We start from the raw sequence: 144179 nt of genomic DNA, 5'->3' as shown, positions 1-144179 counted from the left end.
TTTGGTATGAAGCTGCATGAGCTGCTTGTATATTTTGGAGGTTAATCCTTTGTCCGTTGTTTCATAGGCAACTATTTTTTCCCATTCTGAGGGTTGCCTTTTAGTCTTGTTTATGGTTTCTTTCGCTGTGCAAAAGCTTTTAAGTTTTATGAGGTCCCATTTGTTTACTCTTGATTTTATTTCCGTGATTCTAGGAGGTGGGTCCGAAAGGATCATGCTTTGATGGATGTCATAGAGTGTTCTGCCTATGTTTTCCTCTAGGAGTTTGATAGTGTCTGGCCTTCCATGTAGGTCTTTAATCCATTTGGAGTTTATTTTTGTGTATGGTGTTAGGAAGTGTTCTAAGTTCATTCTTTTACATGTTGCTGTCCAATTTTCCCAGCACCACTTATTGAAGAGGCTGTCTTTTTTCCATTGTATATTCGTGCCTCCTTTGTCAAAGATAAGGTGCCCATATATGCTTGGGTTTACCTCTGAGTTCTTTATTCTGTTCTATTGATCTCACTTTCTATTTTTGTGCCAGTACCATACTGTCTTGATCATGGTGGCCTTGTAGTATAGTTTGAAGTCAGGAAGCCTAATTCCACCAACTCCGTCTTTCCTTCTCAAGTTTGCTTTGGCTCTTCGGGGTCTTTTGTGTTTCCATACAAATCGTAAGATTTCTTGTTCTAGTTCTGTGAAAAATGCCGTTGGTAATTTGATCGGGATTGCGTTGAATCTGTACATTGTTTTGGGTAAGATAGTCATTTTCACAATATTGATTCTTCCAATCCAAGAACATGGTATGTCCCTCCATCTGTTTGTGTCGTCTTTGATTTCTTTCATCAGTGTCTTATAGTTTTCTGCATACAGATCTTTTGCCTCCTTAGGCAGATTTATTCCTAGGTGTTTTCTTCTTTTTGTTGCAATGGTAAATGGGAGAGTTTCCTTAATTTCTCTTTCTGCTCTTTTGTTGTTAGTGTATAGGAATGCAAGAGATTTCTGTGCATCATTTTTGTATCCTGCTACTTTACTAAATTCATCGATTAGTGCTAGCAGTTTTCTGGTAGCATCTTTAGGGTTTTCTATATATAATATCATGTCATCTGCAAAGAGTGACAATTTGACTTCTTCTTTCCAATTTGGATTCCTTTTATTTCTTTTTCTTCTCTGATTGCTGCGGATCAAACTTCTAAAACTATGTTGAATCTTCTCCCTTTTTTTCCTGATGAGTCTGGCTAATGGTTTATCAAGTTTGTTATCTTCTCAAAGAACCAGCTTTTAGTTTTATTGATCTTTGATGTTGTTTCCTTCATTTCTTTTGCATTTATTTCTGATATGATCTTTCTGATTTCTTTCCTTCTGCTCACTTTGGGGTTTTTTTGTTCTTTCTGTAATTGTTTTAGGTGTTAAGGTTAGGTTGTTTATTTGATATTTTTCTTGTTTCTTGAGCTAGGACTGTATTGCTATCAACTTCCCTCTTAGAACTGCTTTTGCTGCATCCCATAGATTTTGGGTTGTTGTGTTTTCATTGTCATTTGTTTCTAGGTATTTTTTGATTTCCTCTTTGATTTCTTGAGTGATTTCTTGGTTGTTTAATAGCATATTGTTTAGTCGCCATGTGTTTGTATTTTTTCCAGTTTTTTTCCTGTAATTGATATGTAGTCTCATGTCATTGTGGTCAGAGAAAATGCTTGATACGATGTCAATTTTTTTGAATTTACTGAGGCTTGATTTGTGACCCAAGATGTGATCTCTCCTAGAAAATTTTCCATGTGCACTTGAGAAGAAAGTGTATTCTGTCGTTTTGGGATGGAATGTCCTATAAATATTCATTAAGTCGAGATGGCCTAATGTGTCATGTAAAGGTTGCATGTCCTTATTTATTTTCTGTTTGGATGATCTGTCCATTGATGTAAGTGGGGTGTTCAAGTCTCGTCCTATTATTCTGTTACTGTCGATTTCCCGTTTTATGGCTGTTAGCATTTGCCTTATGTATTGAGGTGCTCCTCTGTTGGGTGCATAGATATTTACAGTTGTTCTATGTTCTTCTTGGATGGATCCCTTGATCATTCTGTAGTGTCCTTCCTTGTCTCTTGTAATAGTCTTTACTTTAAAGTCTAATGTGTCTGATATGAGTATTGCTACTCCAGCTTTCTTTTGACTTCCATTTGCATGGAATATCTTTTTCCATCCCTTTACTTTCAGTCTGTATATGTCCCTTGGTCTGAAGTGGGTTTCTTGTAGGCAGCATATGTAAGGGTCTTGTTTTTGTATCCATTCAGCCAGTTTATGTCTTTTGGTTGGAGCATTTAATCCATGTACAATTAATGTGATGATTGACATGTATGTTCCTATTACCATTTTGTTCATTGTTTTGGGTTTGTTTTTGTAGATCTGTTCCTTCTCTTGTATTTCCTGCTTCGAAAAGTTCCTTTAGCAATTGTTGTAAGGCTGGTTTGGTGGTGCTGAATTCTCTTAGCTGTTGCTTGTCTGTAAAGCTTTTGATTTCTCCATGGAAACTGAATGAGACTCTTGCTGGGTAGAGTATTCTTGCCTGTAGGATTTTCTCTCTCAGGACTTTCAATATATCCTGCCACTCCCTTCTGGCCTGCAGAGTTTCTGCAGAAACATAAGCTGTTATCCTTTTGCGTTTTCCCTTCTATGTTATTTGTTGCTTTTCTCTTGCTGCTTTTAATATGTTTTCTTTGTGTTTAATTTTCATTAGTTTGATTAATATGTGCCTGAGTGTATTTCTCCTTGGGTTTATTCTAGATGGGACTCTCTGCACTTCTTGGACTTGATGAATTATTTCCTTTCCCATGTTGGGGAAGTTTTCCACTATAACCTCTTCAAATATTTTCTCAGACCCTTTCTTTGTTTTTCTTCTGGGATGCCTATGATTCGAATGTTGGTGGGCTTAATATTGTCACCAAGGTCTCTGAGACTGTCTTCCATTCTTTTTATTCTTTTTTCTTTTTCCTGCTCTGTGGCAGTTATTTCCCCCTTTCTGTCTTCCAACTCACTTGTTCATTCTTCTGCCTCAGTTATTCTGCTGTTTGTAGCATCTAGAGTATTTGTAATTTCGGTTATTTTGTTATCTATTACTGTTTGTTTGTTCTTTAGTTCTTCTGAGTCCTTATTAACTGTTTCTTGGATTTTCTCTCTTTTGTTATCGAGATTTTGGATCATCTTTACTATCATTACTCTGAATGCTTTTCCAGGCAATTTTCCTATTTCCTCTTCATTTATTTGGTCTTGTGTATTTTTACCTTGTTCCTTCATCTGTGACATACTTTTTTGTCGTCTCATTTTTCCCCCACTTTGGATGGGTGGGATTGTGTTCCTCTCCCACTGGGTGTTTGGTCTGAGGTTTCAAGCACTGGAGTTTGTAGGCTGTTGAGTATAGCTGGGTCTTCGTGTTGAGCTGAGAACCTCTGGGAGACCTCATTCAGATGAATATTCCCTGAAACTGGGTTTCCCAGCTAGTCCAATGTTTTGGATTCAGAGCTCCTACCTCAGGAGCTCAGACCTGACCCTGGGCTTGTGAATCAAGATCCCACAAGCCATGTGGAGCAGGAAAATAAAAAAATTTAAAAAAAAATGTGGGAGAACAGCAGAACAATAGCAAGATAAAAAATACGATAATAGGAAACTAACAGATGTGTTAGAAAAAAATTAAAAAGCAATGGAGCAACAGCTGGAAGGTAAAACAACGGCAATCACCTAAGTGAGGAGGTGGAAAGAAAAAAAAAAGAAAACAAAAAGCCAGAAAAGGCCTTGGCTGTGGGTGTGGGGCTTAGACAATGGATGGCCGGGCGTGGGGGGGCGGAGTTAGGCAGTCGGCAGGGCCTACGCTTCGAAAAGGCCTTGGGGGTGGTGGGGAATGGGGCTTAGGCCCAATGAGGCAGAAGGGCCCAGGAATGCCTCTGGTCCTGCGGGCAAAGGACCAGGTCAAGGTACCCAGTGGGCTCCCTGGGCCCGAGTTGGTGGGAGAAATGCTAGGCACCTCCCCTAGTTCTCCAATCTTGGAGGGTCGCTCCCCCTTGGGTTCTCTTCTTCCTCACCCCCTCTCTTCTATTCCCCTAGGACCATCACAGGTGCAGGTGGCCCTGAAAGGCAGGAGACCAGACTCTGATGCCCAACAGGCTTCTCAGGGCCAACTGGGCTAGGGTAACGCCTGCGGCACTTCCCCAGATCTCCCAGTCTCCTAAGGTTCCTGTCTGCCTCTCTTCCTCTCCCCCACCCCCCACTCTCCTAGGTCCCAAGCAGCTGGAGGGGGCCTGGAGTGTGAAAGACCAGGTCTGTGAGCCTAGCAGGCTTCCCAGAGCTAGTAGGCAGGGGAAATACCTTCTCCGCCTCCCTTGATCCTCCAATCCCGGAAGGCCCCCTCCCCTGCCTGCCTCTCCTCTTCTTCCCTGCTTTCCTTCTACACCCCTAGGACCAGTGAGACCAAGAGGGGCCCCTGGAGGACTGAAGACCAGGCCTGGGGGTGCACCAGGCCTCCCGGTGCCAAGTGGGTAGGGAGATTTCCCGCAGTGTCTACCCCTGATCCTCTGGTCCTGCAAGGTCCCCCCCACTGCTGTCCGCCTCTCTTCCTCTTCTCCTCTCCTCCCTCCCTCCCAGGCTTGTACAACCCACTCAGCCAGAGAGACCGAGGGACCAGACTCAGGAGCCCAGCAGGCTTCTTGGGCCAGTGGGCAGCGGAAATGCCTTCCACTCCTCCCCTGATCCTCTGATCCCAGAGCATCTCGCCCCTCTTCTGTCGCTCTTCTTTTCCCCCCACCGCTTCCCTCCTGTACTTCTAGGATCAACGGCCTGGAGGAGCCTTGGAAGGTGGAGGACCCGCCCAGAAGAAATACCCAGCAGTGCCTCCCGTATTCTTCTGACCTGAAGAGATCCCTTCCCACCCCCTCTGTCTGCCTCCCCACCCCCCCACACCCCCAGGATCCTCGTGCTGGAGGGGGGCCTGGAGAGTAAAGGACCAAGCCTGGGAGCCCAGTCGGCCTCCCTGGCCAAGAGGGCAGGCAAAGTGCCCTCTCGCCTCCCCATCCCCCAATCTCAAGGCCCCCACCCCACCTGTCCGCCTCTCCACCTCCTCACCCCTCCTCCCTCCTTCGCACACCCCCAGGACCCAGGCAGCCCAGCAGGGGCCATGGAGGGTGGAGGACCCTGCTGGAGGGCCCAGCAGGCCCTCCAGCTGGGGAGCTCAGCAGGCCTCCTGGCCTCCTGGGTGGGAGAAACCCAGTTGCAGTTTCCTGATCTCCCCAGCCCTCAACGGTCCCTCCAGACCTCCCCCAGCCACCCCCCAGGGGCGCTGGTCCAGTGTGGCTTCCCCTTCCCCGCCCCCCTGACTTGCCCCAGGTCCTACCTGGTCGCTGCGGGGTTCCCGCAGTCTGCTTGGGTCTCAGGTCCCCCGTTGGCCTCTGGCAACTGATCTATTTGTGGGGAGATGTGATCTCTGCGTCTTCCCAGGCTGTCATCTTGACTCTGCCCCCTTCATTAATATTTAAATAAAATATTAATTAACATTATATCATTATGAACTCAGCACCAATGAACAAGTGTAGGATTGTGACTTCCTTTATACTTTTACAACATTCCTTGAGGCCTTTAGATTTCCTCCTTTGATTTCCCTACCCCTTGTCTTCCCACTCTATTACAGGAGATTGAATATGGTTCCCTGTGTTATACAGTAAGACCTTGTTGTTTATCTATTTCATATATAGTAGTTTGTATCTGCTAATCCCAAACTCCTAATTTATCTCTTCCCCACCCACTTTCCCCTTTGGTAACCACAAATTTGTTTTCTATGTCTATGAGTCTGTCTCTGTTTTGTAAATAGGTGCATTTGTATCATACTTTAGATGCCACACGTAAGTAACATCATATGGTGTTTGTCTTCCTCTTCCTGACTTATTTCACTTAGTATGATAATCTCCAGGTCCACCCATGTTGCTTCCAATGGCATTATTTCATTCTTTATCATGGCCCAGTAAGTATTCTATTGTATACATGTAGCAGATCTTTATCTGCTCCTTTGTAGATGGACATTAGGTTGCTCTCATGTCTTGGCTACTGTAGATAGTGCTGCTGTGAACATTGGGGTGCGTGTATCTTTTCAAATTGCAGTTTTTTCTGGATAGAGGCCCCAGACTGCGATTGCTGGGTCACATGGCAACTCTATTTTGAGTTTTTTTAAGAAACCTCCATACTGTTTTCTAAAATAGCTGCACCAATTTACATTCCTACCACCAGTGTAGGAGGGTTCCCTTTTCTCCAGGCCCTCTCCAGCATTTCTTATTTGTAGCCTTTTTTTTTCTTTTTTTTAAACCATGAAGAACACTGTTTTTAAAATTTATTTATTTGTTTGTTTATTTATTTATTTATTTATTTATTTCTTTATTTATTGGCTGCCTTGGGCCTTTGTTGCTGGGTCCGGGCTTTCTCTAGTTGTGATGAGCAGGGGCTGCTCTTCGTTGTGGTGCGTTGGCTTCTCAGTGCAGTGGCTTCTCTTGCTGCGGAGCTCAGGCTCTAGGCTGGCAGGCTTCCGTAGTTGCAGGGTGTGGACTCAGTAGTTGGGGCGCACGGGCTCAGTTGCTCTGCGGCATGTAGGATCTTCCCGGACCAGGGATTGAACCCGTGTCCCCTGCATTGGCAGGTGGGTTCTTAACCACTGCGCCACCAGGGAAGCCCTGTCGACTTTTTAATGATGGCCATTCTGACTGTTGTGAGGTGCTACCTCATTGTATTTTTGATTGGCATTTCTCTAATAATTAGTGATATTGAGCATCTTTTCATGTGCCTGTTGGCCATCCGAATATCTCCTTTGGAGAAATGTCTATTTAGGTACATGGACACATCTTTATCATCCAGAGTTCATAGTTCACATGAGGGGTTATTCCTGGTATTACACATTCTGTGTGTTTAGATGAATATATAATGATATGTATCCACCATTGTAGTATCATACAGGGTGTTTTCACTACCCTAAAAACCCTCTGTGTTCTGCCTCCCTGCAATACTGTCAACGACTGATTTTTTTATGTCTCCATGGTTTTGCCTTTTCCAGAATTCAGATAGTTGGGAGGGATCATCCAGTGTGTAAGCAGCCCTTTCAGACTGGCTTCTTTCACTTAGTAGTATGTGTTTAAGTTTCTTCCATGTCTTTTCATGAATTGGTAACTCATTTTTAGCACTGAATAATGTTCCATTGTCTGTTTCTACCACAGTGTATTTATCCATTCACTTTCTAAAGGACATCTTGAATGCGTCCAAGTTTTGGCAGTTATAAATAAAGTTCCCGTAAGTTTCCGTGTTCAGGTTTTCATGTGGACATAGATGTCAGCATTTGAGTACATGCCAAGAACAGTGATTCCTGGATTGTGTGAGATGAGTATGTTTAGTTTTGTAGGAAACTGCCAGACTGTCTTCCAAAGTGGCTGCATCATTTTGCATTCCCACTAGTAGCGTATGAATTTGTGTTGCTTTGCATCCTCTCCAGTATTTGCTGTTGTCAGTGTTTTGGATTTTGGCCATCCTAAAAGATGTGTGGTGGTATCTCATTGTTGTAATTCTCAATTCCTGGGACTTCCCTGGTGGCACAGTGGTTAAGAGTCTGCCTGCCAATGCAAGGGCCATGGGTTTGATCCCTGGTCCAGGAAGATCCCACATGCCACGGGGCAACTAAGCCCATGTGCCACAACCACTGAGCCTGCACTCTAGAGCCCGCCAGCCACAACTACTGAGCCCATGTGCCGCAAGTACTGAAGCACCTAGGGCCAGTGCTCTGCAACAAGAGAAGCCACTGAAATAAGAAGCCTGTGCACCACAACAAAGAGTAGCCCACCCTTACTACAGCTAGAGAAAGCCCTCGCAGCAACGAAGACCCAATGCAGCCAAGAATAAATAAATAAATAAATTTATAAAAAAATCTCAATTCCCTAATGACATGTGATATTGAACACCTTTTCATATGCTTCCTTGCCATGTGTATATCTTCTTTAGTGAGGTGTTTGCTAATACCTTTGGCCCATTTTTAACAATTAGATTCTCCATTTTCTTATTGCTGTTTTAAGAATTCTTTGTAAATGTTGAATGATAGTCCTTTATCAGATCTGCCTTGTGCAGATATTTTCTCGTAACCTGTGGCTTGTCTTTCCCTTCTCTTGACATTGTCTTTTGCAGAGCAGAAGTTTTGAATTGTCATGAAGTCCAGTTTACCAATTATTTCTTTCATGGATTGTACTTTGGTGTTGTATTTAAAATATCATCATCATACTTGTCACCTAGATTTTCTTCTGTGTTATCTTCTGGGAGTACTGTGGTTTTGCATTTTAGTGTGATCCATTTGAGGTAATGTTTGTGGAAGGTATAAAGTCTGTGTCTAGATTCATTTTTTTTTCGCGTGTGGATGTCCAATTATTCCAGCATCATTTGTTGAAAAGACTATCCTTGTTCTACTGTCCTTTGCTGCCTTTGTCAAAGATTAATTGTCTATGTTTGTGTAAGTATTTCTAGGCTCTGTATTCTGTTTCATAGATTTATTTTTTAATTCTTTTATGAATATCATACTGTCTTGATCACTGCAGCTTTATAGTAAGTTTTGAAGTCAGGTGGAGTCAGTCCTCAGACTTGCTTTTCTTTACTTAAAAGTCTGTTCCTAGTTGCTCCAAACCTGTACAACCACTTTATTTCAGTGGGTTCATGCATGTCTATGTTTTAATCCTTCCTGCTCTTACGAAGCCTATCCTGACCACCTTATCAGTCACTTCACTTTCTTTGTTTATTTAATAATTTATATTGAAATTTGTAGCTAGTCATCTTTTCTTTTTTGTTTTTAAATTTTATTTATCTATTTCTTATTTTTGGGGGGTACACCAAGTTCAATCATCTCTTTTTATACACATATCCCCGTATTCCCTCCCTCCCTTGACTCCCCGCCCCCACCCTCCCTCGAGTCCCCCCCACCCTCCCTGTCCCAGTCCTCTAAGGCATCTTTCATCCTCGAGTTGAACTCCCTTTGTTATACAACAGCTTCCCACTGGCTATCTACTTTACAGTTGGTAGTATATATATGTCTGTGCTACTCTCTTGCTTCGTCTCAGCTTCCCCTTCACCCCCCGGCCCCTCCCAAACCTCGAGTTCTCCAGTCCATTCTCTGCACCTGCATCCTTGTTCTTGCCCCTGAGATCATCAGTACCATTTTTAGATTCCGTATATGTGAGTTAGCATACAATATTTGTCTTTCTCTTTCTGACTTACTTCACTCTGTATGACAGACTCTAGATCTATCCACCTCAATACATAGAGCTCCATCTCATCCCTTTTTATAGCTGAGTAATATTCCATTGTATATATATGCCACATCTTCTTTATCCATTCATTTGTTGAAGGGCATTTAGTTTGCTTCCATGTCCTGGCTATTGTAAATAGTGCTGCAATAAACATTATGGTACATGTTTCTTTTGGGATTATGGTTTTCTTTGGGTATATGCTCAGTAGTGGGATTACTGGATCATATGGTAGTTCTAGTTGTAGTTTTTTAAGGAACCTCCGAATTGTTTTCCATAGTGGTTGTACCAACTTACAATCCCACCAATAGTGTAGGAGAGTTCCCTTTTCTCCACACCCTCTCCAACATTTGTTGTTTCCAGATTTTGTGATGATGGCCATTCTGATCGGCGTGAGGTGACACCTCATTGTGGCTTTGACTTGCATTTCTCTAATGATTAGTGATGTTGAGCATCATTTCATGTGTTTGTTGGCCATCTGTTTGTCTTCTTTGGAGAAATGTCTATTTAGGTCTTCCGCCCATTTGTGGATTGGGTTATTTGCTTTTTTGGTATGAAGCTGCATGAGCTGCTTGTATATTTTGGAGGTTAATCCTTTGTCCGTTGTTTCATAGGCAACTATTTTTTCCCATTCTGAGGGTTGCCTTTTAGTCTTGTTTATGGTTTCTTTCGCTGTGCAAAAGCTTTTAAGTTTTATGAGGTCCCATTTGTTTACTCTTGATTTTATTTCCGTGATTCTAGGAGGTGGGTCCGAAAGGATCATGCTTTGATGGATGTCATAGAGTGTTCTGCCTATGTTTTCCTCTAGGAGTTTGATAGTGTCTGGCCTTCCATGTAGGTCTTTAATCCATTTGGAGTTTATTTTTGTGTATGGTGTTAGGAAGTGTTCTAAGTTCATTCTTTTACATGTTGCTGTCCAATTTTCCCAGCACCACTTATTGAAGAGGCTGTCTTTTTTCCATTGTATATTCGTGCCTCCTTTGTCAAAGATAAGGTGCCCATATATGCTTGGGTTTACCTCTGAGTTCTTTATTCTGTTCTATTGATCTCACTTTCTATTTTTGTGCCAGTACCATACTGTCTTGATCATGGTGGCCTTGTAGTATAGTTTGAAGTCAGGAAGCCTAATTCCACCAACTCCGTCTTTCCTTCTCAAGTTTGCTTTGGCTCTTCGGGGTCTTTTGTGTTTCCATACAAATCGTAAGATTTCTTGTTCTAGTTCTGTGAAAAATGCCGTTGGTAATTTGATCGGGATTGCGTTGAATCTGTACATTGTTTTGGGTAAGATAGTCATTTTCACAATATTGATTCTTCCAATCCAAGAACATGGTATGTCCCTCCATCTGTTTGTGTCGTCTTTGATTTCTTTCATCAGTGTCTTATAGTTTTCTGCATACAGATCTTTTGCCTCCTTAGGCAGATTTATTCCTAGGTGTTTTCTTCTTTTTGTTGCAATGGTAAATGGGAGAGTTTCCTTAATTTCTCTTTCTGCTCTTTTGTTGTTAGTGTATAGGAATGCAAGAGATTTCTGTGCATCATTTTTGTATCCTGCTACTTTACTAAATTCATCGATTAGTGCTAGCAGTTTTCTGGTAGCATCTTTAGGGTTTTCTATATATAATATCATGTCATCTGCAAAGAGTGACAATTTGACTTCTTCTTTCCAATTTGGATTCCTTTTATTTCTTTTTCTTCTCTGATTGCTGCGGATCAAACTTCTAAAACTATGTTGAATCTTCTCCCTTTTTTTCCTGATGAGTCTGGCTAATGGTTTATCAAGTTTGTTATCTTCTCAAAGAACCAGCTTTTAGTTTTATTGATCTTTGATGTTGTTTCCTTCATTTCTTTTGCATTTATTTCTGATATGATCTTTCTGATTTCTTTCCTTCTGCTCACTTTGGGGTTTTTTTGTTCTTTCTGTAATTGTTTTAGGTGTTAAGGTTAGGTTGTTTATTTGATATTTTTCTTGTTTCTTGAGCTAGGACTGTATTGCTATCAACTTCCCTCTTAGAACTGCTTTTGCTGCATCCCATAGATTTTGGGTTGTTGTGTTTTCATTGTCATTTGTTTCTAGGTATTTTTTGATTTCCTCTTTGATTTCTTGAGTGATTTCTTGGTTGTTTAATAGCATATTGTTTAGTCGCCATGTGTTTGTATTTTTTCCAGTTTTTTTCCTGTAATTGATATGTAGTCTCATGTCATTGTGGTCAGAGAAAATGCTTGATACGATGTCAATTTTTTTGAATTTACTGAGGCTTGATTTGTGACCCAAGATGTGATCTCTCCTAGAAAATTTTCCATGTGCACTTGAGAAGAAAGTGTATTCTGTCGTTTTGGGATGGAATGTCCTATAAATATTCATTAAGTCGAGATGGCCTAATGTGTCATGTAAAGGTTGCATGTCCTTATTTATTTTCTGTTTGGATGATCTGTCCATTGATGTAAGTGGGGTGTTCAAGTCTCGTCCTATTATTCTGTTACTGTCGATTTCCCGTTTTATGGCTGTTAGCATTTGCCTTATGTATTGAGGTGCTCCTCTGTTGGGTGCATAGATATTTACAGTTGTTCTATGTTCTTCTTGGATGGATCCCTTGATCATTCTGTAGTGTCCTTCCTTGTCTCTTGTAATAGTCTTTACTTTAAAGTCTAATGTGTCTGATATGAGTATTGCTACTCCAGCTTTCTTTTGACTTCCATTTGCATGGAATATCTTTTTCCATCCCTTTACTTTCAGTCTGTATATGTCCCTTGGTCTGAAGTGGGTTTCTTGTAGGCAGCATATGTAAGGGTCTTGTTTTTGTATCCATTCAGCCAGTTTATGTCTTTTGGTTGGAGCATTTAATCCATGTACAATTAATGTGATGATTGACATGTATGTTCCTATTACCATTTTGTTCATTGTTTTGGGTTTGTTTTTGTAGATCTGTTCCTTCTCTTGTATTTCCTGCTTCGAAAAGTTCCTTTAGCAATTGTTGTAAGGCTGGTTTGGTGGTGCTGAATTCTCTTAGCTGTTGCTTGTCTGTAAAGCTTTTGATTTCTCCATGGAAACTGAATGAGACTCTTGCTGGGTAGAGTATTCTTGCCTGTAGGATTTTCTCTCTCAGGACTTTCAATATATCCTGCCACTCCCTTCTGGCCTGCAGAGTTTCTGCAGAAACATAAGCTGTTATCCTTTTGCGTTTTCCCTTCTATGTTATTTGTTGCTTTTCTCTTGCTGCTTTTAATATGTTTTCTTTGTGTTTAATTTTCATTAGTTTGATTAATATGTGCCTGAGTGTATTTCTCCTTGGGTTTATTCTAGATGGGACTCTCTGCACTTCTTGGACTTGATGAATTATTTCCTTTCCCATGTTGGGGAAGTTTTCCACTATAACCTCTTCAAATATTTTCTCAGACCCTTTCTTTGTTTTTCTTCTGGGATGCCTATGATTCGAATGTTGGTGGGCTTAATATTGTCACCAAGGTCTCTGAGACTGTCTTCCATTCTTTTTATTCTTTTTTCTTTTTCCTGCTCTGTGGCAGTTATTTCCCCCTTTCTGTCTTCCAACTCACTTGTTCATTCTTCTGCCTCAGTTATTCTGCTGTTTGTAGCATCTAGAGTATTTGTAATTTCGGTTATTTTGTTATCTATTACTGTTTGTTTGTTCTTTAGTTCTTCTGAGTCCTTATTAACTGTTTCTTGGATTTTCTCTCTTTTGTTATCGAGATTTTGGATCATCTTTACTATCATTACTCTGAATGCTTTTCCAGGCAATTTTCCTATTTCCTCTTCATTTATTTGGTCTTGTGTATTTTTACCTTGTTCCTTCATCTGTGACATACTTTTTTGTCGTCTCATTTTTCCCCCACTTTGGATGGGTGGGATTGTGTTCCTCTCCCACTGGGTGTTTGGTCTGAGGTTTCAAGCACTGGAGTTTGTAGGCTGTTGAGTATAGCTGGGTCTTCGTGTTGAGCTGAGAACCTCTGGGAGACCTCATTCAGATGAATATTCCCTGAAACTGGGTTTCCCAGCTAGTCCAATGTTTTGGATTCAGAGCTCCTACCTCAGGAGCTCAGACCTGACCCTGGGCTTGTGAATCAAGATCCCACAAGCCATGTGGAGCAGGAAAATAAAAAAATTTAAAAAAAAATGTGGGAGAACAGCAGAACAATAGCAAGATAAAAAATACGATAATAGGAAACTAACAGATGTGTTAGAAAAAAATTAAAAAGCAATGGAGCAACAGCTGGAAGGTAAAACAACGGCAATCACCTAAGTGAGGAGGTGGAAAGAAAAAAAAAAGAAAACAAAAAGCCAGAAAAGGCCTTGGCTGTGGGTGTGGGGCTTAGACAATGGATGGCCGGGCGTGGGGGGGCGGAGTTAGGCAGTCGGCAGGGCCTACGCTTCGAAAAGGCCTTGGGGGTGGTGGGGAATGGGGCTTAGGCCCAATGAGGCAGAAGGGCCCAGGAATGCCTCTGGTCCTGCGGGCAAAGGACCAGGTCAAGGTACCCAGTGGGCTCCCTGGGCCCGAGTTGGTGGGAGAAATGCTAGGCACCTCCCCTAGTTCTCCAATCTTGGAGGGTCGCTCCCCCTTGGGTTCTCTTCTTCCTCACCCCCTCTCTTCTATTCCCCTAGGACCATCACAGGTGCAGGTGGCCCTGAAAGGCAGGAGACCAGACTCTGATGCCCAACAGGCTTCTCAGGGCCAACTGGGCTAGGGTAACGCCTGCGGCACTTCCCCAGATCTCCCAGTCTCCTAAGGTTCCTGTCTGCCTCTCTTCCTCTCCCCCACCCCCCACTCTCCTAGGTCCCAAGCAGCTGGAGGGGGCCTGGAGTGTGAAAGACCAGGTCTGTGAGCCTAGCAGGCTTCCCAGAGCTAGTAGGCAGGGGAAATACCTTCTCCGCCTCCCTTGATCCTCCAATCCCGGAAGGCCCCCTCCCCTGCCTGCCTCTCCTCTTCTTCCCTGCTTTCCTTCTACACCCCTAGGACCAGTGAGACCAAGAGGGGCCCCTGGAGGACTGAAGACCAGGCCTGGGGGTGCACCAGGCCTCCCGGTGCCAAGTGGGTAGGGAGATTTCCCGCAGTGTCTACCCCTGATCCTCTGGTCCTGCAAGGTCCCCCCCACTGCTGTCCGCCTCTCTTCCTCTTCTCCTCTCCTCCCTCCCTCCCAGGCTTGTACAACCCACTCAGCCAGAGAGACCGAGGGACCAGACTCAGGAGCCCAGCAGGCTTCTTGGGCCAGTGGGCAGCGGAAATGCCTTCCACTCCTCCCCTGATCCTCTGATCCCAGAGCATCTCGCCCCTCTTCTGTCGCTCTTCTTTTCCCCCCACCGCTTCCCTCCTGTACTTCTAGGATCAACGGCCTGGAGGAGCCTTGGAAGGTGGAGGACCCGCCCAGAAGAAATACCCAGCAGTGCCTCCCGTATTCTTCTGACCTGAAGAGATCCCTTCCCACCCCCTCTGTCTGCCTCCCCACCCCCCCACACCCCCAGGATCCTCGTGCTGGAGGGGGGCCTGGAGAGTAAAGGACCAAGCCTGGGAGCCCAGTCGGCCTCCCTGGCCAAGAGGGCAGGCAAAGTGCCCTCTCGCCTCCCCATCCCCCAATCTCAAGGCCCCCACCCCACCTGTCCGCCTCTCCACCTCCTCACCCCTCCTCCCTCCTTCGCACACCCCCAGGACCCAGGCAGCCCAGCAGGGGCCATGGAGGGTGGAGGACCCTGCTGGAGGGCCCAGCAGGCCCTCCAGCTGGGGAGCTCAGCAGGCCTCCTGGCCTCCTGGGTGGGAGAAACCCAGTTGCAGTTTCCTGATCTCCCCAGCCCTCAACGGTCCCTCCAGACCTCCCCCAGCCACCCCCCAGGGGCGCTGGTCCAGTGTGGCTTCCCCTTCCCCGCCCCCCTGACTTGCCCCAGGTCCTACCTGGTCGCTGCGGGGTTCCCGCAGTCTGCTTGGGTCTCAGGTCCCCCGTTGGCCTCTGGCAACTGATCTATTTGTGGGGAGATGTGATCTCTGCGTCTTCCCAGGCTGTCATCTTGACTCTGCCCCCTTCATTAATATTTAAATAAAATATTAATTAACATTATATCATTATGAACTCAGCACCAATGAACAAGTGTAGGATTGTGACTTCCTTTATACTTTTACAACATTCCTTGAGGCCTTTAGATTTCCTCCTTTGATTTCCCTACCCCTTGTCTTCCCACTCTATTACAGGAGATTGAATATGGTTCCCTGTGTTATACAGTAAGACCTTGTTGTTTATCTATTTCATATATAGTAGTTTGTATCTGCTAATCCCAAACTCCTAATTTATCTCTTCCCCACCCACTTTCCCCTTTGGTAACCACAAATTTGTTTTCTATGTCTATGAGTCTGTCTCTGTTTTGTAAATAGGTGCATTTGTATCATACTTTAGATGCCACACGTAAGTAACATCATATGGTGTTTGTCTTCCTCTTCCTGACTTATTTCACTTAGTATGATAATCTCCAGGTCCACCCATGTTGCTTCCAATGGCATTATTTCATTCTTTATCATGGCCCAGTAAGTATTCTATTGTATACATGTAGCAGATCTTTATCTGCTCCTTTGTAGATGGACATTAGGTTGCTCTCATGTCTTGGCTACTGTAGATAGTGCTGCTGTGAACATTGGGGTGCGTGTATCTTTTCAAATTGCAGTTTTTTCTGGATAGAGGCCCCAGACTGCGATTGCTGGGTCACATGGCAACTCTATTTTGAGTTTTTTTAAGAAACCTCCATACTGTTTTCTAAAATAGCTGCACCAATTTACATTCCTACCACCAGTGTAGGAGGGTTCCCTTTTCTCCAGGCCCTCTCCAGCATTTCTTATTTGTAGCCTTTTTTTTTCTTTTTTTTAAACCATGAAGAACACTGTTTTTAAAATTTATTTATTTGTTTATTTATTTATTTATTTATTTATTTATTTATTTATTTATTTATTGGCTGCCTTGGGCCTTTGTTGCTGGGTCCGGGCTTTCTCTAGTTGTGATGAGCAGGGGCTGCTCTTCGTTGTGGTGCGTTGGCTTCTCAGTGCAGTGGCTTCTCTTGCTGCGGAGCTCAGGCTCTAGGCTGGCAGGCTTCCGTAGTTGCAGGGTGTGGACTCAGTAGTTGGGGCGCACGGGCTCAGTTGCTCTGCGGCATGTAGGATCTTCCCGGACCAGGGATTGAACCCGTGTCCCCTGCATTGGCAGGTGGGTTCTTAACCACTGCGCCACCAGGGAAGCCCTGTCGACTTTTTAATGATGGCCATTCTGACTGTTGTGAGGTGCTACCTCATTGTATTTTTGATTGGCATTTCTCTAATAATTAGTGATATTGAGCATCTTTTCATGTGCCTGTTGGCCATCCGAATATCTCCTTTGGAGAAATGTCTATTTAGGTACATGGACACATCTTTATCATCCAGAGTTCATAGTTCACATGAGGGGTTATTCCTGGTATTACACATTCTGTGTGTTTAGATGAATATATAATGATATGTATCCACCATTGTAGTATCATACAGGGTGTTTTCACTACCCTAAAAACCCTCTGTGTTCTGCCTCCCTGCAATACTGTCAACGACTGATTTTTTTATGTCTCCATGGTTTTGCCTTTTCCAGAATTCAGATAGTTGGGAGGGATCATCCAGTGTGTAAGCAGCCCTTTCAGACTGGCTTCTTTCACTTAGTAGTATGTGTTTAAGTTTCTTCCATGTCTTTTCATGAATTGGTAACTCATTTTTAGCACTGAATAATGTTCCATTGTCTGTTTCTACCACAGTGTATTTATCCATTCACTTTCTAAAGGACATCTTGAATGCGTCCAAGTTTTGGCAGTTATAAATAAAGTTCCCGTAAGTTTCCGTGTTCAGGTTTTCATGTGGACATAGATGTCAGCATTTGAGTACATGCCAAGAACAGTGATTCCTGGATTGTGTGAGATGAGTATGTTTAGTTTTGTAGGAAACTGCCAGACTGTCTTCCAAAGTGGCTGCATCATTTTGCATTCCCACTAGTAGCGTATGAATTTGTGTTGCTTTGCATCCTCTCCAGTATTTGCTGTTGTCAGTGTTTTGGATTTTGGCCATCCTAAAAGATGTGTGGTGGTATCTCATTGTTGTAATTCTCAATTCCTGGGACTTCCCTGGTGGCACAGTGGTTAAGAGTCTGCCTGCCAATGCAAGGGCCATGGGTTTGATCCCTGGTCCAGGAAGATCCCACATGCCACGGGGCAACTAAGCCCATGTGCCACAACCACTGAGCCTGCACTCTAGAGCCCGCCAGCCACAACTACTGAGCCCATGTGCCGCAAGTACTGAAGCACCTAGGGCCAGTGCTCTGCAACAAGAGAAGCCACTGAAATAAGAAGCCTGTGCACCACAACAAAGAGTAGCCCACCCTTACTACAGCTAGAGAAAGCCCTCGCAGCAACGAAGACCCAATGCAGCCAAGAATAAATAAATAAATAAATTTATAAAAAAATCTCAATTCCCTAATGACATGTGATATTGAACACCTTTTCATATGCTTCCTTGCCATGTGTATATCTTCTTTAGTGAGGTGTTTGCTAATACCTTTGGCCCATTTTTAACAATTAGATTCTCCATTTTCTTATTGCTGTTTTAAGAATTCTTTGTAAATGTTGAATGATAGTCCTTTATCAGATCTGCCTTGTGCAGATATTTTCTCGTAACCTGTGGCTTGTCTTTCCCTTCTCTTGACATTGTCTTTTGCAGAGCAGAAGTTTTGAATTGTCATGAAGTCCAGTTTACCAATTATTTCTTTCATGGATTGTACTTTGGTGTTGTATTTAAAATATCATCATCATACTTGTCACCTAGATTTTCTTCTGTGTTATCTTCTGGGAGTACTGTGGTTTTGCATTTTAGTGTGATCCATTTGAGGTAATGTTTGTGGAAGGTATAAAGTCTGTGTCTAGATTCATTTTTTTTTCGCGTGTGGATGTCCAATTATTCCAGCATCATTTGTTGAAAAGACTATCCTTGTTCTACTGTCCTTTGCTGCCTTTGTCAAAGATTAATTGTCTATGTTTGTGTAAGTATTTCTAGGCTCTGTATTCTGTTTCATAGATTTATTTTTTAATTCTTTTATGAATATCATACTGTCTTGATCACTGCAGCTTTATAGTAAGTTTTGAAGTCAGGTGGAGTCAGTCCTCAGACTTGCTTTTCTTTACTTAAAAGTCTGTTCCTAGTTGCTCCAAACCTGTACAACCACTTTATTTCAGTGGGTTCATGCATGTCTATGTTTTAATCCTTCCTGCTCTTACGAAGCCTATCCTGACCACCTTATCAGTCACTTCACTTTCTTTGTTTATTTAATAATTTATATTGAAATTTGTAGCTAGTCATCTTTTCTTTTTTGTTTTTAAATTTTATTTATCTATTTCTTATTTTTGGGGGGTACACCAAGTTCAATCATCTCTTTTTATACACATATCCCCGTATTCCCTCCCTCCCTTGACTCCCCGCCCCCACCCTCCCTCGAGTCCCCCCCACCCTCCCTGTCCCAGTCCTCTAAGGCATCTTTCATCCTCGAGTTGAACTCCCTTTGTTATACAACAGCTTCCCACTGGCTATCTACTTTACAGTTGGTAGTATATATATGTCTGTGCTACTCTCTTGCTTCGTCTCAGCTTCCCCTTCACCCCCCGGCCCCTCCCAAACCTCGAGTTCTCCAGTCCATTCTCTGCACCTGCATCCTTGTTCTTGTCCCTGAGATCATCAGTACCATTTTTAGATTCCGTATATGTGAGTTAGCATACAATATTTGTCTTTCTCTTTCTGACTTACTTCACTCTGTATGACAGACTCTAGATCTATCCACCTCAATACATAGAGCTCCATCTCATCCCTTTTTATAGCTGAGTAATATTCCATTGTATATATATGCCACATCTTCTTTATCCATTCATTTGTTGAAGGGCATTTAGTTTGCTTCCATGTCCTGGCTATTGTAAATAGTGCTGCAATAAACATTATGGTACATGTTTCTTTTGGGATTATGGTTTTCTTTGGGTATATGCTCAGTAGTGGGATTACTGGATCATATGGTAGTTCTAGTTGTAGTTTTTTAAGGAACCTCCGAATTGTTTTCCATAGTGGTTGTACCAACTTACAATCCCACCAATAGTGTAGGAGAGTTCCCTTTTCTCCACACCCTCTCCAACATTTGTTGTTTCCAGATTTTGTGATGATGGCCATTCTGATCGGCGTGAGGTGACACCTCATTGTGGCTTTGACTTGCATTTCTCTAATGATTAGTGATGTTGAGCATCATTTCATGTGTTTGTTGGCCATCTGTTTGTCTTCTTTGGAGAAATGTCTATTTAGGTCTTCCGCCCATTTGTGGATTGGGTTATTTGCTTTTTTGGTATGAAGCTGCATGAGCTGCTTGTATATTTTGGAGGTTAATCCTTTGTCCGTTGTTTCATAGGCAACTATTTTTTCCCATTCTGAGGGTTGCCTTTTAGTCTTGTTTATGGTTTCTTTCGCTGTGCAAAAGCTTTTAAGTTTTATGAGGTCCCATTTGTTTACTCTTGATTTTATTTCCGTGATTCTAGGAGGTGGGTCCGAAAGGATCATGCTTTGATGGATGTCATAGAGTGTTCTGCCTATGTTTTCCTCTAGGAGTTTGATAGTGTCTGGCCTTCCATGTAGGTCTTTAATCCATTTGGAGTTTATTTTTGTGTATGGTGTTAGGAAGTGTTCTAAGTTCATTCTTTTACATGTTGCTGTCCAATTTTCCCAGCACCACTTATTGAAGAGGCTGTCTTTTTTCCATTGTATATTCGTGCCTCCTTTGTCAAAGATAAGGTGCCCATATATGCTTGGGTTTACCTCTGAGTTCTTTATTCTGTTCTATTGATCTCACTTTCTATTTTTGTGCCAGTACCATACTGTCTTGATCATGGTGGCCTTGTAGTATAGTTTGAAGTCAGGAAGCCTAATTCCACCAACTCCGTCTTTCCTTCTCAAGTTTGCTTTGGCTCTTCGGGGTCTTTTGTGTTTCCATACAAATCGTAAGATTTCTTGTTCTAGTTCTGTGAAAAATGCCGTTGGTAATTTGATCGGGATTGCGTTGAATCTGTACATTGTTTTGGGTAAGATAGTCATTTTCACAATATTGATTCTTCCAATCCAAGAACATGGTATGTCCCTCCATCTGTTTGTGTCATCTTTGATTTCTTTCATCAGTGTCTTATAGTTTTCTGCATACAGATCTTTTGCCTCCTTAGGCAGATTTATTCCTAGGTGTTTTCTTCTTTTTGTTGCAATGGTAAATGGGAGAGTTTCCTTAATTTCTCTTTCTGCTCTTTTGTTGTTAGTGTATAGGAATGCAAGAGATTTCTGTGCATCATTTTTGTATCCTGCTACTTTACTAAATTCATCGATTAGTGCTAGCAGTTTTCTGGTAGCATCTTTAGGGTTTTCTATATATAATATCATGTCATCTGCAAAGAGTGACAATTTGACTTCTTCTTTCCAATTTGGATTCCTTTTATTTCTTTTTCTTCTCTGATTGCTGCGGATCAAACTTCTAAAACTATGTTGAATCTTCTCCCTTTTTTTCCTGATGAGTCTGGCTAATGGTTTATCAAGTTTGTTATCTTCTCAAAGAACCAGCTTTTAGTTTTATTGATCTTTGATGTTGTTTCCTTCATTTCTTTTGCATTTATTTCTGATATGATCTTTCTGATTTCTTTCCTTCTGCTCACTTTGGGGTTTTTTTGTTCTTTCTGTAATTGTTTTAGGTGTTAAGGTTAGGTTGTTTATTTGATATTTTTCTTGTTTCTTGAGCTAGGACTGTATTGCTATCAACTTCCCTCTTAGAACTGCTTTTGCTGCATCCCATAGATTTTGGGTTGTTGTGTTTTCATTGTCATTTGTTTCTAGGTATTTTTTGATTTCCTCTTTGATTTCTTGAGTGATTTCTTGGTTGTTTAATAGCATATTGTTTAGTCGCCATGTGTTTGTATTTTTTCCAGTTTTTTTCCTGTAATTGATATGTAGTCTCATGTCATTGTGGTCAGAGAAAATGCTTGATACGATGTCAATTTTTTTGAATTTACTGAGGCTTGATTTGTGACCCAAGATGTGATCTCTCCTAGAAAATTTTCCATGTGCACTTGAGAAGAAAGTGTATTCTGTCGTTTTGGGATGGAATGTCCTATAAATATTCATTAAGTCGAGATGGCCTAATGTGTCATGTAAAGGTTGCATGTCCTTATTTATTTTCTGTTTGGATGATCTGTCCATTGATGTAAGTGGGGTGTTCAAGTCTCGTCCTATTATTCTGTTACTGTCGATTTCCCGTTTTATGGCTGTTAGCATTTGCCTTATGTATTGAGGTGCTCCTCTGTTGGGTGCATAGATATTTACAGTTGTTCTATGTTCTTCTTGGATGGATCCCTTGATCATTCTGTAGTGTCCTTCCTTGTCTCTTGTAATAGTCTTTACTTTAAAGTCTAATGTGTCTGATATGAGTATTGCTACTCCAGCTTTCTTTTGACTTCCATTTGCATGGAATATCTTTTTCCATCCCTTTACTTTCAGTCTGTATATGTCCCTTGGTCTGAAGTGGGTTTCTTGTAGGCAGCATATGTAAGGGTCTTGTTTTTGTATCCATTCAGCCAGTTTATGTCTTTTGGTTGGAGCATTTAATCCATGTACAATTAATGTGATGATTGACATGTATGTTCCTATTACCATTTTGTTCATTGTTTTGGGTTTGTTTTTGTAGATCTGTTCCTTCTCTTGTATTTCCTGCTTCGAAAAGTTCCTTTAGCAATTGTTGTAAGGCTGGTTTGGTGGTGCTGAATTCTCTTAGCTGTTGCTTGTCTGTAAAGCTTTTGATTTCTCCATGGAAACTGAATGAGACTCTTGCTGGGTAGAGTATTCTTGCCTGTAGGATTTTCTCTCTCAGGACTTTCAATATATCCTGCCACTCCCTTCTGGCCTGCAGAGTTTCTGCAGAAACATAAGCTGTTATCCTTTTGCGTTTTCCCTTCTATGTTATTTGTTGCTTTTCTCTTGCTGCTTTTAATATGTTTTCTTTGTGTTTAATTTTCATTAGTTTGATTAATATGTGCCTGAGTGTATTTCTCCTTGGGTTTATTCTAGATGGGACTCTCTGCACTTCTTGGACTTGATGAATTATTTCCTTTCCCATGTTGGGGAAGTTTTCCACTATAACCTCTTCAAATATTTTCTCAGACCCTTTCTTTGTTTTTCTTCTGGGATGCCTATGATTCGAATGTTGGTGGGCTTAATATTGTCACCAAGGTCTCTGAGACTGTCTTCCATTCTTTTTATTCTTTTTTCTTTTTCCTGCTCTGTGGCAGTTATTTCCCCCTTTCTGTCTTCCAACTCACTTGTTCATTCTTCTGCCTCAGTTATTCTGCTGTTTGTAGCATCTAGAGTATTTGTAATTTCGGTTATTTTGTTATCTATTACTGTTTGTTTGTTCTTTAGTTCTTCTGAGTCCTTATTAACTGTTTCTTGGATTTTCTCTCTTTTGTTATCGAGATTTTGGATCATCTTTACTATCATTACTCTGAATGCTTTTCCAGGCAATTTTCCTATTTCCTCTTCATTTATTTGGTCTTGTGTATTTTTACCTTGTTCCTTCATCTGTGACATACTTTTTTGTCGTCTCATTTTTCCCCCACTTTGGATGGGTGGGATTGTGTTCCTCTCCCACTGGGTGTTTGGTCTGAGGTTTCAAGCACTGGAGTTTGTAGGCTGTTGAGTATAGCTGGGTCTTCGTGTTGAGCTGAGAACCTCTGGGAGACCTCATTCAGATGAATATTCCCTGAAACTGGGTTTCCCAGCTAGTCCAATGTTTTGGATTCAGAGCTCCTACCTCAGGAGCTCAGACCTGACCCTGGGCTTGTGAATCAAGATCCCACAAGCCATGTGGAGCAGGAAAATAAAAAAATTTAAAAAAAAATGTGGGAGAACAGCAGAACAATAGCAAGATAAAAAATACGATAATAGGAAACTAACAGATGTGTTAGAAAAAAATTAAAAAGCAATGGAGCAACAGCTGGAAGGTAAAACAACGGCAATCACCTAAGTGAGGAGGTGGAAAGAAAAAAAAAGAAAACAAAAAGCCAGAAAAGGCCTTGGCTGTGGGTGTGGGGCTTAGACAATGGATGGCCGGGCGTGGGGGGGCGGAGTTAGGCAGTCGGCAGGGCCTACGCTTCGAAAAGGCCTTGGGGGTGGTGGGGAATGGGGCTTAGGCCCAATGAGGCAGAAGGGCCCAGGAATGCCTCTGGTCCTGCGGGCAAAGGACCAGGTCAAGGTACCCAGTGGGCTCCCTGGGCCCGAGTTGGTGGGAGAAATGCTAGGCACCTCCCCTAGTTCTCCAATCTTGGAGGGTCGCTCCCCCTTGGGTTCTCTTCTTCCTCACCCCCTCTCTTCTATTCCCCTAGGACCATCACAGGTGCAGGTGGCCCTGAAAGGCAGGAGACCAGACTCTGATGCCCAACAGGCTTCTCAGGGCCAACTGGGCTAGGGTAACGCCTGCGGCACTTCCCCAGATCTCCCAGTCTCCTAAGGTTCCTGTCTGCCTCTCTTCCTCTCCCCCACCCCCCACTCTCCTAGGTCCCAAGCAGCTGGAGGGGGCCTGGAGTGTGAAAGACCAGGTCTGTGAGCCTAGCAGGCTTCCCAGAGCTAGTAGGCAGGGGAAATACCTTCTCCGCCTCCCTTGATCCTCCAATCCCGGAAGGCCCCCTCCCCTGCCTGCCTCTCCTCTTCTTCCCTGCTTTCCTTCTACACCCCTAGGACCAGTGAGACCAAGAGGGGCCCCTGGAGGACTGAAGACCAGGCCTGGGGGTGCACCAGGCCTCCCGGTGCCAAGTGGGTAGGGAGATTTCCCACAGTGTCTACCCCTGATCCTCTGGTCCTGCAAGGTCCCCCCCACTGCTGTCCGCCTCTCTTCCTCTTCTCCTCTCCTCCCTCCCTCCCAGGCTTGTACAACCCACTCAGCCAGAGAGACCGAGGGACCAGACTCAGGAGCCCAGCAGGCTTCTTGGGCCAGTGGGCAGCGGAAATGCCTTCCACTCCTCCCCTGATCCTCTGATCCCAGAGCATCTCGCCCCTCTTCTGTCGCTCTTCTTTTCCCCCCACCGCTTCCCTCCTGTACTTCTAGGATCAACGGCCTGGAGGAGCCTTGGAAGGTGGAGGACCCGCCCAGAAGAAATACCCAGCAGTGCCTCCCGTATTCTTCTGACCTGAAGAGATCCCTTCCCACCCCCTCTGTCTGCCGCCCCACCCCCCCACACCCCCAGGATCCTCGTGCTGGAGGGGGGCCTGGAGAGTAAAGGACCAAGCCTGGGAGCCCAGTCGGCCTCCCTGGCCAAGAGGGCAGGCAAAGTGCCCTCTCGCCTCCCCATCCCCCAATCTCAAGGCCCCCACCCCACCTGTCCGCCTCTCCACCTCCTCACCCCTCCTCCCTCCTTCGCACACCCCCAGGACCCAGGCAGCCCAGCAGGGGCCATGGAGGGTGGAGGACCCTGCTGGAGGGCCCAGCAGGCCCTCCAGCTAGGGAGCTCAGCAGGCCTCCTGGCCTCCTGGGTGGGAGAAACCCAGTTGCAGTTTCCTGATCTCCCCAGCCCTCAACGGTCCCTCCAGACCTCCCCCAGCCACCCCCCAGGGGCGCTGGTCCAGTGTGGCTTCCCCTTCCCCGCCCCCCTGACTTGCCCCAGGTCCTACCTGGTCGCTGCGGGGTTCCCACAGTCTGCTTGGGTCTCAGGTCCCCCGTTGGCCTCTGGCAACTGATCTATTTGTGGGGAGATGTGATCTCTGCGTCTTCCCAGGCTGTCATCTTGACTCTGCCCCCTTCATTAATATTTAAATAAAATATTAATTAACATTATATCATTATGAACTCAGCACCAATGAACAAGTGTAGGATTATGACTTCCTTTATACTTTTACAACATTCCTTGAGGCCTTTAGATTTCCTCCTTTGATTTCCCTACCCCTTGTCTTCCCACTCTATTACAGGAGATTGAATATGGTTCCCTGTGTTATACAGTAAGACCTTGTTGTTTATCTATTTCATATATAGTAGTTTGTATCTGCTAATCCCAAACTCCTAATTTATCTCTTCCCCACCCACTTTCCCCTTTGGTAACCACAAATTTGTTTTCTATGTCTATGAGTCTGTCTCTGTTTTGTAAATAGGTGCATTTGTATCATACTTTAGATGCCACACGTAAGTAACATCATATGGTGTTTGTCTTCCTCTTCCTGACTTATTTCACTTAGTATGATAATCTCCAGGTCCATCCATGTTGCTTCCAATGGCATTATTTCATTCTTTATCATGGCCCAGTAAGTATTCTATTGTATACATGTAGCAGATCTTTATCTGCTCCTTTGTAGATGGACATTAGGTTGCTCTCATGTCTTGGCTACTGTAGATAGTGCTGCTGTGAACATTGGGGTGCGTGTATCTTTTCAAATTGCAGTTTTTTCTGGATAGAGGCCCCAGACTGCGATTGCTGGGTCACATGGCAACTCTATTTTGAGTTTTTTTAAGAAACCTCCATACTGTTTTCTAAAATAGCTGCACCAATTTACATTCCTACCACCAGTGTAGGAGGGTTCCCTTTTCTCCAGGCCCTCTCCAGCATTTCTTATTTGTAGCCTTTTTTTTTCTTTTTTTTAAACCATGAAGAACACTGTTTTTAAAATTTATTTATTTGTTTATTTATTTATTTATTTATTTATTTATTTATTTATTTATTTATTGGCTGCCTTGGGCCTTTGTTGCTGGGTCCGGGCTTTCTCTAGTTGTGATGAGCAGGGGCTGCTCTTCGTTGTGGTGCGTTGGCTTCTCAGTGCAGTGGCTTCTCTTGCTGCGGAGCTCAGGCTCTAGGCTGGCAGGCTTCCGTAGTTGCAGGGTGTGGACTCAGTAGTTGGGGCGCACGGGCTCAGTTGCTCTGCGGCATGTAGGATCTTCCCGGACCAGGGATTGAACCCGTGTCCCCTGCATTGGCAGGTGGGTTCTTAACCACTGCGCCACCAGGGAAGCCCTGTCGACTTTTTAATGATGGCCATTCTGACTGTTGTGAGGTGCTACCTCATTGTATTTTTGATTGGCATTTCTCTAATAATTAGTGATATTGAGCATCTTTTCATGTGCCTGTTGGCCATCCGAATATCTCCTTTGGAGAAATGTCTATTTAGGTACATGGACACATCTTTATCATCCAGAGTTCATAGTTCACATGAGGGGTTATTCCTGGTATTACACATTCTGTGTGTTTAGATGAATATATAATGATATGTATCCACCATTGTAGTATCATACAGGGTGTTTTCACTACCCTAAAAACCCTCTGTGTTCTGCCTCCCTGCAATACTGTCAACGACTGATTTTTTTATGTCTCCATGGTTTTGCCTTTTCCAGAATTCAGATAGTTGGGAGGGATCATCCAGTGTGTAAGCAGCCCTTTCAGACTGGCTTCTTTCACTTAGTAGTATGTGTTTAAGTTTCTTCCATGTCTTTTCATGAATTGGTAACTCATTTTTAGCACTGAATAATGTTCCATTGTCTGTTTCTACCACAGTGTATTTATCCATTCACTTTCTAAAGGACATCTTGAATGCGTCCAAGTTTTGGCAGTTATAAATAAAGTTCCCGTAAGTTTCCGTGTTCAGGTTTTCATGTGGACATAGATGTCAGCATTTGAGTACATGCCAAGAACAGTGATTCCTGGATTGTGTGAGATGAGTATGTTTAGTTTTGTAGGAAACTGCCAGACTGTCTTCCAAAGTGGCTGCATCATTTTGCATTCCCACTAGTAGCGTATGAATTTGTGTTGCTTTGCATCCTCTCCAGTATTTGCTGTTGTCAGTGTTTTGGATTTTGGCCATCCTAAAAGATGTGTGGTGGTATCTCATTGTTGTAATTCTCAATTCCTGGGACTTCCCTGGTGGCACAGTGGTTAAGAGTCTGCCTGCCAATGCAAGGGCCATGGGTTTGATCCCTGGTCCAGGAAGATCCCACATGCCACGGGGCAACTAAGCCCATGTGCCACAACCACTGAGCCTGCACTCTAGAGCCCGCCAGCCACAACTACTGAGCCCATGTGCTGCAAGTACTGAAGCACCTAGGGCCAGTGCTCTGCAACAAGAGAAGCCACTGAAATAAGAAGCCTGTGCACCACAACAAAGAGTAGCCCACCCTTGCTACAGCTAGAGAAAGCCCTCGCAGCAACGAAGACCCAATGCAGCCAAGAATAAATAAATAAATAAATTTATAAAAAAATCTCAATTCCCTAATGACATGTGATATTGAACACCTTTTCATATGCTTCCTTGCCATGTGTATATCTTCTTTAGTGAGGTGTTTGCTAATACCTTTGGCCCATTTTTAACAATTAGATTCTCCATTTTCTTATTGCTGTTTTAAGAATTCTTTGTAAATGTTGAATGATAGTCCTTTATCAGATCTGACTTTTGCAGATATTTTCTCGTAACCTGTGGCTTGTCTTTCCCTTCTCTTGACATTGTCTTTTGCAGAGCAGAAGTTTTGAATTGTCATGAAGTCCAGTTTACCAATTATTTCTTTCATGGATTGTACTTTGGTGTTGTATTTAAAATATCATCATCATACTTGTCACCTAGATTTTCTTCTGTGTTATCTTCTGGGAGTTCTGTGGGTTTGCATTTTATTGTGATCCATTTGAGTTAATGTTTGTGGAAGGTGTAAAGTCTGTGTCTAGATTCATTTTTTTTTTGCGTGTGGGTGTCCAATTATTCCAGCATCATTTGTTGAAAAGACTATCCTTGTTCTACTGTCCTTTGCTGCCTTTGTCAAAGATTAATTGTCTATGTTTGTGTAAGTATTTCTAGGCTCTGTATTCTGTTTCATAGATTTATTTTTTTATTCTTTTATGAATATCATACTGTCCTGATCACGGCAGCTTTATAGTAAGTTTTGAAGTCAGGTGGAGTCAGTCCTCAGACTTGCTTTTCTTTACTTAAAAGTCTGTTGCTAGTTGCTCCAAACCTGTACAACTACTTTATTTCAGTGGGTTCATGCATGTCTATGTTTTAATCCTTCCTGCTCTTACGAAGCCTATCCTGACCACCTTATCAGTCACTTCACTTTCTTTGTTTATTTAATAATTTATATTGAAATTTGTAGCTAGTCATCTTTTCCTTTTTTTTTTAATTTTATTTATTTATTTATTATTTTTTGGGTGGTACACCAAGTTCAATCATCTGTTTTTATACACATATCCCCGTATTCCCTCCCTCCCTTGACTCCCCCCCCACCCTCCCTCGAGTCCCCCCCACCCTCCCTGTCCCAGTCCTCTAAGGCATCTTCCATCCTCGAGTTGAACTCCCTTTGTTATACAACAGCTTCCAACTGGCTATCTACTTTACAGTTGGTAGTATATATATGTCTGTGCTACTCTCTTGCCTCGTCTCAGCTTCCCCTTCACCCCCCGGCCCCTCCCAAACCTCGAGTTCTCCAGTCCATTCTCTGCACCTGCGTCCTTGTTCTTGTCCCTGAGATCATCAGTACCATTTTTAGATTCCGTATATGTGAGTTAGCATACAATATTTGTCTTTCTCTTTCTGACTGACTTCACTCTGTATGACAGACTCTAGGTCTATCCACCTCATTACATAGAGCTCCATCTCATCCCTTTTTATAGCTGAGTAATATTCCATTGTATATATATGCCACATCTTCTTTATCCATTCATTTGTTGATGGGCATTTAGGTTGCTTCCATGTCCTGGCTATTGTAAATAGTGCTGCAATAAACATTATGGTACATGTTTCTTTTGGGATTATGGTTTTCTTTGGGTATATGCTCAGTAGTGGGATTACTGGATCATATGGTAGTTCTAGTTGTAGTTTTTTAAGGCACCTCCAAATTGATTTCCATAGTGGTTGTACCAACTTACAATCCCACCAATAGTGCAGGAGAGTTCCCTTTTCTCCACACCCTCTCCAACATTTGTTGTTTCCAGATTTTGTGATGATGGCCATTCTGATCGGCGTGAGGTGACACCTCATTGTGGCTTTGACTTGCATTTCTCTAATGATTAGTGATGTTGAGCATCTTTTCATGTGTTTGTTGGCCATCTGTTTGTCTTCTTTGGAGAAATGTCTATTTAGGTCTTCCGCCCATTTGTGGATTGGGTTATTTGCTTTTTTGGTATGAAGCTGCATGAGCTGCTTGTATATTTTGGAGGTTAATCCTTTGTCCGTTGTTTCATAGGCAACTATTTTTTCCCATTCTGAGGGTTGCCTTTTAGTCTTGTTTATGGTTTCTTTCGCTGTGCAAAAGCTTTTAAGTTTTATGAGGTCCCATTTGTTTATTCTTGATTTTATTTCCGTGATTCTAGGAGGTGGGTCAGAAAGGACCTTGCTTTGATGGATGTCATAGAGTGTTCTGCCTATGTTTTCCTCTAGGAGTTTGATAGTGTCTGGCCTTCCATGTAGGTCTTTAATCCATTTGGAGTTTATTTTTGTGTATGGTGTTAGGAAGTGTTCTAAGTTCATTCTTTCACATGTTGCTGTCCAATTTTCCCAGCACCACTTATTGAAGAGGCTGTCTTTTTTCCATTGTATATTCGTGCCTCCTTTGTCAAAGATAAGCTGCCCATATATGCTTGGGTTTACCTCTGAGTTCCTTATTCTGTTCTGTTGATCTCACTTTCTATTTTTGTGCCAGTACCATACTGTCTTGATCATGGTGGCCTTGTAGTATAGTTTGAAGTCAGGAAGCCTAATTCCACCAACTCCGTCTTTCCTTCTCAAGATTGCTTTGGCTATTCGGGGTCTTTTGTGTTTCCATACAAATCGTAAGATTTCTTGTTCTAGTTCTGTGAAAAATGCCGTTGGTAATTTGATCGGGATTGCGTTGAATCTGTACATTGTTTTGGGTAAGATAGTCATTTTCACAATATTGATTCTTCCAATCCAAGAACATGATATGTCCCTCCGTCTGTTTGTGTCGTCTTTGATTTCTTTCATCAGTGTCTTATAGTTTTCTGCATACAGATCTTTTGCCTCCTTAGGCAGATTTATTCCTAGGTATTTTCTTCTTTTGGTTGCAATGGTAAATGGGAGAGTTTCCTTAATTTCTCTTTCTGCTCTTTCGTTGTTAGTGTATAGGAATGCAAGAGATTTCTGTGCATTTATTTTGTATCCTGCTACTTTACTAAATTCATCTATCAGTGCTAGCACTTTTCTGGTAGCATCTTTAGGGTTTTCTACATATAATATCATGTCATCTGCAAAGAGTGACAATTTGACTTCTTCTTTTCCAATTTGGATTCCTTTTATTTCTTTTTCTTCTCTGATTGCTGTGGCTCAAACTTGTAAAACTATGTTGACTCTTCGCCCTTTTTTTCCTGATGAGTCTGGCTAATGGTTTATCAATTTTGTTATCTTCTCAAAGAACCAGCTTTTAGTTTTATTGATCTTTGATGTTGTTTCCTTCATTTCTTTTGCATTTATTTCTGATATGATCTTTCTGATTTCTTTCCTTCTGCTCACTTTGGGGTTTTTTTGTTCTTTCTGTAATTGTTTTAGGTGTTAAGGTTAGGTTGTTTATTTGATATTTTTCTTGTTTCTTGAGCTAGGACTGTATTGCTATCAACTTCCCTCTTAGAACTGCTTTTGCTGCATCCCATAGATTTTGGGTTGTTGTGTTTTCATTGTCATTTGTTTCTAGGTATTTTTTGATTTCCTCTTTGATTTCTTGAGTGATTTCTTGGTTGTTTAATAGCATATTGTTTAGTCGCCATGTGTTTGTATTTTTTCCAGTTTTTTTTGCTGTAATTGATATGTAGTCTCATGTCATTGTGGTCAGAGACAATGCTGGATACGATGTTAATTTTTTTGAATTTACTGAGGCTTGATTTGTGACCCAAGATGTGATGTATCCTAGAAAATTTTCCATGTGCACTTGAGAAGAAAGTGTATTCTGTCGTTTTGGGATGGAATGTCCTATAAATATTCATTAAGTCGAGATGGCCTAATGTGTCATGTAAAGGTTGCATGTCCTTATTTATTTTCTGTTTGGATGATCTGTCCATTGATGTAAGTGGGGTGTTCAAGTCTCGTCCTATTATTCTGTTACTGTCGATTTCCCGTTTTATGGCTGTTAGCATTTGCCTTATGTATTGAGGTGCTCCTCTGTTGGGTGCATAGATATTTACAGTTGTTCTATGTTCTTCTTGGATGGATATACATATTAATGAGGATGTAGGGAAATTGGAACCCTCATGCATAGATCATGGGAATTTAAAATTGTGCAATCACTTTGGAAGACATTTTGTCAGTGCCTTAAAAAGTTAAACAGAAGAGAATTGAAAACATACGTCCACACAAAACATAGGTCCACACAAAACATACAATAATATTCACAGAAGCATTATTCACAATAGCTAAAGTAGAAAAATCCAAAAGTCCATCTATCAAAGAAGGGGTAAACAAGACATGGTATATCCATACAGTGGAATATTATTCACAAAAAAAATGAATGATTCATGCTACAACCTGGATGAACCTTGAAAACATTATTCTAATTGAAAGAACCCATACAGAAAAGGCCATATTTTATATAATTTCACTTATATTGAATGGTCAGAGTAGGCACCTGTAGAGGTGGAAAATAGATTAGTTGGTCTGGAGAGGGGATGGGGTTGGGGAGTGACAGGGAATGGGGTCAGAGTTTCTTTGGTAATGAATGTGTTCTAGGATTAGAAATGTTTTGGAATCACGTAGTGGTGATGGTTGTACAACTTTGAGAATATAGTTAAACCCAGTGAATTGTATACTTTAGAAGGGTGAGTTTTATGATAGGTGAATTATATGTCAATTTAAAAACTATATAAGTGAGTAGCTAATATTAGGGAAATAGTTATTGTATTTTAGAAAAAAAAATGTTTTATCTAAAGTAAACTTCTGCAATTTAAAAATATTCATTAAAAGGACAATGCACATCAGCTGTTCCTTCTTCTTTAGAACAGATGAAATAAAAATAATGGACAGCAATGATAGGATTAATTATACAAGGTCTCTGCCTACAGAGACTTCCCTGTACAGTGGAATAGACGACATGCAGATAAATAATTACACTACATGAAATACATGGGAAAAAATGAGAGATCTATACAAGGTAATATAACACAGAAGAGAGATGGTCTATCTCTGGGCGGCATCAGTGCTTAAGGAGCTTCAAAGTTAGTATACATTGATCTGAGTCTTTATGGAAGAGTGCATCTCCCACAGATACACAGGGTGTGGAAACACATGCAGATACAAAGAGCACGTTGGTTTCATGGGTCTGCAAGTCATTCTGTTGGGCCAGAACTTGCAGAGTTTTTGCAGAAGAAGAGCTGATGAGGCTCACAAGGTTTTGTTTTTAACAAGGAATGAGACGATGAGCTTTATTCCATAGGAGATGGAGAGCCATCAAAGATAATACTCAAGAAAGTGAATTATTCAGATTTCATTTTAAGCAGGTCATGCTGGTAGCAATGGGGGTCAAGCATCAGAAGACGACACGACTAGTCGCCGAGAGATTCTTAGAGAGTAAATGGTTAAGGCAACTAAATGACAAAGCAGTATTAGCAGAAATAGAAATAAATTAACCAGGTAGGGACATACTTAGGGAAGAGTAGGAATTGAGAATGACTCATCTCTGGCTTAGGCAGGGAGACATTTGTTTATGTTGTTTCTATTTCTAACAAAATTATATTTAGATTGTAATGTTGAATTTGAAGCGTTTGTTCCAAATTAGAAATCTAGTTGGTAGAATTTTGCATTTTCAGCAAGGGGGAGAATGTCTGGGTTGGAGATATATATTTGAGGGGTCATTAGAACATTCCTGGACTGATGGGAATGGATAAGATTGAGCAAGAGGAACTGATAGAAAAAAAGAAAAGAGGGCAAAGGCCAGAAACCATTAGAAGCCTAGATTTTGAATAAGGGAGCTTAGAGCCCAGCACATATTGCTCAATAACTATTTGTCAAATGAGTGGACAAGTGAACTTCATATTTGCTCCCAAGGAGAGCAAGTAAGATGAAGGGTTGAATATGGAATCAAGAAAGAAGGATGCTTCTTACCTAATTGTTAGTAGATCACAATGAAAAATAAAAATCAGTCCTCTACATTGGCTGAGCATATAATTTTGGTAATTTTAAGCACAGAGATGAGATTGCTGAGTAGAGAAGAAGGCTGAAGACTAAGTTCTAATCAGGAAGAGGAGGTAGATCCAGCAACTAAGAGAGACAAGCAGCCAGTGAGATGGGGGTAAAGAGAGGTGGGAGTGATGTCTTGGAGACCAAGTGAAGAAAAGGGAGAAAGGGTAGTCATTGCTCCAAATGCTGCCTATAAGTCAAGTTAGATGAGGACTGAGGATTTTATATTGGATATGGCAAGGTAAAGGTCATGAGTGACTTTAACAAGTGCTCTTCTATGAAGCCAAAATGGGAGAAAACCTAACTGCAGTGGGTGTAAGAGACAGTGCTGTGGAGGAGTCAGATATGTCGGTTCAAATAAAAGATCCAGGCAGAGAATGAGGAGGTGAAGAAAATAGAAACAAGTATGGAGTTCTAGCATAAAAGGGAGTAGAGAAATGGGCAGAGCTAGTGTGGGATGAGGAGTCGAGAGAGGGATTCTTTGTAATGAGATGGGAGATATTCCACATGCTTTTAACTGATGGGGATAATTCAGTGCAGAAAGAAAGGATGATGCAGAAGAGAAATGGGATCAGCCCAGCCTCAGAGAAGTTAAGGAGGAACAGGACCCAGAACACAAATTGGGGGTAGGCAGAGGGAGTTGGTAGGAGAATGCTACTGCAGGAACAGCAGAGGATGTGGGTCCAGATGTAGGAAACTCATTAGATTTGGTAGAATTTAATTTTGCAGATAAGATAAAAATGGTAGTACATAACTTCCCAAGAACCAGGAAGCCAGGATAGTTAATTTAATTTCTGTCTAAAAATTGTGACATGTTAAATGTTGGCCCAAATGGGACATAGTATTTTTCCTTAAAAATGATACTATTATTTTCATAAAGTAAGTTGTCTCTTAGTAAGTGTAAGAATAAAATGCTATAGAAGTTTGAATATAGAAGGCAGCTGGGTTTTACATATCAAATATGAGAGTGAGTCAAAAATTATCTGCACTCTGGCCTTAGAATTTATTTTCATTAACTTTTAGAAAAGACAAATACATCATTTTTCAACATAATCTCCCTTCTTTTCAATACACTTTGTCCATCTGTCAATGAGCTTTCGTATTCCCTCATTAAAAAATGTTTTAGGCTGAGCTGTGAGCCACAAATGCGCTGCCTCCTTCACTTCTTCATCAGAAGTGAATCTTTGTCCTCGTAGGGCTGCTTTCAGGGGACCAAACAGGTGAAAGTCCGATGGAGCAAGATCAGGACTACAGGGAGGATGCTTTAACACCTCAAAACGAAGTTTTTGCAGAGTGTCAACAGTGTGGGCAGAAGTGTGCAGATGTGCATTGTCACACCAGATCACAAAGCCCTTGGATAGTAGTCCTCTGCGTTTAATCCAAAGTTTAGGCTTCAGCACAAACTTTTCGAAACCTAAGTCTGTCATGGATTATTTCATAGGCAGAGCCGTGGCTGATTTGCAAACGATTTGCCACACAATCCACTGTCACTCATCTATTCGACAGAGTCATTTCACATGTACACTCAATGTTGTCATCAGCCGTGGTCATGGACAGGCGTCCGGCTCCCTCTTGACGGCTAACACTTGTGCAACCTTCCTTGAACTTCTCTATCCATTCATATACACTTCTTTGCGACAAAACACCTTCTCCATACAGTGCACAAAGTCTTTGATAAATGACGGCACCGGGTGCACCCTCAGAGCACAAAAAATGAATCACTGCATGCTGCTCTTCTTTCGTGCAGATCACAAGTGGGGCATCCATTTTTGCTCGCACCTCAGTTACCAATGAACGGATGTAACACATTCACACCTGCACAGCAGTGACTGGGGAGACAGTAGCCTTGAATGGAAAGCGTTGATAAGACAGTGCGGGCAACAGAAGTTTTAATATAACCGGAGTGCAGATAATTTTTGACTCACTTGTAATATGACAGCAAGTACATTGGAATCCATGTAAAGAAAACTTTAACACAACTGGAAGATTTCTAGGGTCACTTAACTAGCCTGACATTAAACAGGAAGCCATCAATAGCAATATTTACTTTAGGAATACATGTCCAAATCAAACTCTGAGGGGTACATTTCCTTGTAAAATAAACAGAAAATAAATGCCCTAATAGCTGTCTTCCCAGTAACAGTGTATTTTCACAAAACACTTGTAAATAATTAGAATTTATTTTACATAGGAGGCATTCAGAAAAACCCTTTTTAATGAATACACAGATGGATGAATAAACTTTGAAGAAACATTGAGGAGCTTTCTGGATCCTGTGAATAGTCGAATTATTCTTCAAAACATGAGTTACCTTCCCTTGTAGGCAATAGAACATTGCCTGTTGGATCCTAGAGCAAAAGAAAAAAGTATTACAAGCTCTAAGTCAATTAGCTTTCGTAGAACAGATAATATAAGGGATACATTTATCTGAATAGAGTCATATTTTTATTAGACAGTGGGGAAAGTCTTGAGCAGACAAGGTGATAGAGATTTCAGAAGGCACTAAGAAACATTTATTTTCTAAATTCAACACAATGAATGTTGGCTATGATTATAATGATCACTATTCATGTTTTCACTAACTTGTTTTGCAACTAGCGTTTCTTTACAGCTAGTGATTATTTTCTGTAAATAAAGCAGTTGGGATACTGTCTGCACCTTATCGGGTGATAATGTGACTTAAACAACATGAATTTTTATGTCCAACAGGGGAAATGATAATATTTAAATATAACATTTTGCATATAGTTATATTCAATAAATATTTGTTAATTTGATTTAAAGATTATACCTATTTTACGTGAAGTAATAAATGTTTAACATAATAAACCATCAGTCCAAGAAAAGGTTGGAAAATAGTTACTATAAGATCAGTTGGGGACAAGAGTGTGATTACACGTGAACAAATTCTGACCAACAGAACACATATCTCGCTACCTAAAAAAAAAAAAGAATAGAATTATTGCTTTTCCCAAAATACGTAAATACAAAGTATATGTCGAATACAAAGAAGAAATCTCTTTGGGATTCCAAAAGTCAGTTCTCTAGCTCACATAAAAGCTGGATTGTTTTTATCCCTTTACACCAAATAAATGTACCATAAATGCTAGTTGGGAAGGAAAGCAAGAAAACTTAATAAATAATCTTTTTTACATAAAAAGTAAATGCTTTTTTAAAAAAGTTAATAATTTGATTGTAGGCCATAAATAGTCACTTAACAAATAAAATCATTTAAATTTTAAAAGTAAATCTGAGTCCTATTTTATACTCAAGAGCATTATTCAAGTCACGAGTGTAGTTTTAAATTTGAGTGTAAGTGAAATGGTATTTCATAAGTGCCAACTAGACTTCTCTGCTATACCTTTAAACGAAATGGACACATTATTTTAGGTTAATTGCTTGAGATAGTCTCACTTTGAAATCCCATATCAATAGTTCTGTGATCATTTCAATTCAGAATGTTTGCTAAAAATTATATATATCGTTGTCACCTACTCAAAGGTCAAATATTCTTTTTAAGGTACCAGTACAACTTGAAACAAATTCTGATGGCTCTGATTGTAGCAATTCTCTTTAACTGTACCTGAAAAGTAACTCATGGCCTTTTCTTAATTTGTTGGATTTTAAAATCAGTTAATTTTTAAAATTTTAATCATGTCATGTGGTGTTAAAAATATGCAAAGGTTCTACAGCAATTCATACACAAGTTATATACCCATCTTCACTCTTCACTTTTCTTTGCCAGGTAAATTATTACTTGAGCTTCTTGCTATCATAGGAAACTTGTAATTTCACAAAACACGCAATGTACAATGTTAGGGAACTGAAACTTGGTGACTTCAGATGAGTGGGTATATTTGAATTGGCAAGTTTTAAACTAACGTAGTCTCTAGAAAGTGTTTATTTGATTTTGCAGGCCTCTAAGTACAGACTTCTGAGTTAGCATGAGTCTTGACATTTTGATACCATGAGTAAGGACTATCTTTTTTACTTGTTTTATTGACTCAGCACCAGAATAAAATGTTGATAGTGCATAGATTCGAATACTTTCAGCAGCAAGTGACAGGAAACCCAACTCAAGCTAGCTTAAATAATCACATATTTATTGGCTTACTTAGCTAGAAAAAGAGAAGGCAGAGAGGTGTTAGAGATGACAATCCTGTCACCTGCCAGAGTTCTTTTTCCTACTCTAAATAGAAGCTTCATTTTCAGGGTAATAGCAAAAGAGTTGCAGAAGAATCATGACAATGTCTAGAGAGAAGGTTGCTCTGAGAATCTCTCTCATTGTGATGATGTCTTTCTCAGATGCCCCTTGAAAACCCCTTTCACATTAGCTGGGTCACATGGCATCTCCTGCATCCATGACTTGCTCTAGAGATGGGGTTAGCTTTAGATGCACCAGAACCACCCAACAGAGCTGACCTGGAGTGATTGAGGTCAGGTTCTCCTGAGACCCATGAAAGGTATGGCGAAGGGGCAGATACTTGAGTACAGTTTAGGTATTATCGGAAGGAAGAGAGAAATGAATGCTTGTAGGCAGCAGAAATGTCTGTTTCAAGTAGTGGTTGGTGATCATGTATGAAATATAGCCCTCCAAAAATCAAAAGCAAATAAAAAAATTGAGGGAGCAATACTCTTCCATATATACAGAATTTTTATTCTGCAGCTTTAGAATTTTTCGGTCAGGAGATTTTTGCAGTCCTGTCTTTCAAATTCATGGTGTGTTTTCAGCCTCTTTGCAAAAAAGAATTATATACCAGCTTGGTCACTCTGTGGCTGCTGTTTTTTAAGTCAGGCTATAACTTTGGAAATAGTATCAGATATTTTATTTGCCTCCCGCATTTGTTACTGTTCATTTCAGATTATGTTTTTTTCTAATGTGTTATTCAGCCAGACTTTAACAAGCACTATCCTTACTCAAGGTACTTTTTACACATCTTTCATATATTATTGGCACATATGTAGTTCATGAATTTGGTGGAGGAGATAGAGTTTAAGGCGAATATGCTGGGCTATCTGATAAAACGATTTGTTTGGAGTGAGGGATTAATTAGAACAAAATAGGAGCTATGCAAACCCTTGTTATATTACATTTTCCATTTATATTAAATCTTGACTGTGTTCCTAGACTAGCTATATTCAAGCATCTGACTAATATTCTTGCTTCACTTGCCATTTGATTCAAATGTGATCATAATTGATGCTTATAAACCCAATAATGTGGTTAGAGACTCATCTCCTATAACCAGCTAGGAAAAATTCCTGAGCCTTATAAAGCTATCTCCTCATTTATAAAAAAGAAAGAAAAACTACCTCACTGAATTGTGGGAAGATTTAAATGAGATGAACTGTGTAAAATCATGGAGCAATGTTTGACATAAAGTAGGCCCTCCATAAAGGTTAAGCAACTTCTGGAAAAGGCCTGTTGCTGGAGTGTCCCAATTAAAGAAGTTAACCTTCAAAGGAAATGAAGCGTATGAATACAAATCCTTTAATCTTATAGTATTGCAAGATTATTTGTTTGTTTTAGTGATGGGCAAGAGTAAAGAATATATAAATTGGTATAGTTTCAAATTCCCAAAAATACATAAAGAGAAAGGTAGACATCTTTAAAATTTTTTTCTAACTGAACACAAACATGTGTATCTACTATGGCCTACTCCACAAACCCAGAGGGAAAAAAAATTATGCATATCTCTTATTTGGTTCCTGTTAATCCACTAGGTCATCTTTGGTTACCTGCATCCCTCCCTAAATGCCACAGCTCTTGTCAGACACCCTCTACAAATAGCCACCCTCAGAGTTCTGGTCACTTCTCCCTTTCCTTCAGACCGGGAACAGGTAATGGTTCTCCGCTGTTGCTAGTTCTGAAGTTCTACATAATCATTATTTTTGGTTTCTTTAAACACTCCCACAGTTTTAAAAATAATCCTTTGAATCAGTTGGAGTTTACCCTCTATTTTCTTCAGAGATCCTGACTGAAACAAGTAAATAAGGACGCAAGCCAGGTTCTCCAAAACAGGAACTCCTACAGGTGAAACCACATTTCATTTTGTGGGTAGCATTTCCTCTAAGCACCCCTGGAATCAGAAGGAGGATAGGGAGCTGTGAAGGGTATTCCAGGCTACAGACCCACTAGGCCCGCATAGGAGTGAACGAGCCTTCACGTGGTTCCCACCCCGGCCTCCACGTCTTCCACCTGGGACTCCAGGTGTAGTGGATTAGAGACCCTGCTGTACCCCATCTGAATTCCTGACCCACAGAAATCATGAGACAGAAACACTTATTATTGTTGCTTTAAGCCACTGCACTTCGAAGCACCCTGTTACACAGCAACAGATAACTACTACGCTTGTCCTCTCCAGCGTCTGTCCTCTGAGGAGTTCCCAACCTCTTCCTCTTTTTCACTGTCCATCATCTCTGACACCTGTGAGAATAGGCAGCACCAGCGCTCACTGACCCTAATGACACAGCAGACCAGGGTGACTCATTGTTCAAGCAAGTTACTTAGGCCAGCTCTGATTAAAGGGGAGGGGGGATTAGACTCCACTCGTCAAATCTTCAATTGGAGAAATAGCAAAAAAACCCTTGACAGCATGTTTAGTTTAGCATATCCGGTTATTAAAGATTCTGAGCTCATTTCCTCCTGGCGTGCCAACTCTTGCTGATGCTCTCTATAAACCAAGACAACCAATACCCAGAGGGCAAAGGAGCTTGTTTTTTTTAATCCTACTAAAATTTAAAAATTTGAGAAAATTTACAAATTTATAAATATACAAATTTATATTATTCTACTTTTATAATCACATGTCATATATTTATTGTTTGTTAATATTGGGTTGGTCAAAACATTCATTCGGTTAGTGAATATGTTGTTCAATAAAGTGCTTTGTGAAAATGAAAAATGTCTTTTAGTTTTACTTAAAACCAAATGAACTTTTTGGCCAACACAATACATTCTTATATTCATATTATTTTCTTAATTGAAATATAGTTAATTGACAATGTTGTGTTAGTTTCGGGTGTACAGCAAAGTGATTCAGTTTTATATATATATATATATATATATGTGTATACAAACACACACACATATATATTCTTTTTTCAGATTCTTTTCCCTTATAGGTTATTACAAAATACTGAGTATAGTTCCCTGTGCTACACAGTAGGTCCTTGTTGGTTATCTATTTTATATATAGCAGTGTGTATATGTTAATCCCAGATTCCTAATTTATCCCACCCTCCCCCCTTTCCACTTTGGTAACCATCAGTTTGCTTTCTATGTCTGTGGGTCTATTTCTGTTTTGTCAATAAATTCCTTTGTACCATTTTTTTAGATTCCACATATAAGTAATAGCATATATTCATCTTTGTCTGACTTAGTTCACTTAGTATGATCATCTCTAGGTCCATCCATGTTGCTTCAAATGGTATTATTTCATTCTATTTTATGGCTAATATTCCATTGTATATGTACCACATCTTCTTTATCCATTCATCTGTTGATGGACATTTAGGTAGTTTCCATGTCTTGGCTATTGTAAATAGTGCTGCAATGAACATTGGGGTGCATGTATCTTTTTGGATTATAGTTTTCTCCAGATATATGCCCAGGAGTGGGATTGCTGGATCATATGGTAGCTCTGTTTTTAGTTTTTTAAGGAACCTCCATATTGGTTGTACCAATTTACATTCTCACCTACAGTGTAAGAGTGTAAGAGGGTTCCCTTTTCTCTACACCCTCTCCAGCAATGGTTTGTAGAGTTTTTGATGATGGTCATTCTGACTAGTGTGTGAGGTGATACCTCATTGTCATTTTGATTTGCATTTCTCTAATAATTAGTGATGTTGAGCATCTTTTTGTGTGCCTGTTGGCCATCTGTATGTCTTCTTTGGAGAAATGTCTATTTAGATCTTTTTCCCATTTTTTGATTGGGTTGTTTGTTTGCTCTTGAGCTGATGAGCTGTTTATATATTTTGGAGATCAATCTCTTGTCAGTCACTTTGTTTGCAAATATTTTCTCCCAATCTGTGGGCTGTCTTTTTGTTTTGTTTGTGGTTTCCTTTGCTGTGCACAAGCTTTTAAGTTTCATGAGGTCCCATTTGTTTATTTTTGTTTTTATTTTCATTGCTCTAGGAGGTGGATGAAAAAAGATCTTCCTGCAAGTTTTGTCAGAGAGTGTTCTGCCTATGTTTTTCTCTAAGCGTTTTATAGTATCTGGCCTTACATTTAGATCTTTAATCCATTTTGAGTTTATTTTTGTGTATGGTATTACAGTGTCCTACTTTCATTCTTTTATATGTAGTTGTCCAGTTTTCCTAGCACCACTTTTTTTTTTAATTTTTAATTTTTTTATTTTTTACAATAAACTGCATATAGAGTGTACAATTTGTTATCCCAATCTCCCAATTCATCCCCCCCAACCCTCCCCACTTTCCCCACTTGGTGTCCATATGTTTGTTCTCTACATCTGTGTCTCTGTTTCTGCCTTGCAAACTGGTTGATTTGTACCATTTTTCTGTAGTCCACATATATGTGTTAATATACTATATTTGTTTTTCTCTTTCTAACTCACTTCACTCTGTATGACAGTCTCTAGGTTCATCCATGTCTCTAAAAATGTCGCAGTTTCATTGCTTTTTACAGCTGAGTAATATTCCATTGTATGTATGTACCACATCTTCTTTATCCATTCATCTGTTGATGGACATTTAGGTTGCTTCCGTGTCCTGGCTATTGTAAATAGTCCTAGCACCACTTTTTGAAGTGACTGTCTTTTCTCAATTGTATATTCTTGCCTCCTTTGTCATAGATTAGGTGACCATAGGTGTGGGGGTTTATCACTGGACTTTCTATCCTGTTCCATTGATCTATATTTCTGTTTTTATGCCTGTATCATACTGTTTTGATTACTGTAGCTTTGTTGTATAGTCTGAAGTCAGGGTGTCTGATTCCTCCAGTTCCATTTTTCTTTCTCAAGATTGCTTTGGCTATTTGGGGCCTTTTGTGTTTTGATATAAAGTGTAAAATTTTTTGTTCTGATTCTGTGAAAAATGCTATTGGTAATTTGATAGGGATTGCATTGAATCTGTAGATTGCTTTGGGTAGTCATTTTGTAGTCATTTTGGGTAGTCATTTTGTAGTCATTTTGACAATATTGATTCTTATGTGAGGAGATGCTGTAAGCTATGAAAATATCCCATCCATCATCAGTCTCATTAATTAGTTTTAGCAACCATTAATATTTTTCTAATTACGTGATTCTTTTTATATTTATTTGTTGGTGTTCTACTGTAAGAAACATCCCTTTCTCTTCTGTTTATTTGGTTATCTAGTTATTTATTTATATCAGTATGGAATCACAGTTTCTTATGTTAGTCAATGGTTTAAAATTTGTTGCAATCAATATATATTTTGATATTCCAATTGCTTTAGATATGTACATTGGAAGCCCCTTTCAGATATGTTCTCTGTTCTGATATGTTGGCATCATTTTTATTTTCTTATTTTCTGTCAAAACAAGATTTTCCAGGCACATTTTGTACTTTTCCTGACACAAACCTGGAATCTTTTCTCCAAAGACTCCTGGTTTCTTTTAAAGTGAATAATGGTATTTAGAAACCAAATCTGGGACGAAGTGTACTCATCGCCACATGAATGTCATTGCTTCTAGTATCTCTCAGTGACAGTGAAGTATATACTGAGATAAGTTTAACAAAATACATGCAAGACATGCACTAAAAACTACAAGACATTGCTGGGAGAAATTTAAAAGACTGGAATAAATGAATAAATATACTATGTTACTAGATTCTAGGACCCAGTGTTATTAAGATGCCAATTATGAAGCTGTCTTCTGCTTAGCATCTCAGAAGGCTGCAACCAGTTTATTGGCTGGCATTGTGGTCTTATCTAGGCTTGACTGGGGAAATATCTGCTTCTGCACTCACTCCAGTTGTTGGTGGAATTCAGTTCCTTGCAGTTATAAGATTGAGGAATTCATTTTGTTGCTGGATGTAGCTCCGTGTAGGCTGTCAGCTGGAGGCTGTCCACAGCTCTTAGAAACTGCCTGCATTTCCTTGTCATGTGGGATTTCCCCACATGACACATGCACACACACACACACACACACACATTTAATTTTTAACCTCCAATTCCATTTCAACACCACAATGTACCTTCTAGGCTTCCCCTTCAACAATGAGAAACCTAGATCGCATTATATGTGCAAATGTGTTTACTCAGTTTTCTCAAGCCTAGAGTATATAGGTTCGCTGCAAGGACACAGAAGCTGCTATGTGGTATTTGAACAAAACAAAACAAAAGGCAGGAAAGATGTCATGACTTTTATAATTTGTGTTCTCTTTTTTGGAAAAGGAATTTGATTATCCATGGTTTTGTTCGTTTTTTCTAGTTGTATGAATAAAACCTTTAGCAGCAGAGGTCGGTAAAAATCATGCAGAACCTTTTAAGCCATGGTAGAGAGTTTGGGTTTTATTCAATGGGAATGCATTGGAGGGCTTTCTGTTAAGTTGTTGCATGTTTGTTTGTTGTAAGTAGTATTAATATCGTTTTCCAAGTTATTTCCTAGTAATGTTTATCACTTACTCATTCTTCAGCTTACTCTACAACAAGATAGACATGCTTAGAGCAATCCATACCAAAAAGTTAGAAAATACATAAAATAATGGAGCAAATAAATGGGATAAAGAATTAATGGAGCTGGAGAACAAAAGGCCAGGGTGAGGCCAGTTCAAAATATGCTTAACTTTAAGTACTTTAAAGTTACAAGACGTACTGTTTTCTCTGAGTTTTCTAGAGACTAGAACAGTTTGAAATGCCTCATCCCCCATCCCTTGAGATATACTCACTCAGGTAACAGGCCTTCACAGTAACCCTCAACCCAGCATCTATGCCACGCAGAATTGAGACTCACTGATGGGAGAGTCCATGGATTGTTTTGCTTGCACAAATTTTTCGGAAGCCTTCCTGGTTGCTGATAATTTAACCCTTTGAGGTTAGGAAAGAAAATGGACATTTGGATAACGCCTGTTTAGTTAATCATGGGAGCCAACCAAGGCAAGAAATTCAAGCCAAAAATTCACTCCATCTTTAGTAGGACATAGAATTTTAAATTATAATTGACCTCTTGAGAGGAGAAATGCATGGCTTTCCACAGGGAATACCTGAGCACTGAGGAGAAAGTCTTTATTCCATGAGCACCATAATCACTATCATAGTAACAAATTAGAAGAGAACTTTCATTTTAAAATCGGATATAATTTATCATGCATTACTTCATGCTATACTCCTTTGCTTGTTATTGGTTTGTGGCTACTTGCATACAATAATGAAGTTTCAAAGAAACTGAAGTTACAAAAGGACAATTATTTAATGCAGGAAGTATAAACCATTGCATTGGGGGACTGGAAGACATTTTTTAAAGTTCTCATATTATCTGTTGAATTATGTGTTTCTACACAGTGAGTAATGTCTTACATTCTTGCCAACAGTGTTTTGAAAGAAGTTTGTTAAAAGTATGTCAGCTAAATCACTTTAGGATATCACTGCTAATGGTGTCGTTCACACGTTGTGAAACACACAGCTCCAATTTAATTCTGCCAAAAAAATTAGGTCATTGCAAAATACCATATGAAAACTGCAGGGAGACAGGGATGAGGATAAAGCAAAGGAAGACACCAATTCTTTTTTGTAAAGCGTAATAGGGATAGGACAAAACCGGGTAGGAAGGCTGAGCCCTTTTAAACAGATACTTTTTTCCGTGGTGTGTGTGTGTGTGTGTGTGTGTGTGTGTGTGTGTGTGTGTGTTAATTCCACTTGAGCACAGATGATGAATTAATTTAAAATTGGGCTAACTGGCTGTTCTGCACTGTACCTGGGTAGTTCCCGTACCTTCAAGTTCACCTAATGGTATGGAGATGCCCTTGTTTTCTGACTTCATACAGAAACCATCGTGATTATTGTATCTCAATTTACTTTTTTCTTTTTCCAGTCAAGAAAGGGGGCTTAATGCAAATTAAGCCTTTGATGCGAAGGCACATAATTTATAATCATGATTGTTATTATTAACATTAAATCGCGGGAATGGCTTTGTTGGAAGTTACCCACCAGGACCCGCAAATCTATTTCGGTGACACACGCCCCAACTCTCCTCACCGAGGCGTGGTGCTTGGCTGGGGCGCTCTGAGCCACTGCGCTGGCTGAGCTCCGAAGGAGGTGGTCCCCGCTCCTCCCGAACCCACGCGCTGGGCTGGGAGAAAGCGAGGCGGGACAGTCATTGTTCTCCCTGGCCCGGGCTACCAGCACCTCTCACTTTCGGGAGAAACTTCCCCCGGCTGCCGCTCTCTGGGCTTGGGATGGGTCTCCACGGCGCGCCCTTCCCTGTCCTGGAGTGGGACGCTCAGCGAACACACACACCCACAGTCACCTTTGCGCGCTCGTCCGGAGCCGGCCGGCACACAGCGCACCCCAGCGGCCGCGTGGCTGCCTTCTCGTCCTGGCCACTAGGCTTCCGCAGAGCTCGCCAGTCGCCGCCGCGCGCGCCTCGGAATCTGGGGACTCGAGAGCCTGCGAGAGCCAGTCTCAGCCAGACCCCAGGGAGAGCGCGGGGCTGCGGCACCCCGCCCCGCCCGCCACACCTGGGAGCGGTGAGGACCGGGAGAGGCGGGGCGCGGCAGGAGGCTGGCCCGGTGCCTGAGCAGCGCCGCCGAAAGCCGGCCGGACTGGAGCGGGGCGAAGGGGGAGGGTCTCGAGGCCGAGTCCAGCTCCTCCGAGGGAGGGACCGCAGCTGGGGTGGAAAACCTGCACGGGGGAGCCGCAGAGACGCGCCGCGCTGATCATGGAGTGGGCCGGCCCCGGCTCCGCGCGGCCGCAGCAGCAGTGGGACCAGGAATCGGTCGAAGCGTGGCTGGACGATCACTGGGACTTTACCTTCTCTTACTTTGTTAGGAAAGGCACCAGGTAAGAAGAGGACCCGTGGAAGACCCGGCCGGGGCATGGAGCGTAACCTGGGGCTGATCTCTGTCCCTTATTGAATTTTCCCCTTCGTTAACCATTAAACAGTCTCCACTGTCAGGCCCTTTGCCTTTGAAGTAGGGCCGTGATCCTGTTACGGTGTAGAGACCTCGACTTTAAGGCGAGTACAGCCGAAAACCCCAAGCGTCGGATTCGATCCAACTTGCACAAAGTTCAAATCCAAAAATGAACGTGCCGGACCCCCCTCTCCCTCCCTCCCTCCCCCCAACACGCTGGCAGCCCTGGTATTCCCTGGGAGCAAGACTATTTTCCTATGCTTGCGCTCACGGGCCTTCCTCTAGCCCTTCTCTAGCCTCCTGGTTCCCCTAAATCTCCTTAGCGAAACCAAAAACAGTTTTTGAGCCCCTTCCCTGCCGCTCCGGAAGCACCCTTTCCAATGCGGTCCCTGTGGCTCCGCTCCTCCCCCGTCCCCCTTCGCCCCGGCCCTGGCGGGGCGGGGAAGCCCGGGTAGGGCACGAGACCACGAAGAAGCCCCAAGGGCAGCAACATGCCGGAACCTTCCCAGAGTGAGTGCTGTCGTTTTTTTGCCCCCTTCCAGTCCCCTGGTTGTCCCGCGCTCCTCCTCTCGGCCGCTTTTGCGCGCAAGGCGGCGCCGCCGAACGGGCTCCATGGAGGGGTTCGCGGCGCGCACACAAAGGACGGCGCGGAGGCGCGGCGGGGAGCGGACCCTGGGGGGGCGGGGGGTGACAGGTCCCGCGGCCCGGGACAACCCCAAAGGCCAGCTCTTCCTGGTCCGGAGCCAAGCGCCAGGGCGGCTGCTGCGGAGGGCGGGGAGGAGAGAGAGACTATGCTTCGGGAGGCGGCTGCTCAGCGGGCAGTCGGGGCGCGCGTGGGAAACGCTCGCGGGAGACTTGGAGAGGAATCGCGGCTGAAGCCGAGGGGCTAGGAGGGCGAAACGCAGAGTGCCCGGCGGCCGGGTGCCCCGAAGCCGGGGGAGTTGGTGCGAAGCCCGGCCGGCCGCTGCGCGCGGCGCGGGGCTGACTCCAGACGCACCCCTTTGAAGGAGGGGCCGGGATCTCGGCGTCGCCGGCTCCCGGCAGCGGCCCTCGGGCAGCTGGCGCTGGCCGCCTCTCCGGGAGGGAGACGCGAGCGGGGCGGTGATGGTGAAGGGGCCGGCCGGGGCTGGACGCTGGGCTCCCACCCGCCGGTGCACCGCCGCGACTCGGCCGGGCGCTCCCCGCCAGGGGGCGGCGCAGCGCGGGGCGAGCGGGCGGCGGCGGGCGGCGGCGCGACGGCGGGGGCGGTAGGGGAGCCGGCTTGGAGTCGCTGGCCTCACCTGGGCACGTCGTCGGCCCCCAGCCCCCACCCCCACGGCGCCTCCTCGAGTCCAGGGTCCACCGACGCCGCCTCATCTGCATCTCCAACTCGCCACGTTTGCTATGTTGCCTTTTGGAGACAAAACAAGGTACTTCCTTAAGCATCCTCCCCCTCTTTCCCCACTTTCCCCGGGGGCGCGGTGGGGGCCGGGTGCAGGGTGCTTGCACCCAGGTCACACCGGCGGGGCGATGCTTCGTTGAAAATGTGCTCTGTGACATTTCTGTCTTCCTCTACCTTCCTGCAGATGTAATACTTTGAGGTCTTAGATGGGGCGCTTTTTAACTCCGTTGCTCCTAACGAATGTTCAGTGGGTGTCGAGTTGATCACTTTTGGGGGGTTTTAACGGAGGCGATGGCTTCGGGACAGATCTTATCTCCTCTGTTTAATTACTCAGCCTGCCTTTTAAAATCCTCTTCCCGCTTTCGGCTTCTATCAAAATACTAAATCTGGAGCGACCCAGGGGATAAATCCTGAATGGAAAGTGGTTCCCTTTCGAAGGGCACTTTTCTGCGGGTTTGGGGTGAGGCACTAAGACCATCTAGGTCTGGAATTATCGATTGCTGGGAGCCAGCAGTTTTGAGAGGTCTCCTCCTCCGAGGCCATCTGTCCCCGTTTTCCTTTCACCCTTGTATACTTGCACCCTTCCGCCCTTAATGAATTATAGCGCATAGTATAATGCGGAGTGGGCAGGAGAACGGGGCTGATATTTTAAATGTGTAGAGGGATGTTCTTTAGGCAGATTATTAAGAAAGAACAAAATTATTTATTTTAAACTCAGCGTAAATGTCCTTTTTCTTTTTTTCTCCCCTCTCCCTTTAAAGACATAAACTTGGGATTGTTTGGTGGCAGCTTTTAACTCATACATAACAACACTTCACTATGAGAGCCCGCCAAAAGTTTGAGAGTAACGTTTTTTTGGTTTTTTTTGTTGGTTTTTTTCCGGAAAATAAATTGAATGAGTTGTTACATTTCTTTTCACATTACTTTTTTCTCCCAAATAGCATAGGATTAAAATCCCAGTTCTCAAAATTACACTGCTTAGCGTAAAATGTAGATCATCTGAGACTTTGTTAAAGGTTTTCTCTTCAGTTAGGGTTTTTATATCATAGTTGATGTGGACAATACGCTGAAACGCTTTCTGTGGTATATATGTGTGTGTGTATGTAATCTTGGGAGAAGAGTTTATGTTGAGTTCAAGTTGAAAAACGAAAGTGTAAGATAATCAAGAGTAGTGTAGGCCCTCAGTTTTAGGAGTTATACATAAAGCGCTGAAAGTAGTCAGTGTGAAGAATATAATCTGTCTTGTCTGTAGCCAGAGGTTTTTCACGGAACAGTACTCCAGTTTGGGCTTCTATTTGATGGCATGACCTGGAGACACAGAAAGAGAGGTTGAACATTAGCAAATTATAAAAATGCCAACCTGCTGAACACAGTGTGATTCACATGGTTGTGGTAAAAGCTTATTGGAGACACTTTGTTTACAGCTGTTTTTTGTTGTGGTTTTTGGTTTTTGGTTTTTAACGAAAAGCTCACATTACTTTGCTTTTTCCCCTTTTGTTAGACTATGTATAAAATGAACACTGTATGTGATTTGGGAAACCCTTGAAAGAGAATAGTTCTGTAGAGGCATTTGGTGTGTTTTAAGATTTAAAATAAATTTGCATTCACTTAGAATGGCCACCTGTGCCTGTAAACAGGCTGGTTGGTAGAATTATTTCTACCTTATATGATTTAATTGTTGTTTGACATTCATGCATGCTTCTCTGTTCTCTCCCCAAACTGAATGGTCTGCACTCAATAGTAAGTCATTGAATAGAAGGAAGGTTCTGGCCCTCCTTAACTCTCATGTAAACACCTGTGAATTTTGGTTGACCTTGAAAGCAATTATCGCTGCTATATTTTACATTATTTCCTATAATTATCTTTCCTTAAAAGCTATAGCTTGTAGCACACAAATAGATGCTTTTTAGCAATCAAAACCTGTTTCAGTGAATTTTGAGAGTGTCAGTTGAACATTTCATAATATAATCTATTGGGATAAAAATTAACTTGAGACTAGTAACTAAAACCTATGGAAAACTTCCACCCTCGCTATTATAGAAAACTTTGCAGTCCTGCAGGTTTGGGATGCTGTGTTCATTAAGGGCTTTAATGCTTGTACATTCACAGATGGAGCCTTTTTGGTGCTAATGCCACTTTAACAGCTGTTGTTATTCTTGACAGCATATTAGAATAATTTATCTTTCATTAGTTACTAATCAGCTCTGTGATTGTGGGGGATGTTTTTGATCCTTTAGTATTGTAGGGGTAATATGATTGACTTTTATTGCTTTGTTTTGCACTAGGCAAAAGCTTGAGAATATTTGGCATATACTGGAAATAGGAGATATTAAGTGAGGACAACTTTTTATGACTACTTGGATCAAAGTCCAGAAACAGAAGTTTTACACTCCCACGTAGTTTTCTATGATAGACTTTTTATTTGACATTGCAAAGCTGTGGTGAATTAGTTGATGTTTCAGGTCCTGTGTTTGGGATTTTCCTTTTCTCTTTCTTTCTTTTTCTTTTTTCTTTTCTTTTCTTTTCTTTTCTTTTCTTTTCTTTTCTTTTCTTTTCTTTTCTTTTCTTTCTTTCTTTCTTTCTTTCTTTCTTTCTTTCTTTCTTTCTTTCTCTTTTTCTTCCTTCCTTCCTTTCTCTCTCTCTTTCTTTCTTTTTTCTTTCTTTCTTTTTCTTTTTCTTTCTTCCTTCCTTTCTTCCTTTCTCTCTTTCTCTCTCTCTTCCTCTCTATCTCTCCTTCTCTCTGTCTTTCCCTTCCTTCCTTCCTTCCTTCCTTCCTTCCTTCCTTCCTTCCTGTGTCTGTCTCTGTGTGTGTGTGTGTCTCTAAAAGCTATAACCTTTTATTTGCATGATATTTATCTTCAAGTCAGATGATGGGTGTAAAATAAATCTTGCTATTCGATCTTAAAAATGATTGTTTCTGTGATCATATAGGAATATAAACTTTTCACAATTTTCAAACGAGTTGCTAAGCATATTTTGTTAAGCAGTCACTAATACTGAAGATAATAAAGTCCTGTGGGCATTGACTCAGTCTGGCTTTGATATTATTTCTATTTTCATTATGGTAATTCTGGTGTAATAATGTCCTTTTATCCGTGTATTGCTTATGACCAGGGTCCTTATAGCCAGCTCTAAGACACCTTTTAGTGCCCTAAAAGTACTCATGTGGATTGAATTTGCATAGGATTGAATCTGGAAGAATCCATAGGAGCCCCTGAAATGTTTCTCATTGCTCTTCTATCACCAGTGTTCTCAGGGTTTCATATTCAGTTCCATTTTGAAAGCCCCCAATACAAGATCATGATTCCTAAAACTGTGGCAGAACTAATCAGTGGCAATTAGTCATTCCAATCTATTTGCTTAGTGTAACACTTAAATAGGCTTGTAGTATAATTCAGTAGCTTTTTTTTGTTTTTGATCTGGAGATCTATAGAAATCGCCAGTATTTTCTTAATATTGTTTTCAGTACCTAAAGATGAGCAGTTTTTAGCATTTTGATTATGTTGTGCAACCAAATTTCCTTTCTAAATAGTTCCACCTGAAGAAATGACTTGAGTCTGGTTTCTGATACGATTTCTTTTAAAATATATGAAAATGCTTTCAAGTTGTATGGGTAAAGTTTGTACCTTCACCCTTATCTGATTACAGAGAGTATGTCTTACTACGATGCATGCTTCCCTGCTTCTAGATTTGAAAACACGAATTAACTTAAACATGCTTGAACTTCCTAATACTTTTTAATAATGCTTGGGAAAGAGTTCTTTCGTACGAGAAAAGTCTTTAAAAAAACTGCTTGGTATTTATTAGTTTGTCCCTCAAATATTTTTCAAACTAACAATTTATTAAACCCCTAACTGTTGCGTTAAGTTAGATTTTTTCTTTGTTCTCAGGGCTAATTGTAGGATAAAAACTCTTGCTTTGGTAAGGGCTTCAGGGCAATTAAATAAATCACTGAGTTGATTGATAGTGGACGGTTGAAAAATGACTAATTTTTGAATTTAGACTGCACACTAGCTACTGACTTTGCAGGACTTCCTATGAGATTACTTTAGCTGGACAGATGTTGATTCAGTTGATCAATGTTATAGCTGATTGATATGGCCTTGGAAATATCTGTTAAATCAGATTCTCAGTAAAAAAAAAAAAAAAAAAAAAAAAAAGTGCCTATGAATTACAACCTAAGAATAAAAATTGAAGAAACTCTTTCCACATGAGTCATTCGTTTGATATTTAGCTCTGTAATCTTATTTACTGACTTGGTATTCTCACTTTATTTTGAATCATATTTTTTTTCATGGTGTGAGTGCTTTATTCATTTTCTCTAACTGGTAGGAATTTCTACTTATTGCCAACTAAATATTTAAGGCAGGTAAGGTAAACTAAGTGTTACGTTCATAAGAATCATCCTGATGAATAGTCTAAAAAGCTTTATAAAAAGCCTTCTGTATATGGATGTATACATAGATGTATATATACACATACCGCATTTGTAGTTTGTAGTGAACATGCTTTTTAAAGTCTTAGGTGCCATTGTTAGCTTCTGTATTCTTTGAGACCTTTCCCTTATTTCTGAATTGTAAAGTAAAATTAACTTTTTGCAAATTGTCTTCTCGGAATAATTTTATTATATCTAAACTTGAGAAAGAAAAGATCCCTATCTGATCTCATATCCCTGGTAATAATTATTTTTTAAAAAGTCATCATTTCTACTTTCTGTTGAATAAGTATACTGAGGTTATAAGAAGAGAAAAAACCCTAATTTTTTAAGCTGATGAAATAATTAAAACACACAGGATCTTTGAACTGTAGAGTTAGAGGAGATCATGTCCAGTGTTTCTCAAATTTAAGTAATGTTTACCTTGTAAGAAAGACATTCTTATTGATCCCCAGTATCTTCGTTAAAAAGCTTTTGGTCACAAGTGACAGAAACTCATCTTAAACTCATACAAAATTAACTGACAATTGACATTCCTGGAGTTTGGTTTGGGTGTGAAATTCACCTGATGAAATAATCTTGTCAACATTCTTTTTGTCTGTATATCTGTCTAATCAATCTTCCTTCCTTCATTCCTTCTCTCCTTCCCTCCCTCCCTCCCTCTCTCCCTCCCTCCCTCCCTCTCTGCCTCCCTCCCTCCATCCCTGCTTCCCTCCATCCCTTTGGCCCTATGCAGCTTTGGCTTTATTCTCAGGCAGGCTTTCTTTGTGCCCTGGAAAAGTTTCTTCTTGGCAAGTTTACGTGGGTCTTAAGCTTCTGATGTTTGAGAAGTACCTTCTTATCCATATCAGTCATCTCAAGATTACTTGGCCTTGCTTGCATGACTTGCCTGCTCTGGACCTGTCATTGTGTCTGGAAGAATAGGGGTGTCTCACTACTTTGCTGGGGCAGGTCGCCCATAGTGTGATACGTCAGTGGGGGAGGAGAAATTCCCCAAAGAAAGTGATGTCAGCACCTCCAGAGGTTCCAGAGATCTGCCATACCTAGTACTGACTTTCTCTTATTTTAATGTTAGTTAAATGTGGAATTCTTAAGAGTAGGTATAAGTTAATCCTAGTTATAGCAATTATACAGCTAATACCAAAAAAAGTGTATAAGTTAATTATGAATTAAATGATAAAACTCTAGCCAAATGTAAATTGACAGGCTTCATTAAATCATCCTGGTAAGGGTAAGGGTGACTGTGGCCCTGATTCCCCTGCGGGGGTCTGGTGAGGTCCGCTTGCCTTGGCTGCAGTTGCCTCCTGATGATTGTTTCTCCCAATGGGGCCCTCTTAACAGTCGTGCAACTTTTAGTGCCATAGCACAGTACACCAGCTTTGGGGTTTTATTTGGCTTGAAAGCATATTTGCATATTAAATCTACTTTTTTTTCTCTTTACCCCTGAACCATTGGGCTGCAGTGTGATTGTAAACAGAAATATAAACTTGACTGCTAAAATTGCAGGATAGTATTTGGTTATAAGGTGGTCATCCCAATCATTTAAAGTATATGTCTTGTACTTTTTTTTTTTTAGGTTTTAATTGTCATTAGTGTGAAAACGCAAAACTGAAGCATTTCCATAGAAAAACTACAGATCTTCAAAACATACTTGCTTTGGACTGTCCCGGCTTCTCGTACCTTAGATTGAGACATGCCAATCTAGTCCAGTCTTTCCCATATCTAAGCTGCAAAACAAATCGGTTTACATATTTACAGTATAGATTTTGCTTATTAGGTTTTCTTTCAGATGTAAGCAGGTTTTCCATGAAAGAACATTTTTCATATATGTGATTGTGAATGCATGGAAAATTATAAAACATGTCTCTTCCAACTCTTGGTCAAATTTGAATGTAAAAATATGAAGCAGTTGTGCATTTTATTTATATTTGGTCCCAGTAAGCGTCTCAGATGTTTTCATAGCTGGAGAACACTTGGGAACATCAAATAACTTTAGGCAGCATTTGTTTCTAAACCATGCCAGAAGCAAAGGAACTACTCACTGTAACATCAGAGTAGAGATTATTGGAGGAATCACTTGGAGGTGTCCCAGATCGCCCCTGTTTCATTTAATACCCTGTTATAGTATGTGAATCTTTTATTCATCCAAACCATTGCTTTTTTTTCTTTCCTTTTTTTTTTTAATTGAAGTATAGTTGATTTACAGTGTTGTGTTAGTTTCAGGTTTACAGCGAAGTGATTCATCTTTTTCAGATTCTTTTTCATTGTAGTCAACCATTGCTTCTTAAAGGGGATGCTGTTTGGCATTCGGTGGTGATACTTTTTGTTGTTGTGAGAAACTGTTCAGCGTGTTGCAGGATGTTTAACATCCCTGGGCCCCAGAAACTAAATGTCAGGAGCACCCCGATTATTGTGACACACATTTCCACATGACCCCCAAAGGCTGGCACCACTACTTGGTTAGGAGCCACTGTTCTGAACCCTTTAAAATTTACTTCTATTTATGGTGGTTAAGGGCCCCAGATAAGACAGATTTAAGCTTCAACCCCAGAACTACCGCTTTCTTAAAAGTACCTTTAGGTACTTTATTTGCTTTCCCTGCAAAATGGGAATAATAGCATTTACTTCTAGTGTTCTTAAGGAATTTAAAGGAACTAATGCATATTTCCTTATCTTTTTTAGACTGATTTTCAGTAGGTTACTGTTTATTTTACTGAGAATCATCAGTGCCTTAATTATAATTGCAAACTTTGAGAGTCACCCCCTTATTCTGATAAGTGGGAATTAGAACAACAGAACAGGGACTTAATAGACTTTGTGTCCTTCTCATTTTTTAGATGAGTTTTTATTAATGGTTGGAACAGAACCTTTTGTGGATTGTGTAAGGTACTGGAAAGGGAATTGAAATGGGAGTCCAGACCTCCTGCCTGTGTTCCCAGCTTTGTGACTGGCCCAGGTTAATAAATCTTGGCTTTAAAATGGGAGATAGGAGGGGGTGAGAAATCAAAGCAGAGAAATTCATAAATGAGTTTAACAATCTCTTTCGGCTCTAAGCATTCTTGATTCTCACCAGGAGAGCAGAATATCAGCTTCTCAGATTGAATAGTTTCCTTCTTTAAGTATTTTCCAAGTATGAGTGGTGGATCTAGGTCAATTATGCAAACAACACAACTAAAACTGTGTAAAATTAGGATCCAAGAGCAGAAGAAATATCTAACATTATATTTTATGTGAGTTATTTTTATGTTTTTCCTACAGATCATTTTATCACATTTCCCTATGTTATCAACCATCCCTTTTTAGACAGGAAATTAGTGTACTCTTTGTAATTCTGGTTTTAAGTGGTTAATTCCCATCAGTGATGGAGAAAGGCACTGGAGAGAAAGAGAAAGGGGTCATGTTTTAATAGGAGACTTAAAAACATGATTGTGCACTGTGTTTGTGGATCATTCAGGGCCTGTAACTTTTTCCTTTGTTTTGTTTGAGGCACCCTGCAAATCTCTGTAATGTTACTCAAGGGTAACATCCTTGAGGCCCAGATATCAGCCTACCTATAGAATTCCCCCAAGTAAGCCCCCTTGGGTGGGAACTAAAGTGGACCAATTTTAATCCCCAGATCTCCTGTAGCAGAGTGTTAAAGCATTGTTTTTATCAAGTGTTGATATTTAAAACCATTCTCCAGTTTAGAGGTATGGTTGTTATGAAATATTGCTATGGTTTTTATCATAAGTAATTAGTTGTATATTTTATCACATTTGTTGTCAAACAGTTTTATTATATCTGTGATGTTTTGAAAAACTCACCACCGACATTCTATAACTTATTATTTTTTTTTTTTTATTTATTTATTGGCTGCGTTGGGTCTTCGTTGCTGCACATGGGCTTTCCCTAGTTGCTGCGAGCGGGGCCTACTCTTCATTGTGGTGTGCAGGCTCCTCATTTCAGTGGCCTCTCCTGTCATGGAGCATGGGCCCTAGGCGCATGGGCTTCAATAGTTACGGCACATGGGTTCAATAGTTGTGGCTCACGGGCTCAAGAGCACAGTCTCAATAGCTGTGGCACACGGGCTTAGCTGCTCCGCGGCATGTGGAATCTTCCCAGAGCAGGGCTCGAACCCGTGTCCCCTGCATTGGCAGACGGATTCTCAACCACTGCGCCACCTAGGAAGTCCTATAACTTATTTTTAAAAATTAAATTCTGAGTAGTGATAGAAAGACAGTGATTTTTCTCAAGAAACAAAACACAACACTGTTCAGCTCTTGATCTTTGTGCATTATTCAGGAAATTATGTCATATGTAAGTGTAGTTATTGGTCTAGGGAGTCTATGTTTTTTCAGTTCTAATTTGAGAAAATACCAACATTGAAACAATTTTTTTTTTTTTTTGCACAAGTGTTTCTATAGAGAAATTAGTGCTTTTAAACTAGGAGCTTAAAAAGAAACAAATGGGTAACATCTCATTATTCTGTAGAAACCCATGAATAAATTATTTTTATTTTTACAAAATAAATTTTGAAAATATATTTCAGTTAATGTTCGATTAACTTGGGAATTTCCTGGTGGTCCGGTGTTTAGGACTCAGTGCTTTCACTGCCAATGGCCCGGGTTCGATCCTTGGTCAGGGAACTAAGATCCCACAGGCTGCATGGCGTGGCCAGAAAAAAAAAAATTCAGTAATGACCACATATTAAACACTGTGTACTAGACTCTATGCTATTACTTTATAGGCATCATTTCCCTTAATTTTCTGAAGAACGCTATGAGGGTTAATGCCATTATCTCTATTTTATAGAGAGTGAATAATGCACCTGAGGTCTTATCTCAGAAGCAGCTCTGGGGTTGAAGCCTCAGTCTGTCCCACCAAGAGCCCTTACCCACCAATCTCTACTGAAGTTCAATATTCAATATTAACAGAAGCAAAGCAAAGACTCATAGATTTAATGTCGTGAGGAATTTAACTCAGGAAGAGGCTAAAGTTTCTCCTAGGGCCTCTTAATGTGCAAGCACGTTACTAAATGAGGTGCCTAAAGACTTTGCCCAAGTGGGTTTCGTTTCCATATATAATTTTAGAGTATGAAAAGTGGGACCTCGCCATGACATTTTAAAATAGAATGGCTGAAAACTTGGGTACTAGACTGTTACCATTGTATTTTTAGTATTAGAACACAAATACCCTAAGTACAGTATATTTTCAAAGAATTTTTATCCTCTGATACATTATTTTAGGCAAGAGTACGAAACACATTAAACTAGTTGCTCTACAAGTAGATTTCATCTAATTATATTTTTAACCCGTGAGAATTATGTTTACATCAGAATTTTACACTGCTTTGTAAATTTTTCTTTGCCTTACTTTTCTAGATGCCAGGAAATAGTCTATAAAACCTAGACAAAGTATTTAAATTATTTTTCCCTTTCAAGGCATCTGGAATACTGAATATGTACTTTAAGGTATTTCTGTCTTTTTAAGATGAGTGAGCACAGTAAAAGCTATTGCTTCGTGGAGCCCCTTTGTACACAGTTGCGAGTGCATGTGTGTGTGTGTGTGTGTGTGTGTGTCTCCCTTTTGCTAACCGTATTTGAAATGGTATGTGAGAATTTGCATCCCACTATGCAGTAAGTTTTGCATATTCTATTTAATACTTCTAGATAGTAAGCATTTGGAAGAAGCTATGACTTGTTTAGATTAGTGGGAAATTTCTAGAACACAAATTATAAACTGTAGTTTTCCTCCCTGTGATAGGTAATAATATTGAGTGAAAATTAGAAATTGCAAAAGGGGGAAAGTTGTCATTCGTAACAGAGTATATGCCATCATCTGGTGACATTCCATTTTTTCAATGGATATTACTAATCAGTTTATAAAATTTTTGTAGAATATGAGATGAAGCATAGCTCATATCTAAAACTTAAACCTATTTAAATATCCCGTAAAAAGATATTCTTAGCTTGGTACCATTAAATTTAATCATTAACTTAATTGACTCTATCATTTTAAGAATGATACACTTTTCATCTTCTTTAAAAATATGAGCACACAGGATGTGTAGGAATGAAATATGTAGCACTTTGTTTCTACCATGTGTGTAATTTTGATGAGATAACTCTTTGTTACAACCGTTGTAAAAAATGACAATTCACCTCCTAGGCTTTCTACCCCCCAGAATTTCTTCCATGCTTTTTTCTTATCATTCACGAATGAATTTATTCTTTCCATTTCTCTGTGTATTACCAACGATCCCAAATGCCTGACACTGGAAATGTCAAGCTCAGCCTTTTCCTGCAGCAGCTGCTAGAACCTGGCCGCCTGGCCTTTTGAGTGCATGAACTCATTTAGTTTTGTAGGGTGCTCCAGCCACAATGAACATTGTCTTGAAGGATGCAGTGCTGTTAGGGCTTTACAGAAGCCTCCTGAAATCAAAATATGTTAAACGTTATTCCTCATGACACTGATGTTTGTATTAAATCATCATTGCACGGGTGGGACTCTTGAGCTGCAAGCGTCTTCAGTAAAGTAGAATACTAAGATAGTAGACTTCTGATTGGATTCATTGTTTTAAGAGATTGGGGGTTTAAAATCCAAGTCACATTTATGATAACTCATGGCACGTTTTGATCAGCTTCCAGTGGCTGTATTTCCGGCTATCTAATTAATTTCAATCTTTTGGGTTCTTTACTTGCTCAGGAAGGGAAAGGATCCCTTCGTGAGCCCTGAGCAGCATCTCTGGTACCTGTAAGTTTGAAAGCACAGATGGTATTCACATTCATGTTACCTGAGTGAAGTAACTCCCAACATTGATTTTGGCACCCTCCAGGGTTTCTCCAGTTATTTTAAGACATATTGTAGAAGTTTAAAAACAAAACGTCGAATTTACCCATTTTAAAAAGGTGTATAATGCAACTCATTTATGAGGTGAGAAATTTTGTGTGTAATAAAATGTGGAAGGAAATAACTGACTGGAGAATAATAAAACAGATTTCGGTGAGGAGAGAAGGAATGACTTAGATGGGGTGTTAAACATCGGGATCTTGTCATCGATTATAAATTCTTGGCGTTAATTTTTATTGCATTTCCCTTGGCTGTGGGTTTTTTTCAAAGGTCCAGGGCCTGTTGTCCTTCATTAACCAGGGCCTGTTGTCTTTCATTAACAGCCTTGTAAAAGTTAAATCAACTCAAAGACTTCAAGAGGTCTGTTCTGCTTTCGATTGCAGGGCAGTTAGCAAGGACTTGCTGATACCTGAAAGCAGAGTCACTAAGTTATCAGTGCTTGTAGGAGAGGGTAGAATACCTTTGTGGAACGTGCATCCATTTTGTTCTTTTCGTTCAAATGGCGAGGATGTAACTTATGTAGAGTTATGATGTAACTCTTCTTTTTAGAGGGAGAACTCAGCGGGATTCTATAATGAGTGACAATCTGCAGTATCTGCTTTGGACAAGTACTCTGGATGCTCAGGGTGCAGGTAGTCAGCCTGTTTCCAAACCCTCTGAGGCCCACTCAGCCTGTGGGCCTGTACCACCAGGAATACAACCTTTTTCTCCCTCACTTTCTCTGATTCTCTTGGCTGGACTTTAGGAGGGAGTGAACAGCCATGGCTCCTTACCCCAGCCCTACGTCTCCACTGGAATGAATCCTAAGGGTCTAGGAGATAGCAACATCTTCAATATATGGAAGAGATTTTGAAATGCTTCCACGTGCGTTTTCTAACTTGACTCGCACACCAACCCTGTGTGGTGAGTGAAGGAGGAAGAAGTCTTTTGCCTGTTTAAAAATGAGGAAGCTGAGGGGCAAAAGGAGATGACAAGAGTTGACCAACCTAATCATCATCACCTACTGGCCCGTTCATCATGTAAGCAGGCTTCATGACCTGTTCATATGGCTGACCGTGTGTACAATGAAGAACTTGTACTCTGGAGAAAATGAACTCCAGAGAAGTTGTGATTGGTTCAGCCTCACGTCTGTGTATTCTTATAGTTGGAACTAGAGTTCTCTCCTGATGGCCAGTTTGGTATTCTTGACTTCATACTCTGCTGAAGAAAGTCAGCACCTTGCGCTTCATGAAGAAGTTAGAATAAGCAGTATTTCCCCTATTATACAGAGGATGAAATCGAAACTCAGAAGAAGAAAATTGTTTGCCATTGGTCACAAATCCCATTGGTAGCAAAAGCTAAGATACAGATTGGAATTTAGGATTTATGGCTGAAAAACACAGCTTCCCGGGGTGTGGTTGTAAGTCCCAAGAGTTTTTAGCACTTAGTCAGCCTCCCTTTTATAAGTAGATTGCAGTTTGTTTTTTCTCTATTAAATATATGGTATAGTTTGGACAGTAAAATGAAAAAGCTTGATTTAAGGAAGACTTTTATGCCACAAATTATTAATCCAAGAGCTTTCAAAAGGTTCAGTTATCTTACACAGGATCCTTTGTGCTCTTTCAATGATAAAATTAGTATTAGTGATTTGATAGCCTGGAGCTCATTAGCATGCTGCATAGAACCTGCTTTTTTCTTTGTTGTCTACCTGCCAACAGTTTCACTTGGGAAAAATAGAATATCGAGTGACTAGTGTGGCCAGCTAAAGTATAGGACACCCAGTAAAATTTGAATTTTAGATACTGCTGATATTAAAAAATTATTCATTGTTTACCTGAAACTGAGTTTTAACTGGATATCCAGGATTTTTATTTGCTAAATCTAGCAGCCCTGAGAATTATTCTTCTCTTGAACACATTTATTATATATTCTTTTCAGTGAATCATTTTCGGTTTGTAAAACATTTTATGCTTTCAGAGAAACATAGGCATGGGATTCAGTCAGATTTTTTTTCAGGACACTATCCTTAAGAATCTTTGTTCTCTGAATCCCTTGAGGCAGTGTTTTTACCTCAGTGGTTAAGTGTGCTGTCCTTTTATGATCTGGATGGAAAGAATTTAGTTAGAGGATGTGTATTATAGGTGATTTTATTTTCTCTATGCCTTGTGTGTTTAAATTTGATCTTTGACTCTTTCAGATGCAGGTAGACATTATGAAGTGTCTTCGTGACAAACATTGATGTTCTGGGAACTTTTAGGTTCTTGTAGGCCGTAAGACTTGGATTAGGAGACCCAGATTTGATTCCAGGTTTTGTTACCAGCTTGCAGAATGTGTTTGGTTCAGCCATTTAATTTAGCTTCATAATTTAGAAACTGGGATTGTGCATGCCTGCTTCACGAGGTTTAAATAAAATGGTGCTTTTTTTTCCCTTCCAATATCACTAATGTAAATACTTTTCAAAATCTCAGAGACTCAAGGAAGAGAAAGAAGGGAAAACAGAGATCCTATCTCAGGCCAAAGAAGTGATTTGCCCCATCAGAGCTACCAGCCAGGTTTTTTGAATCCCATCTGGTATATTACCCTCATATCTGACATGTTCATCTTTCCATCTTTTTTCATTCATATGCAGTTACATATAACTTCATATGACAGCAAATTCAGTGTGTGTGTAAATTAGCTGCTGGACACAATATAAGCTTCAGTTTGGGGAGGAGAGGTCTGGGCTTGCTCACTCCTGTATCCCTAGTGCCTGACACACTCAAGGACCTTCATGAGAATAATTTATTCTAGAAAAAAAAGGACACAGAAGTGAATCCAATTAAAACGGAAAAATATCAGTGAAAAGGCTTTGATTGGAACTTTATCTTGAAAAATGGAACCACGGGTTATAAGAGTAAATTTACCTTATTTTAGATTTAAGAAGATTTAGATTATAATGAAAACTCCAAGCTATTAAAATAAACAATTTTCTGGCAAGGCTGTATCGTAAACACAAGTATCTTTACTTCTTATTTGGCATTCGCAGCAGGATCCTAAAGAGAGTCTTTTTTCCTCAAATATAGTTTTTTAAAATTAATATTTGATGTTTTTCCAGCAGCCTTTCTTAATCTAGAATGCAGTTCTTTGAATAGAATTCTCTTTTCACGTGTTTGTTATATCATGATCCTTGTTAATTTTTTCCAGTTGTTAGCTGTTTTTTAATTGGACTTAACCCTTAATTATCAGTGGCTTTATGTAATATTAGAATAGTTCTCCAATATCACCTTGGTTTCCTTCTAGAAATTCTATATCTTACATAAGAGTGTAAAATTGCAGTCTGCAGGTGATTTGTATTTGCAGAGATTAAAGTATTAAAAAACAATCAACAGGAGATGATAGATATTAGTCTTAGGAAGGAAGGCCCACTTCATACAGCCACGTAGGTCATGCACTGCAAAACCTCAAGGGATGCCTAAAGAGAGAGAGGTGTGAGAGAGGATTTAATTTCATTTATGCTTGGTTTATAAGTGATTGTTTTGATGTTATGATAACATATGTTTTCCTACGCAGGGACATATCTACAGGGACTCAGATGATCAGTAATGTGGTCGTGAGAAAACCCTTCCCTCCATGACTGGTAGTTAATAAAAATTGTTGATTGAGTCACTGAATATACCAGATCTATTTTTCCTGTGTCATTTAATACTGAGTTCATCTCTCCAAGATAATATCTAGAAGTAAAACACTTGTGACACAATTAAATATAATACAAAACACCTAACAAAGACTTTTTGGACACTGGCTTAGTTTAAGACATATATTAGGCCCTATAGGATATCCTATAGGGTAAATTAGCCATGGTCAGTTATGAGACTCACATCCAAAGGAAGATGAACATTAATAGCTAAAACACAATGTTGATTTTCTGTAACAAATATACCAGCATTCACATTTTCAAAGGACTATTGTCCCTTTTAATGCAGTTAATTTAGGAGGCTTCATTTATTTATTCATTCACACAAACAGTTATCAAGGACTTAGTATGTGCAAGGCATTTTCTAAGTACAGACATGCAGCCGTGAACAAGACAGACAGACAAGTATGACATTTACATCTCCTCGGAGGAGGCAGACAATAAACCAACAGATTGATAAACAAGAAAAATAGAGGATAGTAAGAATTCAGATAGCGTGGGGGGAGAACATAGTGTGTCGAGGCCACTTGAGGTGGAGTGATCAGGGAAGACCTGTCTGCGCAGGGGCTGAGGAGCTGCGATCAGCCGGGTGCAGGTGAGTAGAGTGGTCCAGACTGGGGGCAGTTAGAGTTTGATGTGATGAGGAGTATCGAGGGGCCGGCATGGGCGAGAGGGACTATGGTAGGGGATAGAAAGAGTTTGAGTTTGAGTCTCAATTCAGTGAGAAGCCAAGTAGGGTAGTTAAGATGTTAAGGTTTTCTTTGTTCAAAGATGACTCTGGCTGCTGTGTGGAGAATGGATTGAAGGGAGGCTGGTATATCAGAGAGACCAGTTAAGGGGCTGTGGCCACAGTCCCAGGTGAGAGGTGGTGGGCTTGGATCAGGGAGGTAGTACAGGAGATAGAAATGAACAGACTAGAATATAGGGTTTTGAAAGTCACGTAGACAAGACTTGGCTGCTGGATTGGACGTGTGAGTTGAAAGAAACAGAAATTCAGAGTAACTCCTAGATGTTTGGTTGAGTAGCTAGGGAGATCATGGTGCTACTTATTAATATGAAGAAAACTGTTAAGGAGTGAGGTTGAAGCAAGATGAAGGATGGGCCATTAGGAATTCTGATTTCACAATTTTAAGGTGTCTGTTTAGATGTTCAGATGGAGTTGTCAAGTAGGTGGTTTGATTAAAAAATTTAAAAGTTGATCACCATTTTTCAATGAGAGGATAAGAAATAAGTTGAGGCTGTGTTTCAGGTTTGTAGCTGAAATAGTTAAAATGCCTATTTTTGTATGCATTTGAGAATTTGTTACATGTACACACTTTTAAATCACATGAGATGTTGTTAAATGTATTGCTTTTTTCTGTCTTACATTTTATGAAACAGCTTATTCAAATGCTTCCTTTGCAATTTTCACATACATGTCTGACATCAGTGTCTTTGGCACTACTGCTGTGATTCTGGAGGTAATGCAAGCATTTCCCAAAGTATGTCCCCCTCATTTCTGTCGAAGTTTTTGAGATACAGCATTATTTTATTATCAGCGTATGTTCTCATCGCTGGAAATTTTGTCCCAAGCCTTGTCATGAATTTATAAAACATTAGGCAATTATATTTTAAAAGATTCTGTGCTGTAGGTATACACCGGGGATCTGTACAGTATACTTACTACATTGCTTTTCTAAAAATAATTTTATTTATTTATTTATTTATTTATTTATTTATTTATTTATTGGCTGCGTTAGGTCTTCATTGCTACGTGCGGGCTTTCTCTAGTTGCGGAAAGCAGAGGCTACTCTTCGTTGTGGTGCATGGGCTTTTCAGTACAGTGGCTTCTCTTGTGGCAGAGCATGGGCTCTAGGTGCATGGGCTTCAGTAGTTGTGGTGCACAGGCTTAGTTGCTCCATGGCATGTGGGATCTTCCCAGACCAGGAATTGAACCCATCTGTGTTCCCTGCACTAGCAGGCGGATTCTTTTTTTTTTTTTTTTTTTAATTTTTTAGTTATCTTTGTGTCATTTTTTTAAATTTAAGCTCTTTTTTGGAATATAATTGCTTTACAGTGCTGTGCCAATGTTTAAGGTACACCAAAATGAATCAGCTGTATTTATACACATATCCTCACCCTCCCGTGACTCCCTCCAACCCTCCCTATCCCGGCCCTCTAAGTCATCACCCATCATCGAGTTTGTCTCCTTACGTTATGCAGGAACTTCTCATGAGCTATATATTTTACATTTGGTTGTGTATATGTGTCAAAGCTACTCTCTCACTTCGTCCCAGCTTCCCCATTCCTTCCCCCTCCCCCAACCCTGTGTGCTCAAGTCCATTCTCTACATCTGCATCTTTATTCTTGCCCTGTCACTGGGTTCATCAGTACCTTTTTTTTTTTTTTTTAGATTCCATATGTATGAGTTAGCATACAGTATTTGTTTTTCTCTTTCTGGCTTACTTCGCTCTGCATGACCAACTCTGGGTCTATCCACCTCATTACAAATAACTCAATTTCATTCTTTTTTATGGCTGAGTAATATTCCATTGTATATATGTGCCACAACTTCTTTATTCATCTGTTGATGGGCATTTAGGTTGCTTCCACGTCCTGGCTGTTGTAAGCAGTGCTGCAATGAACATTATGGTACATGTTTCTTTTGGGATTATGGTTTGCTTTGGGTATATGCCTAGTATTGGAATTGCTGGGTCATATGTTAGTTCCATTTTTAGTTTTTTAAGGAACCTCCAAACTGTTTTCCATAGTGGCTGTACCCCAACTTACATTCCCACCAGCAGTGCAGGAGAGTTCCCTTTTCTCCACACCCTCTCCAGCATTTATTGTTTTTAGTTGTTTTGATGATGGCCATTCTGATTGGTGTGAGGTGATACCTCATTGTGGCTTTGACTTGCATTTCTCTAATGAGTAGTGATGTTGAGCATCTTTTCATGTGTTTGTTGGCCATCTGCAGGTCTTCTTTGGAGAAATGTCTATTTAGGTCTTCTGCCCATTTGTGGATTGGGTTATTTGCTTTTTTGGTATTAAGCTGCATGAGCTGCTTGTATATTTTGAAGATTAATCCTTTGTCCGTTGCTTCATTGGCAAATATTTTCTCCCATTCTGAGGGTTGTCTTCTAGTCCTGTTTATGGTTTCTTTCGCTGTGCAATGGCGGGCGGATTCTTAACCACTGCACCACCAGGAAGCCCTACATTGCTTTTTAAAAAACTAATTATTATTATTATTATTATTATTATTATTACTATTTTGGCCCATGCTGCGTCACATGCAGGATCGTAGTTCCCCAATCAGGGATCAAACCTGTGCCCCCTGCACTTGAGGGCATGCAGTCTTAACCACTGGACCACGGGGGAAGTCCCTACATTGCTTTTTAAAGAGAACTTTAAAATTTATAACTGTATCTAACACTTGGAATTATGGGGTAATCCTGATCATATCTGTGTTATCTTTTTTTTGACCCATTTCATTCTAGACTGGTGTCATTTCAGGGTAGTGCAGTATTTACCAAACAATAGTTGCTGTTCAAAATAAAATAATTAAGGGAACATTCTATAAGTGAAAGACTTAGTAGAGACTCAGAAAAAAGGCTAACTCTTCTTTCTCCCTTCTGGATCTTCTTTTTTCACTTAATAAATTGTGATTACTATTCACATCAGTACCTACGACCATTTTTAAATGTCTGCCTAGTGTTCCCTTTATAAATGTGCCATGATGTGTGTTTTTTTTTTTTTTTTTTTTTTTGGCACACGGGCTTAGTTGCTCCGTGGCATGTGGGATCTTCCTGGAGCTGGGATCGAACCCGTGACCTCTGCATTGTCAGGCAGATTCTTAACCACTGCGCCACCTAGGAAGTCCGCCATGATGTGTTTTTGCCAGGCTTCTGTTTGTGGTATTAGGTTGCTTCTTATCTTCGCTATAACAAAAAGTACCACAGTAAATAGATACCCTGGTACTTCTTTTCCCACATGCGTAAAATCTGTGGAACAAAGGATAAATGCATTTTAAAACTTGTTAGCTATTGCCTACTTGCCCTCTGAAGAGGTGTTATCAATTTCTATGGCATTCAGAAGGATTAGAGAGTGCCTGTTTCCCTGCCCTCTCCAAAATGATACACTGTCAAACTTTTTTATCCTGGCTCCTTGGTGAAGATAATCAGTAAGTCATTGTCAAGTGGAGATTGCATTGCTTTTATAGGCCAGTTCTTTTAAGTATCCTCAGTGGTAGCAAGTTTCTGTCTCTTGAAAGTGAATTTGAGTTTCAGAAAAAGTCAAGTCTAATGCATAAGATATACATTAAGTTAGCTTTTACTCTAGGTTTTTGTGGTTTTACTTGCTTGTTTTGAGAGGAAGGCTTACTGAAAAACAAGATCTAACTTTAAGATAAAACAAATATTCTTTCTACTCAATAATCTGTAATGGCTTACATGGGAAAAGAATCAAAAAAAGAGTGGATATATGTATAACTGATTCACTTTGCTGTACAGCGGAAACTCACACAACATTGTAAATCAACTGTACTCCAAAAAAAATTAATTTAAAAAACTAATATTCTTATGTGGCTCTTGAAAATTTTTAGAAGTTAGTTTCAAAAGAAGAGTTCCAAAAATGTCTAAAGTAATGGCACCATCCGTTGGCATGAGAATGCAGCTTCCCAAGAGGAATTATTTGACCTGAACAACAATCATTTGGATGTGTATGATCTGGCATATTTGTTTAAAAAAAATCACCCACTGTGAAGGCTTTAGCCCAAATGGGTTTTTTTCATGGGATGGCACATTAATAACATAAATAACTTAAGTTTTCTTAGACTGAATTTTCTATATGTTATTACCTACCTTTTTTGTTTTCTCCTTTATACAAGGAGTAGATACTCTAGAAGAAGAGATCATCTTTACCATTAATTGAACAAATCTTATTAGGATGATTTTAATGGAAATCTATAATCTTTCTACCACATACCAGATCAAATGGTTTATATTTTCCACTTCCCTTTCTAAATCTAATCTATATGTAGCGATATAGATTAAAACAACTATCTAAAATTAAGCATATTAGCTAGCCAATTTTATATAAATTTTTAAGAATTTTTAAATATTTAACTTCAGAAAAAGTTGTATGTTTTAAATAGCAGATAAATTTCCATATTTATATTTTCCTAAGACTCTTGTCAAATTTAGTGTCTTTTACTTTAACACAAACTGATTTGAGAGGAGCAGACTTGACAATGTGTTATAAATCAGATATCTGAAAATACACGTTATAGGAGTTAGGCTTTATTAAAATGTTCACTGAAGCAATTGTCCTCTAGAGTTTTTCAAAATAAAACTGTCTTAAATAAACCATCTTGTTTTTATTTTCTATGACAAATCAATCATTACCACATCAGTTTACCATGAGCGGCTTTTTAGAAGCTTTCGGGGGTAGCAATATTTAAGAAGGGGTATTCCTCAAACATTTACTGTGTCTACATGTTCTTTTCTGCAGAGAAATGGTCAATGCATGGTTTGCTGAGAGAGTTCACACCATCCCTGTGTGCAAGGAAGGCGTCAGAGGCCACACGGAAGCTTGCTCTTGCCCCTCGCAGCAGAGTCCCCGTGCAGAGAGCAGCGTCCCTGGAACACCAACCAGGAAAATCTCCGCCTCCGAATTTGATCGGCCTCTTAGACCCATTGTCGTCAAGGATTCTGAGGGAACTGTGAGCTTCCTCTCTGACTCAGAAAAGAAGGAACAGATGCCTCTAACCCCCCCAAGGTTTGATAATGATGAAGGGGACCAGTGCTCAAGACTCTTGGAATTAGTGAAAGATATTTCTAGTCACTTGGATGTCACAGCCTTATGTCACAAAATTTTCTTGCACATCCATGGACTCATCTCCACTGACCGCTATTCCCTGTTCCTTGTCTGTGAGGACAGCTCCAACGACAAGTTTCTTATCAGCCGCCTCTTTGATGTTGCAGAAGGTTCAACACTGGAAGAAGCTTCAAATAACTGTATTCGCTTAGAGTGGAACAAAGGCATCGTGGGACATGTGGCTGCTCTTGGTGAGCCCTTGAACATCAAAGATGCATATGAGGTAAATAAGAAACAGAGGCGGGGTGGGAGGTGGAGCGTGGGTGGGGCCTTGGACAACTGCTGTGATTTGTGGGGATATTTGAAACTGAGATGTAAAAATGTGCATACTTGTTAAAAATGGGACTGTATGGTAAGGACCTCCCCATCTTTTAAATGCCAGAGTTTCTTCACTGGGGGCTGAATCAAGGATAGAGGCCTGAGGGAAATATTGTCTTGTTTTCCTGCTTAATGATAATTTAACATAGCTCATCTCACAGTTGTATTCTTTCATCTTTTTACCTGATCACTATACATATCCCCATATCTATGTTATGTCCACGTGAACTTCTGGGGACTTTACTAAGATTCTAAAATGATAGGTCCAAAAAGTGTCAGAAAACCAAACCCCCAGTCTTTTTAAATTCATTCATTCAATTCATCATATTCATTCATTTGAAGTCCCTTTGACACCAAAGTCTGAGTTTCTTTCTTTCCACTCTTTCGTTTCATTAAACAAATAAATGTGTGGATAGCTCTAGAAAATGGACATTTTTGCCCTACAATATTTCAGTGGAAAGATTTGATATTTCTTCCACTTTTGCTTCCATTATGAACAGATCTTTATTATGGACTTAAAGTTTACACTGTATGATTTTTCAAATTTCCCATTTAAAATGATTCTTTTTATTAATTGAATTAGAGGTTTTAAACAAATCATCTGAATTGAATGACACTTAGTATGTTTATGAATTATGTTCTGGCATCATGCTAGAACAATTATGCTAGTTACTTATCATGTGGTACACTTTGAAGATTCCATAATAATACCAGCTTGAGGCTCCTCTGTGTCATTTGAGGGGTCATAGATGTTTTATTCACTCCTGTACTCCTGATGCCTAATACAGTGCCTGGAACATAGATAAGTGTTAATAAATATTGATTGGGAGAAAATTATAGTAGTTGAGATAAATAAGTAGACTAGATAGCAGCTCATAATTGATCCAGGGAAAATGTGTTAGGTTCAGGGAAGCAGGAGATCACATATAATTGGGGAGATGGAGAGAGGTTTCTTTGAGGAAGCAATGATTGATATGGACCCTGGAAGATGGATAAGATTTCAGTAGATTGAGTCGTGTGCATATTGAGATCCAGTTGCAAAAAGAAGTTTGAGGAAGAAACAGGAAGTTGGACCATGGGGTGCTTGTAAGGAAATGTGTGGGTGATAGTATAGACGTCGAGGAGCTACTGGAGATTACTGGGGTCTTAAATGCCAAGCTGAGGAGTATTTATTTGATTCAGAGCCATGAGGACTAATTAAAGATGGTTTGAAAGGGGGACTGGCATGATTCAGACTGTGCTTTAGAAAGACGAATATTATGGTGGCCATAAAATGAATTAGAGGGAAAAATACTGGAAACTGGGAGGAGAGGTTAAATAGTCTGAGGGAGTAAGCACCTGAACCAGAGCACTGGCCTTTGAGACCAAAAGGAGGGAATGGATTAAAGATGAAGAAGCTGAATCTGCTAGACGTGGCAGCTAACAGGAGGTGGAAGTGAGGAGAAAAGAGGAGTTGGAGAAGACTCAGGTTTTGAAGTTGGGTGAATAAGTAATAGTAACTGGTGAGAAATACTGAGGGCAGGTATCTGGGGGAAGATGTGATAGTTCAGATTGGCTAAATCCTGAGATAGCTTTCAGAATCCACTCTATACCAGCAGTCTTTTCAATTTTGATTCTTCACGGAGCTATCTCCATGACCTCTTTGAGCTCTTTAAGTAATGTCACAGCATAGCAGACTCCAAGAGGGGTATTAAGGACACAGCTGAAGGATGGCTGCCAAATTTGCAGAATTCCCGTCCTGTCTTAGGTGACAGCTGGGTTTCCGCTTTTCAATGGCACTATAGTCCCAAGTACAGTAGGACCATAAATATGCTACAGCTTTGCTGAGAAAGCCTTCATCTGTTTGCATGGTCCTAAATTTCTCCAGCCCTGAGAATTTCTTCACTTATATGCACATTATTTAATCTGTTTACCATCTTTAGAGTTTTGATGGTGTAATCTTTGTTTTGCAGTTAGTAATGATTTAATTCTTGTACTGCCATCTAAAATAGGCTCAGTGTCCTTGATCTGCAGTGACCCCAGACTGAAGCCTCTTAGTCTGTGGATTTCTCATGTTGCTGCTTCACCCTTGACACCCTTGATCTGTGTTTATAGAGGCCTTGCAGAAGTTATTCCCATCCCAGGAATTTCATTAGAAGTTGTGGGATTGATCTGGGCCATAATTTACATTGGTATTAACAGTGGAAATCAGTTGGCTAGTGGGTAATTCATCACTTAGCCCACTCATAATTTGAATAGTCAAAATACTGCCTCATAGCCTTTTATGAAAATAGTCAGAATATGAAAGTACGTTCTATGTTTTCTGAGCCCTACTGCTTTAAATACGTGTCTGTGAAAATGACACATTTCTTCAGCTTATGAGACCACAGAACACTTAAAAATTAATAATGTAGCAGTAGAAATCCAAGAAGTGGCCGTGAAACAAAGTAGTGCTCAGATTGAAGCTAAGAGTAAAAAAATAGTCTCCTAGATAGATTAATTGTAAGAAATGGTCAACTTTTGATTCGCTTTTTAAAACTTTGTAACAGAATGATATAAATGTAGGGATTCAACTATTTTATTATTAATAAAATAACACATTCATATGTTTAAAATAGAAGACAAGGTCCACAGTTTAGACCAGTGAGTTTCAATTAGACCACAAATACCAATGGTGTTCAGTCACACATCATCTCCTCCTTCATCAGCCCCATCATTCGTGCAAATTTCTTGACTGTGGCACAGTGTTTATTAATAATAAGATATTAACACATAATAATCAGAACAACTATATAAATGTGTTGGCATTATCCTCATATGTGAAAACTAGATATCATCCAATATCTAGATTGAATTGCGTATTAGTCAGTGTTCTTCAGAGAAACAGAACCAGTAGGATATCCAGAGATAAATAAGGGATTTATTGTAGGGATTAGCTCACTTGGATATGGAGGCCTAGAAGTTCCACAATCTGCCCACCATCTGCACAACCTGGAGAACCAGATAAATTGATGGTATAATCAACTGAAGGCCTAAGAATCAGGGAGGGGTCAATTGTGTAACTCTGGTTTGAGTCCAAAAGCTTTAGTTCCAAGAGCTCTGATGGACAGCAGGAGGGCAAGAGAAGATGGATGTCTTAGCTCCGAAAGCAAATTCGTCCTCCCTCTCCCTTTTTGTTCTGTTCAGGTACTCAAGGGATTGGGTGATGCCCACTGCGTTGATGAAGATCTTCTTTACTCATTCTCCTGATTCAAATGTTCATCTCTTCTGGAGACGTCCTCATAGACACACCTAGAAATTACATTTTATCAGCCACTTGGGTATCCCTTCGCCTAGTCAAGGTGACACAGAAAATTAACCATCACAAATTGCTTTGAACCCCTGGTTCCATGTCCTGTGGAAGCCATAAGCCTCCCCAAGATTTCCTATGTCAAAGGATTTACATTGTCTAAACAACCCTTTTTCCTAAGTCAACTGGAATGCAAAACTTGTACTCTTCTCTTGTTTCCTGGAGACAGCCTCTCCATGGATACCATGATTTCTAGGGAGGAAACTTGGAAGGTCTTAGGGAAGGGTCACATTGCCACTCATGTGGCCTTCACCCACCCCTACTTTATTCCTCCCTTTTCAGTCCTTCTCTAGATAAACAAATCTTCACCAGCTCTCATCCTACAGGTCTCACTTGCTACTCAAGTGAATTTCTGATGAATGAAATTATTTCTAAAATGAATTTTCAGAGGAAAGAAAGAACAACAGCAACTGTTTTAATTTTGATAAGTCTTTAATTTATCAAAATTATTAATTGTGATAAATTTGATAAATTTGTCATGACATAATTGTACTCCAGGAAACACAGTTCGGGAACTGCTCTATCTTTGTTCAATGTTCTAATAATCTTTAGGTATTCCACTTTGTGGAAGAAAACCGACATATAATTTGGCAAGTCTACTGTGTTATTTCCGTTTTCGTTTTATCTTTTATTTTTATATTATTTCAAGCTTACAGAAAGGTTGCAAGACCAGCATCACAAACTTGTGTATACCCTTTACGCAGATTCTCCAATTGTTTATATTTTGTGCCATTTGCTTTATTATTTTCTTTTTCTATATATAATGCATGTAAGTAATATATGCATATTATTTTTTTCTGAACCATTTGGAGACTTTTTTATGAGTATATATTTTCTAACAAGAATATTCTCTTACACAATTGTGATACATTAATCAAAATCTGGAAATTTTATGATACAGTACTCTTATCTGACATTCTATAGTCAAATTTGGTCAGTTGTTCCATGATGTCCTTTATAGTTGTTTTTTCCCTCTGATCAAGGCTCTAATTCAGGACTGCATATTGCATATACTTGTTCTATCTCTTTAGTCTCCATTAAATCTGGAATAGTTTCTCAGTGTTTATCTTTCTTAACATGTATTTTGGAAGAATACAGGGCAGTTATCTTGTCGAATGTTTTCCTTGAATAGATACAAGTTAGGCACTTTTGGCAGGAATACCACAGATGTTGACCTTGAGACCTTGTTTGGTTTTACAAACAACAGTCAGTTCTTCACTTCTCCTGCACCAGCTTTGAGCTACATTGCAGCTCAATTCAGACACTAGCTACCTGGAGTTAGTGCAGACCCCACAGGTTAAGGACTCAGTGCCACAGTATTGTCCCCACTTCAGATGCCAGCCATAAATAGGATCCCCACATCCATGTCTGGCTAGCTACAGATTCAGGAGTTCCCTGCTCAGATTTAATGATTTCTTAAAATGACTCAGAACTCAGGAAAGCACTATAATTAACACTACAGTTTTATTATAAAGGGTACAATTCAGAAATAGCCAAACAGAAGAGATGCATAGGGCAAGGAACGAGGTGGGGGACACAAAACTTCCATGCCCTCTCGAGTGGGAGGAGGGGCAGTGCATCACCATCCCAGCACACAGATGCTGTCATAACCCAAATCTCTGACAAACGGGGCAAGAATATACAATGGATAAAAGACAGTCTCTTCAGTAAATGGCGCTGGGAAAACTGAACAGCCACATGTAAAAGAATGAAATTAGAACATTCTCTAACACCATACACAAAAATAAACTCAAAATGGATTAAAGACCTAAATGTAAGACCAGACACTATAAAACTCCTAGAGGAAAACAGAAAACACTATAAAACTCCTTAACATAAATCATAGCAATATCTTTCTGGATTCATTTCCTTATTCTTTATATATGTGTGCATGTGCTCAAGCCATGTTCCAAGCTCTTTACTCCTCTCTGTAGAATCTCTTATCTTTCTCTTCAAGCTGAAGAGCTTTCATTAACTCTTCTTTAGTACCCGTGTGGTGGTGACCAATTCTCTGATTTCGTTTATCTGAAAATGCCTTTATTTTGACTGTAATCCTAAAAGATATTTTCACTGCCTGGACAATTCTTAGTTAATAGTAGTTTCCTTTCAACACTTAAAATGTTCTCCCACTTTTTTCTGGTTTTAATTTTTCTTATGAGAAGTCAGCCAGCCTTCATTTTTCACCTTATGAGTTTCACAATATATGTCATTTTCACACTATGTGTGTATGTTTAAGGTTTTCACTAATGTTGGGAAATTTTTGGTCATGTGTTTATTTTTTCTGCCCCATTCACTTCTCTTTGAACTCCAATTGTATATATGTTAGACCATTTGATGTTGGACTCAGAGAACACTGAGGCTCTGTTAACTTTTTTATAGATTTTTTTTTTTGTCCTCTCAGTCCTTTTGACTAGATATTTTCTGTTGATCTGTCTTCAGGTTCACTGACCCTTCTGTTGTTTCCAGTCTGTTGTTAAATCCATCAATGAACTTTTGTATTTTTCAGTTCTAGAATTTCCATTTGGCTTTTTTAAAATACTTCTTTCTTTCTACAGAGATGTCCATCTGTTCATTATTACCATATTTTCTATTCAGTCCTTAAACACACTTATAATAGCTGCTTTAAAGTCCCTGTTTGTTAATTCCAACCTCTGAATCATCTTGAGGTCATTTTCTATTGACTGCTTTTTTTCTTTACTGTGGGTTTCAATTTCCTATTTCTTCACACATGTTGTGATTTTTTTAAAATTTTTTTATTGTAGGTTGGATATTGTGAATGTTTTGTTGTGGGGCATTTGGATTATATCAACTTCCTTTAAAACAGGACTGACCTTTGTTCTTGTAGGCAGTGGAGTTATTGGAAGAGGCTTTCCATCTTGTCAGGTTTGGTATTATTATTTGTTAGGATGGATCTACTTTAGTTTTAAATTTAGTCTTAGGAAATGTTGTCTGAATCTAGGGTATGGTCCTTACTTCCAAGGAGTGGCCCTTCTGTGTCTCAACTGAATGCCTGAGGTGCCTAGTAAGGTATCTCCTCTGGTGGGTGGGACCCCAGTGTCTTCAGACATTGTTATAATTGGTATCACCACTTGCTTTCAGGCTTCAACAGGTAATTTTTGCTGCTTCTCTTAGAGTCTTGCCAAATACATGTCTGAAGTGACTAGCCACTCAGTCTTCTGCCACTCCTTTACACTCCCTACCCCCACCCACAACACTGCCTCTCTTATCAGGTACTTTGCCTTGCACATTCCAGCCACTTTAGAAGCCCTGAATTCAGTTCCATTTGGAACTATTACTCTGGATGCCAATTGTCTTCTCCTCCTGGGGGAAAAGTGCACCCAGGAAGAACCAGATTAATGCAAGTCAGTCGTGTGTATTCCCCTCTTCACTGTGTGTGTTTTAGTTATTGCATGTATGTGGTCTAATCTTATATTTTTCAGCTGGAGGGCAAGTCTGGTACTAGTTATTTTATTATGAGAGATGCGTATCTAAGCTTTGTGTTTTTTTTACACTGTCATGTTCTCATAAACAGTGAAAGAAATAATCACAATAATAGTTGTGCTCTATTTTTCTTTCGATGGGGCTTAGAAGTTCTCTATGTGTTTACAGCCCCTGCAGTGGGTGCATTGTTAAAGGAGAATTCTTTGAGATGCTAAAATTCGCTTAAAGTGATTTTGAAGCATACATTCCTCCTACCTCCTTCAATAAAGAGTGAAATCCAGGGCTGCTGTTTATTTTAAACTTCCAGTATGCACAAAAAAATTCTGTGAAAGTCCTTCTAATTTCAGACTCTTGCTTTGCTTAGATAGTTGGGTTGAATCCTCTTTTTTATAAATTGGTCTTGTAATTCAGATATTCATTAACAAAATAATTGCTGAGGATGCATTACTATTCATATTTTGATTATTAGCTTGTAGAATAATTCACTATATAAATTCATAATTTTTAACTTCTTTTACTTCATCCATGTCAGTATCCTGTCTGCTCTCTTTAGATACCTAGCAATATAGTATGTTATTTAAGAACTGCTTTTTGGAAACATTCAGCCAAGGTTTTCTCTGTCTTTCAATATAACTTTGAGCACTTTTGCAGAAAAATTAAAAATGCAATCGTGTTTATTTATAATATAAAATATTCATATTGATTTTCCACCATTTTATAACTTTTCTTCTGAAATTTTCTTTACTGCCAAAGTTTGGTCCTCTCAGGGGAAAATTGGCCTCATTTCTGACCCTAGTTGATGGAATCTAGTGTAATCATTTACTTCATTCACAGCTTTGGCTTTGCGTGACTTTAGACTAATTAAAAAAAAAAACAACAGAAATGACCTTCAAAGATGAGGATTTTTCCAGTGTGACTATTCCATATTCTCTGAAGGGAATTCCAAAAGCAGAGTTTTTAGAACAATAATGCTATTATTAGGTTGAGCATGTAAGTTCCCAAGGCAGTTGCTTTGAAGGGAACAATATGCATTCAGATGTTTATGTTCTGGTATGTTTGCTTCCATTCTAATTGTATCTCATATACTGGTCTCTGTCCATTTCCTCAAGTATATTTTTCCTCCTACCTATAAGATTTGCTTTAAACTATAGTAAGCTAAAAATGATCATATTGGATAACTATGATATCATTTGTTAATGATATCATGATTTCCTTCATTTATTGAACAAATGTTTCTGAGTTCCTGTGCTAATAGTGGGAATACAGTGATGAACCAAAAAAAAGCCCCTCGTAGAGTTTACAGCCTACCTTTAATCTTCTCAATCTGGTTTAATGGAAAATAGCCTGTATCTTTCTTTCTTTAAGCCACATTTAGAAATTTTACACTTTTCAGAAGTCCTTTGTGATTATTGAATGTGCAAGGATGTATTTTGTAAAAGGGGAGAGAGATTCAAAAGATTGAGCAATTGATTATACATGAAGGCCATGCAGTTTTATTAGATACAAAAAAGGTAAGATTTTAATTCTTATGCACATCTGAGATAGAAATACAGAACAGTGAGGAAATATATAAACAGTCATTATGAGGGAAGTCAAGTCAGTATTGGAATGGTCATTTTGGAGGTGATGGGTTTTACAGGAAAAGTTTCAGACCAAAGATGCGTTTCTTTTTCAGAAGAATCAGTGAGATGGGAATAGGCAAACGGTATTACAGAGGGGGAGAGTTGCCACTTTCCCCCGAGTTTAAGTGAGGCTGTCTAAATTGGTTAATATTTTGAATTTCCTTTATTTCTTCACATTTGTTTCCATCTGTATTTTTTCATAAATACTAGCTGCTAAAAAACCCTTAAATTTATCTTTGTCCAAGATGATGTGTACCTATATGCTTTGATGCCTCTTACAATGATAAAATTGTCATTCAGAGCAACAAGGTGAGTCAAAGGTTAGATTTCTCTAATCCTATAAAGCAGAAAAATCAAATCAGTCTTTGAACAGGTCAGTCACTAAATTGAATTTCTTCTTCCTTACTAGGATCCTCGGTTCAATGCAGAAGTTGACCAAATTACAGGCTACAAGACACAAAGTATTCTTTGTATGCCAATTAAGAATCATAGGGAAGAGGTAAGCCAGTTTTCCATTTTATAAAAGGTCATTTGGAAACATTTTTCTTTTTTGAAAAAATTTTTTTCACTTTGCGCACTTATGAAATAATGCTATAGTGACAAGTTAACTATAAAGTGCTTAAATGTTCTGCTTGATGTGTTTTATTTAGACTTTAGTAATAGGGTTGAATCCTGATACTTTACTTTGACCTAGAAATAAATTTTAGACATGTCATTTCTGTACCTCTCTTTCCTGAGGACCTTACTGACTCCTAAGATACATAATTGCTATTGTGGTTGTAATCAGTTTATTTCATATTATATTTTAAACATCTCAAAAACACTTATTTCATAAATGGTTATCCATTGCAGTGGTCGTCAGCTGATTTTTTTGTTTGGATGCAAAATGAGGTTTTGAAAAAATGGAAATTGCAGCCAAGTCCAAGCAAAATTTATTGTGAAATTATAACAAGCCATTGAAAATAAGTTAGTTTATATTTCATCTAACTAGAAGGTTTGGATTCTGTAAGCACTGAATTCTCTCTTCATTTTACATTTATTTGAAAAAAAATAGTTAATACATTATCATTTAAACTGAGCGCTTCAAATGAATGTTCTCAGTCCTGTCTGCACATTACAATCAACTGTGAAACTCTAAAACATTACCAATTAAATCAGGATCTCTAAGAGCTGGGTCTAGTTACTGATACATTTTTAAAGCTCCCCAGATAATTCTGAAGTGTAGCCAGAGTTGAAAATCATTTCTTTAAGTGAAAACAAATAGATTGGAAGAGCCCATGTTTGTGGTTCTTAATCTTGGCTACACATTAGAATCACCTGTGGAGCATTTAGAAGTTCTCATGCCCAGGTTTCACCTTAAATCAGAATCTCTGGGGTTGGGACCCAGGCACATCAGTATTTCTATTTTTTTTAAGCTCTTTATTGGAGTATAATTGCTTTACACAGTTGTGCCAGTTTCTGCTGTACACCAAAGTGAATCAGCTGTATTTATACATATATCCCCGTATCCCCTCCCTCCCACGACTCCTTCCTGTCCTCCCTATCTCACCCCTCTAAGTCATCACCCATCATCCGGTTGATCTCCCTGTGTTATGCAGCAGCTTTCCACTAGCTAGCTATTTTACATTTGGTAGCATACATGTCAGTGCTACTTTCTCACTTCGTCCCAGCTTCCCCTTCACCCCCCACCCCGTGTCCTCGAATCCGTTCTCTACATCTGCATCTATATTCTTGCCCTATCACTGGGTTCATCAGTACCATTTTTTTTAGATTCCACATACATGAGTTAGCACACAGTGTTTGTTTTTCTCTTTCTGGCTTACTTTGCTCTGTATGACAGACTCTAGGTCCATCCACCTCATTACAAATAACTCAATTTCATTCTTTCTTATGGCTGAGTAATATTCCATTGTATATATGTGCCACATCTTTTTTATCCATTCATCTGTTGATGGGCATTTAGGTTGCTTCCATGTCCTGGCTATTGTAAATAGTGCTGCAGTGAACATTGTGGCACATGTTTCTTTTTGGATTATGGTTTTCTCAGGGTATATGCCCATTTCTCCAGAGAAGACATGCAGATGGCTAACAAACACATGAAAAGATGCTCAACATCACTCATCATTAGAGAAATGCAAGTCAAAGCCACAATGAGGTATCACCTCACACCAGTCAGAATGGCCATCATCAGAAAATCTAAGAACAGTAAATGCTGGAGAGGGTGCGGAGAAAAGGGATCCCTCTAACACTGTTGGTGGGAATGAAAATTGGTACAGCCACTATGGAAAACAGTATGGAGGTTCCTTAAAAAACTAAAAATAGAACTACCATATGACCCAGCAATCCCACAACTCGGCATATACATCAGTATTTCTTAAAGCTCCCAGGTGGTTATCATGTGCTGCTAGGGTTGAGAACCACTGCCAAGAATACGAGAAACACTTTGCTGGTTCTACTTGATTTATATTCGGATTCTGATATCTTTCCTTTCCCTCCCCCATCCAGTCCTTTACCAAGTCCCATCGCTTTTTTTTCTGTTAGTGTTTCTCATTTCGATTTCTTTCTTTTCATTCCTGCTGCCTGTACCATAATTCAGATCTTGAAGTAATGCCTAAACTTTTAAAATATTCTTGTAAGGGGTTTTTGTACTTTAAGTCAATTTTCCTTTAATCCACCCTGCATATGCCCTTGGGAATTTTCCTGAAACACAGCTTTCTAAATCAGTGCTTCTAAAACAGTAATGTGCATATGACTTTTTTAATTTATTTATTTATTATTTTTTGGGGGGGTACACCAAGTTCAATCATCGGTTTTTATACACATATCCCCTCCCTTCCTTGACTCCCCCCACCTCGAGTGCCCCCCACCCTCCCCGCCCCAGTCCTCTAAGGCATCTTCCATCCTGGAGTTGGACTCCCTTTGTTAGACAACAACTTCCCACTGACTATCTATGCATATGACTTTTAAACTGCAGATTCTGAGTTCAGGCGGTCTAGGTGAGACCTGAGTGAGGTTCTTTTCTAACAAGCACCAAGTTGATGCCAGTGTCCGCAGATCACAATTTGATGAACAGGATCCTAAATCAGTCACTTCTCAGTCGTCTAAGATAAGTTCTCAGTGCCTTAAGAGTTGCTATGTGGTTTCTTAAGAGGGTAGTTACAGCCACAGTTACTGAAAATCCCTGTAGCTAAAACATGCAAATGAGCTTAAATAATTGATTAGCTAATTAATTGTGAATGAATAAATAAAATTGAAAAGGCCATGCATGGACCAGTAGTGTTCTTAATCGGATCGCCAGATAAAGCAAATAAAAACCATGTCTTATGCAATATTGGGGACATAGATTATATTAAAAAATTATTTGTTGTTCATCTAAAATTAAATTTGACTGGATGTCCTATATTTTATCTGGCTGCCCTAGTTATAAACCAAGGACTATGATTGTGTGCACTTAAGAAGATGATGTTCAGCTTTTAATTTGTAAGTATGTTTTAAAACCATGGCCTGAAAAAACAACTTTGTACTGGCTGAGAGACTCAGCTTGAATCACACTCTGGTGAAATATCTCTTCCTAAGTAGCATGAACGGTGGGGATTGGGGGAAGCCATGAGCAACAAAAACCCCAGGGTGAAGCAGGTGAGACTGCCCTTCTGTAAGAGAGCGTCCTCTGGATCCGTGCACTTCTGTCTTTATGGTTACCAGTGAGGGTGATGTAAACTAAAACACCAATAACAAACCCCCCTGCTGTAGTGAGGTGTAAATTACGTACCATATAATTCACCCATTTGAAGTGTATAATTTGATGAGATTTTGACACATGCATGTGTAGTCATATAAACACCACTGTAATCAAGATACAGAACATTTCTGTCACCTCAGATGTTTCCCTGTACCGCTTGTAGTTGATCTGCTCCTCCTCCCTCAACCCCCAACCCCCAAGAATCACCGCTCTGTTTTCCATCACTATTGTTCTGCCTTTTCTAGAGTGTCGTAGAAGCCATATACGTGGAATCATACAGGAGGTAGTCTTGTATGTCTGGCTTCCCTCACGTAGCGTAACGCTTGTGAGATTCATCCATGCTGTTGCATGTGTCCGTGGTGTGTTCCTTTTTATGGTGGTTATTCCATGGCATAGGTGTGCCACAATCTGAATATCCGTTCATCCATTGACAGACATTGAGTTGTTTCCAGGTTTTGTCTTGTTAGGAGAAAAGCTGCTGTTGAGGTTTGTGTGCAAGTCTTTTTGTGAACATGTTTTCATTTCTCTTTGGTAAATATATGAGGGGAATTTGCAGGTCATGGGTGGGTATATGTTTAATTGTATGAGAAACTTGCAAGCTCCTATCCAAAGTGGCTGTACCATATACTTTCTTACCAGCAATGAATGAGAGTTGCAGTTGCTTCACATCTGAGGCAACACATGGTATTGTCAATTTAAAAACATCGTAGCCATTCAGTTTGATTACGTGAATGAATAACCCCACTCTCAGTCAAGAGCTGTCCGCTCACCTACAGACCTGATTAAAGTGGATTCAGCTACAGGTCCCCAGATTGGGATTGTCCAGAGCTCTCCCTAAGCGTCCTGCTGGGTTCCTCAGGATCCTCAGGGCTGTCTGCCTCCACACTCCCTCATCCTCTCCTGCTGCCTCTGTTTTACCCTGTGATGACTTGATATAAGGCTGGGCTCTTCACTTGTTTCCACAAAAGTTTTTTTCACACGAAGCATTTCATGAGATTACAAAAAAAAAAAAAAAAAACCTTCAGTAACTTCACTGGAGTCTTAGTAACTTTACTGATGGGAAGGTTTCCAAATACAGCTTTTTAAACATCTTGCTGACCCTCCCCATTCTCTGTCCTCTCCCCCTTGTTCCCTCTCCTCCCACGCTCACACTGCCCGGTTTGAAATTATTTCCTGTGAGAATTATTTCTTCAGAAAAAAGGAATGAAGAGAAACAGTCGGAAAAACAGGCATACGCTCAGCATGGCTGTTGTAGAATAAAAAGTAATCTGGCTGACTGAGAACCATGGCCCCTAAGAAGATGCAATATATGACTTCCAGAATTATCTTTAAATTTACAGCTACGTAAACAAACTCAGGGCAATGTTTGCTGTTGTGTACACACAGTAGAAAAGTACTCTTTCTCCCACGAGCGTTTGAAATCAAAATAGAGAGTCACAGTAAGGCTTTTGGGAGTAATTCTTAAGATTGCTTGCTGTGGGCTTGAATCCCATCTTCACCACTTACTTGATGAGTAGCCAGGATGGAATTGGTGAATCCCTTCGTTCTTCAGTTCCCTCATCTGCACAATGAGGGTTATAAAAGGACCCACCTCCTAGGGTTGTTGTGAAGATTAAATGCGTTTGTGCATGCAAAGGGCTTAACATATTTCCTGGCACACTGGAAGTGATTGATAAATGTCAGCTGTTACTTTTGAAAGGAGATCTAGAACTAAGCAAACTCTTAGGAGAAACAAGGAATGATAAGTTGTATGCAGAGGTCATCAGCCACATTATAACCAGTCAGCTGAGATCAAATGACAACCCAGCACCGTCCCTGACTTAACTGGTCTGTTACCCTCTAACACACTTTACGCTTAAAAGAAAAAGACTTTTCATTGTTTTTCCTCATAAATGAGGCAAAGTGAATTTGGTTTCTTCTCTCTGTGTTAGTCCAATTGTACTCATTCCGACTAATTACCAAGGAACCTAAGATGAAATGTGGTTGTTCATAAAATGTCTTGGTACCTTTTCGTGACTCTAATTTCTTAAGGTGCCAACTCTGAAGAGCTGCTTGAATGGAGCAGTTGCCTATTGAATGCTAAAGTCTGAACTACAACACAGTCCAGAAAATTCAGAAAGATTTTTAAGATTCAGTAAAATCTGTAATCACTGCATCTGCCTCTCTTCTTGGGAAGTATTTCAACTAATTAAAATTTTTCGAGAGTTCTTTTCATCCGTGTTATAACCATAAGTGTAATAGCACAATGCCTTTTTAGAAGTCAGGATCATAGATATTCCTAAAACCTCTATGACAGAATTATTTTTGAATCATAAAGGATAAGCTTTTGCAATTTTCTCCTCTCTGTACTCCCTTCTAAGACAATGGAATTAATGGGCAGTGTGGTGGGGGTAGGGTGGGGACTGGAGAAGCTAGAGGAAGCTAAAATAATTTATTTTGGAAAGGTCACAGAGCTATTGGCTAGAGAAAATGAATGAAGACAAAAAGTAAAGGGGTCAAGGGAGAGAAGAGAGACCGCCCAGGCTGTATAATAGAATAGTTAGAGGAAAGACAGGGTAGGACTTTGGAAATAACTGCCTATCCTGTGGAAGCTATTCTAAGGACTTGACATATATTCTTTCATTTAATCTTCATAACAACCATAGGAGGTAGTTATTATTTTATTGCCACTTAACAGATGATGAAACGGAGACACGGGACATTTAGGGAACTTGGCCAAAGTCACAGAACTAAACACTGGCGAAGCTCAGATTCAAGCCTAGACAAGAGGGTTTCTTAAAATTCTGCCGTGGATGACGACTGCACTCTCTTTTCTTCCCCCTCAGTGTTTTCTTGAGCCACTGCAGTCAACATGTAGATTCCTGTTGATTTGGGGGTGGGAGGTACACTGATGGGAGATGCGGCTTCACATATTGTAGAAGCAGGGCTCGAAGGGGGAGACAAGGAGAGCTGGCTGTACCCTGATGGTTCTTCAACGTCAAGTGTTGAGACCACTCTGCAGACAAACTTTTTAAAAAGAGAGAGAGGGGTAGCAGGGAGAAGGAAGGCAGGGGAGCAGGGGCGGGGGAGAGAAAGAGGGATCAGAGTCACATCCTCTGTAATGTCTTAAGAGGACTCCATCTAGTAAACAAGAAGAAATTTTTACCAGGGATGAAAGAGTTACAGGAGCATGTTTCATGTTCATCTGGGCCAGTGTGCTCTGTGATATGCACAGGAAGCATCATGAAAAAAAATTTGCAGCAAGTGTGTGAATGTTTAGGGCTGCTGTTAAATTTCTTTCAGGCTTAACGCTGGATTTTTCAGACTTGGGCACTTGGATCCGTTTTTTATTTTTGTCATGTGCGTTACTTATTTCTATAAGCAGACGTTTCTTTTATGTTTAGTAAAGAAGTGCAGGGAAACTCAACTCTTTCTAGCTCAGATGACCTATTTCTGAAATACTGTCCTCTCTTGAAGTATTGCTTGTTATGACATGGTAGCGATGAGTGCTTTTTTTTCTTTTTTTAATTTGTAGGGGTTGCACCAATGAGGTAGAAGCCAGGACATTGTGAAATAATGCAAGTTCTATGAAAATTTTGTATTGATCTGAGGTAGAGATTCTATCCAATAATATCAGGCTAGGCATAACCTGTTTTCTCTTGGTTGAATGTCAACTCCAATTTTTATTAAGTAAAAATCTAATTTGGAATCAGAGCTCTTATCCTCCTTCTCTGTTTTTATCATTTTGATTTTATTTTATCATATTTGATGATATGCTTATAATTCTTTGATGAAATGTAACAGTTATAATAAAAGATTTATGGTAAGTTTTTTTACAGTATAAGGGAGCATTTTTAGCTAAATATCCAGTTGTTTATATATTCTTTTAAAAGAAAACTGACAAACTTCAAAAAATATCAGCTAATTTTATGAGATTTTTATGAAATAAGTACAATACTTTGATGAATCAGAGATTTAATGTCTGCTGAAAATCGTAAAGTAAAGCATTAATGGAATCAAATGTGTAATTCTAGCTGCAATATACAAAAGTAAATGTTTTCTAGAATTTAAGGTACATAACTTTATCTGCTAATCCCCTCCTAAATTATCTTGCTTTGAAAGTAATTGTTGAATCACTGCACTAAGTAGAGCCCTGGTCTAGGCAGTGAGGATATGAAAAAAAAATTAAGCAAGGAAGATACTTGAAACTTTTTTTTTCAGTTTCAATGAGAGGGAGACCTTATATACCAAAAAGCAAATATCAATGCAAGGTAGCAAGACAGATGTTAAATAAGTTCAATATTCAACACATAAGTTCGAAGGAAAGTCTGTGGATTTCAGGAGCTGGAGGAATCACAGAGGAAGGCGGAAAACTGTGGTTTCATACAGCAGATCCCTGCTGTGTTTATCCCACAGGCTTAAGAGAGGAAGCTCGAACATGCTTTCTGTGAGAGGGTGGAGGCAGGGTGGATGCTTGCCTATGATCTTCAGCTCGCAGTACTGACTAGGGCTTTTCTTAAACTTGACCCGTAAGCTTGGAACAGATAAACGTTACAGCTTTATACATAATCCTACAATTCGAAGTCAGACTAGATGAAAATAGAGCTACAAGAATAAGCAGAGTTTAATTGCAGACTGTCAGTTGATCTAGATCTATTTTAGTCTTAAAGAATTGGCTACTTATGTGTTTTTTGAAAACTTATAAATTGTGCATTGCATTTATTCCCCTGTGATATTTGTTTTAGAAACAAAACAGAAATACTCCGAAAAGTTTCCATTGGTACTGAACTTGATATGGTGATGGTGAAGATCTTTTCCTTTTTTTTTTTTTCCACATTACCCTTTGAATAACAAACAAGTGTATTTTACAAAGAAGAAGATGGTAACCACTTTCCTAAGGAAAAAAACATTTCTTAAGAGCATCAGATGAAAAACATAGTGCTAGTAAGTTAAATCCCTGAGGCTACACTGCTGATCCAGGAGAAGAAAGAATGAATAAAAGCTTGAGACTGAAAGTTAAGTTAATGGTAGGCCATATTTACCCAAATCTTATTTTCAATGCTCAGAAAATTTGGTTCAGACTGAATGCTATGTTTTATTCAATATAAAGTTAATCTTCATTGGTACTTTTAGAATTCCAGCAGTTGTTGGAATGCCTTGCATTTTTCATTTGATAGAGCATTTGTAAGTTTAATTTTGAGAAGTTTTATATAGATTCTGAATTATGGCTAGTAGAGGTCTGGAACCAGCTGCAGGTAAGCGAAAATAATTTCTTTGTATAATATCTGACCCAGAACCACATAATGAGACCTTGGGATGGATTTTGATTATTAAATAATGTTCATGCATTCTTAAAGAGTTAAGGTAGTTGTCAGTGAAATTGCTGCTCTCAATAGATATATGTATGCAAACATCTTTATTCATCTAAGAGCTAAGATTATATAGGCAAAGTGCTTTAAAAACTATGTACTCTGTATTCCTTCTTATTAAATCCTCACCTAAAAGTTCTTACTTGTTTCTCTTCTACCATAGAGTGAAAATTAATATTCTGGGTGGAATTCAAATAAAAGTATAGAGTTGGTGATCTTATAAAATTTTTGAATCATATCTAATCTCTCTCTCTTTTTTTTTTTTTTTTGCATCACTTGGTAGCAGTGAAATAAAGTGAAGATGACCTGGATTTAGAACTTCCAGATGCATTTGATTATTACACATTATTTGATGATCCTGTGTATGACATTAGTGATCTCTCACAGCATAACAGATTACCCTAAGCTTAGTGATTCTGAACACGAGCCTTTCCTATCTCGGTTTCTGTGGTTCAGGAATGCCAGAGCGGCCTAGCTGGCTGGGTGGTTCTGGCCCAGGTTCCCTGCCCGTGGCTGCACTCAGGATGCAGCAGGGAGGCCTGACTCACGCTGGAGCGTGCACTTCCCAGAGGGCTCGCTCGCGTGGCTGCTGGCAGGAGGCCTCAGTTCCCGGCCAAGCAGGCCTCTCTGTAGGTCACTCTGTGTCCTTGACACACGGCAGAGGGTGAGCAAGGAGGAAGCAGCAGCGCCTTGTACGTCCGAGTTGTTCACCTTCGCTTCACGGTAGCTGTTCATTAGAAGCCAGGCCTCATGTCCGGCCCAAACTCAGGGAGGGCAGTTAGGTCCCACCTCTTGAAGAGAGCAGCATCAAAGGATGTGTGGAGATACTGTGAAACCACCAAAAGTCCTAAGAGTACTTTGAGGCTTTAGTCTCTTTCCTTAAAACTGGTCAGATGATAAACGAGGAACTCTGCTTGTTAATTAAAATAATATCTTAAACAATAAGGACCTACTGTATAGGACAAGAAACTGTATTCAATATCTTCTAATAACCTATACTGGAAAAGAATCTGAAAAAGACTATACGTGTGTGTGTGTGTGTGTGTGTGTGTGTGTGTGTGTGTAAAAACTGAGTCACTCTGCTGTACACCTGAAACATTATAAACCAACCATTCTTCAATTAAAAAGATCTTAAAAAATAGTGTTTTCTCAACCTTTCATGTTCTAAAAATAACATCAGCTGCCAGAGACAACATAGACTGGATTTAAAATAAGGTGGTAAGTTGGAGTGTGTGCCCTGCCGGATTGGCTTGAATCAAAGGGAAAAGAGCAAGTAGAATTACAAGAGGAGAACTGAGGAGGAGAAGAGGAAGATCCCTGCTGTTTGAGCTGCGACAAATGATTGGGGTATTAAAAGTCTTCTAAAATATTATGTCACAAATGCAGGTCTTCGTGAGGTCACTGTTTGTGTGTAGCTTAAGTACTTTGCTTCTTAATACCTATGGAAAATGCTCACTGGTATATCCTTATTATCTCTCTGCACCATTGTTTTTCGCCTCCCTCATGGATCAGGATTGGAGGGAATGTGTCTAGTATTTCGGCACAGTGTTTGCTTGGGTGTAAACTGGAGGCGAGGCCATGCAGGCAAGCTGAGGCGGGATTGTGAAGAGTCGGCAAGTTGCCATGCAAAAGAGGTGCTGGATTTTTTTTTTTTTTTTTTCAAGCCAGGAAACATTTGCTGTCATTTAAAGATCTGTGTGGCCAGAGTGTTAAGGATGAACAGTTTTCTTTGTTTAATCTCTAACCCAGAGCCACATGATTTGACATGATAGATTTTGATTTCCATATTTGTTCATATGCAGGGAAAACCCTGGGTCTGGAAGCAGGGAAGCTGGTAAGGAGGCTTTTGCATAATCCAGACTAGGGGTGGATTTGTTACACTTCTGTTTGGGCGATTGAGGGATTGATTTGATGGAGGGTTAAGTAGAAGGAAGAATCTAGAATACTTTCTAGGTTTTTTAGGTAGATGTAATGGGGTAGAATTGTGATATTCCCTAAAGTAAAACATGCTACAGAGAGAATTGGTTTGTGGGGATCAAAACCATTAGCTCTTTTTTGGGGGGTATGTTTTGCTATCTGTTCCTTTCTCCTCTCTCCTCAAATCTCAGTGCTGCATCCCCATCCTCACTTTCAGCCAGTGGTCTTGCTTACTGAGAATTTGAAAACAGGAGCTAGGTTATTGATGGGGCCAGTTTTCTGTATAATTTGGAGGAGATCCATAATAGCAGTGGTAGAAATTTGCTGAGGATCGGAAGTAGGACCTAAGAAAAGAATTGCTTTGTATTTCCGTGAACCAAAAAAGATGCTTTGTTATGTATTACAGAATGGTTATACAAGTGTTCAGTTCAGAAATTGGTGGTAGTCATCTCAAATATTGAAAGTGGGGAGGTCCTTGAAAGATGGCAGTTTGATATTGAGTGTGACAAGACTGCAAAAGATGACAGGTAAGTAGGAATTTAAATTATTTCCACCTTAATATGCTTGTTCTAAAATTTGTTGTCTTTACTAAATGAGTTCTAATGATATTGAACAAGTTTCATATAAGGTATAGTTTTTTCTACAGTGTTTAATTTGATCTTCAGTCTCCTGTGGAAAAGAATTGTGCTTATGACTTTAGCATGTCATTAACTTCTAGTACTTTTAACATAATTGCCTTTAGTCTAAATTGGTGAATTTCAGATTGTAGTATTTATGGTGGTATATGCAAAACTACATATGATGTACTAGGTGGCCCATTTAATGAATTGTTTAAAACTGCTTTTAACCATTAGGGATTATCCTAGACTCTCCCAGTTTAAGATGCAACTCTGTTGCATTGCACTTAATGCCACAGATTTCCTAAGACACTTCATAAACCCTGAAGTTTCCAGACCACGGGAATGGGAAATGCGCATCATTATATGCTGATGTCTAGCATTGTCCTAGGCATACTTACCTGTAAATTCAGAACCATTTCTCATAATGAAATGTAGTTTGCTTCTGAAGCCTTTGGTCTATTTTAGGAAATGTTTAGCTTATAAAAATAATTTGATATACAATTTAATATCTTATTTTAGACAATAGGGAATTAGACATTTAGGCATTACTAAAAATGCCAAAATGACTATATCCGTTAAACATTTTAGATACCACTGTTATTTTTATTTTTTAAGAGGTGCTGAAGCTTTCCTAACTTGAAGCACTTGGCAAATTTTCTGGTCATCTGATACAGAATGACCTGATACTAAGACCAACCCTAAAAAAATGATTAGAAGGATAAATGAAATAATAAAAATACATAGTATGTCTACTGTGGTATGGGTCCTAATGATACACTCATTTTTTAAAAACACTCCTTTTTAATGTATTACTTCTTTGATTTTGGAGTCATTAAATCAGATAAATAACCTTACAGATGTTTTCAGTAAGTCATTAAAACTTAAACTGATTTGATCTCTTTGATAGTGCACCCAGAGAAAAGTCTCAGAAAGCTATCCAAGATGAAATCCGTTCAGTGATCAGACAGATCACAGCTACAGTGACATTTCTGCCACTGTTGGAAGTTCCTTGTAAGTATTATACAACTTCACATTGACTTAAATTTGTTGGGGAAAAGACTAAGCTACTATTTTAAGAATTACCATTTTATTAAATTTTTTCTTAGTTATCAATATCATGTAATAAAACTAAGGAAGCATTATAAAGGAAAAGTAATGTTATATGCATTCTGTAAAATTTGGAAATGCTGAAAAGAAAGGAATTAAAGTATTCCACAGTACTCACCCTTGAATGTTTTAATGTAATTCCTTCCTTCATTTCTTATACATTTTTATGTATTGATATATATTTAAGACTACAGCTATAATTGTGTCTTACTTGTCTACCTTCCTTACTCCTTCAAACATCACATGTGTCCTGAATACCTACTATGTGCCAGACTCTGTTCTAGGCACTAGGATACTGCAATCACAGAACCAAGATGTCAGTTCTCCTGTAGGTTATATTCATGTTATCCCATGTTACTGATTATACACTTTCTACAAATATCTTTAACGGGTTTCCTCTTTAAAGAAAAGAAAAAAAACTTGAATTTTTCATAAGATAAAGTGAAAGGAGTGCAATATTTTCTGTACTACAGTAAATTTCCATTGAGGAAAAGCAATTAACTAGTTATTACAGACCAGGCTAAACTACTTTTCTAACACTATGAGTGGTTCAAAATGTGAGGGAGATAGGGCAGGCAGTTTTACTTTTGAAAAAATAATGTAGTTCAATGATTTTATCTGCAATTTAGGTTCATTTGATCTCCTGATTTATACAGACAGAGATTTGGTTGTACCTGAAAAATGGGAAGAGTCGGGACCACAGTTCATTACCAATTCTGAGGAAGTTCGTCTTCGTTCATTTACTACTACAATTCACAAAGTAAATAGCATGGTAGCCTACAAAATTCCTGTCAACGACTGAGGATGAGATAAAGACAGTATAATGTACTTGTATTCTCAAATGTGGTTTTCCTGAAACCAAATCAACTGTAGTTGATATGTTTTATTTCATTGGTTAATTTTTAGATGGGGAAAACTTAACATTATGCTTTACTGAATCTGTGCATAATCGTTCCATTCCTTGGTACCTGTTTCACTTTCCATAGGGTTGACGTAAGTTATTGCACACTGTTCCAAAGGGAACTAGCAGATTACATCAGCATTGTAATGTCAGTTCCTTTGACGATGGTAACTGTAGATGGAAAAACTTTTGCGATACAGCTAAATGTCTTTCTAAATCAGACCTTTTGGTCAAGCACCTTGACTCAGAGTATACAGAAATATCTAAATATAAAATAGAGCAAAAGAAATATGACTATTGAGAACATGTGTTTAGATCTTGAAAGGAACTAATGATAGTCCATAAGTAATGAAATATTGATCCTGTTAGGTCCCTTTGCCATTTATTTGTATAGTTTCCATATTGAAAAGTTTTCCAATTATTTGATTTTAATTTATATAACTCGAATCTATGAAGCCATGGATAGTCCTGCTATTCAAATTCCTGTGATACTGAACTTTTCAGAATGTCTTTTTATGTTTTATAAAATCAAGCTTTAAAGGACAATGATGAAATAAAGTTAAATGTGTATGTTCTAAATTTGTCTTAAAATATTCTTATATTGGTGTGGTGTTGATACAGTTAAATAGTTATAATGGATTCAGTGCAGCATATTATTTCTTGTGCCTACTATGGTTAGCCTAAGAATTCAAAGTTGAGTAAGTCTTGAGGTACTTTCACTTTAATGGACAAGCTTTTATTGTACCCCCTTTATCTCAACAGTACATTTAAAATAAATGTTCTTTTTATGAAATGATAAATGTCCTTTGGAATTAATTCAGTTTAGCAAATGTTGTGTTGTAGAACCTTTCTGTACTCTTAGCCTACTGCCAGTCTAATATTCCATATACAGTTGACCCTTGAACAGGGCAGGGATTGGCTCACTGACCCTCCAAGCAGTTGAAAATCCCAGTATAACTTATAGCCAGCCCTCCACATCCATGGTTACCCCATACCCATGGATTCAACCAACCACAGATCGTGTAGTACTGTAGTATTTATTACAGTACTGAAGCTTGAGATCTTATGAAGGAGAGGAAAATACACAGCAGAGGACTATGAAGTAACCAAACAGTTTACTTCATTATGTATTGTCTTTGTTGTTTCACCTGGATAATCTTCTCTCTGATCCAACAGTGTGCTTGTTAAGAATAAAGGGCAATGTCTTATATTCTTCCATCTCTTAGAGCTGCTGGACGAATAGGTGCCCGTTTTTGATGATGGGTATCATGAATGCTGTTGCAAAAGCCAGTCTCTAAAGTGTTGTTGAAGCTATCTAACAGGTTCACCCACAAGTCTTCCTAAATAAGAAAGTAGTTACTCGGAAATACTGTTGATTTAGGGATGGTCAAGAGTCAACATTTGAATTCTTGAGCTGTTCATAATCTGTTAACATTTGAAATATGCGTTGAGAAGGAAAGCAGAAATAGAACTTGAGTAAAAATATGGAGAGTGTTGAAAATCTTGGTCCTGTTTTTAGGAAATACGCTTGAACGTTTTTATAGAAAGCAATGACTGCTTCAGGGAAGGCCGAATGCGTCCTCTGTTAGACAGTGGGAATAATGATGTGGTTCTTCCCCTCCCCGCCCCCAAAAAAGCTCACCATTGTATATTACTGATGACGCTTAAATTTCTATCATGGGTATTTTTGACAAATTAAGTGACCTTTAATATTAGTACTTTTCATTTGTGATTTATTATGTTACTTCTCCTTTAAGAGTTATGTCCAAAAATTAATGCTGTGGATTTGAAACTCTCAATAACAAGCTTCTGCCATACAATCTGTTGCCCACAGGTTACTCTATAGTATCAGGTCTGCAACAGCTAGGCTCTTCTTTTTTTGAAAACAGCAAAAATTGGTGCTGAAAAATTTAATGGAATAATATTAGCTACGTAAAGAATCAAAGGGAAGGCTGAAAACCAGAGGACTAGGGCAGCCCCAGGGATTTTCAGTGACAAATTTGTGCGATCTGTATATCTTTATGTAATAAATGGGTCACTAGTGTTACTCAGTGATCTATCCAAATGACTCAGGTTGATGGTTTAAAAAAAAAAGTGACAATGAAAAGCTTTATTTCCATTTTAACAAGTTGAGATGTAAGACTAAGAATTCTGGGAAATTGCATTTTAAAATACCTTGATCATTTCATCTCGGCCAACATCCTTAACATGGTTAAATTAGACTTCCCACACCATTTGCATGTTAATATTTACTCTTGTGAGAATTCTGAGGAGCTAGTCATGATCTCTCTTACCTCTTATAGATTATACGTCAATTCAGAATTACACGTATTTGAGTTGAGTGGGAGCCAAGCTATAAGCTTTAGTGATTAAACGAGATTGGGAAAGCTTTGGTCTAAGGTTCCAACTGGACTTGTTCCACCCTCTTTCTATACCATGAGGCACACCCTGGGAGGGAGGTACTTAAACCAACAGATGAAAGAATTGTGACTGACTTCCACACCGTGTTAAATATAGAGAAGCTAAGATCCCAAGAGTCTGGTGGGCCTCTAGAGCTGCCTGGGCTCTGACTCAGTTTTGCTTACCAAGTAGGTAGAGGAATGAAACCAGGTTCCAGGGGAGCCCATCAAGTTCTGAAATAGAGCCCCAGAAGGGACTGAACCATACCTGGTCTTCAGGATCCTTCTCCCAGTACCATCAATCCAACAGAGAAGCCAAGCCTGTGGGAATTTTTACACATAGGTTTAACAATCTCATGTATCAATTGGCTTTTGTTGTAGAGCAAACAACCATACCATTAGCAACAATAAGCATTTTTTCCTCAAGTCTGCAGGTCAGCTGGGGTGTTTATCTCATTCTCAGCTAAGCCTGCAGGTCATGTGTCTTGTTCTACCACTGAAGGGGCAGTGACTAGCCAGAATTTTCGAAGCTTCGGTTCAGAACTTGCACACTGACACTTCTCCACATTCCACTGGCCAAGGCACATCTTATGGCTAAGCCAAACGTCAGTGGGGAAGGGAAGTGTACTCCTCCCAAGGAGATGGGGGGAGAGGTATGACAATCCCATGACAGGATCTAATAGACCAGGGGTTGGCGAACTTTTTCCGTAAAGGGTCAGATACTAGTTTAGGCTTTGCAGCCATATGGTCTCTTGCACCTACTCGAGGGATTCAGTTGTAACTTGAAAGCAGCCTTAGACAACAGGTAAATGAATGAGCATGGCTGTGGTCCAATAACAAAAACCAGATGGTGGGCTATATTTGGTCCATGGGTTGTAGTTTGCTGACCCTGTAATAGATCTGTTTGCTGTTTTGTTTACAAATATTCAAACCCCTCCCTGGTTCAGAGCAATTGATTCTATGATATTCAAGGCTCACATTTAAAACAACATCATTTGTTTTTTCCATCCATGGTACCTCAAATGGGACAGCTCTCTGTCTTATCTCAATCCTGTATTCTGTGAAACACAACTGGCTATTTCTTTAAGGTACTCCTCAGGACACCCCACAGTGAATTATGATCTGAAAACTTGGGAAGGGAGGTTCTTTAGCACATGATGCATACAGAGATTCCAAATAGCATAAAGACATAGACATTACCTTCTGTTACCATTTAATTGCTTCATCTGTGAAATTTACCATAATTTTATCTGTGAAAGATCAGAATAGCTACAATGCTATATTGTAATACCTGTATTTTCCACCAGGTGTCACTAATGTTGGGATCCTTAAAGTGAATTTCCTCTGACTCTAAAGACTACAATATTCAGCTTTTCTTACTGGAAGTTAACACTGGTATTTCTGTCTACAAAAATGTAAAGATACCGGGGGGAGGGGGGAACACAGCATCTGTCTTTTGCTAGGCACTTCACATGAACTATTTCATTTAATTCTCATGCTTTGGTGCACAAACAGAATTGCAGAGTCAGTGTGCATGCAAACGGCACCATGTTTTTTAAAGTTTAGATGGTCTCTTTTGACCACAGCCAAGGAAGCTCATTTGACTCCACAACAAGCACATCAAAAGCAATTCTTCTTCCGCCTTTTCTTAATGGTTCTTACCTTCTACATCCTTTGAGCAATTGAGTGTCCTGAACAAATTACTTTTTCTTTACTGGGCTTTAAGTTTCATTGGTGAGTTTGTATTTATGCTTTCCTCAGATGACTTTGACCAATGAATAGAAAGAACCAAAACACACAGGACTTTATCCTATACCTTATCTATGCTGTTTACAGAATAAATCAAGTATGAATTTTCAAGCATCTGTGAAACAGTTTTCCAACTAATCAGAAGAATTGTTCATTTAACAATCTGTTACTCCTTGGGGAATTAATTTTTTTGCTTAACTTGTAAATAATAGTTTCTCATTCTTTTTCTATTCAGTGTATGAAATTGTAAAGTTATTTTGTTCAATGTAACCATGATAAAGGTTTGTGTTGGAATAACTATGAAATAGAACCTGCCTGCTAAACTTCAAATTTTATTAGTTATATTTTCTAAAAACAGATCTTCAGTGATCTTTCTGTTCTTGAATGTGGCTTTGAAAGCCAGCAGTATTAACCTACGCTTATTAAAAAAAAAAATCTAGCTGGGAAAGCTACTTAATCTCCATTAGAGTTGACAATCCTGTTCCAATCTGGCAAAAACACTGTAGCCCTAGCAACAAAACTATTAGAAAAGGCCTAGAGAGAAAAATGTCAGAGTTGACCCTCTGATTTCACAAGTCAGTTTATGTTACCACTTCACCTATTTTTGTCCTCCTGCCACTTGATCTATTTTTATACTAGAGAAACATAATATAGTTTCATTTATTTGTGTAAAGTCCATTTTCATCCACGTTTATCTGCATCATTTTGCTATGCAAGCCTGTTTGCACCAAGGAACTTGCATGAGATAAAAATCTTTATTATCTTGGAATTTTATCTGTGCTGGAAAAGGCCGCTGAGCATAAGGAGGCAAACCATACTCTTTCTATGCAAGGGAAAGATCTCAAAACGTCTTTAAAAACTATCTACATATGGACATATTGAGTGGATGCCTAGACATGGATATGATTTCTATTTGAATGGCAGTCTCACTAAGTGCAGAAGTTAGTGGTTTTAAAGATTGAGTCAGTGATATCCAAAATATTTCATTTCTAAAATACAGTTCTTGGATCACTGTACTCAATCATAATAGTCAATACAGCTCTGTAGAAAACAGCTCAAAGCTTCCAAATCTAAGAAAAGAAATTTATAGGTAATGAGCATCTACTGTGTGCCAAATACCAATTCGGTGCTTTACACCTGTTCAGCCTGGTTCCTTCTAGGTGGGGAAGTGGGAGACTTGGGCTACAGCCTGTGGTCTTAGTACTGCTCCCTGAACGCCAAGGGCAGAATTAGAAAACGCTGTACCTGAGCTCCTGCAAGTCTTAGAAACTGAGTTCTTCTTTGTTGCCTGGGAAGGTGCGAGAGAGAAGGTGTAGAGAGGGGCCCCAAATATTTATCCAGTACCACTTTCCATCATCGGGATTAGAACAGAAACCTGAAGAGTGAAGCAACACGCATCCCTCCCCTTCTCTGCCAGGTTTCTCATCTTTTAGCATATTACAGTGTGTGTCCCACTGGCATTATGTCAGTTGATTTCAGGTAGCAGGGTGATGTTGACAGGCATTTTTTTTTAATTTTAGTAATTATGCATTTTAATCTGTATTCAGAAAAATATATATTTTAACATATCGTGAGCTCAAGAATTTTAAAGTACACATAATATTTTTTAAAATGTATCAGTATTAGCATGGGTGATGCACAAATAAATAAAAATCCCAAAGCAGCGCGTATATGAAGGAAGGCTGGGAAACGATGTCATAAGGCATTGTTCTTAAGCGAGTTAGAAGTCAGCCGGGGCTGCTGTCCTCTCAGCAGGGAAGGCAGCTGCTCACAGTGCTGCTGTGCTCTCACCATCGTACACTCTGCTCCTTTCTACACAACGTTCCCCTCTGGAACTGCTGATGGGCATTTCACCTTTTGCCCACAAAAGACTCTAGCAACATGAGTCAGCCAGGATTCCATGCGGCACCCTAAGCTCAAAATTCACTCCCTATTCTATTCTTATCAGTAATTATCTCCTGTCATGTTGTCCAGAATAGATCCACCAGATTTTATGAAATGAATACAAAGACTGGATCAACAACATAAACATGTCCCAAATTTGAACAATAGGAAACTCTTATTATTCAACGTCCTCAAAACGAAATCCCCTTGCAAATAAAAGCCCACAGAAATGAAAGTCCAAATGCCTTCATTCCCAATTTTATACGACTGGCTCCGTCTCAGCCAGAGGGTCTTACTTACTTGTCTGGGTTCCCACATCGGCAGCTGTGTCCCAAGCTGTCTTTCATAGGTATGTAGCTTCTTCAGCCTCTTTAAATTCAAATCTCTGGTTAGTTTTACTCTCCAAGGGGTCAGTAGCCACAAAGGAAACTGCAGCTCCACTGCAGAAGTTATCACAAACAAAATTATGATCCCCAAATTAAATGAATGGTGGAATGTCCTTCGATGTTGCTATTCTCAGCCAAAGAGCATGGCAGGTCACTTAGTGGTAGCTGTGTGGGAGACAGTGAGAACCTGAGAACACCTGGTTTCAGTCCCATGGCAGGCCAGCCAGCTGCACCAGTGTTGAGTCCACAGCCTGGGCATCTGTGTGTACTGACCAGAAACTGCCCAACAGTTGTATTTCTACGTGTATAATATATGTATTTCTGTGTTTCTTCTTGTTTTGTTTTGTTTGGGAGATGCTTGTGGGGATTCCCCCCGTATGTGTTGCCTACTTTCTCTCAGAGAGTGACATGCGAGACATTATGGCCTTCTTATTTAGATATTCTGGTTTCTTCATTTCCTCCTGTCTATTGTCTCATGCAAGACTGTGGTCTAGAGAAAACCTCTACTCCCAGATCCTTCCAAGTGTGTTCTCTGTAGGGGTGAAGTACACTATTCTCCATGAAAACGTGAGGAATGGAGTAGAGACCATCACCCTACTTCCTTAGCACTATGTTTTAACTTAATAATGTACACTGTTTTATTTACTCTGATACTAGTAATTGTCGTCACTTTTCCATAAACGTTTCCTTCCTACCTAGGCAGGCTGAGTTGGACCCAGGTGGGCAGTAGGTAACTAGAGTCAAAATTAAAAAAAAAAAAAAAACTTAAAACACTAGGATCAGGACTTCCCTGGTGGTCCAGTGGGTACGACTCTGCACTCCCAATGCAGGGGGCTGGGGTTCAGTGCCTGACGGGGGAACTTGGTCCCACTTGCGTGCTGCAGCTAAGAAGTCTGCATGCCATAACTACGTTCATATGCTGCACCTATGACCTGGAGCAGCCCAAATAAGTATTAAAGAACAAAAAACAGAAACAAACAAAAAAACACCAGGATCACAATAGAGGCCAGTGAGTCAGGATTACTCTTGTGCACTGTTGGTAGGAATGTAAACTGGTTCAGCCACTGTGGAAAACAGTATGGAAACGCCTCAAAAATTTACTAGAACTTCTAAATGACCCAGCAGTTCTACTTCTGGGTATTTACCTGAAGAAAACAAAAACACTAATTTGAAAAGATATATGCACCCCTATGTTTACTGCAGCATTATTACAACAGCCAAGATATGGAAACAACCGAAACGTCCAAGGATGGGTGAATGGATAAAGAAGATGCAATGTATATAGACACAACAGAATACCGTGTAGCCATAAAAGAAGGAAATCTTGCCATTTGCGACAACATGGATGGACCTTGAGGGCATTATGCTAAGTGAAATAAGTCAGAAGAAAGACAAATACCATATAATTTCTCTTTTATGTGCAATATAAAAACCAAAACAAACAAAACAAAAGCAAACTCACAGATTCAGAGAACAGATTGGTGTTTACCAGAGGGAAGAGGGTTGGAAGAAGGGTGAAGTGAGTGAAGGAGAGCAATTGTATGGTGATGGATGGTAACTAGACGTACAGTGCTGATTATTTTGTAGTGTATACAAATATTGATTTATAATGTCGCATACCTGAAATTTGTATAAATGTTATATACCAATTTTACCTTGATTGAAAAAACAAAAAAAAGAAGAAAAAGTAACAGGAGGATACCAAAGTTTAGCAAAACTTTAAGGAGATTCTAGATATCACAGATGTAAGTAGTCAAAAGTTAGTATTCCAAAAACTTGGGCCACTGAAAAGACAGAGCACAAGCACAGACAAACAAAAAATACTTAAACCTAAACTTCAGGGTAGAAACTTTTCTGTTCTTACGCATTCCTGTCTCAGTAGGATCTGACCATCAGTGTAAGGAGAGAGACTGCAGCTGTGGAGGAAAATGGTGCCAAGAGCTGCAGCTGCAGAATTTTTTTTGGTTGTTTTGTGTGTGTGTGTGTGTGTTTTCACTTTTTACTTTAACCTGTAAAATTAATACATGCACAAGTTAAAAAAAATAAAACAGTACAGAGTGGTACTAAAAAATGTAAGTTCTCTACCTGACCTCGTTCTCCCACGGCCCATTTCTAACCCAGCTTCCTACTTTTTTAATTAATTTTTATTGGCGTATAGTTGCTTTACAATGTTGTGTTAGTTTCTGCTGTAGAGCCAAGTGAATCAGCTATATGTATACACATATCCCCTCTTTTTTGGATTTCCTTTCCACTTAGGTCACCACAGAGCACTGAGTAGAGTTCCCTATACTATACAGTAGGTTTTCATTAGTTATCTATTTTATACTTAGTAGTGTATATATGTCAATCCCAAAGTCCCCACCACCCCTTACTCCCTATTTTTAAACATCTTTTATTCTGTTGCTGGTTATTACCATACCTCTGAAACTTATGCTAATTCCTCCACTTCTCATTCATCAAATTTAGATAGTATCTATTGAAAGACGATAAACTTAGTTCATATTTCCTTATCCATTACTAAGTTTTTCCAGTTATAGTGCTTTGGTTCTTCTGGTGGTTATCTATAATTTTAAAGAATATGCTTAAACCCCATATTTCGTTACATCAATTTTAGATAGTATATCTGATTCATTACTAGATAACGTGAGAAAAATCTGTCTGATATTACCTTCCACATCTCTCTGCTGCCTTAAAAGTCAGACTTCCATTTTTATACATTATCAATGTTATTAATATTAGATTCTCTTTTATAGCTACTGTCTTCCAAGTTTTGTTTATATGTTGATTCTACAAACTGAAATAGCATTTACATTATTCCGATTATTAAATTACTCCTTCTTGAAAGACTGAATAGCTCTACCTATTGAGGAAAAAAAGGTAATCTATATCATTAAAATGGAAAGATGAATGTTCCAAGTGTCAAGCTCAAATGGGATTCCTTAAACCCAATCTTCAAGACTTCCTACTAAATTATTCATTTAGCCAATGATACCTTTAATTTCCAAGAAATCTTTCTTCTTTGATTATTCTCATTTCCCAGCCACCTATTCTTTGGCTTCTTGACTCTGAAGATGTTAGGGTTTGGGGTGTTTTTTTTTTTATCAATTTTTTCTTCAGTTCTCTTAATTAACTGTTTTCTTCAGGAGTCAACTGTTATATCGGTTCCACTTGGACCCTATCATTTTTGCTGCTGGTTTCTACTACACTTTCTGGGGTTTTTTTCTCATACACATGCATGATGAAAAAGACTGATCAATACTGTTAGCATGATTTTCAACTCTGCTATCAGACCTGTCCCTTGAGTGAAAAGATGGATGGTAGGGTCTATGTACATATAAGATGGTACAGTCAGCCCTATGCATCCATAAGTTCCACGGATTCAACCAACTTAAGGTCCAAAATATTCCAAAACAATTCCAGAAATTTCCAGAAAGCGATACTTAAATTTGCTGCACACTGGCAACTGTGTACCTAGAATTTACATTGTATTAGCTATTATAAGTACTCTGTAGATGATGTAAAGCATACAGAAGGATGTGCATAGGTTATATGCAAATACTATGCCATTTTACATAACAGACTCAAACATCCGTGGATTGTAGTATCCACAAGGAATCCTGGAACTAATCCCCCACAGATACTGAGGGATGACTGTATTCTTTAAGGATACATTGAGATATTTTGTTAATCATGTATTTTTTTTGAAATTTGAAATATATTTTAAAGTATTTTTTTGAAATTTGCCTTTTAAAAATAATGCATGAAAATATCACTTATTTTATTTACTTAGTTTTTTTGTGTGTGCCAGGATTCACTCACTCTATTAGGAATCTGGCTTGGACCAAGGGCCTGGGGGTTAAACATAATTCCCAGGTATGGTCAGCAGGGGGCAGAAAAGGGTAGTGGAACAAGTACTCTGCCAAGGCCTGGGCATCCCTCTCTTTCCCCTTTCTGCGGAGGTAAAAATCAATTAGTAGGTAGTAGACGGTCCAGAGTGCCAGAATCAGGAGAGAAATTACTCACAGAGACAGTGACCCAGAATGGCGAGTAGGCTGAGGAGGCAGGGGAAAGGTTTAGCCACCATTCACAGCCCGGTCTGTGTCACAGAGACGTGGACAACCAGACATCAGGAGGTGAATCATCAGAGCACTTTCACAGTCCTGACTGCTACTCCCAGCCTGCCTGAAGCCCAAGGTCTGGCTCCTTAAAGTAACAGGAGTCGACGATCCACCTTGGGAGCTGATATAAACTTCCTGTCTGAGAGCTAGTCCATGCTGCCAGCCAAGGGTTCCACAACCAGCCACTTTAAGGAGGACAGAGTAGGGTATGGGCACCAAATGCAAATGCTGACAGTTAATGAAAACACTTAGATACATTCCAATTAAATAATTTGGGAGCCGACCTAAACCTGATGTGGCTTAAATATATTTTCTTCCCTCCTCCAGAGGGGAAACATTGTTCAGTTGTGCAAATATTTTGACTTTGAAATGAGACAAACGTGACTCTAAACTGTTTGGTATATGGTTCTCAGTTACTTAACCTTTCTGAGCCTCAGTTTCTCCATCTCTAAAACTAGAAGTAATGATTCTCACCTCACAAATCTGCTGCAAAGAAATGAGATGATGTACATAAACTGCATGGCAAAGAGCTTGGCAACTTGTAGTCAGTCAGTCAACATTGGTAGCTGTTCTAGCTCCCTGTCTTTGTCTTGGAAGAATATCCACCATGCTGCTTGCTATCTTTGAATACAAAGTTTCAGTCTCCTAAAAGTATGACTAACATTAACTGAGGGATTACTGTGTTAGGTACCACAGTAAGTTTTCTGAAGTATAATCTCACTTAATTTTCATGATGTACTTTTATCATCATCTCTATTTTACAAATAAGGACATTGCACACCGATTTTCCTAGTCTTTCCACATGGTAAAGAACAAGGAAGGATTCAAAACTAGGTAACTGGATTCCAGAACTCATGCTCTTGACAATACCCAATCTGTTTTCCAATACAGACATTTAATCAAAGAGTTAAAAATCTAAAGGAAAAAACAGAATAGTCTCGTCTTTGCAACGTGTTTAAATGTTGGTACTATTGTCATAGGATCACCTCTTCTATTTGATACTTAGGGCAAAAGTTCAGTGTTCAATGAAATAAATGAAAACGTGCCTTGTCGCAGACACAGAGAATGGACATGTGGACATGGAGGGAGATGGAGAGGGTGGGACAAATTGGGAGATTATGATTGACATATATACACTACCATGTGTAAAATAGATAGCTGGTGGGAACCTGCTGTATAGCACAGGGAGCTCAGCTCGGTGCTCTGTAATGACCTAGATGGGTGGGATTGGGGGTGGGGGTGTAGGGAGATCCAAGAGGGAGGGGATATGTGTATACATATAGCTGATCCACTTCATTGTATAGCAGAAACTAATACAACATTGTAAGGCAACTATACCCCAATAAAAAAATTAAATAAAGTTAAAAAAAAAAGAAAACACACGTCACTGTTTTTCCATTTAGAATTCTTTCATAAAATTAAAAGAACTAACAATGGTATTTTGGAAGAAATTCAGCTTTAGCTATTACATTTACAGATTACTATTACATGACTAAGGAACCCTTCCTTGATCTTTCTGAGAAGTGTTCTCTCTTTTGCTTCACTAGAAAGGGAAGATGGTGTAAGAATACTTCTTCCTCAACTGATGCCTAAAAAAACAATCACAGTCCTGGTCCTATGTAAGGATCACGCAAAACACTTTTTATAAATACAGGTTTTCTGGATCTGGTAACTCAACATTTCTGGGAGAGGACAGCCTAAAAAGCTCCTCGACGAATATCAGAACTGATTACCAGTGACTAGATTCTAGAAGGGGAGACGTCTTCCTGGCCCCTAACCTCTCCAAAAGGGAGAGGCAGAGAATGGAGATAATTTGGGAACTGGGGAAGGTGCAGAGATATGTCTGCCTACATTTCTTGCCTTAAATAGATTCTGCCAAATGCTTGATGAGAGGCCAGAAAGTGTTGCCCAATGAGCCTCCACGGTTCTAATCACAGTCAAGCATGTCCAGACCAGCACTGTCCCTTTAAAAGTGCTGAATAGTCTCTGGAGGCCACTGTCTATATGCCGCTTCTATGCTAGTTCATTTTAAGAGTGAAGACCTTAACAAAGTCACAAAGGACTAAAAAGACCTGTGCTTCTGGCCTCCACCCACCTTTCCTGACTTACTTCACCTTCCCGTACCTTCTGTTAGTGTCTCCAATCTACCAAACTCTTTCACGTCTCTGAAATGTCATATATTCAGATTCTATCCCTTCAGCAAGAAATATGAAACATCCTCTCCCAACACACATTTTTCTCTTCTCTTCTCTTCTTCTCCCTCTTTCCCTCTCTCTCTTTCCGCTCCTTCCCTCCAACCCTCTTTACCTCTCTCCTTTCCTCTCCACCCTCCTAATTAATTCCAAATTATCTTTTTAAAAAATCTATTATTTATTTTGGCTATGCCGGGTCTTAGTTGTGGCATGTGGGATCTTTAGTTGTGGCATGTGGAGTCTTAGTTGTGGTATGCATGTGGGATATAGTTCCCTGACCAGGGATCGAACCTGGGCCCTCTTCATTGGGAGCACAGAGTCTTACCCATTGGACCACCAGGGAAGTCCCCCAAATTATCTTGTAAAGCTCATTTCACAGGAGCTGTTCAAAGAAGCCTTCCTTGCCTGCCCTCTCCACAAAGTCAGGTGTCTGGTCCGTCTTGTAATTGCTCATCTCACTCTTTAATTTTTCTTTGTAGTACCTACCAGAGTCTGACATAAGAGTTATTGGTGAGATTCTGTTTAATTTCTGTCTCCCCCATTTAAATCTAGGTTTTGTGAGAGAGCTGGGCCAGAGTCCCTTTTGCTCCCTGCTGCCCAGACCTAACCAAGTGCCTTTCCTTCAGTACAGGTTCAAATACTCTCTGTTAAATGAATGAAGTAAAAGGAAGAGAGACTTTTAGATTCTCTCTTTTTTTCCTTCATCCAGGGCAGAAAGCTATATCATTGATTTACTCAATAAAATGTTTTGAATTCTTCCAATGTGCCAATGCCTGTGAGAATTTAATGATACATCAAAAAATAGACTCATTCCTTGAGGTCCTTAGAGTCTAGTGGGGAATAAAAGACATGTATTCAGATAACTATTACAGGAGCTTGCAAGGGAAACCACAAACTTTCTTACATAATCAAATTTCAGTCCTTCACTGTTGTCAGAGCAAAGAGACCATCCCTGTGAGAAAAGATTAGGGGCCTCACTGCCCAGAGGCTGTGTGACCTCCAGAGTCAGCGGGATTTGAATCCTTCCGTTACACTGTGGCTGCTTGGGTTCATGGTACCTAAACTATCTGTGCAGCAGCCTCCTCAACTGCACAATGGTCAATTTTCTAGTGGAAAGAGAAAGGTGTCTTTACAGGAAATGTTTTTAGCAGATTACCGTAGGTTCGTAAAACTGAAGAAGATATACAGATGGCAAATAAGCACATGAAAAGATGTTCAGTGTCATTAACTATTAGGGAAATGCAAATTAAATCCACAATGAGATGGAGCTACCCAGCTATAAGAATGCCTAAAATAAAAAATGACACCACCAAATGTTTGTGTGGATTTGGGGAAACAAACACATACAGTACTGGTGAGAATGTGAAATGGTACAGCCACTCTGGAAAATGATTTGACCGTTTCTTTAAAAACAAAAGGTACAACTACCATACAACCAGACATTTGCACTCCTGGGCATTTAGCCTAGAGAAAGGGAAACCTATGTTGACACAAAAATGTGTACACAAGTTTTTGTTGCGGCTTTATTTGTAACAGGCCAAAACTGAAGACTACCCAGTTGGTTAAGCAAACTGTGATACATCATTATCCTGGACTACTACCAAGAGTTACAAAGAAACGAACTATTATACCTGCAACAATCTGGATGAATCTCCAATTATGCTGAGTGGACAAGAGCAAATCCCAAAATGTGACATACTGTATGATCCCATTGGTATAACATTCTTGAAAATGGCAAAAATTAAAGAAATGGAGAAAGATTAGTGGTTGCCAGGGATTAAAGAGGTGGTAAAAGTTGGAGGGAAGTCTACATAGCTGTAGAAGGGTAATTTAAAGGATTGCTGAGGTGATGGAAATGTGCTGTATCTTGACTGTTTCAATGTTAATATCCTAGTTATGATATTGTATTATAGCTTAGAGACATGTTACCATTGGGAGAAACTGAGTAAAAGGTTATAGACTCTGTATTATTTCCTATAGCTACATGGGAATCTACAGTTATTTCAAAATAAAAAGAGTAATTTTAAAATATGAAAAGCTGGAAGCAAAGTCAGCGAAACAAGTATGGCGTTTGTCAGTTATAGCATAAGCCTCAAAACTCTGACATCATAATGGCCAGTGATCTTGACTACTACGGAATCCTGAGCTTTCGTGGATTTGTCCACAGTACTCTGCCAAGTGCTGTAGACATACTCTGGTTTCAGTGCCAAGAATTGGAGAAAAAACGATGTTCGCGTCAATCAGAAAGCACTTTGAGCTTTTTGGTGGTCATTCAAGGTTTCGCCGCCTCAGGTAGTCTTTTAATATACTATTTTTGATCATCAAAACAGATGGTGGTCACAGGAAGTGTTTTGTTTTATTTCCTCAAAGACATATGAACTAATTTTTAACTTCAGCACTGGTTTCATGAAAAGCTACTGGTGTTCATAGGATTCAGTGCTGCTGAACACAAGTGAGCAGCTTTACATTCCTGGGGTGGAGTGGGGAGTAGGAGACACTTTTTTGGCTCCACGGGGGAGAACTTTCTGTAGATCTATGAAAATGTCTGTTCTATTTATCAAAGAGTATTTTCTGTTCAACTTAGTTGTTTTACCTATCATGACCTGAGAGTTATGTTAGAGCGTAGTCATAGCTCAACCAAATAATAGCTAAACACTACCATACTTAGAAACTTTTTGATGTTTCCAGCATTATTTGCTGATCTTTGAGAATTTTCCCCCAAATTGGAATACTTAGATAAGATTGGGGTCAATCTTCCAGAATCCTCAGTTATCTAAAGTTTTATGTTCACGTGAAACTGCATTGTAATTACTTCTTTGCAAATCTCCATATCCTTTTATTTTATCTATATGAGGCCACACATTGTCCTGTTTTGGGTGGTTGTTGTTGGTTTGGTGGTGGTGGTGGTTTTCACCTTCTTGTCATACTCTCTACCTTTGGCCTCTTGGTTCTCCTCTTCCTAACAGTTCCTGACCAGCTTTGCTGCTTTCTTCTTTTCCCCACCTTTAAGAGTCCACATGCCCCAGAGTTTTGTTCCTGAAACTGTTCTTTGTCCATATCAACTCCTTAGGTGACCTCATTTCTTTCAGGAACGTTCTATAACTTACTGACTCCTGAGTTTGAGCTATGAAGCCCTGTTTGGGAGATTGAGTCTAATTTTTAGAGATGTGTCGAGCTTGACATTTAACATAAACTCCATCCCATATCTGACCAGCGACTCGCTGTTCTATGGTGTTTGTGTTTTGCAGGAGAAGCCCTTCCGTTGAGGTGGACACCCACAGCCAAAATACTACATCCTCTGAGGGAGCCAATCATACCCTGCTGATCCACAGCCCCGTAGAACTCAAAAGAGGCTGGAGGAGGCAGAAGCAGCACCTCTTCTTATACAGCGATGTGTTGCTTATATCTAATACCAAGTGCGTATACATGGCATGCTCTCCCGAGGATCATAAAATTGCACATTCGCTAACCCTTATTGTAGGAAAATATGACAGTGTCTCTCTTGCCTGGGGCTTGCAGACAGATGATAAAAATAAGAGGGGGAAATTACAGATTGTGATGAGTGCTTCTGATACAAGGGAGATAGGGTACCGTGTAGAGGATGGGACCATCTTAGAGAGGGGTTGTGCAGGAGAACCTCTCAAGGCGGCAGCCTCTAAACTGGACCTGCGGGGTGAGCAGCAGCCACCATCCCCAGCCAAGGTGCATGAGTCTCCTAGGCGTCTAGGCCCAAGTGGGTGCAGCTCAGTCCCCTGGAGGGAGGAGTTCAGGGAAGGCCAGTGTGACTGGAGCCTAAAGCAGGGGGCGTGACATTAGATGTGATATGGTAGTCAGGTCACAGAGGGTCTCCACAGGCCTGGAAGGGGTTGAAATACTATGCTGAAGGGTGTTTAACTAGGATAGGAGCCATATCTAGTGTATATTTTTAGCAGAATGTTCTAACTATTGGAAGATGATGGACTTTTGGGTAAGCAAGAGTGGAAGCAGGGAGACTAGTTAGAGGAGGCAACAGTCCTGATGAACAGGAACAAAGGCTCCATCGTGGGGTTGACAGTGAAAATGAAAGATGAGGCCAGACAGATCTGGAATACATGTTGGAGACAGAACCAACTGGGTGCACTTTGCTCTCAACCCTGAATACAAATGCAACTAATACCATAGACTTGGTGGCTTAAACAACCGAAACTTATTTTCTGATAGTTCTGGAGGCTGGAGGTCCAAGATCAGGCACCAGCGTAGGGAAGTTCTAATGAGAGCTCTCTTCCTGGCTTGCAGATGGCTGTCCTCTCACTGTATGTTCACATGGCATTTCCTCAGTGCATGGATGTGGGGAGAGTGGAAGAAAGCTCTCTCCCTCCTCTAACAAGCCCACCCATCCTACTGGATTAGCATCTTAGCCTCATGACCTCATAAGCCTTAATTACACCCTAAAAGCTCCATCTCCAAATATAGTCCTGTTGGCAGTGAGGGCGTCAGGGTGTGAAGGTGTTGGCAGGGAGCGGGGGGAACACAATTCTTCCATTGCAATAACTAGCAGGACTGAGTGCCGCCAACCTTGCACACATTTTCTCCACAATTTTTAGAAAACGACCTACAAGATCATTCCCATAATACATTTAGGTATAGTCATGATCATTATTAATATGAAAGAAAAATTGTTTTTTTTTATTCCAGAAAGAAACAACAAAAAAGAAATAGCCTTCTGTGATAACAAATGTACTTCTTCCCTGTCGTGCCTCATCTTTTTAGATGGAGGACCGTGTTATGCCCTGAATCAGTCTGTTCCAATTAATAATCTGAGTTTAGCACCCAGTTTTTCCACTTGCCGTAAGAAGGGGTGGAGGGACTGAATGAAGTTTCCTTTTACCTCAGCTCACCTTCAGACTTCAGGTGAAAACTCACTCATCTTTAGACTGATGCTACTGAAATCAACACAAATGGAATAAACAGCTGATTGCTACCTATGTAGTTGGTCAGAATAAGTAAAATTTAGCTTGTATGTAATAATAAGGGGGATTAAAATGTTTATTTCTTCACAAAGAAATTATATTTCTCCAGTTGTGTGGGATGTTAATATTCAGTGAAAATTGTTTTGAGGTTTTTGTCCTTTCTTTTTCATACTACATACACTAGAAAATTCTGTTCTCAAGAATTAAACTCAGATGAAACCTTCAATATCACTTTTGATATTCATTAGAATGCTTAATAAGTTATTTTTCAAATAAAATTATTACCTCTGTTGTTTAGAACAGGATCTGCTTTGTAAATACTAAGATATTAATACTAGTAGAGGTCCATGAAGAATTTACAAATGGGAAGGGACTGTACGTAGCTCACACCATCTTTAGACATCACTATCCTCATGTTTAGTTATTGAAGAATACAGAAACAATGAAAAAATGAATTTTATTTAGGTCAAAAGATGACGATTACTATTAATTTACCAGTGAAATGACAGATACTTACAGAATACACCACAATCCCTTCTCCTAAGCATCTAAGGGGACACCCCTGTGTAAAGAGAAATCTCCCTAGACTCCTATAAATTCCACAAACCATTGGGGCTTACTCCCTGGTATAAAGGTTGAGGTAAAGGAAAGGAGAGGGGTATCCATAGTAAGGGACACACGATAGAAATGAAAACTGCAGCCCTCCTCTCCCTTCTTCTCGAGTTAGTTTACATTAGCTTTGTTCTTTCTGACTTCTACTGAGAAAATCTCACTGAGTTGTGACTGAGTGTGAAGAAACACAATGAGACCCTAGGAGAATCACTGTAGTATAAAGCTTTGTTGTGATACAGTTTAAACATTTCCAAGCTAGCATCTAGCTCTGTTGGTATAATATCATGAGATATATCATCTCACTCCACAAATAAAAGAACAATCCCATCAGAAAGCCTGGTGGCTCTGTGGGAAGAGGTGGGGCTGAGGACAGGCAAGAGGAGGAGGCTTCTTCAGGGACCTACAGGTCAACACCCATGGAGGCCAAGTGGTTACGAGCACAGGCTCATGAGTCAGGTTGTCTGAGTTCAAACCCTGTTTCTGCTGCTTTTGGCAATTCACTTAACCTCTCTGTGAGTTTCCTCCTCTGTAAAATGGGGCTAAAAAAGACTGCCTGGTGTGGTTGTTTGACAATTAAAGGAAATAGTGTTTATAAAATATTTACAACAGTGCTTGGCATATGCTAAGTGCTCAATGTTATAGGAGAGTGGAAACCATGCTCTGGACTTTTGGACAACTCCTAGGTTTGGTTTCAAGGGAGTGGATAATTTTGGCACTTCATTTCACTAAGAAGAGAATTACTGAAATGACTTTTGCAAGGTCAGTGTATTGGGAAGTTTCTGCACAGTACTTTGGGTGTCAATACACATGGATATCTACATCAGAAAAAAAAATCTATAAAATCCAGCAGATATGTGTCTATCTTCCCCATTGGCCATATATTTTTTGCTTCATAATGTCTTTAGAATTACTATGTAGAAAAAGAATTTTATCTGATAATTGTGTTTCATAGAAATCTTAAAATACACAGACATAGGGTAAAACTGTTGAAATTAAGTGTAGAAAAAAGCCACCTTGAATTATAAGGTATGTTTCCATATATATATATATATATTCATAGTGGCCACTGAATCTAGATTATCCTTCAAGTGGGCTTCCTGCAAAATTATTTTCATTTCATAAATCCCACTGAAGAGTTGTAGCTTTAACTGTTCCATGAATCAGTAGAGTCACAGGGATTTCTGCACGTGAGGTGTCTTTGATCTCATTCTACCTTTAGTGTTTCTACATGTGGTTCTGGCTAGTGGGGAGTTCCAGAGCAGTGTGCCCAAGTCCCCTAGGCATCTTTCATAGGACTTGTAAAGATCTAAATCCTAGGCCCACCTAAGTGTTCAATTTGTGAATTAACCAAAAGATATGGTAGTTTCCATATCAGAAGTCAAAAGAGAATCAGCAGAAACTGTCAGAAAGCAGTTGCACTGGTGACAATCACCTTCTGACTCCCCAGAGATAAATGGGAAGTATGTCTATCACTTACACATGAGACACCCTAGCCACTGGTCTGAGATTGACTGACTGATTTTTCAGCTGGGGTTCAGCCTGTATGCTAACAGTTTTTCAGTTTTAGCTATAATCAAAGAGAAAATTGTATGAACAAAATCTTAAGAAAGGAAACTTAAAATAACCTATACTAAAAAATCTTTTTAAAAATTAAGGTTGAAAATGTATTTTAAATCTCTCTAATCCCAGCTTTTATTTTGCCTGTCTCTGCTAGGAAAAAGACTGTATAATTATTTTTACAAACCATGTACCATGTATCTTTGTTCAGCCCCTCAATACTTTTTGAAGTAGGCAAGACGTGAATGTATAATAGATTATAATTACAAAAATACATATATAATATATAGTGTCATAAATAACAAATATAAGAATGAGTTAATGGTTCTCTAAAAAAAGCTCTAAAATATAAACGATGGTCCATACTCAACACTCAACATTCAGAAAATGCCTATTTCCTGCCATCGAGGAAGTGTTTTCAGGGCCTTCCTGGACCAGCCTCTGCTCAGCACACACTTTGAAAAGGTCTATCAAACTACTCGCTATGCTGTGCACACAGCGTAACACAGATGAAGGAGACATGCTTTGCCCTGGAGCAGTGAGAACTAGCATCCTTAGCATGAACACAGCTTCTCCCATTACATTTAAGAAACAGACTAACAGAAGTGTTGTTTGGTTCTTTCCAGGTATAAAAAGAACTTGAAGGTAAAAAATGAACTACCACTGAGCACCATGTGGACTGCCAACTGTACAGACAAAGTTGGTGAAGCCAACACTGGTGCCAGGAAGGCCTTTGTCCTAGGCTGGCCCATGGTGAACTTTGTGGCCACCTTCAGGTAAGACCTACAGCTTGGTCCTGTATTTGTAAGGGTTAAAAAAGGAAAACATTTAAATCTGATCGTATATCATGCCAGTGACTCACCTTTTGACAGCCCATGACACTTGTATGCCTTGTACTTTCCCCAAAAACGGTTTTTATGTGCAAATACGTGCATATTGATCATAAATAGTGGGAACTACTGGAATAACTTCCTTTGGTTTTGACCAGCGGTTTCTCAATGGGCCATGTGAGCTTGGGAAGTTGCATCTTCATGTGTTCATGGTGTTCATGTATCGGGAAGGAGGAGCATGAGAGCAAGACCCTAGGAACCCGCTCCAACTTCCTGCCCCCTAATCTCAAGGGAGTATCTGTGTCTTTAAATCACTAGAATATCTTTCTTGAGCAAGTACAATTACATTTGAAAAACTGACTTTATATTCCCAAATTAATTCCCTTAAAAACAGGATTTAATTAGACACATAACATTCATCATTTCATCAAATACTAGGTCGCCTAAATTGCTGTGTACAGGTTATCTTATTTGGTGTCTGCAGAGGGGTGACAGTCTAAAATAAAGGTATGATTTCATGGAGTACAGGTCAGTTTTCCAAGATGCAGCATTAGGCTGGAGTGAGGATGGGGAATGTGGACATCCTAGGTCGACACTGCTGGGTTCCCAGGGGTCACGCAACACTTATGCCTGCCCTTTGGGAACAACCACACCTCAAGTCTCATTCTTATGCACACTGAGTGTTCATCACAGGCACTCAACACTCCTCTTTCTTGTCCCCCCCGCCCCACTCCACCAAAATCTCTGGCACCATCACAAAGACAGGACAACGAAAATGTTGCCAAGTTGTTAATTTATACTCTATTCTAGAATGCAGCTGTTGACTTCAGGAACATTTTCAAAGCTTTTTGGGAAGAAACATGTATTTGTGTCATTCTCTACATGTCTACTTTCCATGACTTACTTCTCGAAAGATTATCAGCTCCTATGGCTTAACATCTTTTCCATGTAGCAAGTGAAAGGAAGCAGTTTCAACTGGGAATATTCAAAGATTATGATAAGGGAGGGTCCAAGATTCTTGTTTTCTAGTGAGGGGGGAATGCGAAAGGCAGGTTCACACGTGTCATACTGGCTAAAAATCTGTGTAAGAACATATACGGCATGTATGACAATGCCTGGCACCTAGCGCTTTTGCCATTGGCTGTTTTGCTCTCCTGCAGACTGCCATGAGTAATTAGAAGCTGTGTCATGTACATATGTCGGTTGCGGAGATAAGTGGGCATTTCCACTTCCTGATTAAAACATGTCCTGAAATGGTGATGGAGGGGGCAGGAGCAGCGTTGCGGACAGGAAAATAAAATGTGGCAGCCCCTGGAGAACATATATATTCTGGGTATATACCCAAAGGAAATGAAAACACACATCCACACAAAAATTTATACACACATGCTCACAGAAGCATTATCCACAATAGCCAAATAAACAAGCCTAAGTGTTTATCAGCTGATGAATGTATAAACAAAATGTGGTACAGGGCCTGAGGGTGGGGGGATGGGGAGTGACTGTTTAATGGACACTGGGTTTGCTTTTGGGTGACGAAAATGCTCCAGAACCAGATAGTGGTGAGGGTTGCACGATACTGTTAATGTACTGAAGGTCACTCATGGTCAATTTTATGTTATGTGAAATTTACTACAATAAATAAAAGCTAGTAAGTGATAAGTCCACACATGAATGAGACTTAAAACATTTTCAGCTTTGGATAGTAAATGCTGCACAAACTTTAGCAGACAAACTACTACTCTTTAATAACTTAGCAGTAGGTAGATTGATCTCGATCAGAGGATCACAGTACTGAAAAACGTGTTTTCTAGAAACTAATTTAATGTATTACAATCTGCTATACGCTATACACATAAAGGAATAAAATACTGTAGGGTTTTTCCCTAAAAAGATACTCTTGTTTCTGGGACAAGACAGTTCCATCCAAATGCCAGTTCCTAAGTATGATGTAATCTGAATAATAATGTCCTTTATACCTGAATCGCACTTCCAGCTGCAAGAACACTCTGAGGTATAATTAACCCTTCTTCAGTTCTGAAAACTGAAGCTCAGAGTGGTTAAGCGACTTGCCCGTGATGACACAGCTTGCATCACACAGCTGCAATCAAGTGTTTAGATTCCAAACCAATTTCTCTTAAGATCTACTTGCGATCGCTGTAATACTGCTTGAAAAAGAGCAGAGTCCATCCATCAAAAGCCCAGTTATGAGGAAGGTACAACTTACACATGCATACACATCGGTTAACAACTGGCTGCTGATATTTTTATCTGGAATGGCACTTGATATGTTAGTACAAGTCTTAATATGTTAGTGTAAGTATTTCATGTAATTTTTTCTCCCACTTTTTAATATTACAGTTTTTCCGAACTAAAGGAAAAATGGCGCTCTTTCCTTCAAAGGTATTTTGTATACATATCTTAAATCTTTAATCCATGATAGAAGAATACAAATCTCTTCAAGGCAGTGCCCCCAAACTTTTCTCCCTCTCTTTGGTAGGAATTGTTAGACTACCCTCTTGTGTAGATTTATCATGGCTCCTACTGCAAATACTGTTCTCTCATTTACATGTATGTTCTGCTTATTTTTGAGGAAGTTCTGATGATCACTCTCATCTTTCCCTTTTCTCCATCCTGATGGCCGGAGCTAACATTATTCTCAAAACATATATTACATTTCCATAAGTGGAGGTTACTGACTGTACTGAATGATTCTCAAAGCAACTGCTACTTCCTACCCTTGAACCCAGGAAGGCACTGGGCCTGCCAACCTAGGCAGGAAAGCCTTGAGGACTGGATCTGCTGCCCACATCTCACATGACAAAGGAGACCTGTTATTTTCTGGGTCATATCTTATTTTCCTGAAACATTTTTGCATATTTTCTTCCAACCCCTAATTTGATTTTGTTGAGTCTATCTATATGCTTTGAGAATAAAAAAGACTATTTAAAATATTAGCAACACAGATTGATTTGAAAATAAGCTAATAGCTAATTCGTCTACTCTGTTTTGGGTTATTACTGAATTTTATTAGGTACATCAAGTTAGCCAAAGAGAAGGACCAGCCAAAAAGCATTCCCCTCAAAATCTTCACTGAGGACATCAAGAACTGTGCCTGTGTAAGTGTTTTTAAGATCAAACATGAAATTCCAAGTTCTTGACTTAGCAAAATGAAACTGATAGAGATATACAGGAGAGAGAAAGAGAGAGAGAGAGAGAGATGGGATGGGTGGGAGGGAGGGAGAATGAAAGAGAGTGGAAAGAGAGAGGGAGTATTTAGAAAGTACTATGTGGGAACATGTATTTTCCTATAAAAATGTGTGTCTTCACACACACACACACACACACACACACACACACACAAGGGTGAGTCAGAAATGATCTGCACTCTGGCTGTAGAATTTAACTTTCAGAAAAGACAAATACATCATTTTTCGATGTAATCTCCTCGCTTTTCAACACACTTTGTCCATCTGTCAACAAGCTTTCGTATTCCCTCATTAAAAATGTTCAAATGCACTGCTGTCTTCACTTCTTCATCAGAAGTTAATCTGGCTCCTTCTTGATGGCTAACACTTGTGTGACCTTCCTTGAACTCCTCTATCCATTCATACACACTTCGTCACAACAAAACACTTTCTCCATACTGCGCACAAAGTCTTCGATAAATATCGGCACCGGGTACACCCTCAGAGCACAAAAAACAAATCACTGCACGCTGCTCTTCTTTTGTGCAGATCACAAGTGGGGCATCCATTTTTGCTTGCACTGCAGTTACAAATGAACTGATGTAACACGTTCACACCTCCACACCAGTGACTGCGGAGACAGTAGCCTTGAACAGAAAGCGCTGATAAGACAGTACAGCCAACAGAAGTTTTAATATAACCGGAGTGCGGATAATTTTTGACTCTCCCTCATAAAAAGTGAATCCTAGGCAATATGAAGCAAGAGGAATCCACGACAGCTACACTGTTTAAGCATGGAAAGAATACTGACTGTTAAGTGTCCATAATATTTCTCTGGATTCTTCTAATAACGACTTTAGCGGTTCACTGTAATAAAGTAATTTTCATAAGCAGGTATTTCCTATCGAAATTAAACATTTTTTCTTCTAATTGTTGCTACTTACATACATTGTGGTTTGGATTGTTTCCACAGTTTTCTTTTTTTCCTGTGATGTTTTTATTTGGAATAATTGCAAACTTACAGAAAAGCTACAAAAATAAAAACAGTGCAAAGAATACTCCATATACCCTTGACCTAGATTCATCTATTTATGAACACTTTGTTCCATTTGCTTTATCATTTCTCCCTCCCTGTAGGTGTATGTGTCTAACTATTTTTGAGGGTCATACATACACCATGGCCCTTTATGCTTAAATACTGAGGTATCTCCTAAGAATGAGGATATTCTCTCATATAACCACCACACAGTTATGACCTTTACTAAATTTAACACTGATGTAATACTTTAATCAACCATTCATGTTCCCATTTTGTCAGCTGACCTCAGTGCTGTCCCCTTTCCAGTACAGGATCAAGGGGATGGTGTTGCTTTTAGTCATGTCAAATGCAGAAGACTTCTGAAAGGTCTTTCATTCTGAAGAATGTCAGGATCGAATTGAGCTGAAAGGGATGACACTCTGAAATTACCAGCATATTTCTACCTGATTTTGTTTCCACTGTTGGAGAAAGAAAAAAGTCACACCATTAGCCCCAGTTATCTGTATATCATTTAATTTCTGAACGTGTACTGTAGTAGCCAAAACATTTACAGTGACAAGATATTCTGGGTACTTTTTATGACATTCTGTTCTGCTCTAGTTTACAATAGCTCTAGATCACACAAAATAGTATTTGCAGACAGAAGAAGAGGTAGTTTAAGACAGTTATTTCCTGGCCAACAGCAAAAGCCATGCAAATATTCTGATCTGTTTCTGAGCACCAGATAAATGCAATGGTTGAGGGAGATGAGACGAGAGAGTTCTCCTGTAGCAAAGCCCACTCTTTATCTCCGCCAGCTTTGATTTGTGGCAGCGGGTTACACTCAGAATTTTTCACAGAAAATCACCTGGAAATTTTAAAAAATCAACTTTATATATAATTTACACAAAATAAACATTTCTGATGTTTTTCATTCCTGAAGATCCAAGTTTCCCTCTGGTACTACCTCATTTCATCCTGAGGAAATTGTCCTTAGCTTTTCTTGTACAGATCTGGTGCTAACAGATTTTCTTAGTTTCTTTTATCTAAAAATGTCTTTACTTTGGGAGACTTCCCTGGCAGCCAAGTGGTTAAGACGTTGCCTTCCAATGCAAGGGGTGCAGGTTCAATCCCTGGTCAGGGAGATAAGATCCCACGTGCCTCAGGGTCAAAAAAAAACAAAAAACATAAGGCAGAAGCAATATCGTAATAAAGTCAATAAAGACTTTTTAAAAAGTCTATCTCACCTTAACTCTTGAAGGCTATTTTTGCTGGCTATAGAATTTTGTTTGCAAATGTTTTCCTCTCAGCACTTTAAAGATGTTCCATTGTCTTTTAGTCTCTGTGTTTTCTGATGAGTATTCTGTGCTCAAACATTAATCCCCTGTATGTGATTTGTCATTTTTCTTTGGCTGCTTTCAAGATTTTTTCTTTATTTTTCGTTTTTAGCAGCGTGGCGATGAAGTTTCAAAGCATGGTCTTTTTTGAATCTGCCTGTTTGGCATTTTCTGAACTTCTTGAATTTGTAAATTTATGTCTTTCACCAAGTTTGCAAAATTTTAATCATTATTACCTCATATTAATTTTCTATAAATTGTCTTCCTGTTTTTTTGGAGCAGTTTCTTACTGTGATGTGTGGTAGAGCTATTATAAATACCCTATTCACGGGCAGAGTTCGGAATGGAACTGGAATCTTTAAAATTTTCCATCTCATTTCCTAGATTCATTGATTTTATTTAATTGACTCAACAGATTTCTTTTTTTTAATTAATTAATTAATTAATTTATTTTTGGCTGCATTGGGTCTTTGTTGCTGTGCACGAGGGCTTTCTCTAGTTGCAGCGAGAGGCGACTACTCTTCATTGCAGTGCGCGGGCTTCTCATTGCGGTGGCTTCTCTTGTTGCAGAGCACAGGCTCTAGGCGTGCAGGCTTCAGTAGCTGTGGCACACGGGCGGAGCAGTTGTCACTCTCGGGCTCTAGAGCGCAGCCTCAGTAGTTGTGGCACACGGGCTTGGTTGCTCCTCGGAATGAGGGATCTTCCCTGACCAGGGATCGAACCTGTGTCCCCTGCATTGTCAGTTGGATTCTTAATCACTGTGCTACCAGGGAAGTCCTCAACAGATTTCAATCATGAAAATCTTAGTAACCATGATACCTGACACAGAGAAAGTACTCACTAAATAGTAGTTTTTTTAGAAATATATTTTATAGCCAGCTCTTATTCTAATTTTACTAATTTACTTTACTATGTAATTGCAAAGCAATAAAACCATACTATAAAAACACAACTCAGGAAGAGAGAAGAGGGTCCAGATCCTTCTTTTTAAACTATCCTTCCTCCATTATAGACACAGCCTTAAGGTGCTGAAGACCAGCCCATGTGCCCTCTCAGAATTCTGTCTTTCTCTTTCTTACTTAAGCTTCTATATTTTGTGTGCCACAAATCCTTTAAGAGAAATATCTGTTTTACTGAAATGCTTTCTCCTAGCTAGCTTCATGTTATATAAAGAAATGGAAATCAACTATAATTAGGGGTTTGTGTTCTACATGCGCTTTACATTGTCATTACCTGAAAACAAGCTTTGCCTTTAGAATATGGATAAATAATTTGACAATAGTTATTTACTCACCTGTTTAAAACTTATTTATAGCAATTTTTCTTGCTTCTTGCAGTCTGTAACTATAACAGTAACAAATTCAGACACAGTGAATGATGTTATCAACATGTCACTTTCAAAGCTAGGAATAACTGTAAGTACCTGAAAGTTATTTTTAGTTAAAAACCAACTTTGATTTTTGAGATTCGTGTGTATGTGTGTGTGTGTGTGTGTGTGTAATGTACCTACCATCATAAGACAGCTGATTATTACAGATATGTAAGTCATATTTTGTCCCCTAAATTTAGAAGTTGAAGGCAGCAAAGCTATATTATTAGCCTATGCATGTTATTCTTGTATTCTCATTTTAAATTTTGTGTGAGTTGAAAGTCACAGCATAATGAAATCGGGCTATAATTTTAGAGTGCTAATGAAAACGTGCTTTTTATTGTCTATATTATATATATAGACAATAAAATCTTATAAGATTCTAAACATCTCCTCCTCTCTAGGACTGTTCTTTCTGTATCTTCATTCCTGATTCCTCTAGTCCCATCCCTATTTATCCTGATTGCCACCTGAGGACTCAATCTCAGCATCAGAAATCCTAAATGATATGTTTTGTTGTAAATTTGACATAAAGACCACCTGGCTAGACACTACATCCCCTTGATGCAGGTCCTGAGAACTAGATGGCTAATGCCACCTGTGAACTGGTAAAGAAGAGAAGTTCTGAGTAAGACCATGGATCTGGGGGCATCTGTGTACACATCACTTTCATCTTGTTTTGCTTTCAAGTGTCTGTTCCTTTTTTTTTTTTTTTTGATATTTTGATTATTTTATTTGTTAAAGCTCTTTATTGGAATATAATTGCTTTACACTCTTGTACCAGTTTTTGAGGTACACCAAAGTCAACCAGCTGTATTTATACACATATCCCCATATTCCCTCCCTCCCGCGACTCCCTCTCCTTTATGTTTTGATAGGACTGTTATGGCTTGTAAGAATTTTTTGGTGAAAGGGATGGCTATGGGGATGAGGGTGCATAGGGAAAAAGAGAGGGAGAGGGACATTCAGGTGGACAGAATTGAAAAAAGCACTTGTAAAGCACAGCTCCTTATATAAAATTTATATATACAAATATGAATATATATTTATATATATATATATACATAAATGCGAAAATGTCTTGCTATTGTGAAATGACATAATTAAAATATTTGTATTTAAGTTTTGTCTGACTCAGTGGTATAATAAAGCCCCTTAAAAACTCAGGGCAGCCAGAATTTGATATAAGAAAGCGTTGATTCTGTAAAGATGGAATTTAATAATACATTATAAATAAAATTGAATTTATATGCACTGGGTGAAGTACCCCTCTGCATTGATTTCTAACCTATTTGATACGTATGTCCTGAATAAGAATTAAATCTTACAAGAGAGTGGTTTTAGGGATAAGGCTGGGGAGACTCATTAATGTTAGAGCTCATTTTATTTCATTTTTGTAATTTTCCTTTGCTTAAAGTGATCAATCTCACTAGACAAGAAAAAATTTCTATTTTAATGAAGAATTGGGGTTATTTGCCTATATGTGTATGCCTGATTTAAGGGATTCCAACACAGTTTTTTCAATCTTTACCTTAAAAGAAAAGATTTTTTATTAGCTTTCACTTCTTATTTGCAATACAATTTTGAGCAGGTTTAGCTGTGTGTGTGTGTGTGTGTGTGTGTGTGTGTGTGTGTGTGTGTGTGACTGCTTCCACTACCTGGGACCTTGCCTCCTTCATGGCAAGGCCATGGTTTTTAATCAGAAGTCAAGGGCAAGCATAGTACCTATCACCAACAACTCTATTTCAAACATTTTTTTGCTTTATCCTCTCCTGGAGGACTCTTTAATTCAGCATTTTTTATAATTTAGGCTTGTTTCAAATGGGATATCCAATATTCCTAGGCAGTGATTGTTTTCTGCATCTGACACTCTCTAGGCTACAGTCCTTGTCCCTTCTCTCCCTTGAATGGCACTCATCTGCATCAGAGCCAGTGGGCTGACTTGATTCTGCCATCTACTCAAAGCCTCTTGGGCATCTGTCTCCTTTTGCTCATGGTTGCTGAGCTTATGATGCCTTTCAAGTTGTACTTTGCTCAGGAATGGTCATGGCAGAGTGTGTGGCTCTCTGGACAACATGCTTGTCTGGGCTGGGATATTCGAAGCCAAAAGCCAACATTCTCCAAGGAATCTAGAGACAGCAGAAAGCAGGACTCCTGAGATTAGACTTCTCCACAGCGAAGGGGCATTACTGCGATTTTTTTTATGCCATGGGCTGCCCACAAAGTGAGGGGCTAATTGCACTGTGGTCCCATAGATCCCCACCCTTTACCAAAAAGGACAAGAATCTCAGAAGGTCCACTGGAGGCTGCAAAAGAGACAGGAGATACTGAAATCAGCATTGTTAACTCAAAAATTGTAGCCACCCCCATGCACCACATAGCATTTATACTGGCCCAAATTCTTTCTCTTTGGAAGTATAAAAGTGCTAAGGAAATGGGTTCTTCAAGTACCTACTGGGAAGATTTGCTGTGACACACAGTTCTTTTTGTCTCCAAGGGCTCTGAGAAAGATTACCAGCTGTGGGCCAGTTCTGGTAAGAAAGAGGCCTCATACCCACTCATCGGTAAGTGTCAGGGAAAACCTAAGATGGGGTTGATTGGGTTCAAAACTGTAACTCTAAAGTCTCAAAGTAATAGCTGATCAGTCTTGAACTTAAATACCCTTAAAAATGAAAATCTCATGCAATATTTATTCATACATTTATTAACGAATTCCAAGCACTTACTCTATCCTGAGCACTAATAACATCTCTTCATTCAGCAACTTACGGTCTAGCTGGGGAGAGAAATGGGAATTTTTCTTCTTTACTTTTTTCACTTGACAAACAGACTTGTCTTGAAAACATTGATTTACCTCCCTACATACTTAGGTATGAAAGCAACACAAACTGGAATTTCTTTTTCTCATACATTACTTTTCTTTTCTTAAGCTCTTTATTGGAATATAATTGCTTCACACTGTTGTGCCAGTTTTTGCTGTACAACAAAGTGAATCAGCTGTATTTATACATATATCCCCATAGCCTCTCCCTCCTGCGACTCCTTCCCACCTTCCCTATACTTTTCATATTCCAGTCTTGAAGTCCTCTGATCCATTTCCTAACTACTAAGCAGTCTCTATTTTGTGAGACTCTTCTAAAATCCAGCCATGCCTCTGTACCCGAGTACATTTATTTAATAATCTGCTCTGTGCCCAAAACTTTTCTCAGCATCATAAAGAGAATGAGATAATCACACTCAGATTCTTCAAGTCTTCACTGACTAAGCCACCTGTACTTTGCTGTTTCTCAAGCTGTTTACCAGCATTGCTCTTGAGGTTTTTGATACATAGATTCCATCTTTCCTACAATAGTTATTATATAATAGTTAGAAATAATAATAATATAATAATAGCTAAAAATAATCTAGCTTTTCTAAAGCTAGGAAAGACTTGCTTTTCTTAGATCAGCAAGTCTGTTCAGTGTGGTCAGTGAAAAAAGGAGGGAATAAAACAAAGGAAAGGACAAAACCTGTAGCAGAACTTGCAATACAGTAACGGTGACAATGATTTCTGCTAGAAATCTTAGAGCATTCCCTCTTTTTTCTTTTTTTAATCTCTTCAATAATCCTGTGAGGCTTTTACTCTTTCAAGTGACCTGAAGAACGTTTTCAAGTGATCTAGAAAATCTAATCAACTGAGCTTTTTCTATGATATGTATATTCCCAGTCTCAGAAATACATGGAGTCACCAAGCACCAAGCTGAGGACAAACTCCCCTCACCTATTTCATGTGTTTTTCTTGTTTAATGTTGACATTTTTGTAAAAGTCCACCAGCAATAAGGTGAAAAAAATCGAATACTTAAATATATTTATTTTAATGAAATGCATTCATTTAAACAAAACCATGTAAATGACAATCTTTAGGCTTAGAACAGCTTCACGCACCGTGGCTGGCTCTAAGGACTCCTAAGAGCCTGGCCTTCATGATGCTACCTCAGCAGTCACCCTGAATGCATTTCCTAACCTGCTCTCAACTCACAGTTACGGATTAGCTCCTGGTTATCCTGGTGATTTGGTTGCATTTTATTGCTGTCATGGAAGCTTCTTTTGCTTTAAAGGATGGAAGTCACTGTGATTCTTGCTCTGAACAGAACGCTGACATTGCACTTATGTTAGATGAAAAGCAAAAGCAAGAGCTCCCCAAGTTATATTCAATAATAAATCAGAAACAAAAGAAAAGGAACTTTCCTTCTATTCTTAAAAAATGAAATCCACGTCACAACACAGGGTCTTTGGGCATTCTATGGAGAGGAAGCAATGTAAAGCATGAAAGAGCAAAACAAATCACTTGGCAGGCACCTCCTGAGGATTTCTGGTGTGGTTTTCCACTCTGTAAACACTGGTTTGCACTTTGCTTCCGGGTTTCCACCACCGCGCAGCCTTGCCTCTGATCACTGCCTCGCAGGAACCCCTCCCACGGAGGGAAGGCAGCAATGGGAGGGAAACATAAAGGCAAACCACCCCGCTGCTCTGGAATAGCTCTGGCTGTTGAACTGACAAAAGGAAATGAAAAATCTGTGTGTTAAACTGACATGTGTGAGAGAACAGTGATCATAGCAATTCTTAACGTATATAGCCCAATCATTTTAAAAATATTAAGCACCAATGTTTATTCATATATTTACTTTGCTCCTTATCAGTCTATGTGAGGGTGAGCATTTCAAAGGAAGAACGTAAGGCTTGCCTGAGATGTACAATCTAGTGAGTGTCAAGGCAGAAACTAGAAGGCCTTCAATATTCTCAGATGGAAACACAACAAAAGTCAACATTGTGCAATGCAGGGATGGATATATACATTCCAAACCAAGCAAGGTGTCTCAAAACATTCTTCTCTTTACTATTTAAACTCATTTGCTTGGGCACCTGCTTTTTGCAGGGTGTCCCCCATGACAGTGCACATCCTACTCAGAAAGTACAGCCTTCTCTACCCAGAAGCCCCAGAAGAACAGCAGCCACACCAGTGTGGGGCACTTGCTCACGGTAAGGTAGGTTTGACTGTACCCATCATATCAGCCTGAATCTATATGTAGATTTTTCTCCACATAGGGCATGAACATCCCTATGGAATTAAAATGAGCCATCTTCCAGCTACTGTGCTCCTGCAGCGGGGATCGGAGGACTCCACCTCTCCTTCTGCCCTCCAGGAGGCCTTCCCACTGCAGCAGGAGTCCCAAGAGATCCAAGGCCGGTTTATCCTGAAACCCAAGCACACAGCCAGGAACCAAGCCAGGAATCAGCAGGGGAAAGGTAAGCCCCTTCCTTTCCTGGAAGTGTCTTCCCTTGGCTCTTGTCTCTCCTGCTGTAAACAAACTCATGACATACAGCCGATTCTCCATGTGGGGTTAAGGGAACCGTATAGGCAGGCCCCAATACCCACAGAATCAAGCTCAGAGAAACACCAAAGTTCTGAAATCAAGATCCAACTCACTTCCAGGAAGGTTTTGGCTTTTGGTTTTTTTTTTTTTTTTTTAAATTCCTCCAGGTACACATCTCCCTTCTCTGTATCCCCAGAGCACTGCCTACATATAATTACATCTGTACACATCTGTGTGTCTTATTAGAGTATGAGCTTCTTATGGCCTGGGAACACATGTTCCCCATGTTGTGTCTAGCATCTCGTGCCTTCACAGGAGGTGGTTAGATGACTGTATGGCTTAGAAAAGACTTCAAATCTATTCTGGACTTAGGCTGAAGTGGCTCTGGGGGTTCTGGTTAGAATTGAACTCTTAATTCTACCCCCACAGCAGTCTCATTTCCACATTTGCTTCAGACCCAGGTTGCGATTGGAACTGAACGTTTATGGCTGGGGTTTTTAAAAATCTTCCCTCTTGCAATTTTCTCCCCCTACCATTCCAATATTGTCCCACTGATATTTCTTTCTCTGAATAAAATGTTCTTAATTAATCTGGGAAGTACTGGGGCCAGAATAGAATTCCTACTTAAAGTATTTTTATTGTTATGATTGTTATTCTGTAAGCAAAAAGTTTCAAAAATTATATATTTTTTTAATATTCAAACCCTAATCTGAGCATCAGGAAACACTAAACTACATCTTGCCAAGACTGTGTAAGAAAGATGAGGTTGTAAGGTTAGCTTGTTTACTAGTCTCCATATTTTTCATGGCTATAGCATATATTTTGATTGGTCACAGAGGCAACATGAACTTTAAAGTACATTATGAGAGGTCCAACTAAGCCTGAAAGTATCTTTGAGAAAGTATAGGACTCAAGGCCTATTTTGCTTTCTGTCTATGCTCATAGAGTAGCTGGATATATAGCTTTATAGCAAGGGATAGAGCACTCTTCTTAGGAGTATTCTTATTAAAGCTGAACAGTGAATGAATACGGTTGTAATACATGAGTACATTTGGATAGCTTTAAAAATAATACAGTCAGGTTAAGAATAGGGAAACCAGGTTGCATAAAACAGCTCAACCTATCTAAACATGTATCTTAAACTTCTGTACATGTTAAGGTAGAAAAATCTCCTCCTGGATTTAAGAATGTATTTGCTTTCTTCATTCTCTCCTTTTAAAATGATGGAGGTATACATGCCAGGGCAGGAAGAGCCTAAGGTGGACTGGTGGCATTCGTTCATGACTGCACATCTGCAGGCTGCAAAATCAGCTGAAAAATGGGGGTGGGGTCTGCTTTGCAGGGAGGAGACTGATGTCTAGGCTGCCTTAGGCTCTCTGGGGGCGGGGGGGGGGGGAGAATTACCTCTGCTAAGGCTGCTATGAGCCATGTCTTGTGTTGAGTAGTACATTACATTATGTAGTTCAATGAAGTGTAGGTAGCATCATTTATGTTAAATTTGAGCAAACCAAAGCTCAAAGAGTTTAAAGTAACTTATCCAACTAGCTGGCAGAACAGGAGCCTTCTGGTTCTCTCATCCAGAACCAGAAGTGTTCCGTCCACATGAGTGGACATGGTGATGCACTCACTATGTCTCAGGAAAGCCAAGTGGATGGGTGTTTAAGGATATTTGGTAAAATGTTGCTCATCTGTTTATTTTCCTACAACTTGGCACCTCTGTTGACTTTTTTAGTTGGTTATTTCAGCAGGTTTTTTAAGTAAATGTTAAACAGGTTACTTAAGCAAATATCCAGAAAATACTCACAGTTAGGCAGTAGAAATTTTGAACTCAGCTTTTCATTGATGATCACTTTTTCTTTAAAAGCCTGTCTTCAGCTTTCCTTTGACAGGGGCCTGGGTAGCTGGGTAGGGTGTTACAGGAAGATGGCCACCTGGCATCTTACCATATAGCCAGCATTTAATGACTACTTCCCAAGGACCCTGACTGCAGAAAGTCATCTATAGAGCTGCCAGAGGGTTGTGGCCACCCAGAAGAGAGGTCCAGAAGCTGGCTGAGAAGTGGGGTCAGGCAGGATGTGTCATGACAGGCAGATCCTTTTGACGGGAGAAAGTTGACCATGGTTGGGTACTCAGCCAAACAGGAAATCTAAGAGTGGGAAGAAACCTACTACAAAAGTAAATGATTACCAAACTCTGCTTGATTTGAATACCAAATCTTTTTGGCTTCTAAAATGAGATCTGACACCTGAATCCACTGATAACACTTAACATCAGGAAATGTGTATAATACAGGTTAAGTGCCTCAGGACACAGTTAAGAGGCAGTAGATAGCACTGTCTGGGGAATACTGTCACTGGGAGAATCAGTCCTGAGTCTAATCAAGCCTCTAAGTTTAAATACTGGGTTGCAGGATACGTTGAAGAAGAATACATGAACACCACAAGGATGCAAGTAGCCAATTTCAGAATGTGGGAAATTCTGTACAACAAATGACTCAGTTTTGCTCTCTTCCGGCCACTGCAATGAATATGCTGTAAAATGTAAACCGTGGCAATCAGGTTAAATAAACTACACTGCTATTCGTAATAATCTCACTTCTTCCTTAGATGCAGGCCAAAAGACAGTCAAGAAGAGTTCTGCCAAAAACTGGGCCTTCTGGCGGAGCTTCAGGACTTGCCGGGACAGCCAGGGCCCAGCCCCACCACCCACAAAGCCAAAACCGCTCTTCGGAGTTTCTCTGGAGGATGTGTGCGATGATGACAGCCTGCCCACCCCAATCCGAGTAGGTCTCATTTTGGGCTTCTGCAGCCCTCCTGAGGAGGGGAGCTCTGAGAGATCACGTGTTCTCATCCAAATCCACCCTCAAATGGAGACGTCATTAGACAGCCCCTGGCTCTGACTGAGAAGTTTTGTTAACACTATTTCAAAGAATAGGATCTGATTTAGGTAACGCAGAGTCATAAGGCAAATACAACATGGAAAAGATGTTCTTGGCCATTCCACTGGTTTCAGCAAAGACCCACCTGCACCTGGTCAGATCAACTGTAACGGGCTCTGTGCATATGAATCTCTGAAAACCCACCTCATCCTCATAGTCTCATCTCCTTCCTTGAACTCCATACAAGTCTCAAGTCTCCTTCAGCTGAGTCTACTCCACCTTACCACTCAAAACATCTCACAGAGATTTCATTTGTAATTCACATGCTTAAGCATAAAGATGTCCTCTGGCAAATACGAATCATTTAATCCTGACAGAATGTGTCCAATGAAAGTCACAGAGTTTGGCCTCTGTTATCTCAAAGTAGTGTATTGAATTGTCAGTGTTAACATCTGTTCACGGTCCACTATCCCTCCAAGCACTGTCCTAGATGCAGGGATTCTTACGCTATCTATGAAGAAATGTATCACGCTATTAATAGGTACATGCTAGCTCCTACCCCAGTCCTTGCACCTTTCACAGCAAATTTGGGGCTAACTATGATAATTACCATCCCCACTTCATAAATGAAAAATAAAAAAGCCTCAATAAAGTATGTGCTGTGCCCATAGTCACACAGCAGATGAGTAGCATAACAGAGTTCAGAGTGCTTGGATTACCTGACTCCAACATCTGTTATCTCTCTACCCTGTAAGTACAGGACCTGAAGACACAGCAAAAGGAAATGAAAGACTGATGGGAAGGGAATGTGATCAGAGAAGGAGGAAAAGGGTTTTGAGCCTGTTTTAAGAGAGGGGAGGAAATACCAGAAGTAGAAATGGGGTGTACAGTCACGGAAAAAAGAAAAAACAAATGGGAAATGAGTATGGAAAAAGATTTCTACACTTAGGAAGGAGCATCTATATTAGGTAATACTGAGAAAGGAACAGTGGAGGAGGAGAGGATGATTCTACTAACGCCTCAAAGCAGAGAAGTTTGACTTAGTGTAAATTTACTAAAAAGGAAAATCTGATTAAGCAAGTGTGTCAAATGTTTCAGTGTATGAATGTAAAATGGATTGTTGGGTAGAAAATATATTTAGAGACACTGAAAAAAAATTTCAAATTGACTCCAGTCCTTGCAGCTCTAGCACTGTACCCTCATACACCTCAGCTCTGTCAAAAAGGGGGCAAGCTTGTGCTCTGAGCTTGTAGATATGAAATGCTGCACAGTTTTCTTTTTGTTTCTCTATAGGATATACTTTACTTTATCAATCAAAAAGGGCCACTCACAGAAGGCATCTTCAGAAAACCAGGCAGTATAAAATCATGCAGAGCCCTACAGGAGAAGATAAACTCTGGGGACAAAGTGAACTTGGATGAGGAATGCGTTCTTGTGGCAGCATCCGTCTTCAAGGTAGGGAAATTTCTAGCATTATCCACACAGAGTAACTCTGAAGCTATATGACTGGTCCTGCATCATGACTGCCCAAGAACCCTAACAGGCGTAATAGAAAAACACTTCACTCACCTCACCGGTTAGAATGGGGATCATCAGAAAATCTAAAAACAGTAGATGGTGGAGAGGGTGTGGAGAGAAGGGAATGCTCTTGAACTGTTGGTGGGAATGTAAATTAATACAGCCACTATGGAGAACAGTTGGGAGGTTCCTTGCAAAACTAAAAATAGAGTTCCATATGACCCAGCAATCCCACTACTGGGCATATACCCAGAGGGCACCATAATTTAAAAAGACACATGCACTCCAATGTTCACTGCAGCACTATTTTCAATAGCCAGGACATGGAAGCAACCTAAATGTCCATCAACAGATGAATGGATAAAAAAGATGTGGTACATAGATACAATGGAATATTACGCAGCTGTAAAAAGCAACAAAACGGGGACATTTGTAGAGACATGGATGGACCTAGAGACTGTCATACAGATTGAAATGAGTCAGAAAGAGAAAAACAAATATCATATATTAACATATATATATGCGGAATATGGAAAAATGGTACAAATCAACCGGTTTGCAAGGCAAAAATAGAGACACAGATGTAGAGAACAAACATATGGACACCAAGTGGGGAGGGTTGGGGGGAATGAACTGGGAGATTGGGACTGCCATATATACATTACTAAGAAAAAAAATACCAAATTGTACACTCTAAATATATGCAGTTTATTGTATGTTAACTATATCTCAATAAAAGTTCTTAAAAAAAAAGAAAACTTCACCAAGTCAGAATTGGAGGAAGCTACTTTGGGTGTTAAAAGCCCCACATGTTAGATATACTTTCCTTTTTCATCACACAACACCCTCCCCCATTTACTCCTCAACACTCTATGCAAAAGAATAAAAATAATAAATTTCAAAACACACACTTATACACACAGAGTGTTTACCAAAACAAGCTTCCTACTTGTAATGACTTCCTCACCACTAATGAAGGCAAAGTTCATAGTAAAGAAAATTCATATTAAGCTTTTGGAAACAGTTACAGAAGTTTACCACAGTAAGTAAACATTTGCCTTACCATAAATCAAAAAATGCTCAGTGAGGCCACTGAAATCGCTGACCATTTCATCTTCCTTCCCCTGTCTCTCAATGCCTTTTACTTTAAAGTTAGTGTAGGGATGACTCCACCCTTTGTTCCTCCTTTTTTCTCCTTGTACCACCTTTGGCATCCTTTGTTAATACTTGTTATGTTTAACCCACCACCTGCGGTTATAGTTACATGGTAACCAGCTCCTACCCACGTGCCTTTTCCTATAAATCTGACTTTTAAAGTGGGTGCAGCAGTCAGAATCAGTTTGGAATTCTGAAAATTCAATAGATTCATACAAAAATAGATTGAGTTTGAAATGATACAGCTGAATTACAAGTGTCTAGTTACATTCTACTTGTTATAGCTCTGAACAAAAATATGTTAATGTAGTAAACAGGTTATTAAAATTATCTTAGGAACTCAGTAACATGTGGTCTTTCCCTGTCCCCTATTACTGTTCGGTCATAATTCAATTATATGATAAAGAGCGACAGTTTAGAAATGACTTAGAGTTGACTGCTACTACACTCGCACCATAATAATACACACTAGGTAGGCAAACAGCAAGCTAAGTGTTGCCCTCTGTAAGGTACACACATGGAACTGACTTGATTTTCTAGCAAGAGTTAGTAGGCTCTTACCTATTTCCGTGTTATAAGCACAGACTAGCAAGAGGGTGGCTACTCATGGGTACGGTTCTTAGACATTCCCAAAGTTTTCTCTTCCTAAAGTTGACGGACCTTGGTGGAGGATCAGACTTTGCAACCTTGACCTTGATGATACCACGTGTCAAACTAACCAGAGAGTTGGCCTCAATCAGAAATGAATGTATCATGCGTACCGCACCGAGTTTGCCATTAAACTTTCTGTAAACAGAGGTCCAACAGCAGATACCCTTGGCATATTCTGCATGGGTCATGTTCTGGCTTAATGACACTCAGCCCCACCAGTGGGCTCTGCAGCACAGGGTCCAGGAAAGAGAGGAGACACACACTCCAAGTGCGTGCAGTTTGGTACACATGAGGCAAAGGCCCTGCTGCACCCTCCCAGACTCCCAGAACCAGCCAAAGCTGGAGTGCTGCTTCTCTCCAAAGACACTGGGGTCACTCCGTAGGAAACAGTGAAGAACTTAAAGACCGTGAGTGGGTATTGTATACCAATAACACAGTGAAGGTTTGAGAGAACTGAGACTTTGTCCGTTGTCTTCACTGCTCTATCCCCAGTACTCAGCAGAGTGTCTGGCACAAAGAGTAGCTCAATAAGTATCAGAACAAGTGGACAGTTACTGGATTATAATCATGATAGTTGCCTAGAAGCACTTCCTGGACAAACTACTACTAAGAGAAGTCGGGCTATATATTAAGATCAGTGGAAGCAAGGTGTGCCTTTGAAACTAGCAAGGCAATGCAATAATTTCCCCTCAGTCTTGCACAGAAGATTACAACTTCATAAATTTTAATGGGCCCAATTCTATGATATTAAGACTTGTTCCTCAGCCCTCTAAAGGGACAAATTTTCCAGGCCTCCACTTAGCAAACTTACATTTGCATATCACTAGCCTGATACTCAGAGGCCTGAAGCTGCTATATATCTAAATTTTTAATTTCCTTTTTTTAGGAGGATGTGTTCCATTCAAGGAGGTGTAAGAGGTAACATGTAGTTACCCACTGGGGATTTGGATATATTTCAACACCTGCTGCTTAGAAGTCTGCAGAACAAACTTTTATATAGTTATAAAAAAAAGGAAGACTGAAACTATTATTAGAGTAGTTTTTTCCCAAGGAGCACACATACCTCAAGTCAGAAAGCCCAGTTCTCTCTTAAGATGCAAGAGCATGTGGGAGCGTGTTTTTTGGTTATTTTTTTGTTTCAGAACTTCTCTTGCTTGAATTAAGAGCAAGCACTGTGTCTAAAGTAAACAAGCAAAATGGGTATGTGCATTTCTTTTCAAAAAACTAATACGATTTAGGATGAGCTATCACCAGACCTTGTCAGTTTGTACTACGGTGCTAACATGTACACAAAGAGTAAGTTCCAGGTGATAGAAGGGGCTTTAGCTTCACTCTCTCTACAGCCCAGACTCTACTTTTATGCTTCTAATTTCAGTTGCAGAAAATCCAAGCAATGCTTCTGGATGTGCAAGTCTATGGAGAATCAGAGCCAAGCTCTGTGTGGATCACAGTTTGTGTAGTTGTGAAGGAAATGGGCATTGAACTCAATTTTGCAACTAAATGTTTTCTCTGTAATTTCTCCAACATATTTAACTTAAGATTAATATACAATTTTTTACCCATGTAAGGATTTTCTTCGAAATATCCAAGGAAGTATATTTTCGGCCAGTCTCTATGATAAATGGCTTGGTGTTATTGACCAGGGGAACGAGGAGGAGAAAATAGCTGCAGCCCAGAGGTAATGATGCAATAATTACTCAACCCTGTTCACACCTCAAAAATGCAACCAACATACACTCAGGAAAATATTAGCTTATAGTTTACAGGTTTGTCCACTAAAATAATGACCAATGTCAAAGGGTTCCACTTGATCCTAACCATGGCAGCCAGTATAAAAAATAGACACATGCCTTACTGCTGATATTGAATTCGTGTTTTTCTCCTAATCTTATTAATATGGAATCCTTGACCCTTTTATACCTTCTAAATACATGAAACTGCTGGAGATGAAATCCACTGGTCTAAAAAGAGATGCTAAAGGACCAATCTGCCAGGGGTATATGATTTTAACTTTGTCAAACACATAACTAACCAGAGGAGTTCTTATCTGGATCAGGAATTAAATTCAATGAAACATTTTTGTATGCATTCATGCCTGCAACTCTGTGAGAGTGGAATGTGTACATAGTATACAAAGAAGTCCTCTATTTTCTGTCTTTGTATTTCCACTTCCTAAGCAAAATGACTTGTTTTATTTAGAAGTGCATTCTTCTGCCTTTAGTCTTTTAGGCCAGCTGCCAAGAGCTAATGTAGTTCTCTTGCAATACCTTTTTGGAGTGTTACGCAACATTGAGCAGAATTCCTCATCCAATCAGATGACAGCTCACAATTTATCAGTGTGTATAGCCCCAAGCATTCTTTGCCCACCTCGTTCTGGCAGCTCAGCATTAGAAAACGACTTCAGAAAAAAGGTAATAAGATCTCTCATTTTTATGCCTTATGGGAAGGGGTCCCCGCTTTCAACCTGAAGTTTGTGGTATTAACTCTGATGGACCAGTTTTTTAAAGTGCACATTTTAATTACACTCCCCTGGAGTGGCAGAGTCCTTCTCTGGTGGGATATGGGAAGGTGGGCTATTAAGCGGGAAGCTGAGAGCAGTTGAGTCACTTCTCCTTTTCCATCTAGGAGACCCAAACAATAGAAAGATGAGAGTAGGATGATATGATAGAAAAGAATCTGGGCTTTGAAGTCTGAGAGCCAAGGTTCAACTCAGCCTAATCACTGAACGATGTGTAAACTTGGGCAAAGTTTCCAAGCCATGGTTTCATCATTACATAGTGATGCCAACACCTTGCGGCTCCGGTCACTGCTGGCACATCCTAGGTGGCTCGGGCAACGTGAGCACCTGTGGCTCCACACATGCTGGCCTCCCGCTGGCTCGTTCAGAAAAATACTTGGCTGCTATTTCACCTCCACTACAGGATGAAGAAACTAGTAAAAGATTTCAGAACATCCTAACAGAGCCACAACATGCCTAATAGGATCACAGCTCTTCCCCCAAGCTTACCCAGAGCAAGCATGAGGCAAGGCAATGCAGTTAGACAAGCAGACATGTTTTCTCTCCAGCTGCTTCCTTCTTTCACAAAAAACCACTGAAATCTCTGCTTCCCATATTTCAGATATTTCTTAACTGAAGTAAACCACACAAGTTTTTCTGTATTGGATACTTTATAAATTTTAATAAGATGTTATATATAAATTATATCTCAATAAAACTGGAAAAATTTTTAAATAAAAATAAATAAAATTTAATAAGAGAATATACACCTTGGCCCCAAACATTCTATGTGGGTTACTTGAAAATTATCCTAGTATTAAAGACGTAACCATCATTACAAAAATGTTCGCTATTTAAACTAGCCCACAAATTATAACTTTAGCCCACTGATTGAAAGAATTTTAAAATCTGTGCCCAAAGTCCTCTTGAAAGTATTGGTTATTTCTTAGAGAAAACTGGTTTATAAATATGTATGTGTGTGTGTATATATATATATATATATATATATTTAATCAAGTCTGAATTTCTCTCAGGATTATTTTGCTTTTTTGTTAGAGCCAAGATTCATATATGAAGTGTGATTTGCCACTATGCCATATGTAAAATAATACCTTGTTTTTGGCCCTTTTGTGTAACAGATTTCTTTTGTACAATTTCTCATTGAAAACTGCCTCAAGATATTTGGAGAAGATATCACTTCCCTCTTTGAAGAGAGCCCAATGAGTTGTGATAGTAGTGATATCACTGACAGCCGTGAGAAGGCTGCAGGTACTGTGAATAATTTAACTGGCCTTGATGAGAAAGACAGCAAGGCTGCCAGGGGTCACGGCAGATCCTTAGACTGTGCTGTCCTGGAGCCTAAAGCACATCCCAAGGGCAACGATTTCCATGTGCTCCAGGTCAGGTGAGGTTTCACACTGTTGTGAGAGCAAAGAAAGGATGAGACAGATCTAACTGCAAGAAGTTGCAAGCACAGCATTAGGAGACATCACGGTATAATACAGCATTTGGTTTTTCAAACAAAACTTTAAATGGGACTGATATATGTATCACATGTGCTCTGGTTGAAACCAGAGTGAGAGGCCCAGAGCACTGCTTGGTTTATTCCCCTCTCTCTCCTTTTTCTGGTCAGTGGTTCCTGACGTACCACAGGTACCCCGTGTCTTTGAAATAGGTTGAAAAGAACCAGCATCACTGAGAGAAAAAGGACTTGACTTCACGTCAAACAGCCTTTCCAGACTATAACCTCATGTGCCTCTATTTACCAGCTGCGTTAACTTCAGCCAGTTATTCTAGCTCAGTTTCAGTTTCTTCGTCTCTAAAATGTGAATAAAAATAATGTCTAAATCTTAGGATTATTGAAAAGATTAAATGAAACAATGGATGTAAAATAAATTTGTAAAAAAGCAATTAATGGGGCCAGTAGACGTTTCCGTGAGATCAGAGCTCGTTCTAACTGAGCCTAGCTAATCACAGCTAACGGATAGCAGTCCATTTTATGCGGCAGCATTTAGATTCAGAACCTGAGGACATGTGTCATGAGTTCCTTCATATTTTTCACATTTCTTGGTTTTATGACATTTACCTCACTGCTTTGAGGAAACCGTTAGGAAAAGCCATTTAATCAGGCATTGAGATGAGCCTAATATCAGAGAAGATGCTTATACTTAGATAACTGTTTGTTTTTCATTTCATCAGTGACAACAGAACAACCTCTTGAATCCAAGCCAGTGAGAGAGAGAGTGATTTACAAAAAGGCACAACTGCAGGATGATGCCAAGACCCCGCCTAGCATGGGTTCACCCAGCGGCCTGTCTACAATTTTCAAAGTCACTGAAGATTAGAATTCCCCATAATCACACCTGACCCTTCCTTTTTGTGTATTTCCTATAATACCTCATTTGAATTTTATTAAAGGCTTTTTCTGCATCTATTGAGATGATCATATGGTTTTTATCCCTCAGCTTGTTAATATGTATCACATTGATTGATTTGCGTATCGTGAAGAATCCTTGCATTCCAGGGTATTCATGGAATACTTGCATTCATGGTATATGATCTTTTTAATGTGCTCTTGGATTCTGTTTGCTCGTATTTTTTTGAGGATTTTTACATCTATATTCATCAGTGATATTGGCCTGAAATTTTCTTTTTTGGGTGACATCTTTTTCTGGTGTTGGTATCAGGGCGATGGTGGCCTCGTAGAATGAGTTTGGGAGTGTTCCTCCTTCTACTATATTCTGGAAGAGTTTGAGAAGCATAGGTGTTAGCTCTTCGCTAAATGTTTGATAGAATTCACCTGTGAAGCCATCTGGCCCTGGACTTTTGTTTCTTGGGAGATTTTTAATCACCATCTCAATTTCAGTGCTTGTCATTGGTCTGTTCATATATTCTATTTCTTCCTGGTTCAGTCTTGCCCCCAAATAGTCAAAGCAATCTTGAGAAGGAAAGATGGAGCCAGAGGAATCAGGCTCCCTGACTTCAAACGGTACTAAAGGCTACAGTGATCAAGACAGTATGGTACTGGCACAAAAATAGAAACATAGATCAATGAACAGAATAGAGAGCCCACAGGTAAACCCACGCACATATGAGCACCAAAGGAGGCAAGAATATACAATGGAGAAAAGACAGCCTCTTCAGTAAGTGGAGCTGGGAAAATTGGACAGCTACATGTAAAAGAATGAAATTAGAACACTTCCTAACACCATACACAAAAATAAACTCAAAATGGATTAATGACCTAAATGTAAGGCCAGACACTATAAAACTCTTAGAGGAAAACACAGGCAGAACACTCTATGACATACATCAAAGCAAGATCCTTTTTGATCCACCTCCTAGAATAATGGAAATAAAATAAAAAATAAACAAATCGGACCTAATGAAACTTAGGTACCATTTGCACAGCAAAAGAAACCATAAACAAGACAAGAAGGGATTTCTTAGGTGGCGCAGTGGTTAAGAATCCGCCTGCCAACACAGGGGACACGGGTTCAATCCCTGCCCCAGGAAGATACCACACGCTGCAGAGCAACTAAGGCCATGCGCCAAAAAATCAAAAACTAAAAACAAACACAAGACAAGAAGACAGCGCTCAGAATGGGAGAAAATATTTGCCAACAAAGCAATGGACAAAGGATTAATCTCCAAAATATACAAGCAGCTCATGCAGCTCAATATCAGAAAAAGCAAATAACCCAATCCAAAAATGGTCAGGAAACCTAAATAGATATTTCTCCAAAGAAGACATGCAGATGGCTAACGAACACATGAAAAGATGCTCAACATCACTCATCATCAGAGGGATGCAAGTCAAAACCACAATGAGGTATCACCTCACACCGGTCAGAATGGCCATCATCACAAAATCTAAAAACAGCAAATGATGGAGAGGATACAGAGAAAAGGGAACCCTCCTGCACTGTTGGTGGGAATGTAAGTTGGTACAGCCACTATGGAGAACAGTATGGAGGTTCCTTAAAAAACTAAAAATAGAACTACCATATGAGCCAGCAATCCCACTCTTGGGCATATACCCTGAGAAAACCATAATCCAAAAAGAAACATGTACCACAGTGTTCACTGCAGCACTATTTACAATAGTCAGGACATGGAAGCAACCTAAATGCCCACCAACAGATGAATGGATAAAGAAGATGTGGCACACATATACAATGAAATATTACTCAGCCCTAAAAAGGAATGAAACTGATTTATTTGTAGTGAGGTGGATGGACCTAGAGTCTGTCATACAGAGCGAAGTAAGCCAGAAAGAGAAAAACAAATACTGTGTGCTAACTCATATATATGGAATCTAAAAAAATGGTACTGATGAACCCAGTGACAGGGAAAGAATAAAGATGCAGATGTAGAGAACGGATTTGAGGACACGGGGTGGGGGGTGAAGGGGCAGTTGGGACGAAGTGAGAGAGTAGCATTGACATATATACACTACCAAATGTAAAATAGATAGCTAGGGGAAAGCTGCTGCATAGCACAGGGAGATCAACTGGATGATGGGTGACGACTTAGAGGGCTGGGATAGGAAGGGTTGGGAAGGAGTCACGGGAGGGAGGGGATATGGGAGCATGTGTATAAATACAGTTGATTCACTTTGTTGTACAGCAAAAACTGGCACAACAAGGTAAAGCAAGTATATTCCAATAAAGAGCTTAAAAGAAATATCTCTTTGAGAACTCTTTTCACGAAACATGTGCATGAGTTTGTTCAGTCTGGATTAAATCCTCAGATCCTGTCCAGAAATAAATGAATTTCCTGGCAGAAGGATATACATGAGGCACCTTAAACCAAGAAAACACTGTAGGTCACTGAATGAAAGTTAAGACCTTACAAGGTCGCAGCTCATCCCATTTGAGTTTTCTTTGTCTTGATCCCATGTATGCATAGTTGAGAAAATCTTCCCACAAAATATCTCCTCTATCTTCTATTCCTGCCATATTATGTTTTTTGTATTTTACTGTACATTTTTATATTAATAAAAGTGGGTTAGACAACTACTTTATTTGCTTATGATTCATATTAACACTGGTGGTGGCTCATCTGGCAGTCTGGGTCTCAACTAAGATCACTTACGCACCCTGCAGTCAGCTGGCAGCTCACCTGGAGCTGACTTACATGTCTGCTGGTTGCTGTTGGCTCTGGGTCGACCCCCATTGTCTTCAACAAGCTAGCCAGTCTTCTTCACATGGTGGAAGAAGAGTTCCCAACAGCACGAGAGGCTTTTCAAGAGTCAGTGTAGGAGAGGACTCCACAAAAGACCACAAAGACAATGAGTTATTCATTATTTACTGAGGGCTATTCCTATAATCTACCAGACATGAAAATCATAACTCGACAGCATTACTACCACACACCTCCCTTTATTCATCCACTTTCAACCCTCCGTTCTTCAGAACAGCACTTCCCAAGGGGTGTTAGGAAGTGTGGTAGAAAATATCTCTGAAACAATAATTGATTTTTTTTCCTCAGATATTTCTTGCCTCTACCCTTCTCCCCGTCTTAAGCTGTCTTAAGAGACAGCTAGAACATTTCCTCAGGGAACAGAAGTTACAGAAGAATATGAGGGGAAAAGAGCTCTTTGTTGCTTATCAGTTTTGAAAATTTATTTCAAACAAAACAAAACAATTCATGGCACAGAGTAAAGATTTAGGTGGAAACCTCATGGGAAAAGCCCAAAACCATTCGATGTACGGAACATGTGACCCATTTCCTGAACAGAAACCAAGAGGAATCAGGAAGCCCTCACAGAACAACTAAATGACATGTCTAAGAAAGATGGGGTGTTGTACATTCATGCAGAATCTCTTGTACCTCAACATGGAACACATCAGTGAAGTTATTCCCATCAATCTGAGAATGGTATGGAAGGAACAAAGCCACTGGAATTGAATGACACGTCTCAGCAACAGTTGTACAGACCAATTCCCTGGGACCAGATAGGAATTAGGACATCTCAGCAGATGCCCAGCATACACAGATGACACAGAGGATAAGTTACATGTTGTCTCCCCACTCCATAACCTCCTAACTCCTTGGCACTAGAAGACTCCAGCACATGGACACACTCATGGAGAAAACAGATCTTGAATTTCTGCCAATCTGGGAACAAAAGATTAAACTAGAAATCAAATGAGTTATTTAAAAGTATAGAACAGTACATATCTTACATATATCAGTTTGTAGACTGAGATTAGTACCAATACATGTTGAATACTTGATCCACACATTGTTTTCCTAGAAGGGGTTCCATGATCACATAGGTTTGGGAAATGCTGTATTTTCTTTTCAGAAATCAAAATGCCCATTAACATATTAATGTCTTAGAGAAGACCCACAGTACAGAAAACACAGTATTTTCCACATTTATTTGACCTGGGAGATCCTTTGGGAGGAACCCTATTAATGAATGAATTAATAAATGAATATATTAATAAACTTTGCTCTACATTTATCTTCTTAGGTCATAGAAGATCCTCCACAATGCAACCTGCTCCAGTAATCAGTTTTCTCTTCACTATTTCCCAGTGTAGAACCTTTTCTTTAGCTAGGTCAGACACTCCACTGTTTCCCGAACAAGATACACTCATGTTTCTACGTACAATTATCAACTACCCTTGGTCTCTACATATCCACAAACTAGGTAGCCACTTGGGTTCTACTCTCCTAGAAATTTCACAAAGCTGTCCTTGACCATTCCAGCTCAAATTAATTGTTTTTTTTTTTAATAATGCACAAGCATTTGATTTCATTAGACATTGGCTCATATGCTGCTTTGCAACATCAGGAATTATGCTGGTATGTTTATACACAGCTCAACAAATCCAAATTCCTGTGGTAAATGGTTATACCTTGTGTTAGTTTTATATTACTTTTAACACCTGGCTAAATGTGTACTAAAAAAAATGTCTGAATTTGTGAGCTTTTCTAAGAATATAGAAATTTTACATAGATTGGTAATGACTGCAAATTTTAAACCTGAAGAGGTAGAACACAGCACAAATGGAATTTCAGTGGGTGGCAATAAGACATCAGTTTGACTAAAGTGTTTTAGATATAGTCATATCTTCACAGTCTACTATTCACAGGTTCTGGGATATACTAGTTTTATTCATCTTGCAACAAATGGGATATTGGTGTGATGTATTTGGGAATAATTACATGCTTGTGTGAAATTTCTTTTAAATAGCAACAATTCCATAATAAAAGGGGCAAAAAACATAGTTGGGCAGTGCAACTGTGAGTTTTTGAGCCAATAAAGATATACAAAAGTCCCTCAAATTTGAAAAGAAGAAATAATAGGAGGTAAAGAAAAGCTGAAAATAACTAATTTGTCAATTGTAACTCATAGAGGAGATTCTTGCCATGTGGAAATGGTCAATAAATGTTTTTCCCCCTCAGGATGCTCAAGTATAATGTATCATTGAGAAAGTCAATTTATTAAATTTTAGAAAATTTAGGAACTGATAAACTATAAAAGGACCCAGTTGTCTGATCCAGAATGTACAAAAGGCAATTAAGACTTTCTGATATTGGTCTTTACCAGCTGGTAAGATCTGTATAATCATCAATCAACCTGCATTTAATGATGTAATTAAGATGAAACATTTTCAAAAGTAAAGCAGATACTGAGGATGAAAATCTTATTTTTTCTCAGAAACAAAGCTATTCATAGGCTACCTTTATGAGAAAACTAATCCTCTTTATGGTAATTAATTACTATGATATATTGAATGGAAAAATATATATAATATGTATAATACATATATTCAACTTTTATTCCACAAAAGCAACATGTAAGAATTGGGGGGATGGAGTATATATTTGTACAAAAAGCCATCTTTTTTCAGAAAGGATTGGGCAATGCCTTTCATATTTCTCCATCATTCCTCCCATGCTAGCCAAATGAGCCAGTAGGTACTCTAAAGATCTGTAGTGAATGGTGACTGTATTTTCCACTTTTATGCTTTACATGTCCACAGCATAACTGGTGCTAGGAAGACAACTGATTTCTTTTTGGCCTTGGGTCTAAATGTCAGTATTCATTTGGTTGGCTAAGTCTTTCCAAAGAATGAAATCATTCCTTTGTCATGTAAAAGAAACTACTAGAAAACAAAATTCTCAAAGGAGGAGTTATAGTTTCCTAAAATGGGAAAAGAGAAACTACTTTGTGACAGTGGGAGTTTTTCTGAAATGCAGAGGTATAAAACTAGTTGGAAAAGTAAAATAAAACAAAACGATACTGACTTCAGGATAACGGATACCTCTGTGGATGAAAGGAAGAGAACGGGATATAGGAAAGGTGAAAAAGAGACTTCAAGCATATGTATATTATTTTATTGCTTAAAAGATTTTTAAATGCTAACATTTTGCCATATGCTTCCATTTTTTTAAGAAATAGAATGTTAATAGGTAATTTTGTTACATAAATACCCGCAACACACTAATGCACGCGCACGCGTGCACACACACACACATATACATTTTTATATATAACATAAAACTTTATCCAATGAATAAATAAAACAGAAATTTTTATCATTCAGCAACTTTATTCTTTTCCTTAACATATGTTTTTGTGATTTCTGTATACTGATACATGCAGGCCCGATTCACTCAGTCTAGTTGCTGTATAGTAGCATTCCATGATAAGAATCACGCATTAATCTACGTACGTATTGGACTAGCCAAAAAGTTCATTCGGGTTTTCCCATGAGATGTTACTTTTTGGCCAACCCAATATATCTATCTTGCTCAAACTTTCTAGAGACTTGACTAGTTTACTAGCTTTCAAAGGAATCGATTTTTAAAATTATGTCCATTAATGTTTTTCCTAGATTAATGTGTTTTTATAATTTCATTGCTTCAACCTTCTTACTCTTCTTTTGATTTCTTCATCTAGCTTCTTAGATTAAATGCTAGCTCATTTACTTATAATAAATACATTTAAGACTATTCATAACTTCTAGGTACTGCTTTAGCTACATCTCATAAATTTTTTATTTTTCTTTTTTTAGTAATTTAGTTTTTTTAATCATCATTCAGTTAATACATTTTATAATTTCTTTGTGAATTTTTTTTTAATCCGTTCATTGTTTAGGCTTTTTATTTTTTCAGGTTTTCCATTACTATTTATAATACTTCATTTCTAATTTAATTACATAGTGATCAGATGATATGTGAATCACTGTGATTCTTTATGACTGAAAGTATATAGTAAATTTTATACATTTAAAATGTTGAATGCATTCTCTGTTGGGTTCTCTTTTGGATACAGAGACATATACGTTCAAAATCATGCTATATGTGTTATTCAAATCCTCTGTTATATATTCTCCAAATAAGTAGTTTCTAAGAGAGGTGTTAAATTCTGCCATTATGATAATGAGTTTGTCAACTTTATTTTGTAATTCTGAGTTTCTGTAGGTTTTGTGTGTGTGTGTGTGTGTTTTACAGCTTGTCTACGTTAAGTATACATAAATTTATAATTTTTATACTCTTTTCATACATATTCTTTATTCATGTTAATGCTTTTGCTTCATCTTGTATTTTGAGCGACACTGTTATACCAGCTCTTTTTTGGTCCATATAGCCTGGCATATCTCTTTTTCTTTTTTTCTTTTTAAATGTTCTGTTTTAGAGTAGTAGGTATGCATGGGTGTGGCAATGTGTGTATGTGTGTGTCAGTGTCTCCTATAAAGAGCATATAACTGATCTTTTTATATGCAAGCTACTAATTTGATTTTTAATTTAATCAGAATCATGTACTCCATTTACATTTACTGTCACTATAATGTATTTGGAGTTACACTCACCATTTTATTCCATGGTTTACGTTCATCAGCAATTTCTCACGGCTTCATTTCTCCTCCTTTCCTAACTTTTCTTGGATTGGTAAACTGTAGACTAGTGTTTTCCCTATTGATTTTTATTTATACACATTAAAATTTCTCAGGCATTATCTCTTTGAATATGCTGCTATAATATTCCTCTATTTTGCTAGAATCCCATTAAAATTTTACAAAACAAGGATTCTTGAAGAACACCATATCTCAACAACTTTTTCAATTTTTTTCTTTATGCTGCATCCTGGGTATAATTCTTAGTTCTCTCTTCCAGTTTATTAAGTCTTTAACTTTGTTCATTCCAGAGTTTATACTTTCAGTTTTATGACTTTTTTAATGCTGATATAGTTTCTGGGGTTACTAATTGGATCTTTTTCCTATTCACATATATGATTTTATCTTTTTAAACAGAGGTTATTCCTTCCTTTTCCTCTCTGATCCTGGTACCAAGAAGTAGGATGCTTCTGTAGTAAATAACTAAAAATGTGGAAGGGGCTTTGCAACTGGGTAGTGAGTAGAGGCTAGAGTTTTTGAGATGCATATTAGGAAAAGCCTGAATTGCTGTGAAAGCAGTATTGCCTTCTGAACCTCACCAGAAAGATCTTTAACATCCATATTTCTACTACATTCTGTTCATGATTATTTATGTATTCTCAAACTCTCCTCTTTTCTTTCTGAACCCTTGCTAGAATCTAGAGACAGTCTGTATCTTCTTCAAGAATACATAAATAATCATGAACAGAATGTTAGTAGAAACATAGACGGTAAAGGTCATTCTGGTGACGTCTCAGATGGAAATGAACATGTTACTGGAAAGTGTAAGAAAAAAATAACCATGTTATAAAGGGCAAAAAATTTGGCTGATCTGGTCTTCTAGTGTTTTGTGGAAGACAGAACTTGCAAGCAGTAAAAATGAGTATTTAGTTCAGTGGCAGGATTTCCACTACTCTGTCTTCCAGATCATTGATCCATTCCTCTGTATCATTTAGTCTACTGTTGATTTCTTCTAGTGTATTTTTCATTTCAGTTATTGTAGTCTTCCTCTCTGGCTGGTTGTTCTTTATATTTTCTCTTTGCTAAAAACTTCTAACTTCTCACTCTGTGCATCCATTCATACTGTGGAAAACAGTATGGAAGTTTCTCAAAACCTCCAAAAACAGAACTACCACATGACCCAACAATTTCATTTCTGAGTATATATCTGAAAAGACCAAAAACGAATTTGAAAAGATACATGCACCCCAATGTCCATAGCAGCATTAATCACAATTGTCAAGACATGCAAGCACCTTAAGTGTCCATCAACAGATGAACGGAATGTACATATATACAATGGAATACTACTCAGCCATAAAAAAGAATGAAATTTTGCCATTTGCAGCAACATGGATGGACTCGGGGGGCATTACGCTAAGTGAAATAAGTCAACAAAGACAAATACTACATGGTATCACTTACATGTGGAATCTAAAAAAATACAATAGACTAGTGAATAAAACAAAAAAGAAACTCACAGATACAGAGAACAAACTAGTGGTTACAAGTAGGGACAGGACATGAGGGAATTAATAGGCACAAGCTATTAGGTATAAAATAAGCTACAAGAACATATTGTACAACACGGGAAATATGGTAAATATTTTATAATTATAAATGGAATATAAT

The 144179-nt window shown here is 39.5% G+C and overlaps 1 protein-coding gene across 5 annotated transcripts; it reads left to right on the top strand.

Moving 5' to 3' along the window:
• Nucleotides 1-46323: 46323 nt before the first annotated feature.
• On the top strand, nt 46324-107146 carry LOC130835243 (cGMP-specific 3',5'-cyclic phosphodiesterase-like). Of its 5 annotated transcripts, none has more exons than XR_009048850.1 (5): nt 46324-46445; nt 68300-68888; nt 77784-77873; nt 88785-88905; nt 89906-90005. XR_009048850.1 is itself a non-coding variant. In XM_057706675.1 (5 exons), coding segments are annotated over exons 1-5 (906 nt in total). In that variant the 3' UTR covers nt 106985-107146. The 5 variants fall into 5 exon arrangements, 3 of the variants coding, with proteins under 3 accessions (XP_057562658.1, XP_057562657.1, XP_057562656.1); XR_009048851.1 differs by lacking the exon at nt 89906-90005 and adding an exon at nt 80796-80854 and having other exon boundaries at nt 88785-88867; XM_057706675.1 differs by lacking the exon at nt 77784-77873 and adding an exon at nt 106983-107146 and having other exon boundaries at nt 68300-68856; nt 89906-90009.
• Nucleotides 107147-144179: the final 37033 nt, after the last annotated feature.

Source organism: Hippopotamus amphibius, chromosome 13 (assembly GCF_030028045.1).
Source record: "Hippopotamus amphibius kiboko isolate mHipAmp2 chromosome 13, mHipAmp2.hap2, whole genome shotgun sequence".
Taxonomy (NCBI): domain Eukaryota; kingdom Metazoa; phylum Chordata; class Mammalia; order Artiodactyla; family Hippopotamidae; genus Hippopotamus; species Hippopotamus amphibius.
The sequence above is the reverse complement of the archived record's forward strand: the minus strand, read 5'-3'. Positions and strand labels throughout refer to the sequence as shown.

What these genes read in the sequence shown, in the direction of transcription:
- LOC130835243 (XM_057706673.1), top strand. Translation starts at nt 46,324, where the DNA reads ATGGAGTGGGCCGGCCCCGGCTCCGCGCGGCCGCAGCAGCAGTGGGAC. An exon ending in TTTGTTAGGAAAGGCACCAG is followed by an intron (nt 46,446 to 68,299) that starts GTAAGAAGAGGA and finishes TCTTTTCTGCAG; the next exon opens with AGAAATGGTCAATGCATGGT. An exon ending in AAGACTGCAAAAGATGACAG is followed by an intron (nt 88,906 to 89,905) that starts GTAAGTAGGAAT and finishes TCTCTTTGATAG; the next exon opens with TGCACCCAGAGAAAAGTCTC.